The following is a 144,179-nucleotide window of genomic DNA, read 5'->3' on the forward strand; positions in this document are numbered from 1 at the left end:
AGTCATGAAACACTGCTCATAACTGCTTCGACTGTAAATCCAACATTTTCATAGCAGGAAACCTAGTCGCAATTTCCCAACTAATACATAAAAAAGGGATGTGATGCAACCACAGCCCCTGTAGACATCTCTATAGGTTGCATCGTTTAATCTATGTATACTCGTAGTTTATTCCTCGACAGTTTTACCTATTTCATCTCTAAAAATAATTGATATTTCACTAAATCAAAATATCATTTGCAAAATAGTAAGCCAAGTACTGACAAATATTGGGAAATTTACAGTTAGGAACAATTACGTAGTTGACGTTAAACTTTTATTTGTTCAGAGTGCAAAATTCAGAATAAAATTCGAGCAGTATCATACAGTAGAAAAACACACCAATAGTTAACAAAAATAACGTCAGTAAATTTGAAAATTCTTTTTTCCGCTGAATATTCGAATTTTCTGTGATAATTAGAAGCACAAGTGTCAAATTCTATCTAATTTGAATTAAGTCTGATTCGTCTACTCAGATCTCGTTTTTCTATTTTATTTCAGTTATCTTACCAAGACCCATAACTATTGACAGTTCAAAAGGTATTCCATGTTTGAAACCTTATCCACTAGTTGGAGTATTTCTTGAAATGTTTGGAAAGGTAAAATGCTTGATGTTTTCACGAAAAGCCCTCTAGGTTTAAGATTAATGATATTCTATTCTATTCTATTCTATTATATCATGTATATTATATATATATGATATAATATAATATCATATAAGCGAATACATTTTAAGAATGGCAGGCTGGAGGAGTCTTCAGTTGGAATTAAAATTGGTGGAAAAAATATTAATAATTTGAGGTATACAGATGATACCACCTTGCTTGCAGAATGCAAAGAAGATTTCAAGGAACTTATTATGAAAGTTAAAGACGAAAGTGCTAAATATAGTCTTAAACTTAGCCTCAAAAAGATGAAAGGTATGGCAACATGTGAACTTAATGATTTTGAAGTAGATGGGGAGAAAATGGAAGCAGTTAACAATTTTGTGTTCCTAGGATCTCGAATTGATAAAGATGGTTATCGTACCGAAGAAATTAGAAGAAGATTATTATTCGGAAAAAAAGGAATGACAAATTTAAGCAAGATCTTTAAATATAAAGATATTAGCCTCGCAACAAAAATCAGAATCGTGAAAGCAATGGTATTTCCAATGGTGCTGTATGGATGAAAGTTTGACCCTGAGAAAGAGTGAAAGAAGAAATATAGATGCATTTGAATTATGGGTTTGGAGACGCTTACTAAGAATACCATGGACTGCACAGCCAACCAATAAATCAGTGATAGACAGCATAATGTCCGATTGCTCCCTCAAAGCTATGATCATCAAGCAAAAATTGTCATACTTCGGACATATTATGCGAGCAAATGACAGCCTGGAGAAGATGATGATGCTTGCTAAAGTTGATGGAAGCAGGGGGAGAGGAAGACCAAGAATTAGAGGAGTGGATGGAGTTAAAGAAGCAACTGGAGTGCGCTTCGAGGTTCTGAAAGACATGGTCAGGGAGAGATCGGAATGGAGAGTGTATGTTCATTGGATCGCCAGGAGTCGGAAACTACGCGATGGATCATAAAACACACATGCGTTGATTTCTGTGTCGTTTATTGCAACTACGGTCAATATTAGTGCATCTGTGTTTGTCATGGCGTAGTTGAGTAGTTTTATCAATGTAAGCCAGTGTTTTTTATAGTTCTTATGTTTATGTATACGATAATGAAGTCGGTATTGGTGGAAATGTTGTCTGACCAGTTCTTCAAAGAGCCAAAGACCTTGAAGTTTATATTGTCTGACTGGATATGTTCGCCTATGTTTGAGATCTCCATTATATAGTTTTTAAGTGATTTCTAATCTTGCTCCTAAGGATGTAAAGAGTTAGTGTTTTATATTGGTAGGCTGTGTAGGTCAGCTTCTCTTGCAATTATATAAACTCGAGTGTTTTCATTCTTTCTCATAAGTATCTGTGAATCCTTAGTCCACAGGAACTTGTATTTTTTCCTGTTTTTTATTCCTAGCTTGGCATAAAAGATTTTCAAAGTATGGAGTCCAGTGTTCAGTTATATAGCTTGGTGTTGGGAGTTTCTTGTCTGTTAGGATCTATGTTGTCGGCCTTGTTTTCTTACTTGCTGCAAGAATGGTGTCTCTCAGACTCCATTCATGACTCCATGATTTGTGGCGGTCTTACTTTTTTTTTTTTTGTGGGCCTCTGTTAATAGAGGTTGCGTCTGTAGTTGAGACTTGAATGGCAATTTTGCTGCCGAATAAGTTGCATTATGTTGCTTAAATCTTGTCTTTTCTTTCGTTATTCCCTCAATTTGAAGTTCTTTCTTTTTGTAACATGTTCTCCATTTGACACTTCAGTGTGTTTACCTCTTTCCGCAGTTCTTCATTTTTGTACTTGAGTGTTTCTTGTGTTTCTCGGTTAATTTTGTCTTTATTTCTAGTACGGTTCCTTACATTTCTTCAGAGGTCACGTTATTGAACTGTATGTAATGTTCATACTCCTCAAATTTTTTGTAGATTTGTTCCATGTGTGTATTTAGCAAGTCTTTAACTATGAGTCTGAATGAATCAAAGTTATCTACAATTTTAGGATCAGGAAGCAGCTTACGTTGATGTGCATCGTTGCTTTTCTTTGGTGTCTGTTCTTTGTTCTTCATTTTCTCACGGCATTGTAGACAGCGCCATTCGGTCCGTTTCGCGGCTCCTTTTGCTTTCCACGTTCTTTCTGAGATACCTGAACGTTGGAAGTGTTGTCTTCGGCCACATCCGGAACAATACGGCCCGTCCACTTTGTCGCTTAATGGCTTATTGCACTTGTTACAGCTCATTGTGCTTGACCTTCGGTGTCTCGGTGACCTTTAGACTTTCTTCCCGTTAGCGACTATAGTGTGACTTCCTTTGTTCATTGTTGGTTGGTGACAGCAGTTCACTCTATGGCTTTCAGCACTGAAATTTGGTTATTATTTAGCTGATTTTGATTATTTAAATGTCCCTGTGTTCTGCGTGACTAGAAGAATTAAGAAGCAGCAGATTCAAATTAGAAATATGAGTTAAAACCACTTTAAACCTATAAAAACGTAAAAACGGGAGCATCGATATCAATGTGCGTGCATCCGTCTGCCTACACAGACGCCCTCTAATAATAATAATAATAATAATAATAATAATAATAATAATAATAATAATAATAATAATAATAATAATAATAATAAATCTGTTGTTAATAATAATATTATTATTAATTAATCCTTTGAATTAAAGGATTTCTCAGAGTATAATAATAAAATATATAGGAATTCAAAGTAAAAATATCGGAAAACTTTAAAAGGAAATTATTTCTGAAGAATTTACAGTAATGTTTCCCTTATTCCCTCTTGTTTCTGTTATTCCCGACAAGAAGTGACATTGGTCCTTATTTCTCAAAGGTCCTCGCGGGGAAGTAAACACATTTATGGGTTTTGAAGAGTGATCAGTGCACTGTTTTTTGTTTTTTGTTTTGTTTTAAGTAAAATGTTCTCTCGAAAATAATAAAATGGGAATGATGAATAAAGAATCAGAAAAAAAACTTACAAAGCTTTGTGAAGCATGCTCATCTGTTGGTATTGTTCTATTTAGATGAGCAGCGGTTGGAAGTCGCATTGAACTTCTGAAGGATGCCAGTGGTCGAACCACAGTTAGAAAACACAACGTTAAAGGAAAATGGGATTGGGTTGAGTTATTTTGAATTAAGGCCGAAGCAACTGGCCTTAAATCACTGCGTGTATTTTTCTATGCGATTCGCTGATTTTTTGGCAAGAGAAACCCAAGTTTCAGGGATGAAAAAATTCTTTCGTCCTCGTGTGAGACAAGTTAACTCACCTTCAGGTGAAATGTCCTGATAAAGGTTGTTGGCAGCCTTGATAAAAGTAGGATGCCGAAGTCCTTTTCAGCAGTTTCATTAAGTGAGGTGTAGAATATTTCTGTTCTCAGTTTCTGGAGGTTTGTAGATAAGTTTAGAATGGATGAGCTTTTTTTATACATTCACACCCAGATTTTTTGTAATTTTCTATTTTCCACATGAGATGTTTCTTAAAGGTGATTTTTCTGTCTTGGAGTTTTCAAGTTGACGATGTGGTTTTATAGCATGTTATCAGAAGTTCAATGTCTTTCTACATGTAAATATCTGCCACGTAAATATGCTTGACCGAATCGACTTTTTTGTATTTTATACCAACTTTTCAACAATAGCATTTGGGTCGAAATTTGCACATTTCACTTAATAAATGGTGTTTAAGTATTATACATAAATAAGGGAAGTGAAAACTTCATTGCTAATATCTAAAATAACTATGTGTATTATTAAATATAATAGAAGAAATCATGACTTTGCGAATTAAATATTTCAAAAAGTACATTTTCTCCACTTCTGAATAATGTCAATTAGGTGCTGACATATGGCAGTCAACACTAACATACATTTTTACAAAAGCGGTTGTCTTTTGTTAAACTGACCTAGATTTACTCCTCGATATATTGTATTTGTTTAAATGCAAGTACCGTGAATTCTGGCAAATACGATTATTAAGTGGGAAATAAGCCTTTAGGAATGTACGGTGGCAACTGATGCAATTTTCCTACAAGTTGTGCCAATATTAATTATAGTCCATTTATATCAAGTTCAGACTTCTACAAGAAAACATTGTACATTCTATCAAACAGTTAAATTTCAAAAGCTTAATATTAGAATTGTTTTTACTCATTCCATGGTTTGAAATGTGTGTTTCTAACACTTTCAAGAGAATAATAATGTATTATTAGTCTCTTGGCTAATTAGTCATTTTTCACACTGGATTTACTTCTGTACCACCTCCAGTGGTTCGCCTCGTATAAACCATGTGGATATTTTGTACACATACGTGCTTCTAATTCATTTCTGACCTGCAACCGTCCTCGAAGGAAATAAACGATGTGCTCTGCCCTTTGATTTGACAGACCTTCAAGCGGGGAGATAATAGGCTTACTCCCATTCCGATACCATGATGTTATATTGTGATGTTATGCTGTTTATTGTAAGGTCATAAAGGACCTCGTCACTATGACCAAATTTAGAATTATTAGATATGTGAAGAGCCAAAGGCTTCAATTCGGCGACTCGTGGTAGAAGTGGAGCTTGCTCCACTTCTACCACGAGTTGCCCCAGCTTGCACTACCCTTTGGGATCAGTGCTGCATCCAGGTATTTGCTTACGCTTGGAATCGCCGAACTTTATACAGTTTCTACTATATTCGGCATGAAACTCTTTGAGTTTCTTATTCGGCTAAGAAACTATATGGGATGTAATATCCCTTAACTTAAACAAATTTAGAATTGTTTTTTATGAAATATTCCCGGTAACGTAAGAGGAATGTACGTGTTCGAATCATTTATCATATATGTGTCGCAGTTGTTGTTTCTTAAAAATAAAACTGATTATTCTTGATTAGCATGCACCAGTGTTCATTAAGGTTCAGTTCTAGATAAAAGTAAGGAGCCTTGAGACTTTTTTATGATCTATATAAATAACCTTTCAATTCCATTCAACCGAGATCGTTTATATAGATAAAAAATACAGCCTAATCCCCTAAACTGATAATATGGCAATAATTTTTTCATCAGGCGACATGCCAACCAGCTTAACGAGGAATCTGATTTATTAAGCCTGCTTACATGATTCAGTAAAAACAAAATCAAAATGAACATCCAGAAAACTAAATTTATCCTATTTTGAACTGAAGGATAGAGAATTAGTCATATCAATTAAATATCGTAGCACTGCCTGCGACCCCATAAGTGACCGCATTTGCGAGGTTACGCAATGGGTCTACAGCTACCAGATCTGGGCATACACGTAGATCATAATCTAAAATTGAAAACCCATATCCAAGCTGTTACAACCAAATTAAGGTATGCATTGTATAGAAGGTGTAATATATTAAATGCAAAGTATCTCACATTTTTACAGACTATTATTATTATTATTATCATCATCATCATCATATCACTTGGAAAAGCAAAAACCAAAGCTTGCCACGACTTGCACCAGTCATAATTCGTCTTACGAGCAAGTCCACAAGAGACAATCTCATAAAAGTCAGCAGGCAGAAAAAAACAGTTGCCAAGGACTTGAACGCACAGCAAGACAATACACCAATCTTCCGACCCGAATATTTAACACTATTCAACCAGAATCTGTCGTACCAAGCAAGAAAAGCAAAAATAGAAAATAAAATATCAATTTGTGTGGACCAGAGATGCCAAGATATTCATAAGGAAGTCACAAACTTCAAAACCAACACAAATTGAAAGCTCAAAAGACATAAAAAGGCTACCACTGCGAAAGCAAAGCCTCTTAATTAGCTCAAAATGAAGCCCACAATAAAAAAGAATGTGAACCATCAAGACAGATGCAATAACACAGGATATATCGGCAATTTCACACTTTGATCAGACTTTTCAGATCATTCATTTGACCTCCCAAACACCTGCCTACTTCCAACACAGCAACCAAATCAATAATATATATATATATACAGTATAACCAGTGTCATCCTCAGATAAGCTAATTACAAAGCTTCGAGGATGCAGTTGAGATTATTTACTTAACATTCTGTAACGAATACTTGTAGTAAAGAGAAAATGTGATAGTAATACTTTAGTTATGTATTTAAATTTAAAATTATATATTTAATTTACATATTTATATTTTTAAAAAAAATATTATTATGTAAACTGCAACATAAGTAATATTGTTTAACTTGTGAGTTATTAAGTGTAAAGTATTATTATGATTATTATTATTAATGACCATAGTACACACTTTTTACTCTTGTGTCAATGAGAAATTCTGCAAATGATAATGATATTACGAGTAATTATAATTTTTACTGAACCATTTGCAATAAAAAGTTTCATTGTTGCCTAAATGTTAGTATATTCATGTAATTATTTGAGAGATAATAAACTATTATTATTATTATTATTATTTAAAAAAAATCATCATCATCAGTATTATTATCTGAGACCTCCCAGGAGTCAAGGACACTCATCGACGGAGGCTACAAATGATCCAAACCAGCTATCATACCTTCCCTTAAATTCATTTACACTAGATGCGCTCACTACCCCTAAGGGCAAACTATTCCACTCATTCACTGCTCTCTGGGAGAAAACCTATCTCTTACTCCTTTCTTGATTGTTAACACCTTAACTTCCATGGATGCCCCCGTGTTCTCTCCCCGCCTTCCATATAACGAATAATTTCATCAGTTGAAATGCTGTAACACATATTCAAAGGTTTATAGACCCCTATCGTATCACTCCTCTTTCTCCTGTTTCTGTACCCACATACTCGCAATCTGTCCTCATAATCTAAATCCCATAATCCGGATATAATCTTTGTAACTGTTTTTTACGCCCTTTCCACAGCTTCTTTATCACATTGGAACACGAGAGAACAAATCCAGGTGTGGTCTTGTCAAAGCCTTATAAAGAGCAAAATTATTACTTCTTTATCCTTACATGTCAAGTTTCGCTTCAGCAAAGCAATTCTCTCTGAGTTGTATTTGCAACTTTTGCTATGTGACCTTTGAACTTTTAATTCTTATCCACAAATACATTAAGATCCTTTGCCTCTTCAGTTTCTTGTAGCATAATCCTGCTATATAATATGCCGCTGGAACTCTAATCACGCCAAAGTGCATAACCTTACGCTTACTAACATTAACCCGATGGCCATTTTCGTTTGCGCTGATTTCCAGTCTATTCCAATCATTTTGCAATTGCTGAATATCAGTAGTATCCTGATAGCCTTGCCTATCTTCGCATCATCGACAAACTATTGCACATCTGATGATACACCCTGCCTCATGTCATTAATGTATAGATTGAACAATGATGGCCCAAGGACTGAACTGTGAAGTACACCAGTGGTCACCTTAAATCTGGCAGATTCACACACACTTTTTGATATCTATCTGTCAACCATCCCCTGATCCAAATCAATCGATTATATTCTAATCCAATATTCTCCATTTTTACACAACAGCCTTTCATCTGGTATCCTATCAAATGCCTTAAAAATCCAACATTATCATAGTGTCTCCATTCCCTTTATCCGACTCAGCCGTAACATTGTTACAAAATATGAGCAAATTGCTAAAACATGACCTTCCTTTAGTAAACCCATGCTGTTCCCTGCACAGTATGGAATGCTTTTCTACCCATTTCTGTATGCGAGTTCTTACCAACTTCCCTCAAATCTTCACTACCACACCAGAGATACTAATAGGTCGGTAGTTGGACATATCAGTTTTTGCATCACCCTTGTGCAATGGAACTATCATGTATTCTTCCAGTCCTGTGGTATCATTCCTGAGCTGAGACTCAAGTTATACAAATGTGTTTAAGACCTAGCCAATTCAGTTGAACATTTGCATTCAATAAAGTTATTCTTCCACATTCCTTCTTTCTTTTGCTTGCCGCATAACGATAAAATTCTTTTGGATTGCCTTTAGCTTGCATGGCCAATTTCATTTACTCCGTTTTAGCTTTCCTCACAATACTCGTAACTTTACTGGCCTGAGCTTTATATATTTCATAACTCTTCTCACTCTTATTCTCACGATATTCTTTCCACATCACCTTCTTCTTGTGGATCCCTTGCTTAATAAGGTTGCACATCTATTTCACTCCCAGCATATTTATTCTTCGAACACTAGGGATGCATTGAGATACCGCCTCATTCAAGCGAGTTTTCAAATATTCCCATGCATTGCTGACTTTTTTTTTCATGCAGTAGCTGATAGCATGGGACCAAAGATAGTATTCTTCTAAGTTGATCATAACTTACAGCTTTGTAGTGCAGCATGTAGCCTGTTTTCATCGGAACTTCAATACAAGAGTAGATACTTCCCAAGAATGAGCAGCATGATCACTGTGATGCTGTTCTTTCTTGATTTCATTCTGATCACTATATTATGCACTGGTATACTGAAGAATTCGGTGTGGAATTTGTACCTGAGGAAAGCATACAAGAATATCCTTAGCAAATTGCATAATTTACAGAACAGAATACTAAAGAATATCTTCATGTTTAATTACACTGCAGTTAACTGACTTCATTGACCTGCATCGTACCTTCAGGCAGGATGGTGAATTTTCAAGATACATGAGGAAAAAAGTATCCTGGAGTGACATTTCACATTCCTCGCACAAGATGTTTTAACTCTCTTAATTCAGAAATGAGAAATCGGAAGCAATCTTTAAGAAAGACAGGATTAAGACTATTTCTTGGATTTATAAATGACACTGAAACATTGCACTCTTTATTGAGGATGTGAAGAGTAGTGAAGCCCAATATATAACCTCAGCCACTCAAATGCTAACCTCACCTTCTCCTGGTCCATTCTTGCGATTGGGTATGGGAAGTATAACCCTAACAGAGGAATTGCTGTTAGAACAGTCTGTCCAGAGGTATTAGGTACCAACCCTATCACTAGAGACTTTTTCAGCAAAAGTCTAGTAATCTGTCCTGTGGAAAATTTTATATACTTTCAAGTTTCATCCGAAGAAAAACCAGACCGTCAGGGGAAAACGACCATGATTCAGGAAAAGATAAACGAAACTGGATTAAGGAACATATAATGAAAATCGCAACTTGGAATGTAAGGAGCATCGCACATGAGGAAGAGGAAATTGATGAACAACAAAATCAAGTCAGTGTAAAGATATGTATGTATAAGTAACAGAAACAAAGAAAAAGAAAAAAAAATACCAAATGAACCAATAACTATATACAATCTATTGCGAACTAAAAAACAAAAAAAAAATACCAAAGGTAGTTAGAATGATAATGATACAGAATTCTATGAAGAACAATGCTGTGTATCATTATTACTGGACTGAAAGGCTAATAGAAATTAGACTCAAAGCATTTAAAGGTCACATAACAATAATCGGGGCATACTCGTTTCCTGATTTATTTAAAATAGAAAAAAACTTAAAATATTTTTATGACCCAGTTTTTGAGCACATTCGCTTGAAAACTGGATTAAAAGTAATGTTTTCTGCTGATGTATTTGCCAGGAAAGCTATTAAAATTTTTGAAAGAAAATAAACTTCGGGTTGCATTCAAGGAAATCTATAAGTTAACAAAACTTGTCATGTCGATTCCGAGCTCTATTGCTAGAGTCGAGCATTCTTTTTCGGCTATGAAGAGAATACATACATATTATAGAAAAAGACAATCACAGGAAAGGCTGTGTAGCTTCAGCTTAATCGCTATTGACAAGACATTGACGATGGAACTGAAGGAAAAAACTCCATTTTATGATAATGGGATAACACAATTTTTAGGAACAACAGGAGATTGGAAGTTGTGTATAAATAAGTAAAACGTGTTATTTCAGCCTTTCTTTGATTCATTTCGGAAAAATGATAATTTCCCAAGTGATTAGATTTTTCGATTTCTGTGCGTATTATATGGAGGTATTTCTTTAAAAATCGTATCGAAATTCAAATCATCCGTGTCTCACTCTAGTATTTGCCACTGATAATCTAATCTCACCACCAAGTGTAAAAGTTTGAAAGCAGCTGTTAGACAAATGTCTTTCGTTAGTTTTTTCAGTTTATTGCCACAATAAATCTGCCTACTGTGCATGCATGCGACAGTCTGCGGGAACGACACACTTAATGGAACACTTAGTGTTCCATTAAGTGTGTCGTTCGAGTTGCCTTTAAATACACTAACTCTTCCTAATTATTCTACACAAATGTCTACTGTACTTAGTGATAGAAAAAGCCACTTGTTTTTCTGGCTTGTGCAGTACAGCATCTGCTGACACACACTGGAAAGTTTTTAACCGTATATATATATATATATATATATATATATATATATATATATATATATATATATATATATATATATATATATATATATATATATATATATATATATATATACACATATAATAGGGATTTGGGAGTGTTGGTGGATAGGGAATTGAAGTTTAGGGTGCACATTGCAAATGTGGCTAAATCAGCTTATCAAATCACTTGGCTTCTGAAAAATACTTTAACATGCAGAGACAAAAAGTTATTGTTCCTCTGTATCGAGCCTTGATAAGATCCCATCTGCACTCCTGTGCCCAGTTATGGGCGCCAGGGTTTCTTCGTGATGGGGAGGAAGTGGAGAGGATCCAGAAATGAGTGACCAAGATGACAGCAGGTCTGTGGAATGAACCTTATGAGAATAGGTTGAAGATTTATGGGTTGCAAAAATTGGTCGATAGGCGGAAAAGGGGTGATATGATTGAGACATTCAAATTACTAAAGGGTTACTATAAGATTAATCCAGAAGATATTTTTGAAAATAGGACTGGTGGTGGGAGGACTAGGGTCCATACATGGAAGCTGGGCAAGAATGTGGTTAACAAGGGTGTTAGAGCTAGGTTTTTTACTTGGAGAGTGGTGAATGAATGGAATAAGCTGCCAGAGTCTGTGGTGAATGCTACGACTGTGAATGAGTTCAAGGCAAGGTATGATAGATACTGTGTGAATGTCGAATAGTTGTTCTTGACATGATGTTAAGGCCTCCCTCGATGAGTCTGTCGACTCCTTGGAGTTGCCCGGAATAATAATAATATATAACGTTTTTAATATAATCCGGCGTAAGCTCCATCATTCTCACTGATTCTAATAACAGGCATTTAAGCGCCTACGACTTTTCAAGTATCCTTGGATTTAGTAAAAATAATTCTATGTTAAAGTGCTTAGCCCTATGCATATAAGTGATATTTGTATGTCAATAGCTTGTTTTCTCCTGCCCGGTCTGAATGATTGAGTATCAAAAGTCATGTTTCGGGGAGGAAAAACGATCTTTCAAACCAATTGGCCCTGACGAAAACCTGCTCTGTTTACATCTGGTTAAAAAAAAAAAAAAAAAAAAAAACGTTTTTTCCTTCTTCGCTTTCAGAAACGCAAATCTCTAAAGGAAAAGTGGCTCTGTTGCGCAGCTGCATGAAACTGACCTTGATATTTCCATTTTTACTGGAAGAACTGGTTATAATACTTTAACAGGCAATGTTCATTTCTAAAGAAAATTAATGAAGTATTTTTTTAAGTGAGGTTGAGCTATCCAATATCATATGGAAGTGGCATGATATTTCTTCCGGTGCCATTTAGTCAATTCATGTTTTTACACTGAAAAACAGATTTCTTCATATTTCTAGCTTAATGTAGGTTCCGTTGTTTTCCGTCATTATGATTTTTGAAGAGACCCCACTCGGCTTGTCCCAGAGTCTGACGTTGCAGGATGGGGAGGAGATACAAATCCGTGTGTGAGAAGAAAGTGAATGACAATCACAAACAACCATGCCCCATGCAGGACTCGACCCCACAGTCTCTTGGGTGGAGATTTTAGCACAAACATTTTGCAAATACATACAGTCTGTTCATTGTTTAGATTATATTTGTCATTCAAACATAGAATTAAAATGAAATATATATTGATCTTTAATTGACCATGATTTATAAACATCTAATACCAACAAGATTCGCCCACGGTACTGTCCACTAATAACTTATTACAGAACATGACTAGTTGGTCCACAGACTTGCAAGGGAATCTGAAGTCACTACACCCATTGATGCCAGGATTGTATAGAGCACCGAAAGTCCACAAAGGTGGAGTTCTGCTACGCCCGATCATTGACGGAAGAAATGCTCGCACATATTTATTGTCCAATCACCTCTCCAGCCTCCTAAAGAACATATAAGAAAATCGGACACTTACGTTAAGAATGCAAAGCACTTTATTGAAAAATTGAAAAACGATCATAAAGAGCAGACATTCTCGCTAGCATGGATGTGGAATCTTTATTTAACCAACATCCCAGTAGAAGAAGTTATCAGTCTACTATACAATCTCTTCCCTGAAAATACGGCTCACTTTTTTCGTCATTGCCTTAAATCTGATTATTTTAAATGGAATGAAACAATATATTAGCAACTAAATGGCTTAACTATGGGCAGTCCTCTTTCCCCGCCCTGTGGAGATCTGTTCATGGAAAAACTAGAAGCAGACATCCTCTCAAAATTAGACCCAAAACCTTTAGTGTGGTTGAGGTATATAGATGATGACTTCATAATTGGAGGGACAGAAAAACAGCTCTTTTGGACTTTTTAACCAAAATTAATTATTTTCATTAAAAAATACAATTCATTTTGGAACTGGAAAAAGATAATCAACTGTTTTTGGATACTCTAATCAAGAAACCAGCAGATGGACATATCAAACTAACAGTCTACCGCAAACCAACACACACTGGATGCTACCTTCATTTCAAATCAACTCATCATATTTCCCAGAAGCTCAGCATAATACATATGCTCAAAAATAGAGCCACAAACATGATCTCAGAAGAAAAAGAACTCTCTGATGAAATTACTCATATATCAGAGACATTAATAAAAACAAATTGCTAATCAAGGAATCCAATCAACAAGATTCTTCATAGAAACCCCCAAACAACGACAACAACAACAACAACAACAACCTACCATCACTCAATATAGTTCATCCATAGTTATTGATTATGCAGGCACAGTGTCCGAAAAGATCACAAATCTTTTTAAACCTCTCAATGTCAGAATGGCGTTCGAACCGGTCAAGACTGTCTGTCATGTTTTTTGATCGCCAAAAGACATTACTGCTTTTTTCAGACATGCTGGAGTGTACAACATCACACGTGCTTGTGGTCTAAACTCTATAGGACAGAAGTCGAGAAGCCTCGAAATCCGATAAAAAGAACATATAGGAGATGTTAATAACAACAGAACAGACAACTCAGGTCTAGCCCGTCATTTCGCGATTACTAAGTATACCATTGATTGGGATAACAGCTCCCTGCCTTATCTAGATTTCCGTTGTAGAAGTTTCAAAGAAGCAGTTGTAGTCCTCCGTTCTGGATAAAATATTAACAGAAACCAGGCAATGATAATAGCTGACATATGCAAAACCTTAAGAAGACCATGATTGACCTTGACCTTTAATTGACCATGATTGACCTTGACCTTTAATTGACCATGATTTATAAACATCTAATACCAACAAGTTTCGCCGACGTGGTTGTCCGGCTTCTTCAGGGCTTATAACGGTAAGAGATTAAAACTACAGAACGTGCTCTCATAACAGTGACTAACAGAACACGCTCCATGCGTGTAACATTACTCGTTCTGTTTTAATGTTTAATTTATACGATAGTGTTACTCCATTTTCTCTGTACCTTTCAGTTTTTTTCTAGAAGTTTTTTTCTAGAAAAAAAAAAGTTTTTTCTTTTTTCCATAATGCATTGCAGTATACATCTAGAAGATGTATACTGCAATGCATTATGGGTGGGGTCACAACCCAGACCGGTTTCAATCTTTTTTGAGATCTCATCAGTAGTGAGATGTGCTTTACATTATGGGAAAATACTAAGAATAGTGATCAGAGCTTTACCCACCTTTACAATGAGTTTCCCTGGTGTTGTATCATCTTTAGACTTGAACTTTGTTTCAGGCGCAAACTTAACTGTTTGCATACTTGGGATTAGGAGTTAAAATAACCAAGTTTATAAAATAACTTGGTTATCCTAATATATATATATATATATATATAGTTAGTTAGGAGAGCTAATTAGGTGGCTTTTTTTTTCACAGTGGCAGCCTTTCTATGTCTTCTATGCTTTTAATTTGTATCGGCATTGAAGTTTGTGACTTCCTTATAAATATATTGGCATCTCTGGTCCACACAAATTGGTAATTTTTTTTCTATTTTTGCTTTTCTTGCTTGGTACGACAGATTCTGGTTGAGTGGTGTTAAATATTTGGATAGGAAGATTGGTGTATTTTCTTGCTGTTGGTTCACGTCCTTGGCAACTGGTATTTTCTGCCTGCTGGCTTTTATGATATTGTCTATTGTGGACTTGCTCGTAAGACGAATTATGACTGATGCAGGTCGTGGCAAGCCTTGGTTTTTGCCCTACCTAGGAATCTGATTTACGGTCTAAATGTCATTAAGCTGTAGGGGGATATCAATTGCATGGCCTAATTGATATTACAGTTTCAGGAAGACCGTTTATGACAAGATCTTCTTTATGTTGTTGCTGATTTAAACGTTTGTATTGTAGCTTTAGAGAATGAAGTTCTTAACAGAGTTCAGATGTCTCTTTCATCAAATTGTGTTGCCTGTCATTTGGTGCGTTAATGCTCATTTTAATGTCTTTTACCGTTTTCAACATTTCTATCACTGCTAAATTATTATGTTTTACCAAATCTTCATATTCGCTAGATTTTTTTGTTATTTGTTCGTTCTGTTTATTAATGAGTTCTTGCACAAGGTCTACTAAGCTGGCTTTTATGGTCTATAGACTGTTTTCTATTAGTATATTTAAAGACTTGAACTTATAGTACTCACCTGCATTTTTTTGTCTGTTCAGTTCGTCGTCTCATTTTACCTCCGGTATAATTGGCTGCGTCGTAGGTGGCTGCTTTAGGTGCGTTTCTTTGTTTTTCCTACAGATTACGCACTTCCATTCCTCACGTGTTACATCGGATTTATATTAATGTTGCCCGGTTGTTTCTGAAAAGTCGGCATATTTTAAGTATAGAATCCTACTGCATTTCGTACAAGTTATTTTACTTCCGTCGGACGATCAATCTTCCAGGCATTTGATACACTTCATGACTCACCTTTCTTCCCTTGGGCAGTTATGGCGTGATTGTAAAGATGGCCACGTCCTTTGTTCTTTGCTCTTTGTTGACCACGGTCCGCCGATCTCCTTGAATTTTATATCACTGTCTTCAGCATGATAAGTAGGGTTACTTGGGAACACTTTCAACTTAAAGCAGGAGTAGGAACACTTTAAAAAGATGACATAATTATTAATTCGGAGTACCTTTTTCTGATTGCTACAATAAGATGCTGATGAATTTATTTTTGACTATATTCTAATGATTGTAGTGAAGCTCTCTCTCTCTCTCTCATCTACCTAATTCTACTCGTTTCAACTTGAAGTGTAGCACAATCTTCGAACTGTGGTGAACTTAGCCGACCATGATGAAAGGCCAAGTTTTTCTCCAAGACAGGCAATGGGTAGCGAAACCATTCAGTCACGCCTGATAAACAAAATTATAATTATTAATTAATTATTTTAAGTCTCTAAACATATGTCTGGTGTTGTTAAAATATACCTGAGAAGTTTTATCATTCATGAATAATTTACGTCTTAAATATATGGTGTATAAAATTGATATGAATTCACGTCTACATGAAAGGGAGAATATTTCAGAAATGTGATTTCGTATATTGAAAATATTAGTCAAATGAAGCAAAATTGAAATCGAAATGCTTATGAACAAAACGGTACATGAATTAACTTAAAGATTTAGTTATTAGTTATTTAACAGATACATGGTTTCTAGAGATGATTTGTAATTTAAATAACGTCTTCAGGCATGTAACAGAAAACTAAATAGAATTTATTGTTCCTATTATAGAATATGAGTACTGGAAATGATAACATAATATTCGAGATGCTAAAATATGGGGGAAATTTGGTTGCAAAGAAATATAGAGATCTCAGGTTGTGCCCCCGAAGATTGGAAAAAATCGGTCTTGCTTGTTCTTCACACGAAAGACAGTGCTTTAGAATGCATCAAACATTACAGAACTATTGCACTAATGAGTCATCTTGGTAAAGTGCTGATAAAAATATTTACAGAACGCCTGAAGGGTCATATGGAGGCAGATCTTTCGGGATTTCGAAAAGATTTAAGTACAATAAAACAAATACTCGCACTAAAACTAACAGCAGAAAAAACTGGAAGAAAGAACATAAAGATATCTTGCTGTTTTGTGGACTTCCAAAAAGCCTTTCATATGTATTAACCAAAATATAAAATGGGCTATCTTGCAATCCTATGGTGTGGACCATAAATTGATCCGCCTTTTGAAATATATAAATCGGCAAGCACAGGCAACAGTCAGGATAGGAGGTATGACTGGATATTGGTCTATACCGGTTGGCACAAAACAAGGGGACCCAATCTCACCAATCTTCTTCCCACATCTGGGAAGAACACTAGATAAGATAAACTAACTCTGCTTTGCAGATGACATCATTCTGATTGAAGAAGACACAGCAAGGATGGAACGGACATTGCAAACACTATATGCATAAGGAGAAAGATATGGGCTTAATGTCAATTTTGAAAAAAATAAAACAAAGATATTCGGACAGGAGGAATTACAGAACAAAGTTACCATAGAAGGATTTCAACTAGAAAATGTGGACCACTTCACATATCTTGGATGCCACATGATTGATGACTTGGACCCATAAAGAGGGTTTAAAATTAGAAGCTATTTTGAAAGCCATGGACAAATTTACGGAAGACAAGAACTATAAAGATACATATTAAACTGCTTATTGTGGAAACCTGTATCTTCAGCAGCATGCTTTATGGATGTGAGTCCTGGGTACACCTGAGAGAATCTGAAAGGAGGATATAAGATTCAGATGGAAGTGCTACAGAAAATACTTGCGAATAAGCTGGATCCAGAAAGTGAACGACGAGGACTTATTTATTCGATTATACAACCAAAGGAATACCTAATCCATAAAATAATCAAAAGGAAACTACGTCTATTTGGTCATATATGTAGAATGAAAGATGAGAGGAAATGAAAAACGCTTCTCTTTTGGATGATTGAAAGAAAGAACAAAAGACGATGACCCAAACTTTGTTGGGTCTTCGCTTTCTCTTGTTGGGACGAAAACATCGTCCAATGGTGCGGCAACTCTCTACACAGACTCAGTCATCTTGCACAAAACAGAATGCAATGGAAGAATCGTATTAAGATGGCATCAGACGCCTACGGGCGTTGAACCCATGGCTGTCGTTGTTGTATACAGATATATGTTCCCACAGAGAAGGCGGAGAGGAGATGCCAATTTAATTATTTCATTCCTGTACATTTAAACATTCGAAAGATTGGCAATTTAAACCGAGTTGCGATAGTTTCACATCGCGCGAAATTCATATTCATATTTATCTAAAGGCCTGTGGTGGCTACAAAAACAACGAGCACACTTTAGAAACATTCAGAAGATTAAAAAATGAGAATATGTCAATTTATTTTAAGGTTTTCAAGATTTCTGGAGAGCGCGAGGAGACTTAATGAGAAATTTGATGGAGACGATGCAGAGATGTAATAAGGGATGTGAATTTAATTTATTTGTTTTCATAATTACTTAAATATGAATTAAATGCAGTCGAGCGAACAGTATATAAACAACACTTCCATAACGGATATAAAATAAATTAAAAATAAAATGAATGGAAGAGACCGGAAATTTGAACGAATGTCTGAACGAAACAAATAATACATTACAAATCTACTGAGCGAAAAATACGTTACAAAGCTCATAACAAATCAATGCATTAAAATACAGAACAGTACATCTTCTTAATCATCATTATGATAATGATGAGAACGATGGCTGAAATCTTAAGAATCAATCTTAAGAATTTCGCAATTCCGAATCTGTGTGTTTTTAATTTTTATTAAAGTTGTGGATTAATCAACAACACTAAAATATTTCCAAACTTTGAGTATTTCTCACTAGATTGGATGTTGTACTGGAATTTTAAGAATCATGGAGAGGCTGGTAATTCGAAAATCATGAAAGAAGGGAAGAATTACCTATTGATTTATTCAGCAACATATTTTCAAAAAACATATTTTAGATTTTATTCACAGTTCATAAAAGATTTGTTAATCCTAATTACCTGCAATGCATCTATCTATTTTCCAGCAGTTCATTGTCCTCTTGTAAAATTTGGATAGGGTGAGAGAAAAAAGGAAACAAGTTATTGAAATAAGATCGTGGTTCAGTTAAAAGTAACGAAATGTGGATTAGTTGGTTTACTTAAAACTCTGCCTTGTAATTGACTGACAGAATTCATGAAACAAAGTCGGTCTGGTAAAGAACAATAAACATGTTATGTAAGGCTTACGATACCGCAGTTACAAAAAAAGCTTGTGAATGGAAAAAGTACAAGGAAGAAATTTAAGAAATTAGTTAATTTGGGAAATTAATCAGCTGGGGGTGGGGGGGAATTATACACTAACATTTCTGGCGAACTCGAAAACGGAATTGCTGGTTGTGCACTTCAAACAGATTATCCTTAATCGGTAATTCTTGAAATGATAGAAACTAGTATCTAGAATTAGTAGTATATCAGATACTGTCACTGAGAAAAAAACTTGAATTTGCGTCCCACTTTTCCTTCCCAAACCTGCTTACCAAAGTAGATTTCGGAAGGAATTGAAGTATACAAAGCAGGAAACCCAGTAAGCCATGTCTCAGACGATGGAGAATAGGTATGCTACTAAAAGTAAATTATACAAGATATAAAATATTATGGTGGAAAATTCATGAAACAGAGATGTAAATTATAAAAACATTGATATGCGATAAAGATTTTCCAGTGCTTTATTATATAGCATAGCATGATTCGCAGTATCCCCCTTTCCACCTCACACACAATACACACAGGAACTCTTTTTACGGAACAAGGAAGGGAAAAGAATAAACACAAGTTTTTCACAAATCCAAACAATGCAATGCTCCTAACATTAGACAGTGGTCTACTTGCTTAGGACATAAAAAGACAAAAAATAAATAAATAAATAAAAATTCCAGGACAGAATGCCTAACTGAACATCAGCGGTTTCATTAGAAATTTGCAATTTGCAATTTCGTAATAAAAGGTTCCCATTGAAGATAACTAAAATGAAGAAAACTGTCATTTCCTGCAAAAAATGTTTTCACAAATTTAATAACAATGATGTCGGAAATACAAAATATTTCAATGATATTCATTTATCATAACGTAAAGTAAGACAACATTTTTCTTTGTGGTGTAAAATCAACTCTTCAGGCTGAAGAGATTGAATTAAATACACACAAAGAACATATTTTATTAAATAAAACAAGTTGAAAATCACATGGATAAAACTTAAATAAAATAAAAGTTAACCAATGTTAAACAGGAAAATAACTAACACGAAGGTATGTAAATATCCATCACAAAACCATAATTACATCTACGACAACTTCGAGGAACGTTTACACGATACCTTATACTTAAGTAGGTAACTTTACGCTCGCTGTTGTTTTGCATGGTTCTGTTTTAGGGAATTTTCTGCTGTGATTTCCCTTAAAGACTTTATGGATTGATATAAAAATGTGTCTCCGCACTTTGAACACCAAAATTTTGTAAGTTCTGTTACGTCTTTGGATAAAATATGTTAGCATCTCCAGATATTGTGTTTAATGACAAAGAAACGAATATTTTAGAGGGATGAATGTGAGAGTCAGGAGAAGGGTACCAATTTTTCTAATATACAATTTTTCTTATATTTCACAACCAGCCGCGCGCGCGCGCGCGCACGCACGCACGCACGCACGCACGCACACACACACCCACACACACACACACACACACACACACACACACACACACACACACACACACACACAAGTAGAGTTAATATTTATAAAGAAAAGAGTTTAAGTATTTAGCATAATGACACACCCAATGTAGAGGCCTTGGGATATAACACGTTAAGCTACAGGAAAAATTATACATGAATAACAAAATTATTCAATAAAATTAATTAACGATGGCTCAGTCGAGAAGATTTTGAAGTTTCACTACAGTACAATTTGTAAATACGAATTTACGAAAATAGCTTCTTTGATCATTTTTATATTTTGCCTAAATAATATGGCTACTGCTAGTACTACCTCAGCAGACTGCTCGCAAAATGACGAATTTTTGAAATGTATAAACATGGCACATGCTGTACAGAATTTTATTGGTGAAATTCTGAAAATGTTAAGGCTTTCTTCAGTTCAGCTGAAGATATCCTAAATTTAAGAGAATGGTCTGATGAGAAACTTCTCAAAATATTCACTATTAGAGAATTCAAGTTAAGACGTTTTATTGCAAAGTATGATCATTCCGCTAAAGACAGCTCAGTTGACCTCTTAGTCGACATCAACCAACTAGAAAGAGATTAAAGATTTAGATTCTGATAATTCAGTATCAAAGCCTCTTGTTCAGGAACTGAATCTTTTAAAGGGAGAATTAAGTTCAAAAAATTGATAAAACTGTTCCTGACTTAAGTGGATTGGAGGAGCAGCTTACTTCTCTTGTTACGGATCACAAAATTGAAAGAGAGGTTAGATAGGAAAAAAGTTTCTCTCCGATAATGTTGATTACGATGCACGCACTGGTAAGAGATTTTTGGCTTTAATAAACAAAACTTAAGTTCTACAGCTGCGGAAAATCGGGACACTTCTAGAATTAAATTAATTTACATATCTATGATTATACTTAGATATCTTAATACATTTAATATAAATTAAGGGGATAAAAATCAGCTAATCCAAGCGTAAGTGAACACCTGGATAGTACAACACCAAGGCAACTCGAAGCAAAGGTGGAGAAAGCTCCCTCACTATCCTTGATATTTTGTCATAATGTAAAACACAGCTCCTAGGAGATGTAATACTGCCTTACATTATGAGAAGAGATCACTACGTTGTTCCACTCGATGATAGGCTCACCCCGTCACCGAGAAGAACTTTACAGTATTGGCTCTACCCAGTGGCAGGCTCACCCCACCATCAAGCAGAGCCATAATCTCAGCCGTGGCCCCACTCAGAGACAGGCAAAAACCTACCTCCAGGTGGAGCATCTCAAAGCCAGATCCGCCCTGCACCGGTTTCCACCCTCATTGGGTCTCATCAATAAGTAGGTAGACCTGGATGATGGATGAAATCAAAATTTAAGTGAAAAGAACTTGCATACCTTCGCTATACGAATGCCAGAAAGGTGTGCCCATATATTATATTATAACTAAGATAAAAAGCCAAACGGCTATTTTTTCTGGCGAAGTTAATTAAATTAAGGGGATAAAAATCCCTTATTGTTTTACAGCCAGTATGCGAAACGCTGAGATCGAAAACTACGATATAAGAGTTTCATGCCATAGATTATAATATAATTATGCTTAGTTATAATATAATATGTAGGCGCACCTTTGTAGCATTCGTATAGTGAAGGTATGTAAGGGCTTTTCACTTAAATTTTGATATCATCCAGGTCTACCTACTCACTGATGAAACCTCAAAAAAGGTTGAAACTGGTCTGGGTAGTGACCTCTTCTCGTAATGTAAGGCAGTATTACATCTCCTAGGAGCTGTATTTTACATTATGAGTAAATATCAAGGATAGTGAGGGAGCTTGTTCTACCTTTGCTTAGAGTTTTCTTGGTGTTGTACTATCCAAGTGTTCACTTACGCATGGATTCGCTGATAGTTCTTCGGCATGAAACTTTTATATCTTAGTTTTCGATCTCAGAGTTTCGCATACTGGCTGTAAAATAATAAGGGATTTTTATCCCCTTAATTTAATTAACTTAGCAAGAAAAAATAGCCGTTTGGCTTTTTATCTTACATTTAATATAAATTATTAAAATCTTCATAGTCTTGAATACACTATTTAATTATTTAATGTTATTTCGGATTCCGATTCCACAAAATCTTTCCAAGCAGATCTTTCAAGGCAACCCACTTCTCTTGACCATCTAGGTTTTTGGTGTTAATCTTGAACATGAAAAACTCCAAACTACATTAAATCCATATGATGTTGAAACCTTTAAATTCAGTTAATTTTTAAAACGTTGGCACTTTATGATTTTTGATACTGATGCATTCATTTCTGCCTTCTCAAGCATTTCTTTCAGAATGTAAAGGAACAGTCACAATGCAATATCAGATATTCAGATCAAACTAAAATTGAGTAATAAAATAAAATAAAATAATTCTATATGTTATTCAAGTTATCATCCAGATTTCAATCCTTTCTCATCAGCTATTAGTCTCTGAAGAAATTAATAGTTCATCTTGTCAGGTAATCTTGGGAGAGGATTTCTTTATGAAATCATTTACATGCATGTTGTTATCAGTATGGTGTACTTTCTCTTGATGGAACTGATTTCCAGAGATATTCTTCAGATTTCTAGTTGCACGCATATTGATGGTACTGAACTGTAGCAATTCGATGAGGCTAGGGACCAGAGATGAAGTTCAAAGCCACTACAAAATTTTGCAATATAGCTCAAAGGATTACCTTGAATGTTGAAAAACACATGAAACAACGAAAGAAAGGAAAGTTATTATCCCTCTTTATGATTCAGTTGCATCTTTATACTCTGCACAGATTTGGTCTTCTTGGTTGCTTCTAGATCAGCTGGTGGCAGAGCATATTCAGATTCAAGTGATTATGCTCGAGGGAGGTCTGTGAAGTGTTCAGTATTAAGCTAGGTTGAAGGTGTGTGGGTTACAAAGTTTAGTTGATAGACGAAAAAATAGAGGCATGATAGAAAGTAAAAATGTGGAAAGGGTTTTATTAAACTGATACAAAAAAAATGTTTCAGTATATGACAAATAGAAAACTAGGGATCATCCGTGGAAGTTGTTTAAGAGATAGTTAATAGGGGTGTGCGGACTAATTTTTTGCGTGGAGTGGAATGGAGTGGAATGGATTGCCAGAATTGTTTGTACGTTCCCTGACAGTGAATGCGTTTAAGGAGAGATATGATAAGTGTTATGTGTCACGGTCTCCAACGATGAGTTTTCGGACTCCATGCAGATACCATATAATAATCTTTTCTTACAGAAGGTTTTCTTCATCCTCTTCCTATTTGTTCTCTTATGTCATAACACAATTGGATGCTGATGCGAAAAAATATGGATATCAGTTCTGTTACTGTTTCATCCCCAAATCCTTTATAAAGAAACTAACTTCGGAAGAGTGAGATGGGATTCTGATGAAATCAAAAATGCTCGACAGCAAGCTTCATTTTAAGAAATAAGTCTTCAGAATGCTTATCATCCATTTGATTAATTACCTTCTATATCAGCATTTTTTCTTGAGCAGAAGTAGATATTATTTTATGCTAGAATAGGTACGAATATGACTTTAGATAAGCTGGCGACTTCCATTTTATACTTGGGATCAAGAATCAGTATCATGCTTCCCCTTGGCAGATCAACTACTATATAAAAAGACTATCTAGAATTGAAAAAATGTTTGTTGGTCAACCGTATATTTTGATGTCAAGAACGATGTGAAATCTTTTCATACTTGTCAACTATGGAATCCATTCAGAGGGAAGGCAACTTTTCAGTCTGTGGACCTGCCGGTTAGGTCATTTTAGTATATTTCTGCTGATACTATTGGTGCCTCGATACATCTCAAAGGGGTCAAATGTTTGTTGTAGAATGCTTTCCTGAAGTATTTCGACAAACTAAATATAACGCAAAAAAAAACTGTGTAGTTTTTTGCTGAAAAATGTTGTATTTTTTCCTATGTCATTCTTAACTGACATAGTTCGAAACTTCACATAACAATTGCTTCTACATATATAAGTTTTCTTCTATATTTGATAAGTTTTCGATAATAATGAAATATTCACATCTACACACTGACATCAGTGCAATGCTCTATCTGAGCGAATGAATAAATCACTGCAATGAATTTACTCAAGCACGTCGATGCAACGGATTCGGACTTGAACCTTCCTACAGCTTTATTCTAAGATGTAGGAACGCTATAATAAGATGGGTTTAACTCATAATCAGCTATATCAGAGCGAGGAGTTAAACCCATCTTATTATTGCACAGTCGTGATCTCTTTCACTTCAAATATCTTAATCCTAATGTAGGATAACAAAATAAAAGATGAATTTTTATGGGGATGATACAGAGATTTATCTCTACTTATGAAGTAATAAAAGAAGAAAGTGATGCTTAATCTGAAAGGAGTAGATAATCTTCAAACAAGTTGAGAAAACAAACTAAGCTTTGAGTAGGAAATTTAGTCTTAGTACAAGACTGTGGAGATGAAAGAAATGTAACACTTTAAATGTGAATACACCATGAATATACACATTTGTAGACGTATTATCACCTGTAACTAATAAGACTGTTGATAGCAATTCAGTACCAGCTGGATGAAACTTAATGAAATTTGCTGTTCTAAATGGACATCGCAGATTACGAAGTCATTTTAATAATTGTTTTCAATGGCAGAGATAAGAAAAACAGAATTATACGTTTGGAGGACACATACAGACTCTTGAACTCAGCCTGTAAATACAACGTCTTTTACTTCGTAAGATCAAAATTAGAATCTCGTTAGATGGGGAAGAATCTGTGTACCTTTACAGGGGAGACTTCCAAGTGAAAGTCACTTACTGGTCTCCTGTGGAGATTCCAGTCATAAATGGGGAGTTTTCATCCCTCGAGCGAACCAAATCACCTTACTACAGGAATTCACGTCAATGACAGACATAATCAGCCTCATAGATGCTTTCACAAAAATTTCACAAATAGTCTTTTGATGTATTCCTTGGAATAGGTGCATACCTATTGATTTATTCCTCGAAATCTTACAGAACTAACGTCATTCAGTGTTATTATTATTATTATTATTATTATTATTATTATTATTATTATTATTATTATTATTATTATTATTATTATTATTGGTGGTATAATAATATTTACCAAACATAAACTAGAAGTAACAGAAATAAACTATAAATTAGAATACGCAGAAAACATATGCATCGAAATTAAAAACATCAAACAAGAAAACTCCCTGATATTAAACGCAATATACAGACCAACCAACTTAAGCACCACAAAATTCCTAGAAGAACTAAACAGATGGCTTTCAGCCACGAAAGTAGGTACCTCAGAAAACTTGATAATAATAGGAGACATTAATATAAAGATTAGGAACGTAAATAACAACACAGAACAATACCTAGACTTATTATCGGCATATAACATAACCCCATCCATACAGTCGTATACACGAGAAGAGATAGTCGGAAACACAACAACCTCATCCTGCATTGATCATATAAATATAAGGGCCCCTCCAAACAGCTACACAGCAGCTGTCATAACATGCAAACTGGCAGACCATTATTTCACAGCATTACAGTTACACACAGAACCAGAACCCATAAAAATCACTGAGACTACAAAACAGTATTACAGCATTCTAAACGAAACAATAGTAAACGATGAAATCAGAAAAACAGACTGGATGCAGATAGCATCTTTAGCCGCTGCTGAAGATGTCTATAATAATCTTAAAATTGCATTTAACAAAATATATAACAAAGCATTAACAAAAATAAAAACACGCTCCCAAACGAAACAAAATTCATGGATAACAGACAACATACTAACAGGCATACAAAGAAAAGATGACCTATGGAAACAACTTAAGAAATCGCCGAACAATATCGCTTTAAAAGCTGAATACAAAAGAAAGCGGAATCTCCTAACAACACAGATTCGAATGGCAAAAAGAAACTATTACAGCAACAAATTAACAACAGTTCAGAATAACATAAAGGAAACCTGGCACCTAATTAATGAAATGCTGGACAATATACACAGAACCACTGCCTCAGAAACAATAAAACACAGCTTTGCCTGCCACCGCAAATCCCTCAAGCAGTTGGCAAACAACTTTAATCAGCACTTCGTGAACTCTGTCCAAAAAAAGAAACTCACACATGTGGTTCCCCACAGTAACAAAAGAAGAACTAACACTGGCAATTCAACAAATTAACCCTAACAAAGGACCGGGGATAGACGGAATCAGAACAAAAGACATCAAGAAACACTCAACCAACCTACTTCCAGTTATACAAAAGCTGTTAAATAAAACTTCGAAACGAGACACATACCTGAAACACTGAAGACTGCATTAATTACACCCATACACAAACAGGGAAAAAGAAACATTATAAGTAATTACAGACCCATCGCCATGCTGTCTGTAATCAACCAAATCATGGAGCGCATCGTGCATCAGAAACTCTCCACATACGTTGAAAAATTTCAAATCATACCCAAAACACAGTATGGCTTTAAATAAAAATAAAACAACAGCAACACTCCTGGAAGATTTCACAGATCTAATAAATGCTTCATTGGATAAAAACAGAATAACATTAGTGGTATTCATTGACCTAACAAAAGCATTTGACACACTAACACACTAAACCTTGTTAACGAAACTAACCCATATCGGAATTGGAGGTCGTCTACTCCAGTGGTTTAAAGCATACACGAAAAACAGAAAGCACATCACACGTATAGGATCAGCATACAGCAAAGAGGTACATGTAACCTCTGGAGTACCACAAGGAGCTGTCCTATCTCCCATCCTATTTAACATATACACACACGACATAAGCCTACTCCAACTAAAAAGTAAAATCTTCCAGCACGCAGACGACACGGCCATAGTATCCCTTCACAACAATGCAAATATCACTTACACAAATATGCAACACGACATCAATCAAATCACTAACTGGTTAACCGAAAACAGCATATATATAAACCCTGGAAAAACAAAGCTAATGGTATTCAAAAACCTCCAAACTCTGCCAACAGAAACTAAATATCGCACTATCCGACATTCATCCTCCTATATACAAAGCATACAACCTAAAATTACAACCATCACACAGGTGAAAACAATACGCTATCTTGGACTTCACTTCGATGCTGATCAAAGTTGGAATAGCCATACAAATTACCTATATAAAAAGCTTAGGATAATAGCAAGCCAACTATACAGATTAAAAAACATTGCCCCAACCCACATAAAAATACTAATCTATAAATCATTATGTGAAAACATTTTAAGATATGCAATCACATTATACGCATTCTGCGCAGACTACAGACTTAACAGGCTACAATGGTTGCAAGATAAAATGGTAAAACTGATATTCTGGGAACAACCTACTCTTATGCAGGAAGCACGGAGAAAACACAAAATATTTAAGGTGAAACACGTATGCCACTACACAGTCATGTTAAAACGTTACTACAGCCCAACATATAGAGTAACCAGAACACCATATCAAATAACAAGACCACAGTCAACAAACTACATAACATATAAGTACAACAATCACCACGGCAAAGCCACCCGAAACTTCTATGTACCTGACATGATAAACAAACTGCCGTTCGACAACAGAAACCTAGTAACATACAGAGAGCTGAAACAGGCGCTATATAAATATTATATCGAGAATAGAGCAATTCCTGTTTCTCTCTCACCCACACACACACACACGCACGCACGCACGCACACACACACACACACACACACACACACACACACACACACACACACACACACACACACACACACACACACGCAAACCTATGACAAAGCCCCTCTCAAAAAACCATCACTACAAGAACACAAAGAAACAAATATACCATGACTAAATCCAACCCTATCTGCACAAAAAAAGAAGTAAAACTGCAATAGCAGTTGAAGTCTTCCAAGTACGTACCAACTAACAGTAAAATCAACACCTGGCTTGTGACCAGTATAGGAACATAACCAAGAAACCACCACCATCTATCATCTATTATCTTCCTCAGATAAGCTCTGCTAAGCTTCTAAGAAAATTATTAACTTGCAAGTATCTGTTATTCACAACTGTAATGTGTTATAAATATTATATATATATGTATATATATGTATATATATATAATTATTACAGCATCTATGTATGCAGTTTATCTGACACATAAAAAAAAAAAATAAAATAAATAAATAAATTATTATTATTATTATTATTATTATTATTATTATTATTATTATTATTATTATTATTATTATTATTATTATTATTATTATTATTATTATTATTATTCTATATTCAAAAATTCTGTATAATCTTTATTGTAAATATTAGAAGAACATGTGTTGTAAATACATAATACAGAGGCAAAAGGTATTTTTAAAAATTTTAATTGAAATCCAATGTAGAAAAGTAGCACTTTGTGCTGAATTCTGTAAAACTATAAGTTGCAATGTCAATCAAGATGTTTATTGTACGTGTAAATTGAAAAACATTGAAAAAAAAATATATATATATATATTTTTTAACAGATCAATAAAAAAATATGTATGCAATTTTTAGAATTTTTAAATTTTGTAATGTATATAATCTTACAATGTAATTATTATATGTATGCAAGACATAATAAAGTGTTTAAAAAATTATTATTATTATTATTATTATTATCCATTATTCAAAAATTCCGTGTTATCTTCATTGTTAATATTAGAAGAGCACGTGTTGTAAATATAGAAGCAAAAAAATATTATTATTAAAATTTTACTTCAAATGCAATATAGAAAAAAAAAATCACATATGCAGCACTAAGTGCTGAATTTTGAAAAAATGACAAGTTGGAATGCCACTAAAGATGATTATTGTAATTGTGTAAACAGTTTAGAAATCAACATACACACTCTAAAAATATTTTATTATTATAAAAACTTTTTAATCTATTGTAAATATAGCATTGTAAATACATTAGTGAAATTGCAAAAAAAAAAGCATTCTTATTATAATTTATATATGTTTATATATTTGTACTTAATCTGAATTATATATTTGTAAATACTCTATATATGTATATATGAATGACAATAAACTTATTCTATTCTAAAAAAAATTATTATTACATATCACCGCCTAGGAGTCCAAAGACTCATCGAGGGAAGGCACCTACTCTGCAATTCTCCGTCTCCACTATTCCACCAAACGTAACTACCTTCTTCATCTACACCAACGCCATCTACAGCCGACCACAACTACTAGTATTTTCACAGACAATCACAAAACATCCATGCTCACCGCGGGATTCGAACACGCAGATGCTAACCGCTCGGCCAACCATGCCGGCGTTATTCTTTGAGTAATGTAAATTTGTCGCAAATGTATAGGAGCAATTAAATTAAATTTGCTCTCACGTATGGGGTGGGACCCGAAAAGCTCCCTCAAAATGCTTCACTCAATACAGAGGACAGCAATCAGACTTATTAATGACTCATCTCTTACCAACTCACTCCCCCCACTTTCGCACAGACGATCGGTCTCCGCACTATGTATATTCTAGAAATATTTCCGTGGAAAATGTCCATCTGAAGTGACATCAATAATTCCCCTAGTTAGCACTAGGCTCGTTGGAACACGTAAAGCTGCTGCTCAGCATCCCTTCACAGTGCACCTTGAGACCCACAAAAGAAGTTTCTTTTTCTCCTTCTTCATCCGTGTACACTGCTGTGCTGTTGAACAGTCTTCCCCTCTCTGTGTTCCCCAAGAATACAATATAGAGTCATTCAAATCAAATGTGAATAAGTTCCTTCTTTCCCAACCCACGATCCATACACGGTACTAATGTAATATAGGTTGACCAGCCAACCTCTCGTGTATGGGCCTAACATTAAAAAAAAAAAAAAAAGTAAAAACCTTAAGAAGCTTAATTAGCTACTTACTTGCAAAATGCAATAAATGACTACTTATTTAATTTAATATTATTAAATTGCATTTAATAATATTTAAATTGGATTATATACATTCTTAGGAATGTATATGCAGAGGAAGAGATCAAACAGAGGACTTTTGGAACTTTTTTCTATCCGTTTTCAAATTGCAATAAATTTACTATTATCATTTTTAGTAGTTATAAGTTTTCAAAGCGTGGTCTTTGAAGGCATACAGTGGTCAACCACACAACAGGACAACAAAGGAAGTCGCCATTTTAGCAGTCACCCTAGGATCGCTAAAACCAGAAAGATGAAATGCTATAAATGCTAGGAAAACTTGTAACGGCGGAAGAAAACTACATAACATGCAGGAACTGTCACAGAAATATGCATTTTCTATGTTTGGTACTGTCCGAGGCACCTTGGTAACGAAATCAAATGCGAAGCGTGATGAGTGTAAGTGTCCACATTGTAGAGAAAACGAAGGAATGTCCTTCAACGGCACGCTGGAAACAACCAAAGCAGAAAACAAAGGTAGGCGCTAAACAGCTAACGAAGCAATCAACAGAAGAGGAAATGAAAAACATGCAGTACACTAATGGTGAGCCCACTTTAAATGTACTACTAGAAAATTGATTATAAAACCTAAAAGACTGTTTAATTAATTTTTGGAGAACAATTTGAAAAACATACCGCATAAGTTACCAAAAAATTCAACCAATATGATGAATTTATTAAATTTCATAACAGTTCTGTAGAGGGTGTATCGCAGACCGTTAGAGAAATTAACAATAGCATTAAAGAGATAACGGAAAGACAGCATAACTTAAAGAGACAAAGGGACTACGGCAAGAATTAAATTCTTTAAAACAACACTACGAACTCATAAACCAAAAACAGTATAAACATTATCTCATAGATGGTCTCCCAGAAATTGTAAATCTTCTACCGCACAGTATTATATGGATAAGAAACAGCAAAATAAATGTTCCTTAAAAAGACACAAAACGGAAAGCCAATCCAAATAAAATCCGTAGGAGATTCAACAGACTCCCGATTAAAAGGAACAGTGATGAGTCTAAAGAAGGGAACAACGTACCAACCTATATGAACTCAGATCAACAAGCAGATGTAATAACCCCGGATCATGACAGTTGACACATTCTAAACTCGATAACAGAATGGAAACAAGTGATTATTCCAAAATGATTATGTGTTCTTCATATCAAAATCGGGAGCATTCAGAAATACTAACTAACTCTGCAAGCCTATCTGAAGGAAGATATGGACAACAAAAGTGATAATTTAATACTAACAGAAGTATCCACATCAAACGAAGACACAACCATCTACCAAATGCAAAACTTACAACAACACAAACGTTGCAGACAAATTAAACGAGGCGATAAGTACTAGAAATAAACTATAAATTATAATTTGTGGAAAATTTACTCGTATGCATCTAACTTAAAAACATCAAACAAGAGAACTCTTTGATATTAAATATCCAATTTAAGCACCACAAAATTTCTAAATGAATTAAACAGATGGCTTTCGGCCACTCAAGAAGGCGCGTCAGAATACCTGATAATAATAGCGGACATAAATATAAACATTATGAACAGAAAATTACAAGATTTTTTTTATTATTATGTTGGGCCCATATACAGGAGGTTGGCTGATCAACCTATAGTGCGTTAGTACCATATATGGGCGATGGGTTGTGAAAGGAGAAACTTGTTTACATTTGATTTGAACGCCTGTATATTGTATTCCTTGGGAAATACCTCAGGGTGAAGACTGTTCCACAGTACTGCAGTAGCAGGAATGAATGAGGAGGAGAAGAAACTTGTTCTGTGGGTTTCCAGCTGTACTGTAAAAGGAATTTGGGCGACAGCTGTACGAATGGGCTTAGTACAGGGTGGGAGAATTATTGATTCTGTTTCAGATGAAACTTGCCCGTGAAAATATTTATAAAATATACAGATAAGACATACGGGTCCCCTCCAAATTGCTATACAGCAGCCGTCATAACGTGTAAACTGGCAGACCATTATGTCACTGCACTACAGTTACATACTAAACCAGAAGCCTCAAAACTCACTGAGACTTCACGTTGCTTATGCTGAATATACTAATCGTAAACGTATGTTTAATAAAATATATAACAAAGCATTAAAAATAAAATAAAAATACGCTCCCAAAACAGACGAAATCCATGGATAACATGGATATTGTCTGTTAATCATGGATTATCCATTGAAAACATTTTTTATCTGCCTCCTCAACGTGAATTATTAGACTGAATATAAAAAAAAATATATTAATAGACATGCAAAGAAAAATGCCCTATGGAAACAACTTAAGAGGTCACCTAACAATACAATTTACAAGCTGAATAAAAAAAAGAAAACGGAATCTCTTAACAATACGAATCAGAACTGCAAAAATAATCTATTACAGAAACAAATTAACAACAGCTCAGAATGACATAAAAGAAACCTGTCACCTGATAAATTAAATGCTGCACAATACACACAACATCATTAACTCAGAAACCATAAAACACAGCTTTGCTTGCGATCCCAAATCCCTGAAAGAATTGGAAAAAGCTTTCATCAGTATTTTCAAAACTCTGTCCAAATTCTGGAAGAAATATGCTCTCCTCACACAAAGGAATATTTTCCCCTAGGAGACCACGAGCAGCCAAGAGCCAATGCGGCTCCCCACAGTAACAAAAGAACTGTCACTTTCAATTCATCAAATTAACACTAACAAAGGAACAGGAATAGACGCAATCAGACCAAAAGACTTACGAAAATACACTAACCTACGTTCCGTTATAATAAAACTGTTAAATAAAATCTTCGATGCAGGGCACATCCCATACATAAACATGGAAAGGGAAACATTATAAGTAATAACAGACCCATTGCCTCATTTTAATCAACGAAATCACGGAAGCCATTGTGTATCGCAAACTCTTCATAAACGTTAAAAAATTCCAAATCATTGTTGAATGTTGGCATTGTTGAATACCAGTCGAATAATGATGCCAAATTAATAATTCTTCATTGTTTTTGCAAACACGTTTTGCCCTAATGATTGTTGTAATACTGACGTAATACAGTATTGATCTTAATAGTCACTATAATGAACCTTGACCAGGAATGGGCTGATCATGTGTTGTTAATGTTGGCGATATTCTTCACATGAAATCAAATGTCTTAATAGCTTCATCTTTCAGATGTACGAAGTTGCGCTTCACGTGCAGTCGTCAATTTAATCCATTGTATCTAATGGAATAATATAGTCACATTCTAATTTATACTTGCATTTGATAAGAATTAATAATATCTTTGATCTCTATATATAATAATTCAAAAAAATTAAATGTTAATAATAAATAAATATTATAGAAACTCCAGAAGAAAGCTCATTATGGGATCGATTATAACTGATGGCTACAGCACTCTTTGTATGCCTTTTAGAGCTCCTTCCCAGTTAGTCGATCGTTGGCATAATTGAAGTAAGTTTTTTTTATTTTAATTTTTTTTAATACAGGAAAGTTTTGTTTTAATTCCACATTTCAAAATCGATCTCAGAACTGATAGTATTACTCTCTTTCTCCCCTCCACTCTGTATTTAGTACTTGCTTGCATAGAATATATTTATGTGATAAAACAAATTATTGAAAAAAGACGAGAAATTAATTTAGATACTCATATGTCCTTGATAGAATACGAGAAAGCTTTTTATAAAATAAACAGAGAAAACTATGGAGTATAATGAAAAAACAAGGATATTGATTTCATTTGGTACAAGCCATGCAAAGTTTATACAAAGATACAAAATACCCTTATAGTTTGGTTACACATTAACGGATGCGAGCGAAATAAATCAATGTCTCAGACAAGGATGTAGCTTATCTATTGTTAATGTCGGCGATATTCTTCACATGAAATCAAATGTCTTAATAGCTTCATCTTTCAGATGTACGAAGTTGCGCTTCACGTGCAGTCGTCTATTTAATCCATTGTATCTAATGGAATAATTTAGTCACATTCTAATTTATACTTATAAATATATATACTTAATATATACTTAATATATATATAAATATATATATATATATATATATATATATATATATATATATATATATATTGATCAGATTATTAAAATATGAAAGGCAACAATAAAACAACTTATCCAATTATCCACAAGAACTGTTATCAATATATTACTATATGCAGATGATCAGATTATATTACAAGACAATTAAGATGACCTTCAAAAATCAGTGTCCGAATTAAACAAAATAAGCCAACAATATAACTTAAAATTTCTTAAACAAGATAAAATTCACTGCATTTAAAGTTCGAGATCATATTAGATCAATAATAGGTATTGGAAAAAAGTAATCGAACAGATGACACAGTTTCCTAAAAGTTAAAGATATGATGGAAAAAATAAAGAAAATTCAGAAAATCTGTGGAACAATTAAAATAACACTGGAAAAAAAAAACAAGACGAGAAACAACTAAAATTTTACAAAGTAATGGCCACTCCCACTCTGTTATATGGTTCAGAAACATGCAATGTTAAACAGGAATAAAAGGAAAATGCACAGATGAGATTTTTAAGAGCAATTAAAGGATGCACGAAATTAGACATTATAAAAAATCGACTACGAAACTTGCAAGAAAGAAATGTCTAAATAAAATCCCAAAATTATCACTTAGAAAGTACTTATTCGTAAACAATTTTTGAACCTTTATATTATCAAAATGTTCAAACCGGTAGCATGCACATATATTACGAAACCTTCAAACAACTCTGGACTAGACTAAAGTTCTCATAACGGGTAGTCTAATGCATACTTCGTTAACATTCTACTCATTTATATTCTTAACCACGCTACCGGTCAAGACGTGTATAGACGTCAAGGTCATCATGGAGATGCGAAGTGCATATTAAAATTGTAATACCGTTGATATTACATTGAAATATATGATGGATACGAAGCGTACGATCATGCGTATTTGATCCACAATGGCCGGATGGGTGGTTCATTTACCTCATTTGGAATTTATAAGACACGACAATATCGCCTTTTCTGGACGTTTAAGCAAGACAGCATTATCGCAGCAGAAAATTTCATTGCAGAAAACTCAGTGTGGGTTAATAACAACCACAGTTTCAAATTCCACACTGACACATAAAAAAAGGGATGTGATGCAACATTCCTAAAATAGGATTTCGTCATCTATCTTGTGTTATAAGGAGTCACTCAAGAGCGCAATCAAACGCTGCATGTATTGCAAAAGATAGCAGTACTGTTATTTTGAGTGGGAAAGCACCAATTTGATATCTCGTTTGGAGGCGAAGATTTGTTACTATTCGGAGCAACTCGTTACACGCGACAGGGAGTTGGACGAAATCCTTCGCAATGGAGATATTCGAAATTGGCATTCCAAACTGGCTTTTATACGCAGTGGTGGTTCAGTTGGTGATTCTGATTCCGTCATACTTGTAAGTAAAAGCTTCCTGTTTTGCGATTAATTATCTTTGTTAATACAACGAAAAGTGTATGTTAGTATAATAAAAAAAAGTAACTGTCAGCGGCATCCGTAATTGCTTTAAACTTCCAGAATCATAATACAAATATGAAATAACAATAAAAAAATAAATGAATTATTTCTAACATTTATAATCCATGATTATCTTCAGCTTTGCCCAAAATAAAATTAAAAAGGATTATTAACATACCATGAAGATGAAAATCGGAATTTTGAAAGCTACAGATTAATAGCGTTTCTATTCAGAAAACTATAATTAGTGTAGTAAATACTATACATATTATGAAAAATCCATGATATCATTAAGAAGGAATCAATCAATATTTCACATCTTTCGTGATTTTACTTCATCCAGTAATTTTTTAACATGTTCGCTTAATGTCCTAGTGTCGGTCTGTGGTTGCGGGAAAAATAATATTGAATTTAATTCTATTGCAAATTCAACACTATGGAAATCGATTATTCTAACTATGTAAAATGAAGTAAAATTTCGATTTGTTCAAAATGTTATTACTTGAATCTTGGATTTTAATTTCATGTCTTTCTATACTTCAGAGAGCGAAATAAATTATTTACAACACAAATTTGGTTCTTCAGGAATTTACATTAAAATGTAAGGAGAGCAAGTGTTTAGAATTATTTTTTTTTTTTTATTTCATTTCATTTGAACCATTTTACTGGCAAAATTGCGCGAAACAAAATTATGTCTTCAATGCATAGACTGAAACAACTCTAAGTCAGCGGAGTGTGACAATGAAGAATGTTATTACATAGAAGAAATGACTCACGAACCTAATATCACCTTTTTATGATTGCCTAAATTCGCAGCCTCACTTCCTCTTCTTTTCTTCTTCTTCTCGACGTTGTCCTTTTCTCTTTGTTGCTCCTTGAAATATCTGCTGCGCACATCATTTAACTGAATTTCTACCCAGGTTTTATATCAATTGGTCCTTATGCTGTTGATGGTCCCCTGAGAATCACAACTCAAACGGAACTCCTCAAATTTCACTCTAAATAACACTGGACTAAAATGAAGAAGCGAGGTTGCATGTTCCTTCCTCTGCAGACTGATACCACCGTAGCGCACTTAGTCTAAAATACACGTTGGTTATACACATCGGTTTCGAATCCGTTCTAGGAAGTAAAGATTTCATGAACGTGTATTCATCGGAAAGTAAACTAATCTCATCTGGAACCGACAGTCTTTTATTTCGGAAACTAATTTTTTTTCTTTCTTTTTATCCTGTAAAACAGCAGATCTGCCAGAAAAAAATACGAAATTTAAACACAACTCACTGGTCATCACTACTTCGACCGTAATTCCAAACACCCATCAACCACAGCCCCTGTAGACACCTGTAGAAGTCGCATCATTTAGCCGATGTCCACATTTTAATCCTCTACTGTTTTACCTACGTCGTCTCTAAAAATAACTGATATCTCCCTAAAACAAAATTTTATTCACAAAAGAATAAGCCACTTACTGAGATAACAGGAAACCTACAATTTAGGAACAGTTATGTGGTTGACGTTAAACTTTTACTTGTTCAGAGTGCAAAATTCAGCATAAGATTAGAGCGCTATCATACAGTAGAAACAATATTCCACTAATTATCAAAAATGATGTCAGTAAATTTGAAAATTCCTTTTTCCGCTGAATATTCAAATTTTCTGTGATAATAAAAACACAAGGGTCAAATGTTATATAATTTGAATTAAATCTTATTCATCTACTCAGATCTGGTTGTTTTTCTATTTTATTTCAGTTATCTTACCAAGACCCATAACTATTGGCAATCAAGAGGTATTCCATGTTTGAAACCTTATCCACTAATTGGAACATTTCCTGAATTATTTGGAAAGGTAAAATTCTTATTCTTTTCATGAAAATTTATTGCGGTTTAAGATTAACATTGATCTTTTTATTGATTAAAAAAATTAATTTAGTTGATAAATTGGTTTTGATTGAAAACGTTTTGATTGAAAACTTGACTAATTTAAACTTGATGAAGCAAACGAGTGGTGAAAACGAATATGGAAAAAGTGATATCATGCTGATAAACAGTAAGTGAACGAGATACGAGATTTCCGGTGGAAATGCTGAAGAATCCACATATACGGACCTATAATATATTTCATTATATGGATATGTATGAGTTTAACGGAGGGGAATGCACTTTAGTTACAGCTGACTGGAATCTAAACTTGTTAATTATTATTTTCATTAGATTAACAAATTCAGTTAACATTAATTTCTAAAGTACTATCTAGTAGGTTAGTAGGAATTTATGTACTTTCATCGAATTAATATTCTAAGGAGATATATCAGATGAATGACGTGCTGAATAAATTTGAGTATTCAGACTTCGAAATCTTTATATGTGAAGTAATTACCGTTTACAACTAATTAAGTGAAAAATGCGAGATATGCGTTTCTCTATTGATTGAACAGTTTATCTCATTCAATGGGCAAATGAATAGTTAATAATATAGCAATTTAGAGGTAAGTCAAATTGAGTAATTTAAATATTTGAGACAATAGGATGAAATCCAAACATGATTACGATTTTTAGGTAGAAAAGTTAGCCAATTGGACAACTGGAGGTTATGATTAAAGTATTGTTTACAATATTGAAGTTATTACCCTTTTTGGCGTCATAGGTTAATATGAATATTATTTAAGGCAACGTGAAGTAAATCTCATAATATCTTCATTAGCATTATTAGTGAAGTGAAGTGATATTAAGTTTGATATCATGCTATCAAGTAGTTATCGTAATACCATGTTATCATGATATATTATAGTTCTGATCTCATATAATTTGATTTATCTCTATGATATCATATTGAGATTCACATTAAACTTCATTGCATTAAATAGTATTAACTTTGAAAGATAAATAATCGTCTGAAAGAACTTGTAGGCCTGTTTACCCAAAGTACCATCAAGTAGTGGTGCTCAAAAATAATAAATACGCCTTCTATAAAGTAGATCTCCTAGCGATATTTAGCTGGGTGAAGACTACGATTTCAAGTTCAGATCTATCAAAATACTGTCCTATCGTATTTCACTCAGAAAGACCGCACGACACCTGACCTTATCTTTCGTAATCTAATATCCTATCTCGGCTCACAGTGCAACTCCCTTCTTGAAATGACTCTCGCTTCCAACATTTGCTGGTGTGAGTACCTCAAATTCACAACGTTCTTCACCTCTGAAAAAAACTAAAACCCTTTTCTTCTCCCCATATTTCTTCTGATCAACACTACTTCTAACACTATATAAATACAAATCCTTCCTTCCTTTGACTACTTCGAATCAAATTTCGGGTGGGTGTACCCAAACCCCTCCAAAATTCTTGATGCCATCCAAAAGAAGGAAATCCGAATAAGTGTTCACACCCCTCTCTGTCTCTCTCTCTCTAATTACCCACTTCAGTCACCTTTTTCTCGGACATTCCATATCTTTCATATGCATCTTCACTTTCCTTTCTGCCTGTAACCACAAAAGCAACTGCAAATCGCCTGAACCAATTTTCTCTCCTCAACTTCCATTCCTTCTACCTGTGTGTTTTGGAACATCGTTCCACAGAGTTAATCGTACATTCTTAATTTTTTCACAAACCAGGGTTCTTGTTTAGTTTTATCCGTACTCGAAAATACTTTAATTGGGGTTTCGCACCTTCCTTTGTGGGGGAGTGAACTCGTTTTGTGTTTGTGAATCCTACCCGAAGAAGATTATAAACCTATAATGCATTCGTGTTGAAATACGCTAAGAACGCGATAATGAGCTATTCCTATCCTAATGACAAAACATGGAACGTTTAGAACGATTGCAGGCCTCCCTATGAAGCTTATGATTTCAGGCATAAAATTCATTTACCATCAGGATCACAGCTTATTAGAATCAACGTCTTGCATGTTCTATACATTTGATAAATTCAGCTGAATAATGCTTTTTTATTTTCCGCTTTGTACTTATTTGATTTTTACCTTGCGATCTTTTATGTTGTAACTTTATATTCTTCCTTGAAACTTGCGGATCGTTTGCAGATCCACAAAAATAATCGGTGTTGCGAGGATAATAGGAGTATATCTCTTTCTTCAGGATATATATGACTGTTGTTTAAATTTTTTGATCCTATTTGAAAATTCTAAACGTTTTTATCTTCCGCCTCAACGTGAATTATTAGACTTAATACAAAAACATTTGATTCTACATCATTTGATTATGATTCTAGCTATAATGAAAACGTTTTATATCTTATTTATTATCATAAGTGTAATAAAAACTATTCTTCATAAAAAGTCCTGTTATTTTGTTAATCACTAATTATACTAAGAGATATTTTCCTTATTTTAATTTTAATTTATGCTTTTTGTAGGAATTTCATACTAAACAACTGAAATTATACCGGAAATACGGAAAGATTTTTGGGTAAGCATAAAATATATTCATTTAAGTCTTTTTTTTTTCAGGTATTTATTTATTTATCGTATGGCTTGTACACATGGTTAAAAGACAATATGATATAAAACACATTACTACAGATAAGATACACATATATGATAAAAAAATAAAAAAAATAAAAACGTCTACATTCAGGCAAATACAAATATGAAATTTATGACAAGCATCAGATAGAAGATTAGTCATATTTTAACAATTAGGTTTTTAATCCAGATGATCGCCTCTGGTGATAGGTCAAAGATATCATTAAAGTCACCTGGATATGCTGTCAGCTCGCATTCCTGTACTATATGAATGGTTTGTGTCTCGGCTCCACAGGGACAGTGGGGATTTCGCATCTTACCCCACTTTGAAAGTGAGTCTCCACATACACCATGGCCTGTACGAATCCTGTTAGCCGTCGTCCATATATTCCTGGGAAGGTCAAATCCAGAAGGTTTTTGGAAGATGTTTATGTGATTACGAACTTCAGGTGATACTGCTTGGGACCACAGTACATCCCACCTACTCACCATACTGTCATTCTGGCTAAGAAGATTACGGGCAGTTTTTATGGTAGGTCTTCTGGATTTTAGTCTATTAGATAAGGCATCTGGAATAAATTTATGTATTGGGAGATTTTGGTTATTTAAAATTATTTTATATTCACGATGCAAGGCTTCCTGTCCTCGCTGTTCCGGAAGAGCAATATGGCTCAAAGTGGAGAGTCATTGTAAGGGTGTACTCCTAATGAAACCTGTTATTAAACTCAGAGTGGAGTTAAGTTGAGTATCTGGTTTATCGACATGGTAGCTATTGAGCCAGACAGGAGCACCATACTCTGCTGCACTGTAAACTAGACCCATTGCAGTGCACCGCAGATTTGTGGCAGTTGAGCCCCATATAGTACCACAAATCTTCTGAACTATGTTATTTCTGGTGCGAACTTTAGCAGCGATATTAATCATATGCTGTTTATATGTCAGAGTTCTATCCAGAGTTATTCCCAGATATTTAGGTGTTCGATTAAACGAAATTAATGTTCCATCAGCATATATCTCTGGTTTTTGATTTACATGTCTATTTTTCAGGTGAAAGAAAGAGCATTCAGTTTTACCAGAATTTGGCGTTAATCTCCATTTTTTTATAGAACTGCCATAAAGCCCACAGATCATTTGTCAATATTTCTTCAGTTGTTTTGATAGACTTTTTGCTGATCGCCAAAGCTAGATCATCAGCATAAGCAAACTTCCTGCTGGCTGTTTCAGGAATATCTGCGATGTATTGACTAAAAAGCAGTGGTCGGGCACTGAGACCTGAGATAATCCATTCTTAAGCACTGTCTGTTTACTGATGCTTCCTCTGGTGACTCCCCTGAAATATCGATCACACAATAAGTTGTTTAGGAGATGGTCCAATATTTCACAGGGGATGACCTTAAGAAATTTATATATGAGTCCCTCCCCCCAAACAGTGTCGTAAGCCGCTGTTAAGTCAATAAAGACTGCAGTAGTCTTCAGGCATCTTTGAAATCCTGCTGCAATGTAGGTTGTTAAGCTGAGAACTTGATTTGTGCAGCTGCGATCTCTTCTGAACCCTGCTTGTTCTATTGCAACACCTTCAAAACTTTTATCACTGATCCTGTTCAATAGTAGTCTCGCCAATAATTTTGTAGATTGCACTTAAAAGGGCTATGGGGCAACAGATTTCAGTTCTGTCTGCTGTCTTACCTGGTTTTAACACAGCAATGATTTTTGTCCTTTTAAATTCTTTTGGAACGCAGCCACTTTCAAGTATATCTTTAAATAACTTAGCCAGAATAAGGTCCACAGTGCTCCAGAAATTCATTAAGAATATTGATAAATCCAGGAGCCTTCCCCACTTTGATGGTTTGAAGAGCCGAGGATATTTCCTCACACGAAAAAGGCAAAGAGAATTGTTGATTCTTTTGAGTTAAAGACTTCATAGCCTTTAGTTTGAGTTTTACCTCTTTAGTATATTCTATATCTATCGGAGCTGTAGAAGGAGAAACAATATGAGCAGATATCTGTGTTTTTCAGGTTTCTCCACTTGTTAGCAATCGCCTGTTACTCAGATTCCACTCCACACGATTCCTCCAAATATCATCCCGGAAGCCACTTCTGTAAATCGCCCTATCAATGACTCTTTTCCATGTAGCCCTTCGTCTTCCTTTTCCTCCTTAGAGAGGATGACCAGATCATAATTCTCAATTAAAATCGCTCTCCTCTCATTCTCGGGAAGTGCCCATATTATTTCAAGCCACCGTACGGGTAGCGCTCATACTTCCTCTGAAGTAATCCATTTCCACAACCTCTATTTGTTTGACTAAACGCAAACCTGAATATATATGATTAATGACCAGGCAGGTTATTATCTTTCATTACTTGCTCAGTTTGTGCGAAAAAAATATACAAAATTATATGAATATTATCCAAGAATATTTTGTGCAATCTTCAAATTAACATAATAACTCCTACCTCAGTTCGAGAAAACTGCCTTTCGCACTTTCTTTTGTGGTGGAGTGATCACGTTTGTTTTCGTTTTGTGTTTATGAATCCTACCCAAAGAAGATTATAAACCCACAATGCATTCGTGTCGAAATACGACAAGAACGCGATAATGCGCTATTCCTATCCTAATGACCAAACATGGAACTTTGATATCTTTGATAATATATTCTCTACTTTTCTTCTTCTTCTTGGGTTCAGCAATGATGTCTATAAAAAAAAGTTAAATTTACAAAAGTGAACAACAGTAATTTGCTTTGTGTGTAATCCGTGTAAGGTACCGACTAGGTATTGAATAGGAACTAAATTTGTTTATTAACTACATCAAATTGCTAACTGCTTGTCACATAATTCAGAAACAATCTAAACTGATTTAATACTTGTCACATATTTATAGTATCATACAGAGAGCAAGTCATAACAAATACATGTTCCTGACGATGTGTACTGTATTTGTAAAATCACTTGAAAGTGCGCTTCCGGCAACACTTTGCTTGTTAAGACCTGTCGTCGGACTTCAACACCCATCGGCTGTAGCTTGCATTTTGTACGTTTCCTTAGTAAATAAAGCAACAATGACGATTGTTACTTAAGATATACAGCAGTGTATATCATCAAAATGTTTCAGAATATTTTTTTTGCAGCACCTTATTTTTTCCCTTTATGCTTTCATCGCCCTCTTACTTCAATTCAACGCCCCGTTTTGCTCATGAGGCCACTAATTCCATGAGCGCCCCCCAAAGGGGTCGGTACCTCCCACTTTAGGAACCGCTGCTCAAGACGGACTGAACTTTCAGTTCATCAACTGAGGAGGGTTCAAATGCACTTAATTTATTCTGTTTTGAAGTCTTTTGACTTACAGTTACAAACTGAAAGTTAACCTTCTCAATGGAACAAACTAGAAACAGCTGTCATAACTTCTGCTATAAACCACATCAGTAAACATGAGGAAGGAAAGAAAAAAACATGGATAACGCAAGAAGTGAGTGACCTTATCGATGAGAGAAGAGCATGAAAAAGATGAGCAAATGAAGAAGAAAGACAAAGATATTAATCAGTGGATAAAAGAATCAAACTATTATGCAGGAGAATGGATAAATAGCCAATGCACCGAGACAGAAAGGTCACAAAAAAGACAAAAAAACAGAGAGACGCATTCCTGAAAATGAAATAACTTAATGAAAAAGCTAAACGAATACAATCTAATAACACTAAGGATAAAGACTTAAACGTAATCAATGATAATGAAAAGATAAATGAGAGGTGTGCGGAATATTTATCAAATCTCTATCATGATGATGGGAACAAATCAACGACTTACGACACCTTAAGTTATGGGCAATAACAGGACCACTCTAACTATGAAATAAAATACAACACATAATGAAGAAACTACGTAATAATAAATCCCCTGGGTGAGACAGCATACCTACAGAACTACTGAAAGCTTTGACGGGTTAAATTAACACCTACTTAGCACATCTATAAAACACTAGAATCACCGGAATCTTTTATATCTCTCTGCAAACTAATTCCAAAGAAAATAATGCAAAGATTATGGAACTGTGAGCCTAATCTCTCATGCATCTAAAATCACTGTTTACAAGGAAATCGAAAGAGCGTTAACTGATGAACTAAGCGAACGACAGAAAGGCTTCAGAAGAGGAATGGGAACCGTTAATGTTATCCTGGAACTAACAATATTAATAGAATATGGAATAAGATCATGTACACAAACTTATAAAAATGATTTACTTCCAAAAAAATGCAGTTGTTTAAATCTAAGACTTCTATTGTGAAATTAAAAAAGACGTCATTCAGGGCAGCATCCTTTCATCAAATTTGATTAATATTTACAGTGAGGCAGTGATGAAAAACAAAATATAAGAATAAATATAAAATAACACAACTTTACATATGCTGATGATACCATTCTAATTGCAGAAAACAGAAACAAATTAATCAAATTACTGCGTCTTCTGACTCAAGAGGGTAAGGATTTTGGCGTACATTGAAATGCAAAAAAGAACACATTTATGAGAATCTCAAAAGAGAATAGACACGAACAAGAAAATTTCATAAACAATATAAAAATTCAGTGTACAACAGAATACAAATATTTAGGTAGCTTCTTTACTGCAGATGTAAAACAAGATAAAGAAATAAAAATAAGAACTGCCATAGCTAAAGATCCTTCTGGAAAAATAAAGATCTGCTGAAAGGTTCTGTGGGTATAGAGATAAAGAAGAGAACGATAAGAACATTAGTTTCGCCAGTTTTCACATATGGAAGTGACACCAGGGCATTTTCAGAAGAGATGAAAACCCAGACATCGTAGTGTAGGAAATGATCCAGAGAAAGATGAGTCTAGCAGGACATATATTGAGGTGATCAGCAGGACAGAGGACACTAATAGGTTTAGAAGGAAAGATAAGTGAAGAGGATCAAAAGTTTAAAAAAACGAAGGGCATGTTTTTATGATATGAGATCATGTGACCATGCTAAAGCAAAACGTGCTGCCAACAGAGAAGGCTGGAAGGACATGGTGCTGCACCCTCGCACTGAGGAAGCTAGATAATGATGATGATAATATCTCAGTTGTTTGCTACTTAGCAAAATCCCTATAATACCCCGCTACTTGTGTGCGAAAGTAGTTGTGGGAGAGAGGAGAGAGAGAGAGATTGAATAAGGTGAAGAATAAGAAGAAGAATAGAGGGACTTTCGAAGTATCACCTTTGGACTTCATTAGTTACTAATTACACGACACGTTTCTGAGCGCTGTTTGAATTTAAACTCAGACACAAATAAATAAAATAAAATAAGCAGAAAATATAGCTTTTCATCAAATTATTTTCTGGTGGGATGGGAAGATGACACTTTCTTGAGAGACGTAAGGGTACGATGAAAGGTCGCCAGATGATTAAGGGATTTATCAGAAAAAAATGTAGGATGATTCTTGATTTATTTAAATTCGTTTTCTGAGGTGAATTTCATCAATAACTTACTAGGTTTCCAAATTTTTACGTAATATCACCACGGCAGCCGGATGTGTATTGTTTTATAGAATATTTAAGGAGTCTAAAGTTTTTTTGTGAGGAATAACAGTTTTATAATTTTGTTTTACAGGATATACGAAGGTAGACGTCCAGGTCTTATTCTTGCCGAACCTGATCTCATTAAAGAGATCTTAGTCAAGGATTTTAATGTCTTCATAAACAGACGGGTAAGTCAAAAGAAATAGCTTTTGTAATCTGTCTTAAACCTCGAGTTGTAATAGCACTCACAGAAGAGTGGAAAAGTATCCCACAAGAACTGTTTGATCATCCTATCCGGTCCATGCAATCAAGATGTACGGCTGATTTGGCTGTTAATGGAGACCATACGTCCTACTAAAAATTAACAAAAGCGTTTTTTGATATTCTTGTTTTTATTCTTATTAACATTATTTCACACTGAAATGTATAATTTGTTAAATTTGTAATAAATATCGATTATTTAAACAATATCTCATCAGTTATACCCTATCCATAAACATGGAATATTTATTAATGTATAATGTACCCAATGGTCATAATTATTTCCATAAATTTATAATTATTCGACAGAAACTAAATATCCACTAATTGTTTTGAGGGGTGAGGAAATAAACTAAAATAACACTGGGATAAAACTAAACGAAAGTGAGCTACAATGGATAATCTGTAGAATTCGGTTTTCTGAACATCTTCCACTACATATTTCTTAAATCCCTACTAGCATATTTTTTTTTTAAATTTTACATTTTTATAGCAACAGAAACCGAGTAGGATTTCTCATTTACACTTTGATACATCCACTCTAATCAAGAGAATAATTTTCTCTTGATTAGCTTACATATTTCTTATTTAGCTGCAGTTCACCCTCCGCTTGCCAATTCAAAACTTTCGGGTTAAATCCCCCACTTTTTACAATAAATCACAATACAATACAACCAAACGAATCATAGAACACACCGAGTCCATTCTTGTAATAATTAAAATTAAGCTACTAGAAACAGCATCAATGAGTATACTAAACAGAAATAATACAGGAGAGAAATTTACATGTGGAACAGAAATTAATTTTTTATCCCCAGGCACAACGATCTACTCATTGTTAAAAAAAAATAAACAAAGGTCTGAATAATCGACTAACATTTCTGAAATTTTATTTCGATAAATAAGGTTCCAGTACATCCTACAGTAGTGAACAAATTCACATGCTCAGATTTTAAAGAAAATGTTAATTTCTCACTTTTCAATTATCTTCTGTTGTATTCATAATAAAGTATATTTAAGAATAAGTTAACTATTGTAAAATAATTACTTACTTACTTTAATAATAACTGTTAATATATTTCAGCACCTTTCGTTTGAGAATCCAATAGCTGATAAAATGCTGTCATTGCAAGAAGCAGAAGAATGGAAAAGAATACGAACTATCATGAGCCCAGCATTTAGCACAGGGAAGATGAAGAAGGTAATTAATGTTGTATATTCAGAATTTTTAAAAATCACTGTTGGTTCTTTGTAAATAATTAATCATTAAAATATCACGCAAACTGTCGCAGAAATAGTCGTCTGGGAATGGGAGCAGAGTGGAAACTTAAAATACTAAGATTACCAAGGAAAGACAAATCTCATTATTGTATATAAACAATAACTTGGACATCACTTCAGAATAAAAGTTGGTTCATGTTGAACACTTTCATTATTAATGAACAATTATAGTTTATTATTTTGCTGAGTTACAAAATAAATGCATTACTCATCTTATTATACCATTTTGCATTTAATGTTTAAACACTCGATGTCCTGTCAGAAAGGATCATACAATGGCAACTCGGCTTCATAACAACCCTAATAGTACTGAATGCTCTGAAAGGCAGCTCGTACGGTTATTCCTGTTGCATATTTTGCTATGCTCTTTGTTGTGCATGCTTCAGTTGTTTGTGTGTTTTCTGCCTTTTCCCAGAGATTTTTTCAATGTTTTCCTCCGGAAAACCTTCATTTTCCGAGAAGAGAAGCAACGACACCTGCCTGTGAAACTATTTTGCTCATCTTCTGTTACAAATCTAAAACACGAAGCGTATCGTCGGTTATTTGATATTTTTCCCGAAAGGCAGTTATCGGTTCGAACTGTATTTATCACATGTTCTGTCCATTAGATTAGTAGTACTCTCCTATAGCCACATTTCAAAATACGCTATCTGTTTACTTACTCTCTTCTTGAATATCCAGGTTTCACTTCCATGTGTGGAAACTGGCCACACTAATGTTCTTATCATTCTTTTCTTTGTCTCATTACCCAGGGAACTTCTGACCGGATCTTTATTTTTCCAGAAGGCATCATTAGCCATGGTTATTCTTACATTTATTTCTTTATCTTGCTTTCCATCTGCAGTAAAGTAGGTGCCTAAATATTTGTGTTCTGTTGTATGTTCAATTTTCATATTGTTTATAAATATTTATGGCTCAGATCTGTTTTCGTTTGAGATTTTCTTAAATTTGGTCTTTTTGGCATTTATTTCTAATCCAAACTCTTTACCTTCTTCGATTAGTAGCTGCAGTAATATGATTAATTTGTTTCTTTTTTTTCAGCTATTAGAATGGTATCATCGGCATATCTAAGATTGTTGTATTTTATACCATATTGATACCATATACCACATTGATACTAATTCCTATTTTTTGTTTTTCGATCTTTTTCATCACTCTCTCGTTATAGATATTAGACAAATTTGGTGAAGTCTCAGAGTTAAACAGCCGCATTTTCTGTTTGGAGTAAATCATTTTTATAATCTTAAGTACTATGTCTAATTTATCTAATATATTGAACAGTTTATTATGTTTTACCCGATCTAAGGCCTTCTGAAAGTCTATGAAGCATAAGTATATATAATTCTAATTCTTTCAAACGATCTTTCTATTAGAATTTTTAGTTCGAGGATAGCATTAATGGTTCTCATTCCTCTTCTGAAGCCTTTCTGTTTTTCACTCAATTCACCAATTAACTTTCTTTCAATCTTTTTTGTTAACAATGGTTAAAATAATTGTGGATGGATAGGATATTATGTTTACAATTCTGTAATCTTCGCAATTTTGTGCATTATTTTACTTTGGAATTGGTATGCAGATAGATGTTGTAAAAACTTCAGTTAATTCTATTGTTTTATAGATGTTCTGGATTGATTCCACTAAATAGTCGTTATTTTAGCCAGTCAAAGCTTTTAACACTTCATATGGGATATTATCTCACCCAGGGGATTTATTATTGGGAACATTCTTAATTATGTGTTGTATCTCCTTACTTGTCGGTAGAGTGGTATCTGTTGCTACGTTTAACTTAAAGTGTTGTGAATTATCTATCATGCTACAATTATCAACAACATAGAGCAGCTCTGATAAGTACTTCTTCCAATTATCCTTTCCTTATCAATGCTTATTTTCCTATCTTTGTCCCTCATGCTATTAGACTGTGTATGTTTTACTTTCAGGAATGCCTCTCTGGTTTTGTTCGTATTTTGTAATTCTTCTATCTCGGTGAACTGCCTATTTATCCAGTTTTCTTTCAATCTTCTGCATAACCATTTGATTCTTTTATCGAATGTTTTATATCTTAATTTTTCTTCTTCATTTGCTCCTCTTTTCCATGTTCTTCTTTCATCGATAAGTTCTATTACTTTTTGTGTTATCCATGGCTTTTTGTTCATTTTTCATGTTCATTGATGTGGTTTTTAGCAGATTTTATGCTAGCTGAGTGTAGTTTATTCCACTGATAGGATACAGCAGAACTGAAATATATTCTTTAAGTTCCGATTTTATTATTGGAGTTTGTACCATCTGTAGATCCCGTTTAAAGGGTGTGTTCTTTTAATTTTTATTGTTTTCAGGGCGAATATTCATCTTCATTAAGCCCAATCTATGATCAGATCCACAGTTAGCACTTGGCATCACCTTTGAATTCCGTATTCCATTGAAGGAACGTTTATCGACCAAGATATAGTCTAACTGATTTTTGTATCTTCCTTCTGGACTTTCCCACGTATATCTTCCTGTTGGATTTTGCTCAAAATTCAACAAATAATTTTGAGCAATAATAACAAACAATTTTGCCCAAAATAAACAATTTAACAAATCTTATAAACTTATAAATTGTACCGAGTAACCAGTGAGACGCTTGCGCTTGTTTAGGCTTGTACAGTTCATCGATGCTTAAGTTATCTTGCTGAGGTAGAGTCACAAGTAATCATAAATGTCCAGCCTGTTCCTACATTTATTTTTTAAAGCACTTAAAGATGAAAAACCAGTTTCACATAAACAAGTTGTTGTGAGAGGTAATTTTTTTTTTTGACAAAGTCGGATATTCCTTCTCAATTCCAATCCCAAAACTAATCAATGGCTTTTTGGAATGAATGCTTTGTAAATTATTGTCACAATATATCTGAATCAACTCTTCTTTATTGGACAATGGAAGTTTACATTTTTTCAAATGAAATGTGAAGGAATCCCGAATTCATTCTTGCGTTTCATCAGGATGTGGAAAATACTGCCTTACAATAATTTTAAGAGTGTTTAAGCGAACAATTAATTGTTGTCTGATTTCTTCAAAGTCTGCAATCGTTGCTAATTTTCTTTAAGAAACGAATCTAGTCGCTGAAATTGATCACAGCTGTCCCTTTTTATTTCTCTGTTTTCTTCTCAACATGGAACACACCAACGTTGTCTCGTTGTAATGATAAGTTCCAAATATCCATTTTTTCAAAAATATCAGCTAAATATGCTAATCGTAGAAACCATTCTTAGTCTTGTAGTCTGGAAGAAAGTCGGAACTCTTGGGACATGAAAAATGGCGTACTTCATTGTGGAGCTCAAATGAATGGCACAGAACATTTCTTCGTGACAACCAACATATTTTTGTGTGAAGCACAATCTCTTATGCAGGCAACCCATTTCTTCACAGATAATCAAAAAAAAATAATCGCGAATTCAATGGTCAATATACTTTCATCCAGAAGTCTTTTTAAATCATCAGAGAGAAATTTAGCTATCAGCACTTCACGGTGAAGCCAACAATGAGTGAACTTACATTTTGGTGCAACTTGTTTTATACGACCTGCTAGTGCAGTGATATAAGCTCTCATTGCTTTTGCTCAGTCAAAGTATACAGAAATACAATTTTTCCATTCAAGGTTGTTTTCGGAAAAATACGAATCACTCATATTAAAAATATCCTCACCCTAGTAGGCTTACAAAATAAAATATCTTCAAATATTTTACACGCACAAAAACAAGTAATTGAGCAAGCCTAGCTACGTCTGTCGACTCTTCCACTTGTATTGCAAACCAAGTGCTACATTGAATAGCTTGAACGAGTTGGTCCTTATTATTACAGGCCATATCTTTAATTCTCCTAGAAATTGTCGTTTGACAAAGGGATGGTTCTGACAAGGTTTGCCTCTTCGACCAAACATACAAGAAGCTATTTCTTCCGCTGCTTGAAGAATGAGTGACTCGCCTATTGTGTGAGCCGGAAAGGCTCACACAATAGGCGAGTCACACGTAGTTACTGCTGAATCCACCTCTTTACTCACATGGGATGATGACGTATTCGTAGATGTAGAAGCAATCTTCTACAGCTTAAATTCTTAATTATTCATTTATCCGTGTTTCAAGGCGCTTTAGAAACATGTCCATTTAACTTAATTCATTATTGTTGGGATTGGAATTTAGATTTAGATTAAATATCTGTGAATGGCTGATTTACAGATAATATCTGTAGTAGTTTGTGTTTACGAATATTTGTAATCTAGTGAATAAATAATGCCTTTTACGCCTAATAATTTAAAATTTAAGATGAGATGTAAAATACAATAATACATTTTACACCTTTTGTAATATTATAGATTTGATTTCCTCTACTTTAAGTGGTATTATCAAAAAACATACGAAAGATTTTCCTGAACTTATATATGTAGGTAAAAAGTTTAATTACAAGTTAAATTATTTTCATTCAGATAGCCTTGATTATCAATGAATGTGCTGATACAGTAATACAGAATTTCTTGGAAACTGCTAAGAAAGAAAAGACAGTCGATTGTAAGAAGTAAGTAAAAGTACGATATCCTCTTCGTTATTTTTGATAAATACGCATTATTTAACAGAATATAGATTATGTTCTGAAACATATTATGTTAATAAAATTAGTATTCCACTTAAAAAAGCTTACAAATATTCAAAATACTTATATATAGAAATTAAGTTATAAAGGCAAATAAATTCATCACAAATAACTACAGTAATACAAAATACTAATAGTAATAGGTTGCCATAAGTCATCAATAAGCATTTCAGGTTAAGCAGAAATGACCCTATAAACCCAAGACTATTTCTTGGGTTTCACATCGTCAAACCCACGGAGAAGTCAGGTAGCATACATACACTGAAAAAGTGCAAAAAGGTGGTGTGTGTGTGTGTGTGTGTGTGTGTGTGTGTGTGTGTGTGTGTGTGTGTGTGTGTGTGTGTGTGTGTGTGTGTGTGTGTGTGTGTGTGTGTGTGTGTGTGTGTGTGTGTGTGTGTGTGTGTGTGTGTGTGTGTGTGTGTGTGTGTGTGTGTGTGTGTGTGTGTGTGTGTGTGTGTGTGTGTGTGTGTGTGTGTGTGTGTGTGTGTGTGTGTGTAACTTAGCTGCCTTATTGGAGTATTAGCTGTCTCATTAACCCTAATCTGTGAGCTTCCACAGCGATTTAGGATTGCTCCAGAACATTACAAACTGAAGATTTTACCTTCATAACCGGTTTCCGTGGAAGAATAGATTGATACTAGGGAAATATCATACCAGACGATCTCGGGTTTGTTTCCTGTACAAGTGCAGTAATCAGACTTAATATTTGAACTCTAGTTGTGATTAATGATAGGAGAGGTGTATTTAGCAGAATGTATTACAGCACCTGTGAAGTGCGTATAATGGTAACGATAGGATATATTTCCGTGGCCCTTCAACATTAGAAACATCGAAAATATTGAATGCCAGAAGGCTGACATTTCTGTTCCATTCTGTGTTGCTTATGCTGTGACGGTGGTATGAACACGTTTTCTTTGAACTACTATGAAGGATTTGAGTAAATGGGTGTGAAAAAACCGACTAGGCATAATCAGAATCCTGCTCCACAGGATTCTGATTATGGCTTGTCAGTGTGTTGACATATATTCGTCTCCTGCTTAATCAACAGAATTTTGATTAAGCAGGATCAACGCATTCTTTCTAGGAAATGAAAACCATTTTGGTGGAGAAATACTCCAGAATATCCAGAATATATCTGTTTTTAGCATTTAGCACTAAAACTGAACAAACCGTTTAATCAGACGTGTATAGGATTCAGGAAATCACAGTAATTATTAGGATACAAGAAACATCTGAATGTATCAACTGTTATGAACTAGTGCGATCTAGACTGCATAACCGAAGTGCAGAATACAAATAAATCTTCTTTTCTTCTTCTTTGGTGCATCAATCCGAAAATTGATAAATATAGCAGCACATCGAAACATCCTGTCTTGTGGCTTCCTTTTTATCTCTTCATAACTCTTAGCGCCAGTTAGCATCATTATGTTATTCATATATGAAATTCTTTGTCTACCTCGTGGCCTCTTTCCTCCTACATTCCCCTCCATTATTTCTGTAATCAGTCCCCCATGCCTCAAATGGTGTCCAATTAGGCTTTTTCTTCTCTTATTGATGTGTTTCGTTAATGACCGCTCTTCATGAACTATATTCAGAACGTCTTCATTACTTTTCTTTTCTGTCCAACTAATTTTCATCATCTTTCTTCAGCACCAAATTTCAAATGCCTCCAACTTTGTCATGTCTTGTTTTGTTAGAGACCAGGCCTCACAACTATATAATGCAATGCTCCACATGTATGTTTTCACTAGCCTTTTTTCTTTTGAGCTGGATGCTAAGTCCTTTACTGGTAAAAATATTTCTTCTGTTATAGAATGCTTTTTTGGCTAGGATTATTCGTGCTCTAATATCTGATTGGTTTCTTCCATCTTCCATGATAAGACTTTCAAGATATTTAAAAGAGGATACCTGTTGTAGTAGGTTATTTCTTTCCAGGTTTATTTTCATTGGATTTGCTTTACTTGTAATTAATAATTTTGTTTTCTTATAATTAATTTTTAGGCCGTACTGTGTGAAGATTTCTTCCATCTTTGTTAGGGTGGCTTTCAGTTTGTTTTCGTTATCAGCTAAAACTGCTATATCATCCGCAAACCGTAGCCAGTTAATATCAATTCCATTTATCTTAGTTCTTTCAGTTTATTTATTGCACCTTCAATGTGCAGATTAAACAATATGGGTAAAAGAGAGCACCCCTGTCTTACACTTCTACGTATTTTTGCTATTTCGGTTTTTGTTGTATTGCTGGCTGCTTCTACTGGGGCTTACTGATGCTTGTAAAGATTAAATATGAGCCTTCTATCTCTCCAATCTACCTTTATTGTTTTTAGGAGGTTAAACATTTGATTCCAGTCAATACTATCGAAGTCTTTCTCCAAGACAAGAAAGACTATCACAGTATTTTGATTCTTCTCCAATCTTCTTTCAATAACTGTTCTTAGAGATTGGATTGCTTCTCTTGTCCCCTGCTGTTTCCTGAATCCAAACTGGTCATTGCCAACATATTCTTCAACTTACCTTGTTAGTCTTTTTTGTATAATTTTGAGTAGTATTTTTGAAGCATGTGATATTAAGCTTATTGTTCGATGATTTTCACACTTGTTTGCATTATTTACTTTAGGAATGGGTATGACAGAGAATTGTGTAAAATCTTTGGGGATGATCCCTGTTTCATAAATATCCTTTATGATCTTGAAAAGGTATGACTTAGTTATGTTTCCTGAGTATTTTATTAATTCTGAGGGGATGTTATCAGTGCCTGGTGCCTTGTTGGCTGACAAATCACTCGGTGCCCATTCGAATTCATCTTTTAATATAGTTGGACCAATTTCTTCCATATCAAGTCTTGTTTCATCTTCTATAGCCTTGGCATCTAGATCTTTTCCACTATATAGATCTTCTAAGTACTCCTTCATCTTTCCGAAATTTCTTCCTTATCTATAAGTATGTTCCCCTGTTTATTTTTGATAATTGTACTTCGTGTCTTGTTTTGCTGGCTTATTTCTTTTGTTCTTTTGCCAAAACCATTGATAACCATTGTTCTTTTGAAGAACAAGAAAACCATTATTCTTTAGAAGAACAAGAAAACCATTATTGTTTAGAAGAACAAGAAAACCATTATTCTTTAGAAGAACAAGAAAACCATTGTTCTTTTGCTTTACACTTTCTATTTATCATATTTTTATATGTTTATATTTGTCTTTGCTTTCTTCCTTTAGGGAGGTTTTGTATTTTCTTCTTTCATCTATTAGATCTAGAATGTCCTGGGTGATCCATAGTTTTTTTATTTGCTTCTTCCTTAATCCTATGCAGTCACTGGCTGCCTTGATGATTGTATCCTTCAAATGAGTCCATTTTTCCTCCAGTTTTAATGCTTTCATCAGTTTGCTGTTTATAGTTTCTATGGTTTTCCTCTGTTTTCAGGTTACTTATGTTCCATTTTGGGCCTTTTCCTTGGTTGTGACAACTTTTTAAATTTCAGATTACATTTCAATAAAACCAAATTGTGATCACTATCAACATCAGCTCCCAGGTAACGTTTACATGATTTTACTTGAACTTGAGTTTTAAATCTATTTCTTGTCATAATATAATCTATTTGGTACCTTCCTATATTCCCTGGCATTTTCCAAGTATATCTTCTTATTTTTGGTACCTCATATCAGGTATTATTAATGATCAGAGTGAATTGGTGGCTGAACTCCAAAAGTCTATCTCCTCTTTCATTTCGGCATCCAAGTTCATACTTTCCCACCTCTCTACCATCTTTGCCGTCACCAATAACTGCATTCCAATCCCCCATGACAATAAGATTATCTTCCTTCTTGGTCAGTTTGATTAGATTCTCAATATCTACATGTATATACTCTCTCAACTTCATCATCACTGTGGTCGCTAGTGTTTAGACACTAGCGATAAATAAATATGTGTCTAAATTTATTTTCATAATAATTAACAAATAATATATACCTTCTTTTCGTTATACAGAATATAATTTTTTCACCTGATTACTTTCCAGTTATATTTCGTGTTTTCTTAATTTCGATATTTTATTTTCGTTAGAATACCTTTCATTAAGAATTCAATGAGCTCTGCTTGTTGGACTAATGTAAGAGGTAGATTATAGGAGCAGAAAATGTGTTTACGACTGGTTCAAAAGCTTTTGCAACAGGAAGGAAACGACTGAGGATGAGCCACGTTTGGGTCGGACGTCGACAAGTAGAATCCCAGACATGATCGAGCGAGTGCGACAGATGCTGGCACGACATCGGCGACTGACTCTACGATTTCTGGCGGTGGAATTTGGCATTAACAAGGACACGGTGCGCACTATCGTCATGAAGATTTGGGAAAGCGGAAGATCTGTTCCCGGTTTGTGCCGCACAAGCTGACAGACGAACAGAAAGCATAACGGATGGAAACTTCTGAAGATTTCATTACCATGTGTGTCCAGGATCCATCCTTTCTGCGAACCATCGTCACAGGAGATGAGACCTGGTGCTACCAGTTCAATCCGGAATCTAAGCGGCAATCGATGGAATGGCGTTCACCATCTTCCCCGCGACCCAAAAAAAGTCGCTTGCAAAAGCCCAAGATCAAAAACATGTTGATGGCCTTCTTGACAACGATGGCATCATCCATAAAGGATTAATTCCTGCTGGTCAAACCGTAAATGCCGTATTCTACGAGGAAGTTTTGAAACGGTTGCTACGACGCATCCAGAGGCTTTATGAACGTTGTCAAAAGTGTGTTGTGAAGGATGGCGATTGTTTTGAAGGCCAATAAAGGTAATTTGTTTGTATGTTCTGTTTTATTTGTTTTCTGATGCCATTCACCGAACTTTTTAGATGCACCACGCATACCATGCAATCTACCAAAAAAAACAAAAAAAAACAGTAATCACCTTGCAATAGAAAAGATACCACATGTAAAATTTTCATAATCGGAGCTGTTTAATAGTTCGTACTGCACTGCTAGACATTTAGCCCTGGTCAAAACACCAACCGACTTCTTTTCAAACAGCAGATCAAGTTGTCGGGAATTCTGAATTTTTTAAAGTAAGCTATTCGAAGCGCTGAGTAACCAGCTCCTCTTAATAGCGGTCTTCACCTTCAGTAGCCATCTATGTTTCAACACGAGCGCGTGTTCTAATAATCATTATTGATCCCCTTATCATTCTAACCTTTGTTCTTTGATATTTCATTAGTTCCAAATGGTATACTGTTTTAACTCAATAGGATTTAATTCTTCATGCGTACCCAGATTGCAAGTGAAGTCTCTGAAGTCTTTATCTAAACAATGGATGATTTAAGCCTTACTGAATAGTTTTAGATATTTTTATCGGTAATTAATACGAGATTAATTAACAGTGAAAAATACTATGCTTTTACATTTTCCAGTGCCTTTATTTTGATGGTGACATTTAAAATAAGATAATCAGTGAGAAACTTATGTCACAGATGAAATGTGAGTTCAGCGTGTAATCAAATTAAACAGTTTTGCACATAATGAATCGATATTTACAAAAATGAACTCTCTTTCTTACTTTCTTTAAAAAAAAACTAACCTTCTAACAAATATCAAGTACAAATTATGACTCACGATTTTTACTACCTAAAATTATCTTAATTACCTAAAATAAACCCTATTTCTCCCGATAATTAATATGATGTGATTTACCATCAGTCGCATAAAAGTATCGCGAAAGGATCAAAGCTAGATTGCTAAGAGTGTACATCCATGTAAACTTTTAAGGACTTTGGAGAACCGACCGAGCTTCTGATTCATTGAATCCCCATTTTCTCGTAATACAATCCATTAGTATATATCTGCTGAACGAATGAGAATAGGCTGGTAATGTAGAGTCTAGCCGAATAAATTGTATTCTGCATTGTCTTAAATCAAAATACAATAACGGCACAACAAAATAAAAAGTTATGGCGAATGGGCGTCTCTCTGTTAAACAAGGACCCATAGTTTTGTTAGAACGAAAAACAAACCCTCACCTGCTGGACCCACTCCAACTCAACCTCCTCAGAATTCAAGATAGGTACCATGAACATAAGAAAAATGAACAGAAAAAAAGTGGAAGTAAGATAAAAAAATCAGGGAAGCACCTCGTAGACATAATTACAGTATTTTTAATGAAACAATGACCACAAAATCTTGTGAGATTCTTCTAAATAAAAATTACAAGATGTTATATTCTGGTAACAATGATCAAGAATTTTCAATATTATTTTCAACCCTATGAAAATAATCCTGTTGAATGGCAGGCGATATCAAAAAAAAAAGTAATGTGGGCAAAAAGTCATATGGTCAAACTTCAAAATAGAGAATTAGACTATGAGACTTATCGTGAGTGTGGTCCATATACGGAAGAAATTGAGAAATTTTCTAGTCATTGGAGAAGGCAGCTGTTGAAAAAAAGAGGGGGAAATTCATCCTTATTGGAGATCTAAATAGCAGACATACAGACATGTGTTTTGAACATTTGAAAAAAAAAAAAAAAACGAATTACACCCATCTGTAATTCGTCAACTGACATCTAGATGTAATTAAGACGTCACTTAAGTATTAAAGGAGGCATGGATCTAGGTGTTGTTCATTGATAATAAGTATGCGTAGGTCTAGGAAGCTCAGTAATTTCGAACGTGGACTGGTTATTGGTTTCCACATCAGTGAGAAATCTGTCAGAGATATTACAACCCTCCTCAAGTTTACCAATTCAACAGTTGGTGACATGACTGTGATGTGGAAACGTGATCGCACAACCACGACAAAACCATGGGTAGGCCGCGTTTAATAACAGGCAGGAAAGTTGTTTCTTTGAAATCTCCATATTTTTTGGAAATCTGAAGATTTCCAAGTGATCTGTGAAACAATCACCCGGGAGTTCTGCAGTGCTACTAAATTGTATTCTGCATTGTCTTAAATCAAAATACAATAACAGCACAACAAAATAAAAAGTTATGGCGACAGGGCGTGCAGCGAGCACCATGTCTGTGCCTTGAGAGTTAAGAGGAATGGGGTTCCATGATCGTGCAGCTGCCCATAAACCAGACATTTCTCCTGTGCACGCTAACGCCTGTGGCATGTGGCAGTACTATTGGAGGGGTCTGGGTGTGGCGAATACCTGGAAAACGATTTCTGCAAGCCTATGTAGTGCCAAGAGTGAAATTTGGAGGAGGTGGCGTTACAGTGTGGGGGGTGTTTTTCATGCAATCGGCTTGGCCCTCTCGTGACACTACATGGAAATCTAATTTTGTGACAGTTGTCTGTATCAGCATGACAATGCTACCTGCCATAAAACAAGGTCTTTGAGGGAATGGTTTGTGGACAATAATGTTCAAGAAATGGACTGGCCAGACGAGAGCCCTGACCTGAATCCCTTAGAATAACTTTGGGATGAATCTGAACGCGGACTTTGCTCCAGACCTCATCGGACCACATCACGAACTCTTCTGGCTACAGCCTTTCAGAAAGAATAAGCTGCCATTCCTCCAGAGACGTTCCGAAACCCGGTAGAAAGTCTCCCCGGTAGACTTAGAGCTGTCATAGAAGCAAGGGTAGACCCACCCCGTATTAATATCCACTACTGTAAAGTGTGTCACAGGGAAACTCTGAATACAGTTTCGAGTAGGTGTCCGGATACTTTTGATCAGACATTGTGTACACTATTAGATTTATGTGGAAGATTCAGACTCTCATTAATACTTGTTCAAGTTCATCCAACATAAAGATGTCTACTAATTCACACAGAGAGAGGATGCGAGGAATAAGAGTAATCCCATTTAGTTTTCAGCAGGATAAAATAAGTGTATATATATAAATGTATATTATATATACAGTATATGTATGTATATATGTATGTATATATATATATATATATATATATATGTGTGTGTGTGTGTGTGTGTGTGTGTGCGTGCGTGTGTGTGTGTGTGTGTGTGTGTGTGTGTGTGTGTGTGTGTGTGTGTGTGTGTGTGTGTGTGTGTGTGTGTGTGTGTGTGTGCGTGCGTGTGTGTGTGTGTGTGTGTGTGTGTGTGTATTTGCATGCTGTCCTATTTAAACTGTTGCCGACAGAATACATAAATATAAATGCATAGCTGGACAAAGTGATCCTAAATATATGGATTGACACTACTGTCAAACGCATTTAAAATAATTTCTGACAAACCATGCAGAATTAAGTAACCTCGTTTTCATAATACTCTTGCGCATCAACTGTCTGACTTATCACATCACTAATGTAGCTCTGCAAATAAGTATTTCAATCACAACTTTCAGTATATTTATTTATTTACGTCTTTAAATCTTTTTTTTTTCAGATTATTCGGAGCATTTACAATGGATGTCATATGCTGCAGTGCTTTTGGAGTAAAGATCGACTCTCACAATGACCCTGGCAATCCAATGGTCGCAAATGCGAAGAAAATGTTCAACAAAGATATTCCTGCAACTGTCGCGATTTCTTGTAAGATTTATAAATTCTTTCTTCGCATTATTTGACAACAGTTTGATTTTCAATAACATGTATATAATATTTGCCGAGCTCATGTTTATATAATTTGAAATTATGAAAAACTTAACGAATTCATTATTCATTCATTTGGATCATTTAGATTTATTCCTGTTCATTTCGCTTTATTTAATCATAATTAGTAATAATTAATTTAATTTTACTTGACTCTAAGTCGCCGAACTTTCTTAGAGTTTTAGATCCAAAATAAGCAAATAGTGTTTGTCTTTGAATTTTAAAAATTCAGAATTTCATTAGGAATTGCAGAAATACAAATCCCCATCAAGAGTTCCTTTCTCGCTGCATTATTTAAATAGCACGGAACTCTTTCTAAGATATCTTATATTTGTTACTTAATAATACTTTAGATTAAAATATTTCACGGCTGGAAAATTTCTGAAGGTTTACAATTTATTGTTAGACACCTCAACGCTTTTGTAATGTTTGAAGCCTCGGAGATAAACACTGTGATTAAAATCTGCTAATGAAGGCTTTTGAACAATTATGAATGAAAATGGTGTTTTCGTTCATAATTGTAATTTAGGCACTACGTAGTCACTTATGAAAAATATTTTAACATGAGCCTCCAAGGTATTTATATTTTGTCCTGGTCTTCACTCGGAACACTTCATAAGGCAGATATATAAAAATAGAATGAATGAAACTGATTTCAAATTTTATGACAAAAGATTGAATTGATTATGTTTAAAATATTTAAAGTTTATTGATTTTTACTGTTCAATTTTTACTGAAATTTCCAAACTACAAAATGAGTAGTTATAAATAATGCTTATTAATGCAAAATTTCTTTCTTTCCTTAGTTCTCTTCCCGTCAATTGGAAAGCTACTTGGCACGTCCTTCTTTGCAGTAGATGTAATAAAATTCTTTCGAGATGTAGTCTTACAAGTGATCGGTAACAGGAAACAACAAGTGAAGGTAATGACAGACACAATTGAATTATGTGCATTAAATTTAAGATTTCAAATTAAATAAGATTTTCGATAAATAATCAAACTCCGACTCTTTTCAATATCATATCCGAAAGTTCTTTAAAAATTTTCTACTAACCTCTTCTATCTTGCTAATTCTCGATGAACTCCTGACAGGGATTTATTTAAATATCACTTTTAGACAATGATTATGTACCAATTTGCCGATATTTCGCTTGTTACTGGGCTTTTTTTTTTACATATTTTAACTTTTTTTAACCATTTTGTTACATGTGGTCAACTAATGTTTCCATTGTTATTCTGAAGCCAAATAATAATAAAATACTTGCTAAATATCGTAAAGACATTTAGCAAGCATTTAATAGAAAATAATCAGAAGTGTATCTAATTTCTGTAATAAATGAATGCAATGTTCTGTCATACTTGTCACGAAAAATATTTAATCATTCACTACCTGAAGAAGAAAGCATAAGAAAACTCAGAAACAAAAAAGTACCAGCTGCTGAGGAATAATAGTAGCCGAACTAATCAAATATAATAGTAAAGAATTAACTACAGAACGACAAATTTCTATAATCTTCCTTTCCTCAGAATAGAAGGAACTAATCATACCAATATATACATATAAATATAAATGAATAAGCATAACTGAATGCGAATAACTAAAAAGAATATTACCATGTGCTGTTGATAACAATGATGAGTATCAAACAGACTTTCGAAGATATCGTTCCACTGATGAGCAGATTTTTATTTTAAGCCTACGACTAAATATTATTAAAAATGAAATATTATCAAGCCTATTCATTTCATTTATAGATTTTAGTAGATTACATGGTATTCTTCATAAAGAGGACTTTTTTGAAGAGTACTAAATAAACTTTAAATACCACACAGCATAATAAATTTAATGGAAATTTCAACTACTTATATGTCATCATCATCATAACACTAATTACAGGTATAGACCATATTGGTCTGTTCCGGTCATATTTTCTGTCCGATTTGGATTTCGTTGAGACTTGAAAGTAATATGTGTTTCCCATGTCAAGTGACTAGAATGACGATAGGTATCCTAGTGGTGGGGCTTCCATCTTAAGACAATTAGGCTTGCTTTTTTTAGTAGATAGTGGAAACTAGTTTGAGAGGAAAGAGTCACCCCCCTCACCATCGTTTTGCTCTAAGAGCACTGGGGGGGGGGGAGTAAAAACTAAGAGACAGAGTAGAGGGAAAGAAGAGTAGAAGACCAGTCTCCAGATATGATATATTAAGTGTCTATTGTATGAAGTAAGATCAGGTCTAGCTTAGGTATCTCGGATTTGATATGCCCGTACTCACCAATGTGAGCCCTTGAGAAAGGGACTTATTATACGTAAAGAATAGTATTGGCTCCAATCTTGTTCGGAGAATTGATTCCAAAATTCTCCGAACAAGAGATAAAATGGAAACAAATACTCAGTCATTTCGTCCTTTTCTTGTATACACACTTGAAATGAGTATCATCTCGGTCTTCAAGCTCTAATGAAACAGTGCTTGAAAACTGAGACCACTTTTACATGTAGGGAGAATGGGTGAGGCGAGAATGGCTGAAAGAAGCATCCAATAGAAAGCAGCTGAGACGAATCACATGCCAACTGTTGGAGAATAACATCCGAAGAAACTTGGTTCAGATGGAAATCCTGGTAAGGGCTAGAAGACAGACAAGAGCTCAATCTGTCAGCAATAAACTAGAAGTGTAGAAGGTGTAATAATTGGAGTGAATTAAGCATTACTTATATGAATCTCACATGAATTAAGTTAAATTTGAATTACTGATACAATTTTGATCTTTGGATTAAACTTTTCAGTACAGCAACTGTTGAAAATGACACGATAGCGGTTCAATTAAATCTATTTGTTGAATTTTGTTTCTTAAATATTTTAATTGTATTGTTTTCAAAGTTAATTTCCATTAATATTACATATTTTAAACATTCGAGGTCATCATTTCTCGAGTCAGGTTAGTAAAGGAAGAGCGGGGTATCTCATTTTGCTCCGTTCGGTATTCTGGTAATAGTATTCTTTATTCATCTTACAAGTATAGTTCATTGCTATACTTCAAATATCAGCATGCAGCTGCCCCTCGTTAAAAAAAGAGGCTGCAGCGCTTTACAGTGTTCTTTACTAACATGAGAATTCGTAGACTCTCTCTCTGAAATGTAAAACATTCACTGGTACATCTGTACTGGTGAATTATTCAAATAATAGAATTCTATTGCTTTACAATTGTTAAATATGTGATTCATATCTGAATTTCTAGCAAAGTTATTGATCTTCTAAATGCATTAATTATGAAGATTTGGTTTCATGAACACTTGCAGGTGCGATGATTATTTTATACGGCGAACACAAAAACTATTAAATTTAATGTACATTTTTAGTTCTCAGGGTAGGCTAATCATTAGATATTCGACTATATTTCTTGGTCTAGAAACTAAACATGGATCAAGACTATACACGCCTCTACTAAGCTGTTTAGTATTCTCACACCGAACATGGATTTTATCTATCATTTAAAGAGATTCACAAAACATCCAAGTAAATATATTCTTAATAGAGTATTTTTATAAAAATTGTTCTGAATGACAGCGACGAACATTTTGCATTTCAATTCGATTCATTTAAGATGAACCCAAAATAACGCACATTCATTTTATGGCAAACCGGCATAATTCTTAAATTTTTTTCAGCCTCAAAATGACTTCCTTCAGATGATGATGGAAGCAGCGAAGGAAACACAGATCGAAGAAGTCGAGATATCAGAACTCGAAGCTGACAAATATAAGCACAAGTTTCATTATGAACCAAAATACAAAGGTAAACATTTTATTCTACTTGAAAACATTTTATTATCACAATCATGGTTCTATTTGAAATTCTAAAAGTTACATTCTTTTGAGTAGTTCTATAGTGCGTGTGATGAACCATTACGTGGTTGAAAGATCATGGAAGAATCGAGGCATATTTTCGGATTTTGAACGCAATCTGTTTCGCAGATCATATACAAATATGGGAAGCTTTTTATCGTACAGAATAGAAACTCCAGCTAGGGATTAAACACATTGGTAGACAGACTGTCCATATTCTGAACTACGCTTATAAGTCCAGTTACTTGTGTGGAATAAGTCGTTACCCTTAATACTTACAGAAATATTGGATGGAATATTTTAATTTCTTTCATAAATCAAAACTGTATTTTAGTATATCTGCAATGAAAACTGGTCGTTATTGGAATGAATGAAATAAAAATAATTGTAATAATCAGGTATCATAATACTAAAATAAAACACATTAAAATGAATTATGAGAATATGAAAATATTGCACCAATATAAAGAAAAAATAGCTAAAATAGTTCAGAAAACAACATCTGTTCGAAAGATTGATGTTCGAATCCCATCTATGAAGTGAGGAACCCTATGAGGTTTTTTCAATCAAATGGTGAGTTACTCAATCTCATATGGGGGTAGGAGATGTCTCGAAGAAACTAAAGTTTTTCCATCCTCAAAACCGGCCTGAAAAACACCCGCAATATTGTTTCCTACGTTTACATTGCGTGTGTTCTTCTGGCTGGTTTCTTCTAAGAATTAGAATTAACCACCCTATTCCTTCGAATTTAGTTTCGAACGCCAGCACAAAGAAGGATGGGTCTCAGCATGATTAAGGAAACCTTTAGCATGTTTTCCGAAACGAAAAAAGGTAATTGTATCACTCAATTCTTCAACAGCACCTTATCTACATTTCGGTAAATACCATTATTACTGGATAAAAAATTCGAATGTTGTATAACTCCGCTTGTACATTTTCGTTGATAAATGAAAAATTCGTTCAGAAGTTCCTCCCAGATCTATGGAGTTGTAACATCTCTTTCCTCCGTTTCAGATTCTAACGAAAGACAGAATTAATCGTTTTGGGAAATGATCTACACTGTGCTGAGATAAACATTGGGACAGCAATGTATTTCATTATATCCCAAAGGAAGGTTTACATATTGATTCTGTTTCTTGTGGCCACTTATATCCTTTTCAGCACAACCAGACAGTTATAGGTGGGATGAGTTTTGATTCGTTCTTATTTTTCTAATTAATTCAGTACTGTTGTCGATGACCAATGTTCCAGCTGGTCTCAAAGTTGAGATCACATTTCAGTGCAACTCAGTATACATTTCTACAGAATTTTCCGCACATCATGTCACAATAACATCTGAGGAATGATGAGTTCACTCACTTGATCAAAGGACAGCATGTTGTTTAACACTGCCGCAATGTAGAAAGCATTGTTTAAAAATCAGCTCATAGCATTTTTTATTAGTAGTACAAGTACAGTTCGTTGCTGTAGTTGAAATTTCAGTTACCTGCATCTGCCCTTCGTTAAAAAAAGAGGCTGCGGCGCTTTACATAATGTTCGTTACTAACATGAGACGTTGTCGTAGAATCTTTGAACTGCAACCCACCTTCGTACACTATTTGGTCCTGATGAATTTGTGAAAATGACCAACAAACACAATCTTTGCATGGCTCAGGCACTTGTTCTGGGTGTTTCTGCACACACTGATGATGCCCAAACATATAGTCAAGTGCTTGGGCCATGGCCAAACCCATCCAGACTAAGCAGCATTCTTCTTGTTACGATGGTTTTTCTACTACCATCACCATTGTTACTTATATTGATAAGTATGACATCTATAGAAAGATCGTTTGCCAAAAGAATCAACTATCCTTTGGATAGTTAATTCAGAAAGTAACATGAATGGTAAGTTAATGTTGTTCTCTAAACTGCATGCACTAACGCCCAACAGACCGTGAGAAAAAAGTTCCTAAACTCGATAAAAGCTGAATGATCTCATTAAGCATATCTCGAAACATTTCAAAAAACGACTCTGGTGGGAGAATTTCAAGGTCACAGAATCTAATTTGGCACTCCATTTGACAAGTTTGATATCTGATAGAAAACTGTGACTGACCCAACGAAACAGTATAAAAATCCTTGTAAAGTGAGGGGTCAGTAGTGGAAGAAGAGATTTTAGTTTCAAATCAAAATACTGAACGTAAATTATGTAAATTTTGGGAGGGATCGTAACTTGTTCCAGTTACACCAGCAAGTGTTACATTAGGATTAACACAATGTCCTGTGCTTTATTCCTTTTCTCCTGCCAAATCCACGTCTACAAAAATGGGTGGATGATTAAATACATTCCCTTCACCATCAACAAAATGAATTATGGATGATCGCTATAAAAAAATATTCTAGATTTCATAAATCTTTTTTTTAGAAAATAAATAAATGAATATTATTCATTATAAGGTGATTTTGCAATTTTGACATGACGCGATTCTTTCACTAAGACAATTTCACTAAACAACCATCAAAGTCTTTACCAATCATTCTAACAAGCAAAAAATTATGATTTATGACATTTCGCTTAACACAAAAACAGTTTGAAGTATTTTCATGAACATGTTTTTAATTTCCATTTGCAAAAACCTCCTTATAACCTTATATTAAAAACTTATACATTTAAAAATTACTCTGTAGATTCAAGAAATCTCTTTTAGAAATAAATAAATATTATTCATCATAAAATCATTTTGCAATTGAGACACTACCCGATCTTTCACTAACAAACTTTTATTTAACATCTACCATCAAAATCTTTCCCAATAACCCTAACAAGAAAACGAAATACTTTCTAGATTTCAGAAATCGTTTTTAGAATTAAATAAATGTCATTCATCATAATGTGATTTTGCAATTCCAACACTATACGATCTTTCACAAACACAATTTTATTTAACATCTGTGCTAAAAAATATTTCCCAATAACCCTAACAAAAAAAATTACTTTCTAGATTTCAGAAATCTCTTTTAGAATTAAATAAATGTTATTGATACTAATGTGATTTTGCAATTGCTACACTACATGATCTTTCAGTAACACACTTTTATTTAACATGTGCCCTCAAAATCTTTCACAATAACCCTAACAACATAAAAAATTTACTTTCTAGATTTCAGAAATCTCTTTTAGAAATGAATAAATGTTATTCATCATAATGTAATTTTGCAATTCCGACACTACGCGATCTTTAACAAATAAATATTACTTTAACATCTTTATTTAAAAAAATATTTCCCGATAACCCTAACAAGAAAAAAAAATTACTTTCTAGATTTCAGAAACCTTTTAGAAATAAATAAATAAATGTTAATTCATCATAATGTGATTTTATAATTGTGACACTATGCAATCTTTCACTAACACACTTTTATTTAACATCCACCCTCAAATTCTTTCCCAATATCCCTAACAAGAAAAAAAATTACTTTCCAGATTTCAAAAATCTCTTTTAGAAATAATAAAATAATGTTAATTCATAATAATATGGTTTTGAAAATTGCGACACTAAGCGATCTTTCAATACGACACCATTTTTAACATCCACCCTAAAAATCTTTCCCAATAACCCTGACAAGAAAAAAAATTACTTCCTAGACTTCAGAAAACTCTTTTAGAAATAATAAATGTTATTCATCATAATGTGATTTTGCAATTCCGGAACTACGCGATCATTCACAAACAAACTTTAAATTAACATCTGTATTAAAAAATATTTCCCAATAATCCTAACAAGAAAAAAAATAACTTGGTAGATTTCAGAAATCTCTTTTAGAATTAAATAAATGTAATTGATCATAATGTGGTTTTCCAGTTGCTACCCTACATGATCTTTCACTAACACAATTTTATTTAACATCAGTCCTCAAAATCTTTCCCAATAACCGTAACAAGAAAAAAATTACTTTCTAGATTTCAGAAACCTATTTTAGAAATAAATAAATGTTAATTCATCATAATGTGATTTTATGATTGTGACACTATGCAATCTTCCACTAACACACTTTTATTTAACATCCACCCTCAAATTCTTTCCCAATAACCTAACAAGAAAAAAAATTACTTTCCAGATTTCAAAAATCTCTTTTAGAAATAATAAAATAATGTTAATCATCATAATGTTATTTTCCAATTGCGACACTACGCGATCTTTCATAAAAAAGGTTTTATTTAACATCCGCCATAAAAATCTTTGCGAATAATCCTAACAAGAAAAAAAAAATTCTTCCTAGATTTCAGAAATCTCTTTTAGAAATAATAAATGTTATTCATTATAATGTGATTTTGCAATTGCGACACTACGTGATCTTTCACTAACACTTTTATTTAACATCTGCCCTCAAAATTTTACCAAATAACCCTAAGAAGAAAAAAAATACTTTCAAGATTTCGGAAATCTCTTTAGAAATAAATAAATGTTATTGTTCATAATGGGCTTATTGCGACACTACGCGTTCTTTCACTAACAAACGTTTATTTATCATCCACCCTCAAAATCTTTCCCAATAACCAAAACAAGAAAAAAATACTTTCTAGATTTCAGAAATCTCTTTTAGAAATAAATAAATTTTATTAATCAAAATATGATTTTGCAATTGCGACACTGTGCGATCTTTCACTAACACACTTTTATTTAACATCCATCCTCAAAAATGTCATTCATCATAATGTGATTTTGCAATTGCGATAGAATGCGATCTTTCACTAACAAAATTTTATTTCACATCCGCCATCAAAATCTTTTTCAATAACCATAGCTAGAAAAATAATACTTTCTAGATTTTAGAAATCTCTTTTAGAAATAATAAAATAATGTTAATCATCATAATGTTATTTTCCAATTGCGACACTACGCGATCTTTCACTAACACACTTTTATTTACCATCTGCCCTCAAAATCTTTCCCAATAAACCTAACAAGAAAAAAATTACTATCTAGTTTTCAGAAATCTCTTTTAGAAATAAATAAATTTTATTAATCAAAATATGATTTTGCAATTGCGACACTATGGGATCTTTCACTATGAAACTTTTATTAACATTCTCCCACATAATCTTTCCCAATAACCCTAACAAGAAAAAAATTACTTTCTTGTTTCAGAAATCTATCTTAGAAATAAATAAATGTTATTCATCATAATATGATTCTGCAATTCCGATAATACGTGATCTTTCACTAACAAACTTTTATTTAACATCTGTGCTAAAAAAAATATTTCCCAATAACCCTAACAAGAAAAAATTATTTTCTATATTTTAGAAATCTCTTTTAGAAATAATGAATGTTATTCATTGTAATATGATTTTGCAATTGCGACACTATACGATCTTTCACTAACACGATTTTATTTAACATCCACCCTCAAAACTTTCCCAATAACCCTAACAAGAAAGAAATTACTGCCTAGATTTCAGAAATCGCTTTTAGAAATAAATGAATGTTATTCATCATAATGTGATTTTACAATTGTACAACTATGTAATGTTTCTCTAACACACTTTTATTTAACATCCACCCTCAAAATCATTCCAAATAACCCTAACAAGAAAAACAATACCTGCTGGACTTCACTAACACATTTTTATTTAACATCTGCCATCACTAATAAATAATAAATGTTTTTCATCATAATGTGATTTCGCAATTTCGAAACTACATGATCTCTCACTAACACACTTTTATTTAACCCGTGCCCTCAAAAGATTTCCCAATAACCCTATCAAGAAAAAAAATTACTTGTGATTTTGCAATTCCGAAACTACGAAATCTTTCACAAACACACTTTTATTTCATCTGTGCAAAAAATTCTTTCCCAATAACCATAACAAGAAAAAAAATTACTTTCTAGATGTCATAAATATCTTTTAGAAATAAATAAATGTTATTCATCATAATACGATTTTGCAATTCCGACACTATGCGATCTTTCACTAGCACACTTTTATTTAACATCTTCCCTCAAAAATTTTCCCAATAACCCTAACAAGAAAAAAATTACATTATAGTTTTCAGAAATCTATTTTAGAAATAATAAACGTTATTCATCGAAATGTGATTTTGCGACATTATGCGAACTTTCACTAACATACTTTTGTTTAACATCTGCCCTAAAATATTTCCCAGTAACCCTAATTAGAAAAAAAAATAACTTTCTAGATTTCAGAAATCTCTTTTTGAAATAAATAAATGTTATTCATCATAACATCATTATTCATCATCATTCATCATTATTCATGTGGTTTTCCAATTGCAACACTGCATGATCTGTCACTAACACACTTTTATTTAACATCTGCCCTCAAATCTTTTTCATTAACCATAGCTAGAAAAAAATTATTTTCTAGATTTCAAAAATCTCTTCTAGAAATAATAAAATAATGTTAATCATTATAATGTTATTTTCCAAATGCGATACTACGCGATCTTTCATAAAAAAGCTTTTATTTAACATCCGCCCAAAAAACTTTGCGAATAACTCTAACAAGAAAAACAATTCTTCCTAGATTTCTGAAATCTCTTTTATTAATAATAAATGTTATTCATCATAATGTCATTTTGCAATTGCGACATTACGCGATCTTTCACTAACAAACTTTTATTTAACATCCACCGTCAAAATCTTTCCCAATTACCTTAACAAGAAAAAATTATTTTTAAGATTTCAGAAATCTCATTTAGAAATAATAAAATAATGTTATAAATCATAATGTGGTTTTGGATTGCAACACTGCGCGATCTTTCACTAACACATTCTATTTAACATCCACCCTCTAAATCTTTCCCAATAATCCTAAGAAGCAAAAAATTTACTTTCCAGATTTCAGAAATCTCTTTTAGAAATAAAATAATGTTATTCATCATAATGTGATTTTGCAATTTCGAAACTACATGATCTTTCACTAACACACTTTTATTTAACATCTCTTCTCAAAATCTTTCCGAATAACTCTTTCAAGAAAAAAAAATATAATTTAGATTTCAGAAATCTCTTTTAGAAATAAATAAATATTTTCATCATAATGTGATTTTTCCAATTGCGACAATACACGATTTTTCACTAACTCATATATTTAACATTCGCCCTCAAAATCTTTCCCAATGACCCTAACAAAAAAAAATTACTTTCTAGATTTCGGAAATCTCTTTTAAAAATAAATAAATATTATTCATCATAATGTGTTTTTGCAATTGCAACACTACGCGATCTCTCACTAACACACTTTTTTTAACATCTGCCGTCAAAATCTTTCCCAGTAACCCTATCAAGAAAAAAAAATACTTCATAGATTTCAGACATCTCTTTTAGAAATAAATAAATGTTATTCTTCATAATATTATTTTGCACTTGCGACACTATGCTATCTTTCACTAACACAATTTTATTTAACATATACCCTCAAAATATCTCCGAATAACCCTAACAAGAAAAAAATACTTTCTAGATTTCAGAAATCTCTTTTAGAAAGAAATAAATGTTATTGATCATAATATGATTTTTCAATTGCGACACTACACGATCATTCCCTAACAAACTTTTGTCTAACATCTGCCCTCAAAATCTTTCCCAATAAACCTAACAAGAAAAAAATTACTATCTAGATTTCTGAAATCTATTTTAGAAATAAATAAATGTTATTCAGCATAATCTGTTTTTCAATTGCGACACTACGCGATCTTTCACTAACAAACGTTTATTTAACATCCACCCTCAAAGTCTTTCCCAATAACCCTAACAATAAAAATATTACTTTCTAGATTTCAGAAATCTCTTTTAGAAATAATAAATGTTAATTCTTCAGAATGTGATTTTATAATTGCGACACTATGCGATCTTTCAATAACACAGTTTTATTTAACTTCTGCCCTTAAAATCTTACCCAGTAATCTTATCAAGAAAAAAAAATTACTTCCTAGATTTCAGAAATCTCTTTTAGAAATAAATAAATGTTATTCTTCATAATATCATTTTGCAATTGCGACACTATGCGATCTTTCCCTAACACACACTTACTTAACATCCACCTCAAAATCTTTCTCAATAACCCTAACAAGAAAAAATTACTTCCTAGATTTCAGAAATCGCTTTTAGAAATAAATGAATGTTATTCATCATAATATGATTTTGCAATTGTGCTACTATGCAATCTTCTTCTAACACACTTTTATTTAACATCTACCCTCAAAATTGTTCCGAATAACCCTAACAAGAAAAAAAATACTTTCTGGATTTCAGAAATCTCTTTTAGAAATAAATAAATGTTATTGGTCATAATGTGCTTTCCGAATTGCGACACTACACGATCTTTCACTAACAAACTTTTATTTAATATTCGCCCTCAAAATCTTTCCCAATAACCGTAACAAGAAAAAAAATTACTTTCTAGATTTCAGAAATCTCTTTTAGAAATAATAAAATAATGTTATTCATCATAATGTGATTTTATAATTGCGAAACTATACAATCTTTCACTAACACACTTTTAGTTATCATCTGCCCTCAAATTCTTTCCCGGTAACCCTAACAAGGAAAAAAATACTTTCTAGATTTCAGAAATCTCTTTTAGAAATAAATAAATGTTATTCATCATAATATGATTTTGCAATTGCGACGCTACCAGATCTTTCTCTAACAAACTATTATTTAACATCTACCCTCAAACTTTTTCCGATAACCCTAACAAGAAATCTCTTTTAGAAATATTAAAATAATGTTATTCATCATAATGTGCTTTTATAATTGCGACACTACGCGATCTTTCACTAACTCACTTTTATTTAACATCCACCCTAAAAATCTTTCCCAATAAACCTGACAAGAAAAAAAATTACTTTCTAGAGTTCAGAAATCTCTTTTAGAAATAAATAAATGTTATTCATCATAATGCTGGGTTCTTTACTTTTAGAGTGGTAAATGAGTGGAATAAGCTGCCAGAGTCTGTTGTGGGTGCTATGACAGTGAGCGAGTTCAAGGCAAGGTATGATAGATACTGTGAGAATGTTGAACAGCTGTGTGAACATGATGTTTAGGGCCTCCCTCGATGAGTCTAAGGACTCCTGGAGTAGCCCGTGGTAATAATAATAATAATAATAATAATAATAATAATAATAATAATAATAATAATAATAATAATAATAATAATAATAATATGATTTTGCAATTGCAACGCTACCCGATCTTTCTCTAACAAACTATTATTTAACATCTACCCTGAAACTTTTTCCGATAACCCTAACAAGAAATCTTTTTTAGAAATAAATAAATGTTATTCATCATAATGACAGCAGAACTGGATAAGAGAAATGGGTTTACAGTGATACTGCTGGACCTGGCAAAAGCGTTTGACAGGATACCACATGGAATTCTAATCCATAAACTACAACATATGGGAATGGATATAGGGTTGGTGAGATGGATAGGTGGGTGGTTGATGGAGAGATATCAAAGAGTAGTTTATTCAGGAGTAGAGTCCAAAAGACAGCCTGTGACTAGTGGTGTGCTGCATGGTTCTGTTCTTGGACCACTGCTGTTTAATCTGTTCATTAACGATATAGGGAAGGATCTAAGTGGAACAGTTCATTTGTTTGCTGATGATGCAAAGTTGGATAGGGCGATAGTGAATGCAGGAGATGTCAAAGTCTTGCAGGATGACTTAGATAGATTGGAGTTCTGGGCTAAGGAGAATGGATGTCAATTTAATGTGATAAAATGTAAGGTTATGCATTTGGGGTGAAATATTTAGCAGCAGTATACCACATTGGTGGAACTGTACTCCAAGAGATTGATGAGGCCAGTGACTTGGGAGTGTTGGTGGGTAGGGAGATGAAGTTTAGGGGGCACATTGCAAAAGTAGCTAAAACAGCTCATCAACTCAATTGGTTGTTGAAAAATACCTTGACGAGCAGAGACAAGCAAGTTATTATACCTCTGTACCGAGCCCTGATAAGACCTCATCTCGACTACTGTGCCCAGATTTGGTCACCTCGGTTCCTTCTTGATGGGGAGGAGTTATAAAGGATCCAGAGGCGACTGACTAAGATGATAGCAGGACTATGGAATGAACCATGTGAGAACAGGTTGAAGATTTGTGGGTTGCAGAAACTAGTTGATAGGCGGAAAAGGGAAGATATGATTGAGACATTCAAATTGCTAAAATGATTCTATAAGATTAATTCAGAGGATATTTTTGAGATCAGGACTGGTGGTGGGGGACACCTATGGAACCTGGGCAAGAGTGTGTTTAGCAGGGGTGTTAGAGCTGGGTTCTTTACATTTAGAGTGGTGAATGAGTGTAATAAGCTGCCAGAGTCAGTTGTGGATGCTATGACAGTGAGCGAGTTCAAGGCAAGGTATGATAGATATTGTGAGAATGTCAAATAGTTGTGTGGACACGGAGTTTAGGGCCTCCCTCGATGAGTCTAAGGACTCCCTGGAGTAGCCCGAAATAATAATAATAATAATAATAATAATAATAATAATAATAATAATAATAATAATAATAATAATGTCATTTTGCAGTTGCGACATTACGCGATTTTCACTAACAAACTTTTATGTAACATCCACCCTCAAAATCTTTCCCAATTACCCTAACAAGAAAAAAAATTATTTTCAAGATTTCTGAAATCTCTTTTAGAAATAATAAAATAATGTTATCCATCATAATGTGGTTTTGCCATTGCAACACTACGCGATCTTTTACTAACACACTTCTATTTAACAGCCACCGTCTAAATCTTTCCCAATAATCCTAAGAAGAAAAAATTACCTTCCAGATTTCAGAAATCTCTTTTAGAAATAAAATAATAAAAAAATTTTATTCATCACAATGTGATTTTGCAATTTCGAAACTACATGATCTTTCTCTAACACACTTTTATTTAACATCTCTTCTCAAAATCTTTCCGAATAACCCTAACAAGAAAAAAAAATTACAATCTAGATTTCAGAAATCTCTTTTAGAAATAAATAAATGTTATTCATCATAATGTGATTTTTCAATTTCGACACTACGAAATCTTTCACAAACATACTTTTATTTAACATCTGTGCTAAAAAATCTTTACCAATTACCCTAATAAGAAAAAAGATTACTTTCTAGATTTCAGAAACTCTTTTGCAATTAAATAAATGTTATTGATCATAATGTTATTTTCCAAATGCGACAGTAAACGATCTTTCAGTAACACTTTTATTTATCTTGCACCCTCATAATCTTTCCCAATAACGTAAGAAGAAACAAATTACTTTCTCGATTTCAGAAATCTCTTTTTGAAATAAATAAATGTTACTCATCATAATGTGATTTTGAAATTGCGACACTTCACAATCTTTCACTAACAGACTTTTATTTAACATCTGCCCTGAAAATTTTTCCCAATAACCCTAACATGAAAAAAAAATTACTTTCTAGATTTCATAAACTTCTTTTAGAAATAAATAAATATTTTTCATCATAATGTTATTTTCCCATTGCGACAATACACGATCTTTCACTAACTCACTTTTATTAAACATTCGCCCTCAATATATTTCCCAATGATCCTATCAAAAAAAAAATTACTTTCTAGATTTCGGAAATCTCTTTTAGAAATAAATAAATATTTTCATGATAATGTGTTTTTGCAATTGCAACACTATGCGATCTCTCACTAACACACTTTTATTTAACATCTGCCCTCAAAATCTTTCCCAATAACCCTAAAAAAAAAAACTCAACTAGTTTTAATATTTACAAATGACATTGCATTGTTAAAAACATTAACTTACATTTTCTCCAGAATTGCTCATATCGTAACTGCAAACTTCTAACAGCATGTATATATTGCAAATGCTTGAAAAGAGACTACGAATCTCCAAATCCTGTTACTGTATATTTATAGAAAAATCATAATCAATGGAAAACCAATAACGAGAACACGTGACATCGAATAAACTTAGTTCTCATCGATGACATGAGATCAAATTCACTTTCTTAGAAACACAAAATGTAAACATATATGCAATCAACTCGAAAACAATAAGTGTTGAGGCTCCTTAATCAGGAATGAATAAGATTAGGATATGTGTCGTCACAATTATGTGAATGCTAAAATCAGTTAGTCACATGTGTAAGTCTGTGGGAACAAGCATCCTTGGGAAATGATACCTTTTGAACAATACTGCAAGTCATCTAGCACAGGATGTGATTAGTTATTTACAAAATGACTAACTAAAGACACAAAGAGGACCGAAAACTAAGACCTGAAATTAATGAGTAATCTTCAAGAAATCAATGAAAAAATCAACAGTGTGGAGAAAAAACTTTCACACACATTTATTTAATTATTTATTTATTGCTCAGTTATTTTGGCTAGAAAATGTAGTTAACTGATTTTTAAAGTAAAATAGAGAAACAAAAGAAACGATTCCTAGTACCAAATCTACCAGAATTCCAAAAACAGGAAGCATTAACTACTCTCAAATCTATGATGTCGTTTTAGACAGAAAGCGTGAGAAAACATAGCATGAGGCACCATGCGAAGGAATTAATGAAGAGGTACCGAATGGATGGAAATCTGAAGGATGTGGTCAACTTGATTTTCTGGTTATTTACAGAAATGTCGTTCCTTCAGCTCATATGTTTTGTGTGTGTGTGTGTGTGTGTTGTGCTGTGGATATAAAATTCAACTATTTTGGAATATCTATTCGCATTAAGAAAAGCCATTCTGGAAAGACTTTAAGTAATTTAAATTATCTAAACTATATACAAAAGTTGTTGTAATCCATTCAAGTCTCCGTTTATTTTAATTAATTTTTGAAATCCTGCTTGGTTTTTCTCTTGACTGTAAACTAAAAATACCAATAGCCAAACATATTGTTAAAAATATAACGTTAATTAGAAAAAGTAATGAAGTTTAAGATCTTAAATGTAAAAAAAAAAATCAGCTAACGCCTTTTTATTCCCGTATATGGGGAGTAGGCGAGGCCATTTAGCCCTATCTAACTTTTGGAGACTGAGTGGGCAGTTCAATCTCCACTGGTACCAATCAGAGATAGATGGCCCAAGGCTATCACTAATTAAGCAGTACACAGTGAAGAGAGACGGCTCAAATGTGCCGCCATCTCGTGGTTCCTAACCCTAACACAATATATTTAATGTCTGAAGTAATGTGGGTTCTACGATCGATTTTCTGAGTTTACGGGACGAAAAACCCGAGTTTCCGGGAGGAAAAACCCGCTTGCCCATGCCAGAGATCGACTAACTCGGGAACCGGTCGAAAAAAGGCTTAGAAAAATTTCCTCTAGTCGCCGACTAGACTCGAAACCAAGTATTCCTTCCTGCGGCCAAGCGCAGTGGTGTGCAAACGGCACATCCACTGAGCTACACAGGCATCTTAAATGAAGACAAATCAAAATATTCGGATGCGTTATAAATAAAATATGAATTAGAATTAGGATATAAAATAAAAATGCATCAGTTATGAAAAAAACGTGTGTGTTTGAGGGACACATTCAGAAAAAGTCTAAACGCTGCTGCCATCTCGACTCCACTCTAAGAATTCCATAGTCTTTAACAGGAAAGAAATACCCCAAACTATATTGAAAAATTAGTACTGCCATCTATAGACAAAACTTGATCACAATGATGGATGTGTGTCACCCTGGGAAAGTACAAGATATCTTATCTCAAAACATAGGCCACAATTACATAGGCAAACCAAAACACCACGTGATGTCACAAAAACATATGTTCCCCAGAAATTTCCAAACACATAACGTCACGATTCCTTGTCTCTGAACATCACCCAGAATGCTTTAAGCATAGCAAACACACCATGTTATGTCCCTGACAGAAGGTTCCCCCAGCGAAATTCCAAACTATCTTATCTATACCATCACCCACAAGGCTATACAGAAACCATTTACTTATCCACAACTCGTAACAACACACATCCACGACATTGACGTTGCTTCCCCCATTCACCCTACCCCTGTTTGGTTTAAAGTGTCCCACCAATTAAGACACAAATCCTTATCCACTAATATATCTTCATTTTCCATTCAAAACAATAGCATCACTTATTTACAACTAACAAATTACATCACTTATCTTCATCTGATAACAACATACACACAGGTTACAGACATTACTACCCCTATTTTGTTCAGGGTGTTCCACCAATCACGACATGAGTCCTTATCTCGAACCATCACCCACAATTCCACTTAGGTAATTATCTCTTAGCAGGTGTATGAATTCCATTTTCGTCCTGCCATGCCATTTTTCTTCCTTCCAGTCTATATCTTCATAGTTGACGTCCCCCATAATAATCACTCGACCTGTACTCATTGTACTAATTTGGCGGAACTGAAGATCACACGTGGAACTCCTGGCTTATAGCAGAGACAATCCGTTCAAAGACAATAAAGCATTGCGTTCAATCTGGCTATTTCCGATATCAAGACACCATCTATAAACAGAACCAGGGCTTGGCGATGGGGAACCCTTTATCCCCTATTCTGGCGAATATTACCTTGAAGACTTCGAAACAAGAGGTAGATCGTCCTCTTCGTTTAAACCAAAAGTTTGGAAGCGTTATGTAGATGACATTTTTATTATACGGAGTGACGGCATAAACTCTCTCATGGATTTTCTTTATCATCTAAATAACCAGCATCCAAATATAAAATTCACGGCAGGACTAGAACATGATAACTCCCTTTCTTTTGGATATAAAGCTCTCACGCTGTTCTGGAAAATTTAGAATCTCTATGTACAGAAAACCAACGCATATTAATAGATATCTTCACAGTCTTTCTCATCATTTTCCACCAGAGAAACTCGGAACTATTTCCACATTGGGACACAGAGCTCGCTCTCTTTTGAACGATCCAGATGAGCTTCAAAAAGAAATTAATCACTTTTCACATATTTTTGAACAAAATGGATATCATAAAAGAACAATTAAGAAATTTTTCTTTTAGATCCTCCTAGGCACCACAATACAGAAACTACCAATTTTAAAGGTAACATCTCAATTCCATACATCACTTCGGTCTCCCAAAAACTGGCTAAAGTCCTTAAGAAGTACAACATCAGGACATTATTCACTACACTTCCAAAAATCCGATGTCTTATAAGCCATCCTAAGCCTAAGCATCACAATTCGAAATATCCTGGCGTATATAAACTATGGTGTAACTGTAATATTCCTTATTGTGGTCAAACTAATAAGTCTATTGAACTTCATATGGAAGAACATAAAAGAGACATTTCCTATAAAAGATGACATGCCAGTGCCTTATCCAGCCATATTCTCTTCTCTAACAATCCTCATGATGTTTTTTAAGGTCACTCAATTTCCTGGGATAGATCTGAAAACATTTTCCGCTGCAATGATGAATTTGAAAGAAAGATAGTGAAATCCAGGGAGATTGTCCTTAATCTTGAACATTTGAACAACAATTTAAGCTATAACATCCCTGATAGGCATAATGCTGTTATTCAGTACTGGCGTTCTCGAGAGTCTTCTAGCACGCATACAACAAACGATGACACGTAAAAATAGAACAACTTGAATGTTAATACAACGTTTTTTATTTCAATTATGTACAGCAATTTATCTGTGCTTCTCAGTTTCTTAGAATCTTCATGTTTCTTCTTAAAAATATACCTGATGCAGGCTGTAAAAAGTCGAAACTAGTTGTGTTTTTTATCATTAAAGTTTTTAATTAATTCTCGGTTTTTTAGTCATATATATATATATATTTTTTTTTTTTCATTTATCAAAGATATGAGATGCCGCAATGCGCTGTACTCTTGGTTTGTTCCTGCTGATGACAGTGTCATAAGTTTGCACATATTTTAGAAAACTCCATATTGAAATAGCGTGTTTCATTTGCTTGAGAAATAGATTCCGGGGGTAAATCAATGATTACAGAAGAAAAACGTAGAAATATTTTATTTGTACTGCAACTACTTATCCTATTAAATGGTGAAAGAAAACTATTATGTTGTACGCAACTACACTAAACTTTCTTCTGCATTCAAATCAATTTTACATCAACAAGATTTATTTTAATGATCGATAATACTATAAAGATGAATATTTCAGTGATTTTTGTGTTGCATCCTACGTATAGCAAACTGCTTGTGTTCGTTACCTTTAAGAATTACTTTATTCTTCAATTCAGAATTTTCTCTACCACAAGTTATAAAACCGTATTTTTAAGGAATGTTATTATATTGAAATATAACTAGTGAACTGTATGTATTTGTTATGGCTCTGACATCGATTTTCTAGGATTATCACAAATTTAGGTATTTTGTTATTAATTTACTTTGCTATTCGTTTTTTTTTGTATAAATTATAAGTTAGGTTCAGGCTATTTTTTAAATTAAACAATTAATATTATGTAATACAATATTTGTTTTAAAACAACCGCAACATATTCATACTCGTTGCATGCAACACAGTGAAATCAACTATTGACTAACGTTAGTATTCAATAAAATTTTCAGAACTTTCTCGAGAAGAGCTGGTGGCTCAGTGTGTTCTGTTCTTCATTGCTGGATACGATGCCACCGCGTCTACGTTGTCTTTTACTACACATAGCTTGGCTTTACATCCAGAATGTCAGGAAAAGCTTATAGAGGAAGTGGATAAGATCTTTGACGAATACGTACGTATCCCTTCTGCCTTTCTATCAATAACAGCTAAATTGTAAATAAACTGATTTAGCAAATGAGCTTTAATTTGCAATTGCAAATTATGATAACGATATACTTTGATAATACTTTCTTCGTCATTTTCAAATGTAGTTACATATTGTTACTGCAAAGGTGAAGAGAATAATATTGAGAACTAAATAAGCCACGTTTTTTCCCTCAATGATAAATTCTACACAAATAAAAAGCACCAAACATGGCGCTTGTCACGCCATTACAAAAAGCCACATTTATAAACAGAACTTTCAAATACAACGTATTTAAGTACAATTTGTTCAGAAGTAAGCAACTGTGTGCCAAGCTGTTCATCAAAATAGTTCTCATTTCTCGAAAGGTTAGGTTATGATACCTGGTTTCTGAAGTGTGATAACTCCCTTGGTACACCGTGGCAGGGAGGAGTTTGAACTGTCAGCCAATACTAGCATCCTTATGGTCGAATTAATCAATGCCTCGAATCACGTAACGAGGCAAGACCTGATACTGAATTTTTCAGCATAACTATCTTGTTATCTCACACCCTGCTCTTATTTCAGAAATTGCATCCGTTATGCAATATTAAACAAGTACCACCAGACAAACCTAAATTTAATATCCTGACTTCTCATTAGAATACCAGCAACATTAGAAAGCATTTATGAAAAGTTTAGTTTGCTTGCTACGAAGAAGATCATAGATTAGATGCAACTGAAGAATCTTCATAATGTAAATCTTCTTAAGGATTTAATGTGAGACCTTCAGTTTCAGGTTTGAATGAAAACAGTGCGGCAATGCAACTCGGCAAAATTCAACGAATAAGCGAAAAAATATCCTCATGATCCGTTGGTACTTGCACGAAGAGCCATTGTGTGTGTGTGTGTGTGTGTGTGTGTGTGTGTGTGTGTGTGTGTGTGTGTGTGTGTGTGTGTGTGTGTGTGTGTGTGTGTGTGTGTGTGTGTGCGTGCGTGTGTGTGTGTGTGTGATGCACATTTCAAAATCATATCTGTCTCAATATGATAACGAACTCTTATGACTGCAATATGCAATGTCTGTTATTGGTTTTCTGTCTTGAAGTATGATAAACCCGCCTGATTGGGTGATATCCCTCTGCCTGCATACGCGAATGGTTCTCCTTATCGTTTGCTCAGCCATATAAAAGTTCTTTTCGTTCTAGAATACATTCAAATCCAGGATTTCCCAACAACAGCTGTTTTGCTCTTAAAGATGAATTGCAACTACCCGACTATGCTGTAAATGGATCCAAATGAATCTGGAATAAAGAAAGTGATATCTTTCCTGTGATTATGGTTAGAGAAAATCGCTGTGGAAAGGAAAAGGGAAAGTATCAACGAATAAAAATTCAGCATCGATGCAGTGCGACAATACTCGTTGTAGATAGCAGATAGTAGAAGACAGCAAAAAACGAAAGTTTTGGGTATTCGTAGCAAAATATTTCTTATTTCGATTGGAAAAAAGCACACATAATTAGGCACAAATTTGAAACATGCAGGACTTTTTGTATTCTTCTTATTGTCAACCATTAATAAGTGAAATAGCCTAAAAAATAAACAACCGATTATAAAAATATTCTAAAATTCAGAGTAGTATATCTGTACTCTTAAACTTCATTAAAGTCTGATCAACTAGTCAGGTATGATATTTACTTCTTATATATGCACCATTCCCACATACAAGAGGCCATAATGCATATAGCAAATAAATGCAATAGGACTTACGCGTATTACATATTGCAAATAAATTTAGATGCAATTTAGACATACCCGTCTTAATGAAGACGGGTGTCTAAGGGGTAAAATTTAATTGTTGTTTTTTCTTTGTTTAGGAAATGCACATGAGCATGTGATTCGACTTTCCTGAAGTGAATTCATGAAGAGTAATATGCAATATTTGTAAATAGATGTTTATCAACTTAATACTTCTTAGGGATAAAATATAAGCTATAATTTATATCTTTAGAATTCACTAATAATTTATTTTTCTTTAATTCCAGGGAGAATTCAATTATGACACCGTCAGCAAAATGAAATATTTGGATTGTGTTGTTTCCGAAACTCTACGCGTGTTTCCTCCTGTAATAAAGTAATCTTCATTTTTCTTGAGTATTGAAATTATTGTTATTATAATTTGTTTCATGAAATGTGTGTATGTGTGTATTTCAAATTTTAATATCAAATTATCTTACATGAAGTCCTGCCGATCCTAATTATAGTAGTAAAGGTAAATGATGAAACGACAAAAATGGAGACCCCTCTAGCATCTATCGTATATGTGTCTAAATCGTATATTTCTATATAACTGTGAACTGATAGTATAGAATTTTCTCAGTAATGTTCTACTTATTCGTTCCGAAGGAATAGCTATAACTACTCTAAATTTATTATTATTAGTAGTAATAGTACTAGTAGGAGTAGTACGGTGTTATGCTACTTATTTGATTTTTCCAATATGAATGCAGTCGATTTTGTGGCAAATGCATAAAATTCATATGATGTCTATGTACTCTTCGCTTACTTACGGTGAAATGAATATTATCAGTATAAAATAACAGGAAATTATTTTAATCCACAATTTATGACACTTAGTTTATTTATATTTCAATACATACTGTAATTTAGATAATTGTGCTATTATGCTTGTAAAAAATAAAATTTCAACTTTATTTTTGAAAACTATTAAGAAATTAGAGATCTGTTGTGGAAAGTGGATCACGTTGTTCTTCTTCAATCGACACCTACAGAGTCAGTTTAAAAAACGTAGAGAATTTATTGATTTCTGAGCTCGTCCAAATCCAAAGTTCTAATTAAGCAAACTTCTTAAATATCTTGATTAGAAGCTAAACTTCTTATTACAAACACGATTATTTTCTTTCTTATTTTATAAATTTATTTTACGTACGCCGTTTGAATTTCTACAGGTCCATTATAGTCACGTTACCCGTTTATCAAGAATACTATTATAGTGTTATTTCTCATTACTGTAGCTTATATTGCATGGTTTTTCTGGGGAAAAAAATGAATACCTTGATTAGTAAAGAATTGTCTGTCAACATACGAGGATTGCGTTTCTTTTACACAGGAACCGAACTTGAATTCGCAAAAAATAAACGGAAGGGTTTCCATAAAAATATGATATGAATGGTTCTTAAAGCAGATGACATAAATATAATCGAATCTAGTTAACATAAATATTATCTAAAAATCAATTTGCAATTGATAACAGAAGGCGAACTGTGATATCTGGTATGTCAACCTTTGGCTTTAATCACCTCCTACATCTTTTGAGGGAGGCTCCACCATTATGCGCAGATATCAGGTGGAATTTATCTCCTCTTCCATCAAATCAGCACTGATTCAGCGACAGATCGAGGACGTGCTGATCTAGATCTCATCGGCACTCCGCTTCGTCACACAAGTATTCAATTGGGTCGAGGTGAAGACTAAGTGCAGGCCAGGGAGGTCATTTAACACCCATCTGTTAATAACATTCCATAACAGCTGCAGCTTGGTGGAATGGGGCATTGCCATCTTGATAGTAACACGAGTCCGTTCCATAAAAACTCCACAGTGTAGGAAGCACCTGATTTTCCAGAATATCAAGGTATTGAAAAAGCCTTCATGGAACAGCGGACAACGACCCATAGTCCCACCCCAGATCAGCTAAATGCACCGCACACCATTCTCAACCACCAACGCTTATTGTGGGTACAACACACTGTGGTAACAAGCGTTCACCAGACTACCTCTACACCGACACCCTGCCATCAGCCTGGAAATAGGTGAACCTTGACTCATTGCGCCAGAGTATCGTTTTCCAATTTTCAATTGTCCAGTTCACACGCTGTCTGGGCCAGGTCAGACGAGCCACTTTGTTCGTTTTTGTGAAGTACGGCTTGTGTGTCGCTGCTCAGCAGTGCAAACCCTATAAATGGAATTATTTCCTTACAGAGTTAGTGCTCACGATGGTGATACTAGCGCTCTGGAAGTCATCACGGTTTGTCTGTGCCAATTGTGGCCGGTTTTGCGTGAAACCCGTTTTAACACCCTCCTGCCTCTGGTAGTGATTTTCAGCAACCGCCTTGGGCGATTTCCTGCACTAGTGAAACCAGAACATCGCCGTTTGTTGATCACATCACAAACCGTTGATTATAATGCTCCAGTTAAGCAGCAATGGCATCTAGGGTCATGTCACCAAAGTGCAGCCCATGATGACAACTCTCTTGAAGTCACTGAGTTCGTGTCGTGTGGTCATGTCACCTATATTCAATATTATAATGAAACACCGCTTCCTACTATCTGTACACCAGTTTTTATAAAATATACATTGGCAGATAGGTAACAAAAGGGATATTTACATATTATAAGTATATAAGTATATATATTACAGAGAAAGAAAAATATTCCTTTCGGATATACAATAGAAAATGCCGTAAAGGAGTCAACGTTACAGTTCAGTTTCACTCTTAGTTATCATTCAGATGAAGTCTATTGTCGTCGGCAATCCAAAAGAGGGTACCAGTTGGATTTCACTCCTCACCGAATCGGCACAAACCCTCATGTATAGCCCTGTTGTAAACTACAAAGCAGGCTCTCATTGGAACTTGTTTCTTTGTTACTACAAAGAAACAAGAACTGTCGCGAAATTCATAGAGGAGTGGAATCCAACTGGTACCCTCTTCTGGATTTGGTTTTGAATTAGGGGGAAGGCTGGTTGGTGATTCTGGTTTCTGGGTGTGGGGATAGCTTTTAATTAGTTCGTACTTGTCATCTCTGTTGGGAGGATCCGTGTTTCGTGCAGTGAGACTTCGTTATCAGAGCCTTGGATCTCATTACTTGGCAGGCGTTCAAGAGCGACATGAGCGTTGTCTTTTCCAGTTCGGAATTTTCTTTCCTCTGAAGTTCGTGATGGGGAGAGAATTTTTGGTTTACTTTTTCCTATGCTTTGATTTTCTTCATGTACGATGTTATTCTGTTCAACTGGTTTGCTATTCTGGGCTGGGATGTTTGTTGATGAACTGTTGGTAATATAGGGACATTGTTTCCTAATGTGACCATCTTCATGACAGAAGAAGCACTGTGATGAGGAAGATAAGTAGAAAGTGTAGGTTATTCCATTTATGTCTGTGTTGATTAATTTTGGGAGGTCGTGTAGTGCGTCGTTGTTTAGAAAGTGCATTAATGCCTGTCTTCGAAAGCTTTTGACATGGGCAAATTCGGGCTTCTTCGTGGCTGCTGACAATTTGCGTATTATTCCTGTGACAGAACCGTATCTTGATAACATGGATCTGATATGTTGATGAGTAATTTCAGGGGGAACATTTGATACTGTTACTTTTGTCGGGGTCAGCTATTGGGGCTACCTCTAAGTGATCATCATCATCATCATCATCATCATGCATATCAAGGATTTAGGCCTAACGTGGCCTGTTCCGACCTTAGAAATCATCGTTGAACAGGATGTCCTGGTTTTATTTTTTCTAATGGCTTGTACTTTAAGGCTTCTTTTGGTAATCTTTCTATTTTCATTCTTTGAACGTGTTCCATCCATTTATGTTTATATTTTTTAATTTTTTCTATTACTGATTCTTGGTTTAATTCTTTCATAATTTCTAAGTGATAACTGCTGATATTGACGCCTTTTTGCAGTACCGTTAGTACCCATGAGATATGGCTGAAATACATCTGCACAGTACCAGCTACACTGGAAGCGTCAGTAATATTTTTTTGCGGGTACAATTTTGGCGATCGCCGTCAGATACTCTAATGGGATGTTTTCTTTGTTGGCAAAAAAAAAATAATAATTAAATTTTCTCGGGAAATGACGTTGTTAACAGTGGTAGTTATTTTTGCGTTAATCGGTTTACTGCTGACTGACGTGGCATTCTTGTGTGAGATCAGTGTTTTGGGAGACGATAGGATATTTCCGTTTGATACGACATTAGCATAAGATTTGAAATTTACTGACCTGTTTTCCATGTCCATTTCTCTCGTGAACTTGGCTCTTCCTTCCGGATCCGAAGTCATAGGAGGTCTTTGCTTTGTTGAGTTCTTGGTAGTATAGGAATGTACGGTTGCCATGGCAGGTAATCCTTCGCAGGCTATAGCCGCAGGTGAGGAGTGCAGGTGGCGAAGAAGGAATTATAGCGTAAATTGAAGGTATATAGAAACTCATACACCAGGAGAAGGAAACTGTAATAAATCACTTACCACTACACTTACGCGTACACGACTAGTATGAGTAGATAGCTCTCAGATTGGGGAATATACCTATATAAAAAACTAAGTCCTTCCTTGCGGATAAACGTATAAAAGGTGGAAGAAGGCAGGAGCGGTATGAACGCACGTGAAACACCTTGGCCACCTAGCGGATAGATAGATACATAGATACATGATATAATATCTATATATAGAGAGATTATTTTTATTGTAAACATAAGAATCTTATGTACAGGATTAACCGGTTTTTTCTCTGCAGTCAGGCAGAGAGGTTACATGCTCATACTCTTGTTGAGGTATGTTACATTGAAATATTAATTATAAGGTGAACTACATTTTTTTTAAAAAATTAAAGCTATTAACAATTTTTTTGACATGATACTGTATAAGAACATAAAATCGGACATGTAGGTGGAAGAACATAACAGTTACAATAGGACAATATTTTATCTATTTACAAGAAAGTGACAGCTGGTTAATATTCACACTGTTAAGCACAAAACCTTTCTCTCCCCTTTCTTTGGGGGGGGGTGATGATGTCACTTCTATGCTGGAAAGTGGACTATGATGCAGTCGCCCTGCTCAGCCAGAAGTTGATTCCGTAGATTCCAGTCTTGGTGGAAAAGATCTAAGGTGTTGTTCTGCCTGTGGTGGTGATGCTCGTGTTGGATCTGAATTCTCACCTTTTGTTTGAAGGCTGCAAGGAGTTGGTCAGCTGCCTCTCTCTGTGAAGGTGCTGTGCTGTCTGGTCTTGTATGTCTGAGGTAGAAGCTGTATATTACCGCTTTTGCAGTGATTTCAGAATGAATGATTATTTGACTCTGCATGGACGAGATTGAAATACTTATCTTCTGTATGAAGACTACCACAAGTGAGAACTGCCGTTTCCTGAGACAAACTGATTAGTTGGGCGTTACCTGAGTATTCCAAGTAGATATGCCGGACTGTTCCTGATCGGTAGCAGAACAGGCAGTTATCTGAGACATCTGAGTTAAATTGTCGTAATATAGTTGGAGTGGTTAATACATTGTGTGACATCCTCCACTGAATATCTGCATCGGGTTTGATGGCTCTTGTGCGATATGGTAGGTCCCATTGAAATGATGTTTGGTGGGATGATGCAGTTTCCAATACAGTGCTTTGGTTCGACTGTTGTGTTAGAGTGCTGTAGATTTTGTTAGGGTTGCTGAGTGTAAGTTTCTCCCATGAATTATTAGTTTTTATCAGAAAGATAGGCACTGGATCTGCTGAGTTAGAAGGGCTAAGCCTAATGTTCTGTTTGCTATCAGGCATAGCGACTTGAAAAGCGGCCTTTACAGTGTGTATCTGCTCAGCGCCTGATTCCCGTATTCCAGGTTTTCGAGCGATTTTGGAAAGCGCCTGGTGAGGCTTGGAGAAAGAATGTCACCCAAGATCCACGCCTCGTCAGCTCCATGGAGGAAAGTAAATCTCTTTCTGAATGGTCGGGTTTCTTACCATTTGGTTGTGGAGGATGGGTTCCATGAGGATTTCAGGAAGGGATGCTGTCTTCACTGTGTGCTGGAGGTTTAGCTTCTTCCATCTTCGAAGGGCATCTCTGTAGAAGTTTGTTAGATTCACTGACAAGCGCGCTGTTGTCATTCTTAAGGTTGTGGAGAGAGAGCGAAAGAGAGGGAGACCTCTAGTGGCAGAAGTAAAAAAATATATTCAGTGGTGCATTTGTGTGCTATTTCCTGTTGTAGGGTACTAAGGAGAAATCGAGTGCTGAAAGTTGTTATCCTGTTGTCAGTGGAGGTCAAGTTTTATCCTCCATCTTTGAGAGAAGGTAACATAGCTTGGAGTAGGAGAGCCATATGAATTGATAGATGGTTGACTTTATTTGTTTGATGAATTGTAATGGTGGCGTGAGAATCTTTAGTGCATGCCAATGGACACTGGTGGCTACTTGGTTCACAATTATTGTTTTCCCTCTTGTTGAGGAAGAGGCTCTTATTGATGCTCACTTTCCTAGTACTTGCTTGAAACGTTTATTTAGTGTTTCCCAGTTCTTATCCACATAAGAGGGAGTGTTTCCTAAGTAAATCCCCAGGTATTTATTTCCCTCTACGGACCAGTGACCAGACATTGAGGAATCGGTTCGGTTTTTTCATTAGCCACACCACAGTCCTCTGGTTTTATGTGCTTTAGTTTGGCTCCTGAGGCAATACCAAGCGGCATTGTTGGTATGCTGTTTGTAGGTTATGGAAATCCTCTTCTTTGCGGGCTATAATTGTAACATCATCACCATATGCTGTCAGGGTTAAGGTTTGGTAGGAAAATTTAGGATGGAATGCCCTAAGCAGCTTACTTAATCTACACAAAAAAAAAGGCTCAATGGCAATTGTGAAAAGGACCAGGAAAGTGGACAGATTTGTGTAATACCTCTGCTGTATGGTACAGTTATGGTAAGCCTGTTGTTTATTTTCATGAAGACGTGTGCCTTGTCATATAACATCTTAATAGAATGCCTGAGCCAAAGCCGAAGGCTTTCAAGCAGCTGAATAGGTATAGGTGTTCAATGCGGTCGAAAGCTATTTCTTGGTTTAATGTTACAAGACCCATTGTTTTATTGTTGTTGTTGGCTATGCTTATGAGATGTAAGTTTTCGTGGATAGATCGTCCAGGGATGGAATAGCTCTGATGCCTATTTATGATTTCGTTCAGAGAGGGTTTAAGTTTGTTGGCAATGGCTTTGATATAATTTTGCAGTCGGTGTTTATGCTGGAGATGGGTCTCCAGTTTCTTAATTTCATCGCATCTCCTCTCTTTGGAATTAGTTTAATAACAGATGTTGTCATATTGAGTGGGAAGCCATTGGTATTCGCGTCGACATATACTCTGTATAGGATAGGTCCTAGCTGTTCCCAGAAGGACTGGTAATATTCAGTGGTGAGCCGATCTATCCCAGGAGATTTATCTTTACGTAAGGTGGTGCAAGCAGTTGTCAAATCGTGTAGCGTGATGAGGAATTCTGTGTTACGCCTAGTTGCTGGTGAGAGTCTAACATCTGAGAGAATTATATTCGTGGCATCCATAGATGTAGAATTTGCTTGGTATAAAGTTTTGTAGTACTGCAAGGTATATAAGAGGATTTCGTCATGGTATGCGAATCTCCTTACGAAGGGTATTGTGTGCATAGATGTGTAGTATCTATCGAGCAGTGGCTGGTATAGGACCACATTTGGCCATCCAGGAGAACACTTTCTCATGTGGGTGCAAGTGTCTAAATGTGTCAGTCAGCTCGTAGTCATGTCATTTATAACATCCTGGAGAAGCTGAGCTAGTCAGTGTCGATGTTCTTGGCATTGTTGTTGTATGTCCACTGCAGGATCCAGAGTGCAGTTGAAGTCCCCTGCCAGTATGAGGTGGTCATTGACCTTGTTGAGGTGATTTTGGACGAACTCTGGTACCGCACTTCAAGCTGTTCGCTTTGTGGCATGTATATATTAATAATATGTATTTTTTTCCTGTCTAAGTTGTAATGAGTGCATATATTGCATACTCAGGATAGGTATCGATTATTCCTAATTTTGGGGCGCTATTTTGGTGAATTCCAATGCTGACTCCTGATCCATTAAGTTGCATGGCAGGACAATGGTGAATGGTATATGGCCAGTTCCTCCAGTGTTGATCTGAAGCTTTGCTGTTGCAATGGAAGTTAGTTTGCTGTAGCATAACTATTTCTGGCTGGTGGAAAGGATATACTGCAGGACCAGCCTGTTTCGCAGTGGTATGGCACATCCTCTAGCGTTAAGTGAGAGAAGTGGTGCTCATTATTTTATGGTTTATTTATTTTTTTTTTGGTGCGGTAATCCTCACTTCCTTTATGAATAGTTACGCTGTCGCTAGGATTCAAGCCCGTTGATCATCAGATGGTATTTTATTTTCCTAAGATTGGTGGTTTTCCTTCCTCTTTTTCCTGTCAGAACGGTTCTTAATTCTGCCAGCTGGGTGATAAGGCCACTGATGTCGGCGGTGTAGTCGTATGCTGTCAGCAGTTTTTGTGAAGAGCCTCGAACTTTTTTTAAGAAGCTCTGAAGCTGCTCATTTATAAGTGGGCATTTCCAGTTTTCTCTTCATCATCTGAGGACTCAAGAAGCTTGATCTCTTCTACAGGCTGTTGATAGGGTTCTGCAATGTTTGTAGGCAAAGATTCCCTGTTGCTGCTGCGCTGGTTCGTCTTTGGCTATTTTTCCGTTTTTGTTTCTTGCTTCTCGTTGTTATATTTATCTTCATCAGAGTTAGTTAGTTGTCTGTTTTCTGTTTCCTTTTCTCTAGGATTGCTTTTAATCGATGCTGGTGGAGGTTCTTTCGAAAGTTGGGTTTCGTTAGTGACACCACTTGATTTTGCCTCCTCGGTACTCGACTGAGAGTTGTTTCCATGAGACTTTTGTTGTTTGTTAGGAATCCTCTGTTTTTTGGAGTTAGTTGCTTGCTGCCTCTGATTCTCTGATCCGCTAGGGTTGGTAGTATTGTTAACCGGTTTCTCATTTTTGGATGTATATACAGGCATAACTTCCTTACATGACATTCTTCGTGGCACTAAAAGCACTGAGCAGTAACAGTAATATGAAAGGTGTATGGTACTCCATCTATTTCTGTGTTGATTATTTTAGGTATGGAGCCGATTGTTTGATGCCAAAATGATTAGAGCTGTCTTCTAAAGTGATAATGCACTCAATTCGTTCACATCTTCTTGATGTGAGCGAATTCAGGCCTAGTTGTAGAGGCGCGTAGCGTTGGGATTTTGCCTGTCACTGTGCCGTATTTTGACAGTAATCGGCGAAACATTTGATGGCTTATTTCTGAATGGGACATTTGACACTGTTACTTTTGTAGGAGCTAGAGCGATTGGTGAGACATTCACGTGGCATGCTCCGATGTTTATTCCCTTTTCAATTAATGTCTCAGACAAAGATGCATTGTTACAGTATATTTGTACGGTTCCGACAACTCTTGAAATGTGGGTTATATATTTGGTGGAACATTCTGCGCTACTGCGTCTAGATAATTTTCTAGTGAGTTATTTTCGATTGCGAAAATTACTATTCCATTGTCTTGGGAAACGCGGTTGGTTAGCTGTACGTTTGCCCCCGCGGTGGTCGTTGTCCCAGTAGTATTAATTCACGCAGAGGTATTAGCTACAATCTGGGTATAAGAGACAGAGAGTACCGACCTTTGTTCCTTGTGTCCGAGGGGCTGAGACTGATGTATTTTCTTTCTCTGGAGCTGTGGCTGTATATAGATAGATAGATAGATAGATAGATAGATAGATAGATATTTTTTTTATTGTAAACATAACAATCTTATATACAGGATTAACCGGTTTTTGGTTTTCTCTGCAGTCAGACAGAGAGGTTACATGCTCATACTCTTGTTGAGGTATGTTACATCGAAGTCACTTATAAGGCTAATTACATTTTTTTTTTTTTTTTAAATAAATTAAAGCCATTAAGAGTTATTTTAACATGATAACATAAGATCTTGTTTTAACATAAGAACATAAATGTGGAAGAACATAGAAGTTACTATTGCACAATATTATCTATTAACATGAGAGTGCCAGCTGATTAACTTTCGCACTGTTAAGCACAACAATCCTTCTTTCTTCCCCCTTTCTTTTTTTTGGGGGGGGGTAAAGATGTCACTTCTATGCTGGAAAGTGGATTATAATGCAGTCGCCCTGCTCAGCCAGGAGTTGATTCCGTGGATTCCATTCTTGGTGGAAAAGATCTAAGGTGTTGTTTTGCCTATGGTGGTGATGTTCGTGTAGGATCCGACATCTCACCTTTTGTTGGAAGGCTGCAGTGAGTTGGTCAGTTGCCTCTCTCTGTGAAGTTGCTGTGCTGTCTGGTCTTGTATGTCTGAGGTAGAAGTTGTATATTACCGCTTTTGCGGTGATGAAAAGGTAATTGCAGAATGAATGGTTATTTGGCTCCACATGGACGAGATTGAAATATTCCTCTTCTGTATGAAGATTACCACAGGTAAGAGCTGCCGTTTCCCGAGTCAAACTGATTAATTTAGTGTTGACTGGGCATTCCAAGTAGACATGCCGGACCGTTCCTAATTGGTAGCAGAAGAGGCAGTTATCTGAGACGTTTGAGTTAAATTTTCGTAATATAGTAGGAGTAGGTAATATATTATGCCACATTCTCCACTGAATATCTGCGTCAGGTTTGATGGCTCTTGTGCGATATGGTAGATCCCATTGAAATAGTGTTTGATCAGATGATGAAGGATTTTCCATCAAAGTGCTTTGGTTTGACTGTTGTGTTAGGGTGCTGTAGATCTTGTTGGTGTTGCTGGGTGTAAGTTTCTCCCATGAGTTATTGGTTTTTATCAGAAAGATAGGCGCCAAAACTTCTGAGTTTGGAGGAATAAGCCCCACTTCTGTTATGCTATCAGGCATAGCGGCTTGAAAAGCGGCCTTTACGGTGTCTATCTGCTCAGACTCATTCCCATATTCCAGGTTTTCGAGCGAATTTGGAAAGCGCCAAGTGAGGCTTGGAGAAAGAATGTCACCCAAGATCCTCACGTTTCGCCAGCTCCATGGAGGAAAGAAAAATTCTTTCTGAGTGATCGGGCTTCTTACCATCGTGTTGTGAAAGATGGGTTCCATGAGGATTTCAGGTAGGGATGCTGTCTTCACTGTGTGCTGGAGGTTTAGCGTCTTCCATCGTCGAAGGGCGTCTTTGTAGAAGTTTGTTAAATTTACAGGCACTTGAGCTGTTGTCATTCTTAAGGTGGTGGAGAGAGAGAGACCTCTAGTGGCAGAAGTGAAAATATACTCAGTGGTGCACTTGTGTGATATTTCCTGTTGTAGGGCATTTATGAGAAATCGAGCGCGGAACGTTGTTATCCTGTTGTCAATGGAGACCAACTTTTGTCCTCCATCTTTGAGAGAAGTACATAGCTGGGAGTAGGAAAGCCAGTTTGTTTTATTCCATATGAATCGATATATGGTTGACTTTATTTGTTTGATGAATTGAACTGGTGGCGTAAGGATCTTTAGTGTATGCCAAAGGACACTGGTGGCTATTTGGTTAACGATTATTGTTCTCCCTCTTGTGGAGGCAGAGGCTCGTATTGCTGCCCACTTTCCTAGAACTTGCTTGAAACGCTTGTTTAGTGTTTCCCAGTTCTTATCCACATAAGAGGGTGTGTTTCCTAGGTAAATCCCCAGGTATTTGTTTCCCTCTGTGGACCAGGTACCAGACATTGGGGAATCGGTTCGGTTTTTCCATTTGCCACACCACAGTCCTATGGTTTTATGTGTTTTTAGTTTGGCTCCTGAGGCTGCCTGATATTGTTGGTATGCCATTTGTATGTTATGAAAGTCCTCTTCTTTGCGGGCTATGATTGTAACATCATCAGCATATGCTGTCAGGGTTATGGTTTGGTAGGGAAGTTTAGGGCGGCATGCTTTGAGCAGCATGCTGAGTCTACACAGAAAGGGTTCGATGGCAATTGTGTAAAGAGGACCGGAGAGTGGACAGCCTTGTTTAATACCTCTGCTGTATGGTGCAGTTATGGTAAGCCTGTTGTTTATTTTCATGCAAAACTGTGCCTTGGCATACAACATTTTAATAGAGTGAATGATGCCTGAGCCAAAGCCAAATGCTTTCAAGCAGTTGAAGAGGTAAAGGTGTTCAACGCGGTCGAAAGCTTTTTCTTGGTCTAGTGTTACAAGACCCATTGTTTCACTGTTGTTGTTCGCTATGCTTATGAGATCCCTTATGAGATGTAAGTTTTCGTGGATAGATCTTCCAGGGATGGAATAGCTCTGATGCCTATTTATTATTTCGCTCAGAGCGGGTTTAAGTTTGTTGGCAATGGCTTTGGATATAATTTTGCAGTCGGTGTTTGTGATAGAGATGGGTCTCCAGTTTCCTAGTTTCGTCGCGTCTCCTTTCTTTGGAATGAGTTTGATAACTGATGTTGTCATATTGAGTGGAAAGCCATTGGTATTCGCTTCGACAAATACTCTGTAGAGGATAGGTCCAAGCTGTTCCCAGAAGGACTGATAAAATTCAGTGGTGAGCCCGTCTATGCCAGGAGATTTATCTTTAGGTAAGGAGGTGCAGGCAGTTTTCAGATCGTGTAACGTGATAGGGAGTTCTGTGTTACCCCTTGTTGTTGGTGAGAGTCTTTTCACATCGGAGAGAATTTTATTCGTGGCCTCCATAGATGTTGGGTTGGCTTGGTACAAATTTTTGTAGTACTGCAAGGTATATAAGAGGATTTCGTCATGATTTTCTATGATGTTTCCATTATCTGTTTTAATAGCAGATATAGTGGTGCACTCTTGTTGGCGTTTTTCTAGTGAAAAGAAATACTTTGTAGGGGCATCTGCGAAGTTAATATGTTTGCGTCGTGCTCTTATTAGTGCTCTAGGTGTGAGAGTATAGTGGCTTCTAGGGACTGGTATTCCTCAGATTCTGGATGATGCAATTGCTGTTGTTGTTGCAAATTTTTAAGGGCTGAATGCTTGTTCAAATTTCTTCGGTGACTATATTTTTGGGTGAATACCTTAACTTTGGATTTAAAAAGTGACCACCACTCGGAAATTGATTGTGAAGTAGGTATATCTCTGATGAGAGTTTCGATATAGATTTTAGAGGTTCTGAGATATTCTGTATCCTTTAGTAGGCTGTTGTTAAATATCCAGTATGCTCCTCCTTTGTATCTGGTGTGTCCAGGAAAGCAAATGTTAAGAAGGATGGAATCATGGTCTGATGCATGAGATGGATGGTATGTGACTCTCCTGATGTAGGGTATTGTGTGCATCGATGTGTAGTATCTGTCGAGCCGTGCCTGGTATAAGACACTGGTAGGACCACCTTTGGCTCTCCAGGAGAACATTTTCTCATGTGGGTGCAAGTGTCTGAAGGTGTCAGTCAGCTCGAAGTCATTTATTACATCCTGGAGAAGCTGAACTAGTGAGTGTCGATGTTCTTGGCATTGCTGTCTGTCCATTGCAGGATCCAGAGTGCAGTTGAAATCCCCTGCCAGTATGATGTGGTCATTGACCTTGCTGAGGTGGTTTCGCACAAACTCCAGTACCTGCACTGCAAGCTGGTCATTTTGTGGGATGTATATGTTAATGATATATATTTTCTTTCCTGTCTGAGTTGTAATGAGTGCATATATTGCACACCCAGGAAAGGTATCGATTATTTCTACTTTTAGAGCGCTGTTTTGGTGAATTCCAATGCTGACTCCCGATCCATGAAGTTGTATGGCAGGACAGTGGTGCATGGTATAAGGCCAGTTCTTCCAGTGTTGATATGAAGCTTTGCTATTGCAATGGAAGTTTGTTTCCTGCAGCATAACTATTTCTGGCCGGTGGGCAAGGATATGCTGCAGGACCAGCCTGTTTCGCAGTGGTGTGGCACATCCTCTAGCGTTTAGTTAGAGAAGGTTTATTGAGGTGCTCATTATTTTTATGGTTTAGTTTTATTTGGTGCGGTAATCCTCACTTCCTTTATGGATAGTGACGCTGCCGCTGGGATTCAAGCCCGTTTATCAGGTAGTATATCCTTTTCCTGAGATTGGTGGTTTTTCTCCCTCTTTTTCCTGCCAGAATAGTTCTTAACTCTTCCAGCTGGGTGATCTGTCTGAGTTGTAATGAGTGCATATATTGCACACCCAGGAAAGGTATCGATTATTTCTACTTTTAGAGCGCTGTTTTGGTGAATTCCAATGCTGACTCCCGATCCATGAAGTTGTATGGCAGGACAGTGGTGCATGGTATAAGGCCAGTTCTTCCAGTGTTGATATGAAGCTTTGCTATTGCAATGGGAGCGTGGTATGAAAAATTCTCGACCTAAGAACGAAAATAGGAATTTATAATTTCAAAATTATTTCCATTTTTCAACATAATCTCTCTTAAGACTAATACATTTATTCCAGCGATGCTCGAGCGCCATTATCCCGTCCCTGTAGTGGTTATCATTAAGCTCTGCAAAATACCCCTCTACATCTTCATTCACCTCTTGATTCGAATAAAAATGCTGACCAGAGAGATTATTGTTTTACCCTTTTCAAGATAATTAATAAATAAAATGCTTTAGCATCCCTAAACATCAATTCCTTGACGTTTCCTGCTGAGGGAACCGACCTTTCTTTTGCGCTGAACAACTGGCTTCTGTCCGCTGTTTTGACTACTGTTTGGATTTTGGTGTGTAATAGTGAATCCAAGTCTCATCCATAGCAATAAATCGATGCGCAAAATCAGTTTTATTCTTGTTAAGACGCTCCAAGATTTTCATGCGAGTTTTTCAGCTTCTGTTAGCAAGCAAAGCACCCATCTTGAGCAAAGTTTATTATATGAAATATTTCATGCAAAATATATCCTACACGTTCCTTTGAAATTCCTACAGTTTCAGACAGTTCACTCAATTTGACACATCGGTCATCCAATTCCATATCGTGCACTTGATCAATGATTTCTGGTACTGTTACACTTTTTGGATGTCCTTCACGTGTATCATCTTCAAGGCTGGTAATCGACAGATTCATGGCTTCCTTAAAAGGTATGACGTGCCCAAGAACAAATTCTCGTACTTTCACTGGGTATAATGGATACTGTGATAGTACTAAATGAAAACTTTATAACATTATTGTCTTCTTAAGCATAGTTTCTGTAGTTTTAATTATAAAATTTATTTACGTTGGTTTATTTCTCTGCAGTGTGGAACGAAGAGCCGAGTATGACTATAAATTAGGAGACACTGGAATTGTTATCCCAAAGGGCATGATTGTTGGTATTCCAGTGTATGCTATGCATCACGATCCTGAATACTATCCTGATCCAGAAGAGTTTATTCCGGAAAGGTAAGATTATCCAAAATTGGTTACCTGCGATTACAATATTTTATGATTCTTGATAGTTGTATAAATTTAGAATATCTTTACATCAGTTAAGTGATATATTTTAAGGAAACATTCTAATGACATCTGTGTACTTTTCTAGAAATCTTATGATACACTAAGCTTACACTGGAAACTTAAATATCTGAGAAGAAATGAAGCCGATCCCCAGCATCCATTACATACTTATTACTCACAAGGGAACCAACATTATCATGTCGAAACCTCATGTAAGATTTCATTCATTTAGAATACATGTCAAATATACCAAAACATTAGCTGCCATTTCCAGCACTAAATTTCTCGAAAAATGTGTCCAAAAATATTGTTAGCTGCTTGATAACATAATTAGATTAGAGTTTCAGAGTACAGACTGGAAGTATTAATGGAAGAGCAAACGGTGTATACGCAAGAAGTAAGCAAACTGAAACAATTCTTCCTCTATAGTAATATATCAATTCATGTTTATTTCTGAGGTCATACGATATATTTCCGTGCGAAACGTCCGTCATCTATACTATACATCACTATACTTCGAGTTTAGTGTGTTCTCTGTTCAGGGTGCTCGCGCGTACGCACGCACGCACGCACACACACACACACACACACACACACACACACACACACACACACACACACACACACACACACACACACACACACACACACACACACATTGTGCGTCTCTGTGCTTCCTGATGAAAGAGCTTAGCAAACTGAATAGGAAGAAGGTACGAAATCCCAAAACGTTATCTGCGTCTACAAAATCTGAAAATATTTTGTTACTTTGCGTTGGACAAAGGAAGGACGCCGTAAATGAAATGCCACAATAGCTAATGCACAGTTGCAATCTGCATAATGAAAACAAAAATATACATTCAGGATTCATCCTTCGTTATATTATCAATACCTATGGCATCCGTAATATATCAAATTGAAATCTTGGACGACTTTGGCATTTATTCAAGCAACTTGCACTTTGCTTCTCCACATTTTGTGTTTGTGTTGTTATTGTTTCTCTATAATTCGGAAACTCTTCTAGGGACCAAATAAAGAACATTTTCAAACCTCTTGAAAACTTCAATTAGAGGGACGTTGTTCTCACTAAGTGAGGAGACACTAAAGGAAAACCAAAGCATAAAAACTTAGGTGCACCCTTAATTTCTATATTATGCTTAAAGGGCTGATAAAAAAAGTTTGTTTTCTGTTAATTTTCAGCTTGATGTAGGACTTAGGTCTTTATCTTTAAACTGCACATCTAATTCTGAGAGGTTTAGTTCTTTCTTTAACTTTCATCCATATGACAGAACTTATGAAAAGGTTTTAGAAATGAAAGCAATTCCTATTCGCAGTTTATCTGGGAGAACAATGACCTGCTTCTCATTCTTATTTGACAAACATTGCATTGCACAAATGAAGAAAGCTACCAGTCATGATCGTTATCTGAAATAGCAATCTTCCAACTATTTTAAACATTTTTCCGAAAACTTTTCCGAACTGCTCCTGAAAATGCAACCATAACACTATCGCTTGTCATTGCTTAATCATGTGAAACTCATATTTATTAAACCGAGTGAGTCTCTGTAGCAAGGCGGACGCGACATTCCATTTAGGATTGAAAGATGGACGACTCTTGGTTAGAATCTCATCTAAGACGATATGAATCTCTCTAACAGGCAAAATGGCCATTCAAGTAACAGAAATTTTATTCCATGCAAGTTTTCTTTGGAGATGGACATTTTGCCTATTAATAATACAATGGCTTCGTAGAAGTTCTTCTGACGTAATTCTAACCGCGCGCACACACACACACACACACACACACACACACACACACACACACACACACACACACACACACACACACACACACACACACACACACACACACACACACACACACAGAGACACACAAATTCAAAAGAAGAAGCCATCATATCTCTGCTTTGATTGAAGGAATATCCTTCTGAAAGATGAGAGAGTATTATTATTTTCATCTCAATATCTAAGATGCTATGTTTTCTCAGTCGCTTCAGGCATTACTTTACTTCTGAGATACGATTAATTTTTCTCTTGACTCCGTTCTCATCAGCAGAAATCGATTCCCTGTAGTAGAGATTATCAGTGATTTTCCGTTTATGCTATATTTGTCTGCAAATATTTCCATGATTGCTGTTTATCAGAAGTGGTATCTATAATTCTCCCAAGATTTCTTCCTTCCTCTCCAATCGAATCCCCTAATGCTATTCCTTAGAACCACCTTCTTTATATATGGTTATAAATAAAACTACCATCCAGGAATTTTTTGGTTTTTTGTTTTAAACATAGTTAAGATTAAAATCCTATAAGAATATGGGGAATATCTCGTGAGAATCTGTTGTTTTCCTATTTAAAAATGTAAGTCATTGACAGATATCCGCTGAATTGTTCTCAAAAGGACATTTTCAACAGTCTATCTAATAAAAGAGATATGACAGACATGTTTCGATCTTGTGGATAGATCCCGGGACTCAGCGTCGTGAATTCATGTATCCTTAGATAATATGCCACTGACTAATCAAACATGTGAAATATCTTGAAACTTTTAAACATTCTTAAACAAACTTACTATAACTTTCTTATGAAGATGAGGAAAGCCATATTAGGAAGGCCATTTGCTAAAATCAGATCCACTTCTCTGTTCAAATCACGTTCTTTAATCTTTGATTATTAATAAGAAATGTCGTAATTCGAATGATGATAGCAAAATTACTTTTCTAAAATCATTTATAGGTTTGAGCCGGAAAACAAAGCCAAACGACATCCATTCACTTATTTACCATTTGGAGCTGGACCAAGGCATTGCCTTGCCATGAGATTCGCATTAATGGAAGTAAAACTGTGCCTAGCAAAGGTGTTACGACACGTGAGGTTCTCTGTAAGCCCTGAGACGAAGGTATGCCTGCTTAATCAATTCTGTTACTAGCTCTCTATTTTTAGTCGTATTTCATAAACTGTAATAAATAGAGTTATTTGTTAATGATTCAATCTGAATCTTTTATCGACTGCACTGAGCCTAAATCGACATTGTACATACTTATTTAATTTCTTGATCACCCTCTGTTTACTGATATTGGATTTTATAAATTTTGGGAATAAACTGAAGTTCAGTTAGTATAAAATCATTTCAATTTTTCCCAAAGTTCAGTATGAAAAATAAATCATACTAAGAGCATCTACAAATGATATTTTTCGATTTATGCAGCACAGTTTTAATCATGAAACAAGCATTTCTATTAAAGAAAAAAGGATGATGAAAACTTGTATATCGATGTAGCGAAAACAGTCCTTAGGGCACGTTAGTAGCTAAATTCTTTAGAAGAGGAAAAAATTAATCTTTGCTGAGTATATGACAAAAGAATATTGACAAATGTCGCAGTAATGGAATTTTTCTATTACTTTATTTGTACATTCATAACTTTTAGAAAGAAAATAAATCTTTAGCACAATAAAGACATAATAAGAAGCGTATCTGTTTTATTGTACTTGGTACATGTGTAAATATTTGTGTGAGGATAAAATTAAGCAGGAAAAAATTACACGGGATAAAATTGCGCTGCAAAAATTACACAGGAAGAAATTACACAAAGAAAAAATTACAAAAACAAAAAATTACAAAAACAAAAAATTACACATAGATAAAAATACACTAAGAAGAAAATTAAAAGGAAAAAATACACAAGTAAGAAATTACACACAAAATAAAATTTACCAAAAATTGCACAAAATTTATAACCAGCAAGAGGTAAATCACTAGTGCAGATTTGGGCAAGGGGATTAGGGAGGTGGTTGAGTTGGAAACTCAAAATGATGTGGTGATTAGTTACCCTAATTACTACTTACCTCAGATTTGCAAGGAATAATTTCCTAAGATAAAACCAATCGACAATTGTTAATCACCATGAACTGCTGAAGAATTTCTAAGAATTGTTTGGATGAAGGTATATAACTAAATTTTTGTCTTAAATTCTTCAGTTCTAGTTTAGTGACGCGTAATACAACTGGTGTATAACGTGCGACGTAATAAATTTCGCGATTAATTTTTTAAATTAATTTTTTTAATTTACCCATGGCTGATTTTGAGTACGGCGTTAGTAATAAAGGTGGTCAAATTATAATTTACAAAGGATTTGAGTTTATTCTTTACCGTGAAACTGCTATCGGAACTATTCATTGGCGTTGTGCAAAGTTTAGAACTTCAGAACACTGTCACGTTAATAGGACTTTTGAATCTGAAGCTCATCAACTTGCTAATCAAATGGGAAAAAAAAGTCGAATCCAGACGCAACGGCTCGTGCAATTATAGCTAACAGTTTTGTGACTGTATCAGACGGATTAAAATGTGCCTACTGAAGAAGAGCTCCATTACGAGGCGATTAACTAGATTCAAAGCTATTCCTAAGCTTAAATAGATTAAATAGATTCATATCCAGATAACAGAAATTTTGAAAGTACTCTAAATGGATTATTCATGATTCCGGGGCAGAAGATCCAGAACGTATAATACTAATTGGTCACAAGACTCTTCTAGATCAACTTGTAGCTAACGATTTTTGGCTAGCAGATGGTACAATTAAAGTGTTTCCAGAAATACATTATCAGTTATACAGTATCCATGTCCAATATGATTCAGGCGTCACTTTTCGTTGTCTATTGGCTCTTCTACCAGGGAAAAAGGAAGAAATATACGTGAGGATGCTGAACATGTTACTGGAGAAAATTCCTCAAGCTCGACCACGAAAAATTTTGACCGATTTTGAAACATCAGCAATGAATGCTTTCCGTACCGTGTTTGAAAACATCGCAATTGGTGGCTGCTTTTTCCACTTATCACAATCTATTATACGCAAAGTAAATGAATATGTACCTCTATATGAATCCAATCAGTCATTTGCAGTACACTTTAAAATTTTACAATCACTTGCACTTTTACCAGAAGAAGAAGTGTTAGAAACATTTTTTGAAGTTGCTGATCTGTTCTCTAATTTAGACAAATATATTGAACAAATCGAGAAAGTTCTCATTTACTTCGAATGTACATATATTCGAGGTCGACAGCTCAGGAACGGCACTTATAGACATCCTCTAATCAATATGTCTACTTGGAACCATAGATTTTCTGCAGCCAACTGTATAGCTAGAACTACAAATTGTATCGAAGGATGGCACTGTGGACTTCAGCCGCTCTTTCAGTGTTCCCAACCAACTGTTTTGAAATTTTGGATAACATTGTTAAAGAATTATCTTCACAACATACAAACTATTTGTAGCATTTAATTGGTCAACGAAATCCAGGATGTCGTAGGTACATTTCGTTACAACAACGTATTTCAAATATTGTATACAAAATTACGACTTTAATAGACGATTGGATTTTTTACGTTGTATAGCTTATATGACTTAGTGTTTGTTTTTTATTATTTTTTAAAATAAAAGTAAATTTTGCAATATTGAGAAAGTTATGTGTTTAATTTGACAACAAAATATCAATAATATTTTAATTGAATTAAAGTCAACAAATAGGTCTTAATTACAAAATTATTGGAACACTTATCTAAAAATAAATACAAAATTCATCATAAAAATTTTAAAACTCTAAAGTAAAAAACTTCGGTGTGAATATTCAAATTTGTGTAATTTTTCTTAGTGTATTTTTATCTAAATGTAATTTCATCCTTGTATAACTTTTTCCCTGTGTAATTTCTTCCTTATGTAATTTTGGCAGTGTAATTTTGTCCCGTGTAAGTTTAAGATGTAACCGTAAAGATTATATTTTTAGTTTTTTATTTGAAAACATTCTTAATCTGAATACTATTTCAAGACACTATTCACAAGCTACAGAGTGTCTTTGATAAGAACAAAGAGACAAAGAGAATAAATGCAATCAAATTTCCTGGACTTAGTCAATAACGCAAGAAACATGTAATTAGCGTTTTCATTCACATTTCCCAATTATAGGGTCCAAGTGACTACATACAAGGCTACCAGCAAATTGAGATGCACCTCAGGTTTCGTTTTCGTATCTGAACATTGTTAATCGATGCATTCTTCTTGATTTGAAATCCAGGAAGGCGAAGAACAAGCGTGTGGCATTTAAAACAAACAAATCTTAATAAAACTAAGCATTATTATAAAGAAATTTTAAAAGTGTTCAGAATAACAATAAAGAAAGAACATAATAGAAAATAAACCAAAAGAGAAGATAATTTCAGAGAGGACAGAGAAGACAGAATGGGGAGAGAGAGGTTGTGCTAATATTAGACGAAGAGTTGAAGCCATAAAGAGTAGAAATGCCTGAAGATGACAGCTATGCAGAGGGAAATTCGTTCGAGGCTGTTTGGTGTGATATTCTCTGATCTCACACCAAATGCATTGGCAAATTAGCATGATGAGTCAATCGAGTAATTATTAATGGGATTTTTAACAACTGGGACATAAACTGGGAAAAGGAATGGTCACGAGGAGGAAAGTAAATGGAGTTTATACAGATGTTAAGAGATAACTTCTTAATACAGCATGTAATGGAACGGCCAAGAGGTTCCAGAGTGTTAGATCTGGTCATAGCATCCGAGAACATATCAGTAAACAATTTAATTAAACTGTCTCCACTTGGCGAATCGACCATGTGCTCTTGACTTTGATTGTTAGAAATGCTGCATATTCTGCTACAAAGGGGTGTATGAGGAATATCTATAATAAAGTAACAGTGCAGTTACATAAAGGAAATCCTTACACAGTGATACTGTTGGACTTCGCAAAGGCATTTCACAGTAGTCCACAAGTACTCAGTTGCATAAATTGCAGCAAATTGAAATGAATCTGAAGCTGGTGTTTGGATAAGAGGGTGGCTGATGGACAGATACCAAAGAGTAATTTCTGGTTACGTGCCTTCTCCTGAATCCAGGAGAAAGCATATGACCAGTGATCTAAGAGTACTTCAGGACTTGATACATGGTCCTCTGTTGTTTAATTTGTACACTAATGATATTATAAATAATTTGAGAGGAAATATCCACTTGCTTCCGAAGAGCACATAAATTGTGAAGAGCGACAGTGAATTAAAGTGATGCAGATATCTTGCAAGATGACTTAAATATGCTGGCGGTATGGGTTAATGTAAATGGCAGTCAGTTTAACGTACCTGTGTAAGGTGATGTGCTTCGGGAGGATGGAATTACATAATGTGTACTATATTACTAGATCTGAACTGCAAGAAGTTGACTAGGCAAGGAATTACTCTGGACAGAGAAATTAAGTGTAGAAGTTTGCCAAAACATCACATCAAATTACATGGCTGTTGAAGAACACACTGACAAACAGGGGAGAAGGAAATTATTGTTCCACTTTATAAGACCACATCTTTACTAGAGCACACGGCTGTGGTCACCAGGATTCCTTGTTGATGAAGAAATCGTGGAGAAGATCGAGAGACGAGTGACAAATGTTGTTGCATCTCTGTGGGATATGTGGGATATTTTCTATGAGGAGAGACTGAAGGTCAGCGTACTCCAAACACTAGCTGATAGGTGTAAGAGCGTAGATACGATAGCAGCATTTAAATTATTAAAGCAGTTTTGTAGGAATTGACATTTTTCTGTGTTTATATTTATTATCCCTTTATGTAAATGCATTGTTATACGATGTAGTACAGTTCTATTTGCAGAACCTAGAACTATTAATTAAAGCAATCAGAATCCAAAGAAATCAAATTATCGTCAATTATCCGTGTTTTAGTAGTAATTGATAAATAAATGAATTTTTAATTGACCTATTAATAAATGAATTTTTAAAATTATAGAAGCATTAAAGTTTTTTAACCAGCAATTTTGACATTCATTCACAGGGTATTCTGGAATATTTCAATTCCCCTCTTCTCCTACCAAAAGCCGTACCTTTAGCCGTGAAAGTTCGAAATGACGTTCCAGCAAGAGAAACTACATTGTAATGATTAAAAAAGCAGAGTCATCAAAGGAAAGGTTGAATTAACGAAACTCAGAAGCCCCACAATAATAAATAAATGTTTCTATGTTATAAAATATAATTTCCAATGACTTTCATACCAGACTATAGGTTTTGACGATTATTTAACAATTACCAGTGGATTTATGTCTCATGCACAGCTTTAAAAAATTTCATCAACACGAATCTCTACAAGTGTTAATGATCTTTAATATTTATTGTAATTATGTCTTTCATTTTGTATCAAAGAACCAATCACGAAAATTACATGAATGACGTTAGATATGAATAATGGATTTTTGGTTCCTTAAATTATTTTTATTTATTAAAACTATGTGTCGAATTCATAAATTAATTATAAACATTTATTTTATACAGTTTTTTCATAAAACAATTATAAAATGTTAATTTCCTTATATCAAAAATAATAATAATCGAAGCAATTTTTCGAAACATTCAGTAACTGTTGAAAGTTTTTGTTAAAACATGATAGACATTTTGTAGAAAACACAATAAAGAAAACATGGCACCTAAACTGAAGTAATGCATTGATTTTGTTTTATCCCTTTTGTATTTTATTTCTTCCTTTTTTTTTTCTAAATGAAAAAAAAAAAGGAACACTGCTTGGAAAGAAGTCAACGGATACCCATAGCGTGAGGGAACAAACAGGTACACCTTAATAAGATGTAGGATCTCCTTTTGATGACTGCAGAAGTCCAACTGGACATACCATACACACAGTAGGATAGTGATCAATGGGAATTTTGGCCTATTCTTCCTGCAGGTATGTAACGAGGTTCTGGGGTATTGTGGGGGGGGGAGAAATCCCTTGGCCTCAACCAACGCTGCTGTTCATTCCACAGATGCTCAATAGGGTTTGAAATCAAGGCTATGTGGATGCCAGTCAAGTGTGATGACATTCCTATCCACAAACCACGTGGTTACAGAAGCAGCCTTATGAGACAGGTGCATTTTCTAGCTGACAGAATGAATATGAATGGTCAGTTCGTGGAAATGCCAAAAAGTATGAAGAATTGCATTGTTCAGAATGTTCAGATATCTCTCCGAATTCAATCTTTTGGGGCACCACAAACAGAAGTCCGAGGTGAAATCATGTAAGAGAAACTTTCACCACACAATCACAGCCATCTATGTCCTCGGTAGAGGGTGTATCCTGATTTGTTACTCAATCAGACAGGTTTCCAACTTGCACGTTGCACTGTACACGCTCTTTGCACCATTAAAGACAATACCGCATGTCGGTTCGGTAATGTCAGGCCTGCATATTGCAGTCCTACCATGGAAACCCATTTTGTGAGTCTGTGATTCTGAATGTTTTTGTGCAGTTTCGTTTTCCAGTGGATTCCCGGAACATCCCATTCAATGTGATTTTGCATATTATTCATATTATTCTACGGCCACGTCCAGTTGGCTCCCTGTGCTTCCATTTCTATACGCTATCACTGATTGTTGATCTGGTATCGTCCAGTTTATTAAATTTACAGCAAATAGGCTTGTGATATCGCATCCTATCACATCGCCTCTTTCAAACTCGCACCCATTTCACCAGCACAAGAGTGAGCAGCATATTCCTCCAATTTATTCCAGCTACAAACATGTGACTAGTTACATGGCGCAATGCACCTTGCCCATTGCGGAGCTAGTTGATTTGTTTCCAAGCAGATTATAGGGTTAATGTAGTTATTCCATGAGTGAAAGGATACTTAACAAAAGAGTCGCCTACGCTTGATCGATACACTAGCATATCCTCCTCCATATGGATCACCGAGGAAACGTCTCAATCAGGAATTAAGAGCCTATCAATGCATTGTCCGATCGGGAAGGTTACACAGTGGTACAGATGTGGTTAAGAAGGATATACCGGCATAGAAGATATTGAGAGTAGCTCGCTGAACTGGAGAACAACTTCCAGGTGTTACACTATGGCCATTGGAATTTAATTTCATAGAAATCCAGTCTATAAATCTTCTAAATTCTTGCAGATCCTAGAGGCAATCTGACAAAGGATATATATATATATATATATATATATAGGTGTTGTTTTATAATTGGGTGTGTGTTTTACGCTCATTTTACTAATTGCAAACTTAAAAAATCCGGGTTTCTTTCGGAAGTGGAATAAATATGAACAGTTCATAATTTATTCTCATATTCTAACAGTTTGTTGTAATCCGATTAGACGTACACAAGGGAATGTTGCGATTTTCTTAGGTTTTCTTTAAGTTTTTCAAACCATCAAAAATTACTATATCTTAATAAGTTTAACAGGAACTTTGACAAATTGGCAAACTCTGCAGCATTTTTAAAACAACATAAGCTATTTCTGAGAGTCATGTGGTTTGGTAGATGACATAACTTAAATTGACACTGTCTTGAGGATTCAAAATTCTCACGGTTAGACAGGAAAGTTATTCTGAAGTGCAGGTTTCTGTTCAGATTTCGGAGTATATTTTTCTGATTGATGCACTAAGAGAGTGGCGAATTTATTTTGTGCTACTTTATAATGATTCCAATGAATATCTCACTCTCTCGCGTACCTAAATCTACTAGTTTCTTCGTAATGATTAGAACAATGCTCGAAGTGTGATGAACTCAACCGATGAAGGCCTAATGAAGTTTCTCCTGCTACTGATGTGATCTGAATCAAGGTTATCTGTGAAGACAAGCTGCAGGTAGCGTAACCATTCAGCCATCATGGGAGAGAAAGTCTTACAAAATCATAGATATGCATGTAGTTATGAGTCTGCTGTAATTTCTCTTGATATAACTACTTTTCAGAGAAATTCTTAATATTTCTTGTTGCATACTTTGTGTTATGTTGATGGTACTGAACTGCTGAAAACTTATTAGGCCAGCGCTTTAGGATAATAGTCATCAGAGATGAAATTCTTAGAACATATTGCAAAAGTTGGTAGAATAGCTCAAAGGATTACTTGGATGTTGAAAAACATCACATGAACCAAGTAAAAAAGGAAAGTTATTATCCCTCTTTATATGGCTATGATTCGGTTGGATCTTGACCACTCTCCACAGATTTGGTCTTCTGGCTTTCATGGAGATCAGCAGGTGGAAGAGAGGATTCAGAGACAAGTGACTATGCTCGTGACAGGTCTGTGGAACGTTCAATATTAAAATAGGTTGGCGGTGTGTTGTTTACAAATTTAGCTGATAGGCGGAAAATGGGAACATGATAGAAATTTAAGATATTGAAGGAACTTTATAAAACTGACACAAAGAAAATTTTTCATTATGTGAAAAATAGAGAAGTAGGGGTCATCCGTGGAAGTGGTGTAAAAGTGTAGTTAATAAGGGTGTGCGGAGTAATTTTTTGCGTGGAGAGTGGTGTATGAGTGGAAGGGTTTACCGGAATTATTTGTATGTTCCTGATAGCGAATGACATTAAGGAAAGGTGTGTGTGATAGGTTTTCTATTTATATTTCTTCCAATATGTGTCTCCGGACTCCATGCAGATACCGTATACTAATCTTTCCCTCCAGAAGATTTCTTTCGCTCCCTTCACATTTGTTCTCTCAAGTCATAAATAATGCTGACGCTGCAGAGAAAAATGTGGATATCAGTTCAGTTGCCGTGTCATCCCCAAATCCTTAATAAATGAGCCTATTCGGAAGATAGGGATTCCGATTAAATCGAAACTTCTCAACAGCAGAATCCATTTTGCGACAAAGTCTTCATGATACTGATCATCCGTTTGATTAACTAACATTTAAACGAGAGTTTTTTTTTCTTGAGTAGAAGTAATAGAGGAAATGAGTAGAAGTTACTTAATGTTAGAACATATAAAATATGATTGCAGAGAAGTTACCCCTTCATTTTAATACTTTGGATCATGAATCAGTCTCATGCTTGCCCTTGGCAGGTCAACTTATATATTAAAAGGCTACCTATAATTGAAGAAATGTTTATTGGCCAACCGACCGTAAAATATGATGTCTAGAACGATCTGAAATCTTGTCATACTTGTGGACTTAGAAATCCATTCAAAGGGAAGGCGACATTGCAGTCTGTGCAGCTCCCAGTTAGGTCATTTTAGTACATTTCTGTTGACACAGTTGGTGCTTCGACACAACTGAAAGAGGTCAGTTTTTTTTTTGTAGATGTTGTATTGCTTTCCTGAAACATTTCCACTGATTAATCAAAATGCAGAAACTCTGGCTCGATATTTGGCTGACAACTTTTGCAGCTATTTTACATGAGAAATTCTTAACTGATGTCTACCCAAACTTCACATCAGAATCGCTTCTACATATGTACATTTTTGCATTTTAAGAAAATACTAATGGGTCCACATTGACATCAGTGTAATGGCCTATGTGAGAGGATGAATAATTCACTGAACTTAATTCTCTCACTCATGCCACAGCAGAGGATTCCGACTTGCACCCCCAACAGCTTTATTCTCTGTTCAGTCTGCTATATATATATAGTAGTAATATCTTAAACCGATGTTAAACCGATGTTATTCTTCTAGAGTTCCGATCTCGTAGATTTCAAATATATTAATCCTAATATAAGATAACAAGACTATGAATTTTTATGGGCATGATACAGACGCTTGTCGTCTTATGGGCAGTAATAAAAGAAAAAAAAAACTGAAGCATAATTAAAGAGACAACGGAACTGCGGTTAGAACTGAATTCTTTAACATTTAAAAACTATTACGAACTCCTAAAAGAAAAACAGCACAAAAATGTTCTCCTCATAGATGGTCGCCCAGAAATTAGAATCACGAGCGATCCAGGTCAGTGCGATTCCCCACACTAACAAAAGAAGAACTGTCACTTGGATCATGAATCAGTCTCGTGGCAGGTAAACTTATATATAAAAAGACTACCTAGAATTGAAAAAATGTTTACTGGCCAATCGTAAAAGATGATGGCAAGAACGATGTGAAATCAAAAAACATTCAACTAACCAATGTCGAGTTATACTAAAACTGTTAAATAAAATCTTCAAAATTGATCTCATACCTGAAACAATAAAGACTTCATTAATCACTGCCATACTTAAACATAGAAAAAGAAACATTAATTACAGAAAAATCACCACATTGTCTGTAATCGACCTAATCATGGTACACATTGCGTTTCGCAAACTCTCCACATACATTGTAAAACTCCGAATCATCCCGAAAATACAGTATCACTTTCAAAAATTAAAAATAAATAAATCAATAAACAACAACCACCTGGAACGTTTTACAGACCTAATAAACACTGCGTTAGATAAAATTATAATAGTGTTATTTAGTTATAATTATTTATATTTTTTTATTTTTATTGTTATTTAGTTATTTTTATTGAACTTACAAAAGCGTTTGACACACTAACAAACATAACCATGTTGAAAAAACTAACATACATCGGAATCGAATGTTGTCTACTCTAGTGGTTCAAAGCATAGACGAAAATCAGAAAGCATATCACACGTATAGGATCACGCAGAGCAAAGAGGTACCGGTAACGTGTGGAGTACTACATGGAGCTATTCTATCTCCCATGCCGTTTAACATAAACACTCACGATATTAGCTATCTTTCCTTAAAACGTGATATCTTCCAATACGCAGTAGTAACCAATAGTATTCATTCACAACAAAGCAAATATAGCTTACACAAATTGGCAACACGACATCAGTCTGATCACTAACTGGCTAACTGACTACGGCAGATATATAAACCCTGAAAAAACGAACCTAATAATATTCAAAAACCTCCAGACCTTACCAGTAGAAACTAAATATCTCGAAATCCAACATCCATATTCCTATACACAAAGCGCTGATCATAAAACTACAACCATTACACAGGGGAAAACAAGACGTTATTTGAGACTTCACTTCGATGCTGATCAAATTTGGAATAGTCCTACAAATTATCTACACAACAACCTCAGGATAATAGCAAGCAAACTACATCGTTAAAAAACATTGCCACACAAACATGAAAATACTAACCTATAAACATTATGTGAGAACATTTTAAGATGCGCAATTATATCATACGCATTCTAAGCGGCCTATAAACTTAACAGATTACAACTGTTGCAAAATAAAATGGTAAAACTGATATTCTGGATACAAAGAAATAGCCAATACTTATACAGGCAGCAAAAGCATAACACAAAATATTTAAGTTGAAACACTTATTCCACTACACAGTCATGCAAAAACATTACTTCAGTCGAATCTACAGAGCAACCAGAACAACATATAAGATAACAACACCACATTCAACAAACTACATAACATAAAAATAATCACTACGGAAAAGCCATCCGAAGCTTCTACATACCTGATAAAATGAATAAAATACCATTCGATGACAGAATCTTAAGGACATACGAAGAGCCGAAACAGGCGCAATATAGATATTATAGTGAGACTGAAAATTAGATGGAAATTACACACGCACGTACACAAACCTATAACGAAGACCTCTCACACACCATTACAAGGACGCAAACATGCCATATCCAAATATAAACCCACCGCCCTTCAAATAGGCTAAACCGTGCTCATGCAGTGATAGCCGTTGGGCACGTGTACTCGACTCTACACGTTAACTAGATTAAAGCATATATATATATGTGTGTGTGTGTGTGTGTGTGTGTGTGTGTGTGTGTGTGTGTGTGTGTGTGTGTGTGTGTTAAAGATACCAAGCAATTTTATAAGCTAGGTTTTAATCATTTTTCCCAAGAAAGAAAGTAAGTCAGGTTTGTGCATGCAAGTAGTGCAGGATGGATGTGATATACTTGTCTGTTTGCTTACTTGGAAAAAGGATTAAAACTTAGCTTATAAGATTGCTTGGTGTCTTTCACATAGTATATACCAAAGGTAAAAAACTTTCTATATATATATATATATATATATATATATATATATACGTATATAGAAAGTTTTTTAATATAATACATTTTTTGGTATGTAATTTTTAGTATAATATATATATATATATATTAAATACGGAATAAATATATAAAAATATTCAAAGAAAACAAGAGACAAAATGCAGAAAAATTATTTATATTATTATAAAATCATTCCATTATTATTATTACTATTGTACTGTCAGTTGTATTACAACATTGCACAGCTGAATGTATGTGCAATTTCACGGCAATCCATATGTAAATATGATAGATAAACATTAAGTTAGTTTTAAAAAATGCATATTTATATTTATAAAGAAAGAAGTACTCTAAAAAATTAACGGTAATTTTGAAAAACTGAATGTTCTACATTGTTAAAACGTTATTTTCTTCACCACGAAAACTATGGAAATGACTTCTGTTCGGATTTATTGATCAAGTATTTTTTAGAACAACTATGTTATACCAACTAGTTTCACCAACTGAGGCTGTTGGCATCTTCAGTGTACATAACTGATGTAAGGCACTTAAAGCTAAAAACTCTTAAAGACTAAAAATCAACCGATTCCAATTATATTTGACAAAACAGAACGCGTACAATACATGCATAGCGCGTGTATGATCTCACTTGTTATTCAGGAACGTTCTATAATTGGCACTATAATTCAGTTATTGTATGTTTAGAGATCTAATGAGGGTCTTCCAGATCTCCATCTTGGAGATCTTGTTGATCTGTTGTAATGCGGAAAGCTCGCTTTTTTTAGCATGTGTACAATGCTAAGTTTCTGAATCAACAAGACTTCCAAGAACAATTATCACTGATATCTAACAACCTCACTATGAATGGCTACCCTCGGAGACTCGTCCACAAGATACTTTTTTCTGACCCCCCACAAAGACAATGAGACGACACACAGCATATTTCTACAATCGTCATTCCCTACGTGGGGACAGTTTCTAATAAGGTTGCAAGACTCCTCAAACCTCATAGAATAAGAGTGACTTTTAAACCTACAGAAACGATTAGGCAACTCATAATATCTCCTAAAGATAGCCATCCTTTCTTCAAATATTCTGGAGTTTACATCATACCCTGGCCAAACTTCGAGAAGCCTTGAGATTAAACAAAGGGAGCACAATGGAGACGTTAATAACAATAGAGAAGAAAAATCGGATCTATCTTTTCTTTTCCCAAGAACTAACATATCAAGAGTGGGATAAAATCTCCATTCCTTACATTCCCGAATTATTAAACAAACGGCAACAGTTGCCCATTCTGTACAAAATCTTAACAGGAACCAAGGGTTTATCTTGCCCGAGATCTGGAAGATCCTCATTAGATCTCTAAACATAGAAGAACTGAATTTTAGACCGTTCCTGAATAACAACAAGTGAGATCATACACGCGCTATGCATGTATTGTACGCGTTCTGTTTTGTCAAATATAATTGGAATCGGTTGTTTATAGTCTGTAACAGTTTTTAGCTTTAAGTGTCTTATATGAGTTATGTACCCTGAAGATGCCAACAGCCTCAGTTGGTGAAACTAGTTGGTATAAGATAGTTGTTCTAAAAAATACTTGATCAAAAAATCCAAATAGAAGTCATTTCCATAATGTTCTACATTGTTATTGCAAATATCTTTTGGCTCTAATGATTCTTGTAATAATAGTAGTCACGTAATGCAGTATTTAGCTTAACAGTCACTACAGTGAATCTTTTTCAGCAATGGGCTTGTCATGTATAGCTACTGTCGGCGAAATTCTTCACAGGAGATGAAATGTCATAAGCTTCATCTTTCGGATGTACGAAGAAGTCGTACTTTTTATTTTATTTCGAATTTTTATTTTTTTAACCATTATATATAGATCAAAGATGTAGTTAGTTCTTACGAAGTGCAAGTCACCTTCATGAAGGTGACCTTTGAAGGTCACCTTCATGTCTTTTAATATAATCTGATTATGTCCTTCCAGCATTCTACTGATAACAGTTCTTCGGATAACTGGATACCTTATTTTATTCTTGTTTTCTATATTTTAATAATCTGATCAATATATTTATATTTAACAGAGTTAGAGATAAGCTGAATACCGGTCTGACTCCCCGATTTTGACACGCAAGAAACACGTGTCAAAATGAAATCCCAAAATTATCTTGAAGAAATCACTTATTTATAAACAATTTTTGAACCTTTATATTATCGAAATTCTACAAACCAGTGGCATGAACAAATATTAAAAAATCCCATCAAACGTTTCTGATAGAGGCTATAGGTTCTCATAATGGGTAATCTAATGAATACTTCTTTACCATTGTACTCAGGGATATCGTTAATTTACCTCATTTGGAGTGTTATAAGAAATGACATCATCACCTTTTTTTGGACGTTTTCTCAGGACAACATTATTGCCACAGAACATTTCTTAGCAGGAAACTCAGTATGTGATAATGACAACCGCAGTCTCAAATTTCAAATTAATACATAAAAAGGGGATGTGATGCAACATTCCTAAATGGGATTTCAGCATCTATCTTGTGTTGTAAGGAGTCACGTCACTCAAACGCTGTATGTATTGCGTGTCTCAATGATACACTACACCTATCGGGGGTAAGAAAGCACGAACCTGATATCTCATTCGGTGGGGAAGAATTGTTAACTGTTTACAGCAACTCTTTAGACACGACAGGGAATTGGGCGACAGCGTTCGGAATGGAGATATTCGAAATTAACATTCCGAACTGGCTTTTATATGCAGTGGTGGTTCAGCTGGTTACTCTGCTTGCGTCATACTTGTAAGTAAAAGCTTCCTCTGTTACAATTAATTATATTTGTTAGTGTAACGAAAAGTGTATGTCACTACATTAAAAAAAGAGTAACTGTCAGCGGCATCTGTAATTGCTGTAAATTTCCAGAATCTTAATAGAAATAATAATAATAAATAAATTATATCCGATATATATAATCCAAGAATATCTACCGTTTTCCACAAAATAAAATTAATAAGGATCATGAAAATACGTAAAGATGAAAATCGAAATTTTGAAAAAAATAAATTTAAAAATTTAATTTAAAATAAACCCGAATTTTGGAATTTCATATTATTAGTCATTCCATACTTAAAGAACTACATGAATAATTTACCACACAAATATTGTTCTTTGGGAATTCACATTAAAATCTAAGGAGAACAAGTGTTTAGAATTATTTCTCTTTTCTTTTTTTTCATTTCATTTGAACCATTTTAATGGCTAAAATTTTGCAAAACAAAATTATGTCTTCAATGCATAGACTGAACCAACTCTGTGTCAGCGGAATGTGATAATGAAGAATGTTTATTATATAGAAGAATGAATTTACGAAACGCATTTCACCATTTTAATGATTGTCTGCAATCGCTTCCTCACTTCTTCTTTTCCTTCTAATCCGCTTCCCCGCTTCCTTACCCTCCACCCTTCGTGCTGCTTGATACATCCGCAGTGCACAGCATTTAACTGAATTTCTAGTTTGATATCAATGTTCCTTATGCTGCTGATGGTCTCCTAAGAATCAGAACCCAAACGCGACTCTTATAAATTCATTCAAAGTATCAGTGGACTAAAACGAAGAAGAGAAGTTTCATGTTCTCTTCCTCTACACATGGCAACCACCGTAGGTGAGTTATTCTAGATTCTAAACAACTTGTTTTAAATCCCTACTAAGACGAAAACATTTTATGAAGGTTCCTTCGGCTCAAGTAAACGAATCTCAATAGGAATCAACAAGATCTTTCCATGCGGAAACTCATTTTTTAATTTCTTTTTATATTACCAAACAGCAAACCTGTCAGAAAAACCGACGGAATTTATATACAGTATATAACGCACTGCTCATAACTACTTCGACCGTAATTCCAAACAACCATCAACCTCAGAGCCTGTAGACACCTCTATAGGTTACATCATTTAATCAATGTATAGATTTTATTCCTCGATTGGTTTACTTAGATCATCTCTAAAATTAATTGACATCTCACTAAAATCTTATACATAAAAGAGAAAGCCAAGTACTGAGATAGCAGGAAACCTACAATTTAGGAACAGTTACGTCATTGAGGTTAAACTCTTACTTGTTCAGAGTGAAAATTCAAAATAAAATTCGAGCAGTATCATACAATAGAAACATCGTACAACTGGATATCAAAAATAATATAAGTAAATTTTAAAATTTCCTTTCTCCTCTGAGTACATGAATTTTCGATGAATAATAAAAACACAAGTGTCAAATGATGTACAATTTGATTTAAATCTGAATTATGTACTCAGATCTCGTTTTTCTATTTTATTTCAGTTATCTTACCAAGACCCATAACTACTGGCGGTCAAGAGGTATTCCATGTTTGAAACCGTATCCACTAGTTCGGACATTTCTTGAAATGTTTGGAAAGGTGAAATGCTTGAAGTTTTTCACGAAAAGTCGTCATTGTTTAAGGTTAACGCTCATCTTTGTATTGATTAAAGAAAATAATTAAGTTGATAAACTGATAATTTTGATTTAAAAATTGACTTTTAATCTTGAGTAAGCAGATAAACGGCGAAAAATATGATAATAGCGATATACATGCGGAAAAACGGTATATGAACGCGATACGAGATTTTCTGTTGAAATGATGAATAACCCACAGACATGCACGTGCTGTATAAACGCCCATTATACGAATACATCAGTTTTACGGCGAGGGGAAGCACCTTAGTTAGAGCTGACTGGAATCTAAACTTAGAAAATATTGCTTCAATTAGATTAACAAATTCAATTAACATTAATTCCTACAGAACTATTAAGTACGTCAGTTGAAATTAATGTGCTTTCACTGAAATAATGCTTTAAAGAGATATCTCAGTTGAATCACGGGCCGAATAACTTTGAGTATTCAGACTTCGAAATCTCTTAAAGGGATGTAATTGCCTTATACAACTAATTAAGCGGAAAAAGTCAGCGATAAGTTCCTGTATTAATGGAACACTTTATCCGGTTTCAAAGAGGAAATGAATAGCTATTAATATATCAATGTTGACGTAAGTCAAATTGCGTAATTGAAATATTTGAGACAATAGGATGAAATAAATATTCGTTATTACTGGGTAGAACAGAAAGCTAATAATACAAGTAGACGTTGCATTTGAAGTATTTTTACAATATAGTAGATATTAATCTGCTTTATGTGACAGATTGCTATGAATATTATTTAAGTTAACACGAAATAAATCGCGTAAGATCTTTATTAATATTCTTAGTAAAGTGAAGTGATATTAAGTTTGATATTATGGTATTAAGTAGTTACCACAATACCATGTTATCATGGTATCATATAGTTTTGATATCATACAATTTGATTGATCTCTATGATACCATATTGAGTTTCATATTAAACTTCATAGCATTAATTTTTGAAAGATAAATAATCGTTACAAAGACTGGTAGGCCGACGCACCCAAAGCGCCATCTAGTAGTGGTGATCACAAATAATAAATGTGCCTTCTGTAAAGTAGATCTCGTAGCTATATTTATTTGGATGAAGACTACGATATCAACTCCAGTGCTATCAAAATACAGTCCTATCGCCCTAACTGTACCTGAGCAGAAAGACCGAGCACCCTCTCTGCTCACAGTGCGACTCTCTTCTTGGAATGACTTACACTTCCAACATTTCCTGGCAAGGTTTCATAAAATTCACAGCCTTCACCTCCGAAAAATCTAGTCATGTAGCAGTATAATATAAACCCAAATCCATCGTGCCTTCGTGCTCTCTCTCTCTTTCTCTCTCTATCTCTCTAAGAACCCTCTTCAGTCACTTTTTCCTCAGTCGCTTATAGCTGTCGTATCCTTCTCCACTTTTCTTTCTGCCTGTAACATCGAGAACAAAATTTCCCGCTCTTTCGTGGCTTCTTTCTCTTCTGGAACATTTTTTCCCCACACAGGTTCTCCTATAACCTTCATTTGTTCAGAAATCTCTTCATTCGTCTTACCCTTACACGAAAAATGTTCTGCTAAGAGTTTTGCACCCTCTAATGTGTGGAATTAATGACGTGTTTTGTGTATAATTTCTACCAAAAAAGAAAGTAAACCTACAATGCATTCGTATCGGAATACGCTAAGAATTAGATACTGCGGAATTCCTACAGAGATCTTTTTGGACAGACCTCAGACATCCCCTATTAACATTTTGGTCTTACGCGGAAAATGAATTTTCCGCGTAAGACCAAACAGCATGCGTTATTAGAATCGATGTCTTGTATGTTCTGTGCATTTGATGAACTCAGCTGAATAATGTTTGCTGTGTTTTGGCTCAACAGTTATTTGCTTTTTAACGTACGATCTCGTTAAGTTGTAACTTTATATTCTTCCTTGAAAATTGAATATCTTTTACGGAACTACCAAAATAATCGGTGTTGAGAGACTGATAGCAGTATGTCTCTTTCTTAAGGATGTATATGACTAAAAATTCTGAACTTTTTTTTATCTTCCGCCTCAACGTGAATTATTAGACTGAATACAAAAGCACATGATACTATTGTGATTATAATTTTAGCTATATTGAAATAGTTTTATATCTTATTTGTTATCATAAGTATTATAAAAACTATTCTTCGTTAAAATTTCTGTTATTTTGATAATCTTTATGCATTCATTATACTAACAGATATTTTTCCTTATTTTAATTTTAGTTTATTATTTTTCTAGGAATTACATACTAATCAACTGGAATTGTACCGTAAAAACGGAAGGACGTTTCAGTAAGCATATAATTTGGTTATTTAAGTCTTCTGTTTTCAGGCATCTCCACTTTTCAGCAGCTGCCTGTACTCAGATTCCACTCCACACGATTTCTTCAATTCTTCTGTAGTTTATTTTTCTCCATCGCCGTTTCTTGAGGAGTTGCAGGCTGTATGCACTGAGGAAAACGGCATGGGGAAATCTGTTTCAATGTAATATGAAATCAAGGAAATATATGAAAGTTGTTATATGGGTTTGGAATGAATAGTAAATGTATGTTGACTAGCAGCTGCCCGTGTAAATGATTAGAGGGAAGACAAAGAATAGGGTCGGTCAGTTCAATAGAGAAGAAACCGTGGATACCTATAGAAAGACAATTACGAAATAGAGTTTCTGTGGGAACGCAATTGGAAGGAGTCTACGAGAGAAGGAGCATCTATCAAGTGATCGGATCTATTTTGAATACAGTATAACATTCTAAAGGAGAATTTTTGATGCAGTAACTCCTGATTTAAGAGCGATAACTTGCGGTATATTCTAAATGGAATACGGTTTCTCTTAGAGAGATATTCATGTAGCTTCTGTTGACAGTTGATGGCGTTTAGGAAAATTATAAAGTGTATCACATGTCTACAGCGAGAAGTATAATGCTGGTTATCACGTTTGGTTATCACGATGATTAATTTTTTTGTCTATTTCATTTTCTTTTCTTGCTGTTGTGTTTAGTAAAAATATGTTCCTCTTGATCGTGGTTAAAAAAACTGTAATGGTGATATCCCAGTTTGCTACTTAGCAAAATGACTATAATAAATCATTACATAATAATCATGCGAAAATAATTTGGGATGAGAAAGATCGAGAGAGAGAGAGAGAGAGAGAGAGAAGAGGAAGAAGAAGAGGGGGGACTTCCGAATTATCAACTTTGGACTTCGTTTTAAGTTACTAATAACACGACAAGTTTATGAGCGCTGTTTCAATTTGAATTGAGAAACAAATGAATAAAACCAAACAAAAATGAACGTAAAATATGGCTAATGAATAACTAACTCTTATTTAGAAGTATTGGTCAAGTGTTAATAAACTATTTAATAACCAACTAGTTTCCCCGGCTATTGCTATCGGCATCTTACAAATAAGGTAAGCAAAGTAAATTACAAACTAGATGTTAACTGACAATTCTAATTCAATAACAAAATAGTATTGAGCGTGAAACAATACACGCGTCGCGGATACATGATTTACTTGTTGAGAGACATTTTGTAGTTGGCACTGAAGTTTATTTCATGTGTGTTTAGTGATCTGATTAAAGTCTTCCATATATCAGGTAGGATTAAACCTTGATTCCTGTTGAGGTTTTTTGTGTAACGAGCGACTGTAGCTGCTTCTTTGAAGATTCTGGAACGCTAGTTTTCTTCTATATATAAGGCATATAGCTTTTATTTCATTCAATAATGTGGTGGGTTGTAAAGAAGTGGGAAGAAAGGCCAGATATATCTTGTCTGTTATTTCTTACGGTGTGTTCCCTTTGTCTCATTTCTGACCAATGTAACTAAGACCACAGGAACAAGGGATGTTGTAAACTCCAGCATACTTGTAGACAGGATGGAAGTCTTTCGGTGATCTTAGAAATTTCTGAATAGTTTCAACTGGCTTGAAGGTCACTCTAATATTGTGTGGTTTTAGGAGGAGAGCCAGTTTTTTGGAAATGGTAGCAATGTATGGAATAGTTATAGTGGTGATATATTGGGTGATATCACGTTGTCTTTGTGGTATGTCAGAGAAGAGAATCTTGTTGACGAGTCTTCTAGGGTAGCCATTTAAGGATAGGTCGTTGGATATTGTAGTCAATTCTTCTTAATTCTCAGATACGTATATTAAAAACTCACAACATTTTATTGAAAAATTAAAAACGTCCCTATCTCTGAAGATGATATACTTGCTAACCTTGATGTTACTTCCCTTTTTACCAACATTCCATTAAATTAAATATTAAAAAGTTATTAAATGGTTTAACACTTGACCAATACTTCTAAATAAGAGTTAGTTATTCATTAATCTCTGTGGTCAAGAATTATACCAATTTCAAGTAAAATATGACTGTTCATCAAATGATTTTCCAGTGGGAGGGGAATCTGACACTTTCTTCAGATATGTAAGAGTACGATGAAAGATAGCAGATGATTAAGGGACTTAGGGGAAAATATGTGGGATGATTCCAGATTTATTTAAATTCGTTTTCTGAGTTTAACTGCATCAATACCTTATTTTGTTTCCAAATTCATATGTGATATCACAACCGCAGCCAAATGTTATTGTTTTACAGCATATTTAAGGTTTCTAAAGTTCTTTATGAGAAAGAAAAGTTTTCAAATTTTGTCTTACAGGTCAAAGGAAGGTCGACGCCCAAGTCTTAATCTTGCCAAACCTGAGCTCTTTAAAGATTTCTTAGTGAAGGATTTTAATTTCTACATAAACAGAAAGGTAAGTTAAAAGAAAGCTTTTGTAATTGGATGACCAACGCCCAAGTTCCCAGTCATGTTTATAAAGTATAAATTTTTCCCTACTTCAATTAAAGTACTGCATAATAGTTGAAATAAAAGACTGTAACACTGGGAGAAAATTAAACGAAAGTGGGTCACGATGGATATTGTGTTTTCTTAAAATTTCTCCAGATTTCTTAAATTCCTTCTAGCACATTTTTTTTCTTTTACATTTTTATAGGAAGAGAACGGAAACAGGAAAGGATGCTGAAACCAAGTCGGACAGAGCTGTTTTCATTTCAGACAAATTATTAAGACTACAATCCTGTAAGAAATAATTATTTTAATTTCCCGACGTTTCCACCTTCAAATAAAGGTCATCATATGGAATATACACATATATATATACAGAAACAAACTATATTACATTTCACACAGTATGCTAAAGAGACAATGACTTGACCAACGGTTATTCTACTGTTAGTGAAAAAATAAAATAAAATAAATAAATGAAATAAAATAACTACATCAAAGCCATATTCTGTTTATAACAACATCAGAGAAAATTGTTCATATAAATTATTTTATTGCAGCAAGCGTGACAACCTAAATTAACTTGAGAATTGTTATATTAGATTTAAGATCCTGAATCCCTATATTCCTATTCATAATTAACTCTTAGGGTTAATGTAAACAACAGGTGCTTTTCCAGTCAACTATATGTAAAGTATTCAGGGCATGGTGAGAAAGGCCAGCGTGCTTGTCCTGTTTCCCCTATATAGAGCAAATTACAGTTGCAATGAATACGGTATACTCCAGGATGGGCGAGCAGAGATAGTGAATCCTTGGATGAGTTGAGTAAGTTCTTTCATTTTGCAGGAGATTTAAAGATGGCTTTAAGGTTGTATTTCTATAGTATTCTGTTTATTTTATCTGATATACCTTTAATACCTTTTTGAGAACACTTTCACTTTTTTTTGAAGTGTGGCATGGAGCGAGACCGCAGCCAAATTGTTATTCTGGATGGGACCCCCCTCTTTTCTCCAATACTTTTAAGTATTGGTCGCTTTTCATCATGCGGTCAACAGCCACTAGTAATCCTGGATCGTCAGGTGTAAAACAACCATAGAACATCTTTTTAGCTAAGTGTTTAAGAACTTATTGAAGGTGAGCGGTAGAAGTCGCTGATTTGCGAACATATGGTAGTCCCTCTCCTTGGAGAAAGAAATAGTTCTCCTCTGAGAATATGACCTTCTTCCAATTCTCGTCCAATTCTTTTACACTTTTGACCACTGGAGCCTCTTTTTCTGCATAGCCATCGTCAGCAGTTTTTTTCTTTTTTTTTATCTGTCCTCCCTCCTTGCTTCCAACAATTCTCGACGAATTGTCATGTCAGAAACATTAATCCCACTAGCTGCCAAGTCTGTTTAAATCTACAGCAGACAATCTTGGATTCAGTTCTTTTCCTAACTAGTAAACGATCTTTAGCAAGCGATCAGGAGAAAAGGTGTCTTCCTAAACCTCTTTAAAATCGCATTAACAGTACTTAACCAACTCCACACTCATTGAAATTTGTTTTTCAGTCATGTATGTGTGGAGAAAAGCACATATACATGAGTTTTTTACACCATTTTTGAACGCCTTCTTGGAGATGTATCCATTTTATAGCAAACAGAATGAAGCAAACACGAATTTCAACTTGTTTACACTATTAAACAAGCACAACACTATTAATAAACACTGCAGAGACAGTTAATACACGCAGCAATCAACCAAAACTTTAGATAACTCCTGAAAGATTTGTGATTTTTATTGGTTTATTAAGTGTTTTCTTAGAATAAACTATGTATTCTTAAATTATTATTGCATTTTTAGTGTAATTATTGTACTATAGTCCAAATTTTCTTCCTTTATGAGACTTGAAAGCAAACTAAGATATCCTACAAATGGTTGCTAGCCAAAGTCTAGTAAGTCCAGTGGTAGGGCTGCAACCTTTAAGCCTCTGGACCCGCTTATTGGAACCGCATTTCCTCATTTCCTGGTGTTATGGTTATTCCGCCAATACTCGGGCGTCAGGGCCCCGTCTGTTAGAATTCAGGCTGCACCTCGTGGAGGTGGAGTTGACATTTGGTTAGGAGAGGCTGTATCTTGCGCTGTCTCTAACCCATTAGCTAGCCCTTAGAGGAATAATGAAATAATATCAAAACAATTATAACAGACGCTGCCAATGAATCACTGGAAAAAAAGAGGAAATGGCAGAGAAGAAAGGGAATTAGAAAATGGGATGATCAAATCGCTCAATTTATTGAAGAGAAAGGGAATGCTTTCAAAAAATACTTAGCAACAAAAATCTCAAGATGACTATACAGAATACAAGAGAAAAAGAGCAGAGTCGCTAAACAAGCTGTAATAAAAAAACACAGAGAGTCCTGGACAACTTTGTCTCTGAGCTTGAAACAGATATTACACGCCTACAGTCCAAAACTTTTAAAATATTAAATAATTTAAATGGAGATCTTAAGAGAAAATGCACGTCTTTCACCCATCGATCAGAATACCTGGCTAAGTTATTATAAAAACCTTTGGACTCATAATAAAGATTTTGAAACAATAAACTTCGATAACGGGATACTCTTGGATCCTATATCAATAGACGAGCTAGAAACATCTCTACAAAGTTGTAAAAACCATAAAACGCCAGGTGAAGATGGGTTAAATACTGAATTATTCAAATATGCAGGCCCAAACCTCAAAATTCGTTTTCTTAAACTAATAAATAAAATATGGAATGGTGAACCATCACCAAAAGACTGGCAAAAGACAATATTATTCCTATAAACAAGAAGGGTGATATTAATAACTGTAAAAATTATAGAGGAATTAGTCTCCTGAACTCTGGATATAAAATCTATAGCAGAATTCTGAAAAAACATAGTCCCAATCCTATGAAGATAAGATAGAAGAAGAAGAGCAGAATGGATTCAGAAGAGGCCGCTCTTGTGCAGATGGATATTTTACTTCAAACTTTTATTGGAAAAATATAAAGAATACAATATTGAAACACATATTGTTTTTGTTGATTTTTCTAAGGCATTTGACAGAGTTAACCGCAATAAACGTTTTTGAAATATTAATAAATGATAGAGCTCCTCATCACCTAATTGAACATCCATGAGAATTTATAATACAAACAACATGATTGCAGTAAAAGTTAATGGAAAAATCTCTTATTGGGAACCTATAAACAGGGGAGTAAGACAAGGCGCTAGCCTATCGCCAATTCTCTTCACAATCTATATGAATTCTATTGTAAGACAGTGGAGACTATAAGTACATGGTTATATCCCAAATAACAAACGCGCTAATATAGACACAATACTGTTTGCAGATTATCAGGCTGTACTTGCAACCTCTGAAACTGATCTTCAGTACTCTATCCATCATCTTAATCTAATAGTAAAACATTTAATATGAAAATTTCAAAAGAGAAGACAAAAGTAATATCACCTAACCTACAAAGAAGAAAGAGACAGAAATGAAAACTATAATTTTCAATATAGCTTTAAATATTATAAATCAAGTTTTTAAACCTTCGAAGGTACAAACCTATACTTGCATTAGAGCTTACAAAACATTAGCAAAACCAGTGCTGACTTATTGAAGTGGGGCATGCACGATCAGAAAAGGAGATGAGAGAAGAAGAACTGCAGCAGAAATGAGATTTATGCGGAGAACCACGGGATACATCTTATTATATCATAAAATGAATAAAGAAAGCATGGAGAAATGAATGAACAACAAATAATAGAATATACCCACAACTGTAGATGGAAACAGCACATTGGAAGAATGGACAATAGTGGAATCACCAAACAAATCCTTGAATACAAACCCATGGGGAAGAGATCTGTTGGAAGACAATATAAATGATGGAATGAGGCCGTAACAGGCCCCGAGGCCAAATACAAGATAGGAAAATGATGATCATTGTACTACAGTATTTTATAACATAATTGCAGAAATATGATTTAGTTGTTACTACTGTTGAGAATGGCGCCGAAATCGCATCGTAACAAGGCAACGTTTAAAGCCCGAGTTGTTAGTACTGATTAAACATAGTACTGCAGCAGTGATGATGACAATTTATGGAGGAGAAGTTGACATTAGAAATATCTCGATTAAAAGAAATTATAAGAAAATCGACCAAAAAATTGGCAAAGGTGGAAAAACGTTTGAATAAACTTAGACAGGATAAGAAAAATGATCAGAACAAGAACAGGAAAGAATTACTGAAATTGGTAATCAAAATATAAATAATAACAAGGTAAGTCAGTTAAAATCTAAGAAAAAAAAGGTGATATAGTATGGTGACTCAATCTTAAAATTTGCGCTTGCCGATGAAGTCACCACTCCTAGTTTCCCTGGAGCGAAAATTAAAAATATGACAAACGTAATTGAAAACCAAAAAAAGAAAAGTAAGAGAGATGGTAGTTCTGGTAGGCACTGATAATTTAAGTAGTGACAATTATAGTACGAGAGAATATATGAAAGGTCTAGTGGAAGAAGCGAGAAAGAAATGTGAGAGGCATTTGTAGGATTGCTACCTGGATATGATAGTAATGAGTTAAGGGGAGCGATAATTGCATGAATGATGTGTGGAGTGTGCTTGATGGCAGAAAAAACTTGTATAAGAGGAATAGAGAAATTACTTCTTGGTATGGGCCTTAATGCAGAGAGTCAGGGAAACTAGATCATGAAGGGAGGAATGGGAAAATATGTGTGAAAGTTCAACTATGGTTTTTGCAAACGTGATAAAAATATGAATGTCTTTGAACATGTTTATGTGTGTGGCGAAGCGGTGGAAAAATATGCTTTGGGTTCGGACCTTTTAAGTAATTATGGGAGGGAAAAGAGAAAATTCTAGCACAAGACCAAATATACTGTCTATCTAATTATACGAATGAGCTAGGTGGTAATTTATTATGTCTATATACAGATGCCAGGAGCATCAGAAACAAAGTGGTTGAGTTCGTTGATTTATTGACTACGATGTGGCCTAAGACTGCTAGCATTAGTGAAATGTGGCTATCAGAATCAGATATGGTAAAAGGGATCGATTGCAATGTGTATACTATTTTTAGAAATGACAGAAGCGATAGGAGAGGAGAAGGGGTGCTGCTAATGATATCAGATGACTTCAGTCCAGTTTGGGTAGAAACACATGAAAACAATGATGGTAACAGTGTCCCATGCAGCGGTGAGTTAGAGTCTATCTGTTGTGAAGTGGAGGTTAACAAAATGAAATATATGGTGGGGTGTTGCTGTAGACCTGGCGGCTCAGTTGCAGTGGACAAAGAAATGCATCGCCAATTTAGCGTTAGTGTATCAAACGAGTGATCAGTATGGGTGACTTTAATTTTCCAAACATTGATTCGGTAGAAAAGCATTCTCATGATAAGAAAGAAGAGGAATTTATTGAATTGTTACGAGACAACTTTCTCAAGCAGCATGTGAAAGAATGAACTCGATGTCAAAGACTTCCTCATAGCATGCATCAATAGGGGTCTAAATTAAGAATATGGCTATTTTACCACCAATTGGTGACATTGATCACGCTGTGCTTTCTGGAAAGTATCTAATTTTATTGATGCTCCGATTAAAACAGGTTACATGCTGAACTACAAAGCTGGAAATTATGATAAACTACGAGAATACTGCCTTCGGTTCCATGGCATCAGTTACTGAATGGGAAAAAGGTTATTAATGCATGGAATCTTTGAAAAAAGTGCCTAAATGAGTTAGTATCTGAAAGTATCCCTTGCGTTTCAAGAATAAATACGTTGGGAGTGAAATGGATGTACAATCTTATTAAGCAAGAGATCCACAAGAAGAAGATGATATGGAAAGAGCATAGTGAGAATACGAATGAGAGGAGTTACTAAATATATAATGCTCAGGCCAGAAAAGTAACGAGCACTGAGGAAAGCTAAATCAGAATATGAAAATAAATTGGCCATGCAAGCTAAAGGCAATTCAAAAGAATTTTATCGTTTTGCCGCAAGCAAAAGAAAGAATGAATGTGAAAGAATAACATTATTGAATGCAGATGCTAATCCAGTGTCGGAAGTTAATGAGACTGTTTAGTTAAGTGCTCGCTTTGCAAATATATATATCAACCAGGTGTATGTAGCATGGTGCTACATTGGATGAAAGGTTAGAGGTTTGAAAATGAGGTTGAAGAGCTGTTGCATAACCTGCATAAGAATTTGTCTATAGGGATAGATAGAATATCAGCTCGTTTGATAAAAGAATGTTCAGCCGAATTGGTTAGGCCTTTCACATGTTTGTATAACTTGAGTCTCAGGTCAAGAATGATACCAAAGGAAGGGAAGGAATGTATGATAGTTCCATTGTACAAGGTTGGTGCAAAAACTGGTGTGTCTAACTACTGACTTTTCATTATCTCAATTGTGGTAGTGAAGATTTTATAGAAGTTGGTAAGAACTCGCATACAGGAACGGGTAGACAAAAATTCGATACTCTGCAAGAAACATCATGAGTTTAATAAAGGAAGGTCATGTTTTAGCAATCTGTCCATATTTTGTAACAATGTTACGACCCAGTTGGATAACGGGAATGGATACACTATGATAATTTTGGATTTTTATAGGGCATTTGATAGGATACCACACGAAAGGCTGTTGCTTAAACTGGAAAATATGGGATTGGAATATAAAAAAGTGGTATACATATTTAACCACTGGTTAAATATGTGACCAGTGGTATATCTCAGGGCTCAGTCCTTGAGCCATTATTGTTCAATCTATACATTAATGACATCAGGGGTCTAACATCAGATGTGCAATTGTTTGCCAATGATGTGATAATAGGCAGGGCAATCAGGGATGCTACTGATATTGAGCACTTACAAAATGATTTGAATAGGCTGGAAGTTAGGGCAAACGAAAATGGCTACCAGTTTAAATGTCAGTAATTGGCGTGATCAGAATTCCAGAGGCATATCATATCAGCAGGGTTATGCTACTAGAAACTGAGTAGGGAAGGGATTTTGGCATATTGGTGGATAGGAAGTTGAAGTTCAAAGGTCACATAGTAAAAAGTTGCAAATACATGTCAGAGGATAATTGCGATGTTGATGCGAATCTTGAGATGTATAGATAAGGAAGTTATTTTGCCTCTTTATAAAGGCTTTGATACGACCAAACTTCGATTGTGCACAGATTTGGTCTCCCCCAATTGCAAAGGGATAAATAAGCTGTGGAAAGGGTGCAAAGAAGAGTTACAAACATTATGTCTGGGTTATGGAATTTAAATTATGAGAACATATTGGGAATATGTAGATTGCAGACTCTGGTTAAAAAGAGAAAGAGGGTCATATAATAGAGGTCTATAAACTTTTTAATGGGTGTTATAGGATATTATCTGATGAAATTTTTCGTTATATGGAAGATTGGGAGAGAACGCGGGAGCACCAATGAAAGTTAAGTTTGTTCGCAGTCAAGAAACGGGTAAGAGCTAGGTTTTTCTCTCTGTGAGAGAAAAACCTAGCTCTGAATGAGCGAATGAGTGGAATAGTTTGCTTTTAGGGGTAGTGCATCTAGTGTGAATGATTTTAAGGGAAGGTATGATAGCTGGTTTGGGTGATTTGTCGCTTTGCTCGCTGAGTACTTAACTCCCTGGAGGTCTCAGATAATAATAATAATAATAATAATAATAATAATAATAATTTGTTCGCTACACTGTAGATGAAAACGCATCTTTTGTAGATTGGGTCAACAAAACATTTGTATTTTAATAAAATAATAATCTTGAAGCCAGTAATTTGATTATCACTGACATAGCACGTGACCAGCAAGTGACTTGCAACCGACAGCGATGTGCAGTACGCTATCAGGTACAAGTTTTATTTTACTCTGTATTATTTGTTTATTTTACAATCCTTCAGAGATGGGATTCGTAGTACAATATGCCTAAATGGATCTTCAAGTCATATATTCATTAGAATAATGTCCTTCACACAAAAAAATGCATAGGACGTTCCTTACTACTTTATTTTTTAAAACTCCTTCATACAACCTACTGCATTATCTGCTAATATAATTAGAATAAAGTACATTAAGAATAAGTTATCACTGTTAAAATAATTAATTAGTTACTTGAATAATAATTATTAATATATTTCAGCACCTTTCATTTGAGAATCCAATAGGAGATAAAATGCTGTCGCTGCAAGAAGGAGAAAAATGGAAAAGAATACGAACTATCATGAGCCCAGCATTTAGCACGGGGAAGATGAAGAAGGCAATTAATGCTGTATATTCAAAATTTTTAAAGATCACTATTGGTTCCTTATAAATAATTCATCATTAAAATATCACGCAAACTGTCACAAAAATAGTTGGCTGGGGTTAGGAGAATACTATGATTACGATGTAAAGACAAATAAAATCGGACATCACTTCCGAATAAAGGTCGGTTCATATTGAAACACTTTCATTATTAATGAGCGATTATAGTTTATTTTGCTGAGTTAGGAAATAGGACACATGCATTCAACATCTCATTATACCATTTCTATTTAATGTGTTTAAACGCTCGGTGTTCTTTCAGCGAGGTTTATACAATGGCAAATCGTCTTCATAAAAACCATAATTGTATCTAATGCTTTTCCTTTCGGAAAACCTCAAAACATTCGTTTTTCTGAGAATAGAAGCCACCCCACCTTCTTTTGAAACCATTTAACTCACCTTCTGTTAAAAAGCCATTGTAACGATCTTCACATTCTAGACAAGTTTAAATTTCATATAAAACACGAAGTATCGTCGGTTATTTGGTATTTTATTCGAAAGAGTGTTTTCGGTGCGAACTGAATCACTAATCAGTAAATTAATTATGGATGTGGAATAACTTCAAAATATAAAAGTCATCGGCATAAAACTACGGAATCAAATACGAAACAAATGTGGAAATCTGAAAGAATAATAGCCTCCTTTTTGCAGAGATATTGAGTGTCTGGCTCAGGTTGCCGAGTGGACAATATCTTGAGTTAAACTGTACCGTAATATGAAATTTTCTTAAAGATCTTTAGATGACGACCACCCTATGTGAGACTTTAAACACGAATACTGGGCTTTTTATTCTCCACAAAAGCGTTATCGGTTTATCTAACCTTAGTTTCAAATTTCCGTCTGTGAAATGCCGAACAAAATACAAATTCTAATGAACTGTTTTGCCCTAGAATATTCACAATACTGTATTTTAATTTCTCCAAGTGTTTCACACCCTCTGAGAAGACACAGAATCAGTTGTATCGGTGATCATAGCAAACAGTTTTTGTACATTAACGAATTTAATGTTACAATCATTCAGTCCTTTAAGCAATCCTTGTTGTTATTTATGGTTCATAAAGCACCGACAAAACTGTGCTTGGTGGGTCCTCTTTGATTTGTACTAGTTTTGTAAATTGTGCGGGAAAAAATCTTGAAAATATCTCAACACCAAACAATATGAATGAACATCATCCAGCTTATTTGAAGGTATGACTTCTGCTATACAGCTCTATCCTGGAAGGATAAATATCGTTTACTTCTAGATCTAGATTACTCGTGTTTACCAACTACATGTCATATCATAATAACGAAAACAATCTTCAATAGTTACAGGATTTGACTCCACAATCGGTATAGTTCCAGTTTCGTACCCATACGTTCTGGATAAGATGGTTAAAATAGTGTGCCGAATATATATTTTAGATATTTTTGTACGCAAATTGCGTTTCTTCTTAAAGGTTTCAGGAATATAAACCCGAGTTTCCTAGAGGAAAATTCTTCCATTCTCTTATGAGACCTGCTAACACAGCATCGTATGAAATGTCTTCATAAAAGTAATTCCCGCCTTGGCGTGACACGAACCTAGGCGTTTACAACCTTAGGGACACATGCAAACCGACTGAGCAACTGAGGTTTTTACATGTGGAATAATAACTTAAAATTCTCGAACATTTTCTATTTATCTTACCATAAATATAAAACTTGATTCACAGATGATGACCAGGAACCTTTTGTTAACCAGATCTTATCATGGCGCGTCATTGTCCATTTTAGAATTTCCACTGTCGGTCTTCTGTATGCATATAAATTTTAACGGATCTGAAGACCAATGTACATGATTAATTTTGGAAATTGGAAGTTGCACGTTGAGGTGCAAATATTTATAAACCTTGAATTTCCTCAACAGGATTAAAGATGAACTCCTTGAGTTGACTACTTCTTTCTTGGGCTCTCTTTCGGCGTTTTCGTGGCAACACGAGTGATTTCTGCTACCAGTATCACACACACACACATGCACACACAGTCTTCTGTAGCGAAGATATCCTTATAAGTATTCTTTCCTGTTTTTATGCTTTTTTTAAAAAATATATAGACAGTTTTATACATTACAAGTGGAAAGAATGCACTCGCCTGTCTCTAAGTTACTATTCACTACTTTACTTAATATACAAGCGTCACAATATACAAGACATTCGCTTGCATTACACCTTTAATAACGTTAAAGGCCATCAGTTACATCTGATAGAATTCTTTCCTGCTCATTTCCTGCTATTTATGGAACTTTCGTAGTACACTCAATATCGACGATTTCCTTTGGTTCAAGACTTGGGTGCAAATCCCTTCTAGAACTAGAACCTTTATAAAGGCTTTTTAATTGTACGTAATTTAGTCGATCTCATATGGAGCTGCATTATCTTTTTTTTTTTTAAATTCTGGAAACTAATCTGAAAGAGCATTCGATATTAATAGGTATATTACGCAGGCACACATCCTTATTGTATCCAACCGTTTTTTGTTTTGTTTTGTTTTTAATTTTTAATGTAGAGCCCATACACGAAAGGTTTGTTGATCAACCTATAGTACATTAGTACCGTGTATGCAGTGCTGAGCTATAAGGGGCTCGCGCGAGCCCTTTGTTAATTTTTTCTCAAATTTGTGAGCCTCTTGTTCTTGTTTACTTTTTTTTTTTTCAAAAGAAAAAAACAACAACATAATTTTTTGAAATTTATTAAGCGACAAACTCATACGGTAACCTACCAAAAATTAGTCTATTCGGAAGTGAATAGATTATTCTGAATTATTGTTTCAACTCCTCTATAACGAGTGCGCCCAAGTTTGAAAATAAGATAAGCGCATGCCCTATCTTTACCCTTTTCCCTTCTGGTAGCCAATCAAATGTTTTATAAAAGATTATAAAAGATTTCATTCTTATTACATTTTGATAGTTAAAAAATGTTTTTCTTGTGTAAGATGAATTAACTCAGTTGACTGTGTGTAAATATTTCATGATCATCAAATATTTGTTTAAAAATGATAGACTTTAGAGGTTGTCCTCTCATACATTTTGATTGGAATTTGTACACAAGCTGTATTAATAAAAGTTTTTGTGTGAAATGCGGCTTTCTTTTTTTTTTCTTTTGCTCGACAATGCGAGTCCGAAACAAAACAATGGTAAACCACTCCAAAGCGCTCGATTTTATACTGCGCTCATTTGCTTCTACAGCTGACGGCAAACTGGTTTGTGTACGATAACCAAACACAGCGCTTCTCTTTACATCTTTTTACATAAATGTACCTGACTTTCTTGTTTTTTAAACCGAAGTAATAACGTCTATAATTATTTTATTCCTCTCTTTTTTCTTTTCCATGACTAGTGGTGAAGACAAAATTAAAAAATCAACTAATGTATTTTTATTCACGTATAGGAAGTAGGCGAGGCCATTTTAGCCCTATCTAACTTTTGAAGACTGAGTGGGCAGTTCAATCTCCCCTGGCATTCAATCAGAGATAGCTGGCCCAAGGCTATCACTAATTAACGGCACGCAGTAAACAGAGATGGCTCAACAAGTGCCGCCATCTCGTGGATCGTAACCCTAACAAAATATATTTAATGTCTGAAATAATGTGGGTTCTACGGTCGATTTTCATCAGTTTATGGGACGAAAAACCCGCATTTCGGGGGAGAAAAAGCCTGCGTGCCTGTTCCAGAGATCGACTAACCCGGGAACCGGTCGAAAACAGGCTTAGAGAAATTTCCTCTAGTCGACGACTAGATTCGAAGCAAAGTCTTCCTTCGTGCGGTGCGGTCAAGCACTCTGGTGTGCAACGCCACATCCGCTGAGCTACACAGGACAAAATTAAGAAAGAAACAAAAAATTGCACACTTATGGTACTATTCTCTCCTATTATTCAATATTAATTTGTAAATTTAATCTCATTCTCCGACGGTCTTATCTTTCCTTCTGTAAGTTTCATTTCTGTTTCATTAGTCTGAAATTTAAACATTTGAGGAACTTTTGGCTTTTACACCATTGAGTAAGATGTTATTTTGCAGGCAATTAGTTTGTATATTTTTACTTTTTGGTGTTCATTGTACTAACCCTTTTTGAAATACGACACTTGTGAGCAAGAATAGTAAGAAAAAAAATGAAAGACAGTATGTGTTGAAGTTTTCTTGAAAGCTGAAAGTTGTCTTTGATTAAAACATGATTCGATGACTGTATATGGACTGTAAATGGATGCTGACCAGCAGCTGCTTGTTTTCTTGAAGTCTCAGAAGAAATCGCAGAAACGTCTCTCTCTCTTTTTCTCTTTGTATGTGTGTTGATATTAATCTTATCTTCCTATTAAAGTAATCGAAAATATAACTTTTCTTTTCAAAAAAAAAAAACAAAACACGCAGCTGCTGACATAGGACACACCAGGAGGTACAGGACTAACCACCTTATCCTTCATACTGCAGCGGCAAAATGTAGAAAAATTCCTCGACACCGCAAGGCAAAAGAGGCGGGAAGGAAATAAGAAGAAAATAAGAAGATAAAACATAAACAAATACTGCACATAAAAACAGTAAAGAGTATGCGATGCGGATAAATTTTAGTTGAAATAAATTAAACGATATATATATATATATATATAAGGATGCTATGAAATTAAAATCTTGCCAAATCTTCGTTTATCATGTGTAACGAAAGGCAATGTGTATAATAAAAAAGTTCATAGCTAACATCCAAAAGAAACAAATCACAAAATGAAGGCATCCATATCAGATATATAAAATAAGAATGCCTAAAAGGCAGCTTCTTGAAAAATGCATCAAAATTACGTTGATTGCTTGTTTGAGTGTGTGTGTGTGGGTGGGTGTGTAGTGCTGATGCATTCTATGCAGTGAAGAAGAATAAAAAATTAATTATTCCGCCAAAACTGAGTGGAGAAGAATATTTAAAAAAAAAATGCTGGAAATTCGGTAGTTCTTTTCTAAGATTTGCAATACACCTCCTGTGTAGCTCAGTGGATGTGGCGTTTGCACACCACCGCACTCGGCCGCACGAAGGAAGTCTTGGTTTCGAGTCTAGTCGGCGACTAGAGGAAATTTTTCTAAGCCTTTTTTCGACCGGTTCCCGAGTTAGTCGATCTCTGGCACGGGCAAGCAGGTTTTTCCTCCCGGAAACTCGGGTTTTTCGTCCTGTAAACTCAAGAAAATCGACCGTAGAACCCACATTATTTCAGACATTAAATATATTGTGTTAGGGTTAGGAACCACGAGATGGCGGCACATTTGAGCCGTCTCTCTTCACTGCGTACCGCTTAATTAGTGATAGCCTTGGGCCATCTGTCTCTGATTGGGTACCAGTGGAGATTGAACTGCCCACTCAGTCTCCAAAAGTTAGATAGGGCTAAATGGCCTCGCCTACTCCCGTATATACGGGAATAAAAAGGCGTTAGCTGATTTTTTTTTTTATTTAGAAGAGACAACAAACATAAAGGCTCTTTGATTAATAAAGATAAGGATAATAATTTCAAACAACAAAGAAGAATTCTGTGTATAAAAAGTATATTAGTATTCTTGCTAGAATAGTTGAACGTAATGAAATTTACTAAAAAATAATTGCTGAAAATTATATGATATCTTTGAAAAATTATTTGTCATATTAACTAACCTCATCCACATACAATATTTTAAATATGGAAATCACATTAAGATTTTTTTCTGTTTTCTCATCGCTAATATAGAAGAAACGGAGAGATCGTTTTCAAAACTATAATGATTGCATTTCTAATATAAAATCAGGGAAACTAATTTAGAGCTTGTGAAAATATTCCCTGTAAAGTAGTGCAAAACGGTAAGAAGACAAATAATTATATGTTTGCATTTTTTTCTCCTAGAAGTGGAGCTTTCCAAGTACATTGTTTAATAATTCAATTTAATAATAACTCGAAAGGGGGAGGGAAACCCCCTCTTTCTAGTCTTCAAAATTCGAGTCATCTGAATTCAAGGAGAACCGGCCTACCAGTCCGGAACTCGGGGGTTGGGAGCCGTATGCACCAGGGGGAAGGAAGGAAACCACCCTTTTGAGTCTTAAAAATTCGAGTCATCAGAATTCAAGGATTCGACACATCTAATATTTGAAAAACACGTGGGTATATAGTAATGTAAAAATACCAATAAAATTACGAACATCCAAATTATCGATTAGTGATAGACTTAAAATATCTAATACGCATTTGATTCAGATTATTTTATTGTTTCGCTCGTGAAAATCAAAACCCACAGGTGGACCGCGCAAAATCGTACCGTGGACCGCATCCGGCCCGAGGGCACTGCTTTTGACAGCCCTGATGTAGACAATGTATGTAAATTCGTTCACGAATTGGTTCACGTAGGTTGGTTCACGTGCAATCTTTAGAGGCTATTGCATCCCCCAATTTAACTAGCTTTGAAACTTAAGCGACTCGAACAATATTTATAGAGAGCCTAATCTCTGAGAAAATGTGGATAATGACTAAAATACAGAAATATCCAGAAGCAACAGGTCGATGGATGACTGGTGTTTATTACGGTGGTCCTTCATCCATACGAGTGAAATAAAAGAAAGCGAGAATTTATTTTGTTTTTTTTTCTTTTACTGGAATCAGAATGCCTATTAATCAGCAATGTTCATTTGTTTGTTTGGTTGTTAGTTAATCTAAAAGACGAGAGAAATAGCAAGTGTAATGCTGCAGGTGCTAAGCAGGATGTCAAACGTGATTACTACGAGATACATGAAGAGATTACACAGTCCAACACAATTTTTGCTGACTTTTATATGAGACTTGTTTTTTACTAACTTGGGCGCGCTGATTTCAAATATCAAACCCATTTTTCTCTATCACATCAGGTTTTTCCTCTATGGCATTTTCTTTTTGCTAATTTGTACGTTTTTGATAGTTTTAAGGAGGCAGTACTATTTAGAGGATTAAAAAAATCGATTTTCTAATATTATTTCCTGAAAGCATGTTCTTTTAAAAATCTGTTCCTAACTTTTTATCAAGAAATTCGAAAAATTCCCGAAGATATAGCCTATTATTCAAAGCGGTGCGCAGATCAGAATCGGAGCGCTCACCGCTCTCGCTTGTTAGTAAACGAATAAATGCGTAAGAATCTGCAACGGCACCTACTGGCGCTTTGAATGCGAGAGAGACCGATAATTAGATACATAACTACTTAACAATATTCATTAAAAATTATAAGAATATTTATAAAAAAAATAACAATTTTACTTACACATGAGTTTCAGGGAATAAATTTTTATTTGTAGCAATTTCTGCTGTGTGTTCTGTTTTGGCAATCCCTTTGAATACTCCAACAGTAGTCGGCCATCATGTGAGAATCCCATCTTCCTTGGTACCGATCTTCCATAGTTTTTAAGTCTTGATGAAATCTTTCTCCTTGTTCATCGCTTACAGCACCTAAATTCTCGGGAAATCTATCAAGATGACTGTATAAGAAATGAAACTTTATGCTCATGTTGCAACCTAGGCGCTGGAAAATTTCAAGCATTGTTTCCACTAGATCTTTGTAATTGTACGCTTTTTTGTTTCGAAGAAAATTATTCGCAACCATCGTAAATGAAGTCCAGGCCTCTTTCTCAATTTCGTTCATAGAGTTGATGAAATTTGGGTCTCTCATTAAAGTTCTAATTTGCGGTCCATCAAATACACCGGCTTTAATTTTTTCATAACTAAGTCGTGGAAATTTTACACAAATGTATTGGAAACAGTCACCTTGTAAATCTAAAGCTTTAACATACTGCTTCATAAGACCTAGTTTGATGTGTAGAGGTGGAAAAATGATTTTTTCTCTGTCGATTAAAAGTTGATTTATAACATTCTGTTCTCCAACATTTAAGGATATTCTAAGAGGCCAATGATTCTGACTCCAGTGTTAGTTTCTAGCTCGACTATCCCAGAAGCATAGAAAACACGGAAACTTTGTATATCCTCTTTGAAAGCCAAGTAAAAAGTTCACCATTTTAAGATCCACCCAGATGATCCAGTTATGGTCTGTATATTTTAATAACTTCAGAACATTTTGAAACGTTATAAGCGCTCATCATACTTTCACGATCGATTAACGATTGACTGATTTCGATCGTTCTTTGTCCGCTATGACGCATATAGCATTCATTTGTTTTAGTCAGTTGTCATCGCCTACTTTTCATCACCTAAATGTATTAGGTCGGTCATCGGCCTCTCTCGCATTCAAAGCGCCAGTACGTACCGTTGCAGGTTCTTACGCATTTATTCGTTTACTAACAAGCGAGAGCGGTGAGCGCTCCGATTCTGATCTGCGCACCGCTTTGAATAATAGGCTATATCTTCGGAAATTTTTCGAATGTCTTGATAAAAAGTTAGGAACAGATTTTTAAAAGTACATACTTCTAGAAAATAATATTAAAAAAAACGATTTTTTGATCCTCTAAATAGTACTGCCTCCTTAAAACTATCAAAAACTTACAAATTAGCAAAAAGAAAATACCACAGAGGAAAAACCTGACGTGATAGAGACAAATGGGTTTGATATTTGAAATCAGCGCACCCAAATTAGTAAAAAAACAAGTGTCAGATCATAATCAGCAGAAAAAAAAATTTTTTGTTGGCCAGTGTTATCAGTTGTCACAGTTACATTCCTTCTGATATGCTCTAATTCAAATATATATCCATTCAGAAGATTATATCATTTTGTATAAAATATGAATCTGCTGTAAATAATTAGCCCTTTATTTAAAACTTATCGACGTTAAGGAAATTAGCCATTAAATAAACACATTAAAATGACGGATATTTTCAGAAAGTGGAAGGAAAACAATCGAACTTATCAGTTTCGAATCTCAAATTCATGACTGACTGTTCCACTAATCAACAGAAATTTCTACAGATCAGGGCAGATATTTGGGAAAAAATATTTCTAGCAATGACTTCTTATGGGGAAAAGCAATAATTAAACAGAAAGATGGAAAGCTGGTTAGACAAATTGATTTTTATTAATATATATTAATTATTTCCGGAAATTAGCTATTTTGACCATTTCTTAATTTCATGTAACTGGTAAATTTAAATAGTTCCTGTTGTGTAGTGAAAAAGCAATACGAAATTCTTCTTGGAGATTTTTCCCGTCGCTTCAAAATCTTTACCACACTTCGTATGTTGGTAATATGAAAATTATGCCTCATTCTCCTGAAAATACGCCCATAATTTACCTTTATTCCAAGGATCAGCTTCTCCACAGCGTCACAGTCAACAGTGTACTTAAACGCAGATACAATCGGTAAAATGGTAGGAAAAAATTAAATATAAAATAATATAATATTTCGGTAAAGAATATCGTATTTGTTATACTGAAATATTTTTTCGACCTACTGATTATTTTTGTAGCGTAGTTTGTAAATTATTGCACTGAATAACAAAACACAACACATTTTAAAACAAGATTCTTTATTCATCACACTGTAATAAGATAAATCAAAACACAGAAATGCGTTTACAAAAGTAAGCTGTCTTCGCAAACTCTAAGGATATATAAACTAAATAATAATCACAAAGTACAGAAGATATCTGAGTAGGATATAATTAACATTAAAATATTATTAATCAACACAAACAGAAAACATAGGAAAAGAAATACACGCCTATAACTACCACCCAATTGTAGTTAATATAAAGAGAATGAAATTGCAAACCACAACATGAATTGTTCTTCAATTAATAAAATCATAAAATGCTATGCAAGTTAACAATCACAACAAAAAATGAAGAACTGAATTTTTTCATTGTTTGAAAAATCAGATGCTCACCAAATATTTTATTATTATATTAATATTTTCAAAATATGAAGCTTTTATTTAGGAAACTATTTACTAAATAAAATTACGTTAAAACATTCGCTACTATAAAAAGACCTTAATTCGTGTTTTCATATTTTTAGCGAAGGCATTGTAATTTTACAATACAGTGAACTAAATCGATTCTTTTTACATCGAAAGAACTGTGCTGATTTTCTGTAGAAAAGTGTGATTTTGGATGTAAATATATTTACTTAATAACCTGATTTAAGTTTCTGAACGCATTATTCAAAAAAATGCAGCATGACCGATTTCTAGTAAAATTTCTTCCATTAAATTTCTACAAAAAATGATATTTAACAAAATGAGTTTATTAATTATTTCAAAAATCGCATTAATGAAGTCATTTTATTTTTATAAAAATGTTCTTATCGCATATAAAAACAACTTCTCTTGAATGTAAAGAAAGAAATGTGTTTCAACGTTACTTAGCCGTCAGCACCTTGCGACAACTTAATTAACCAAGATAAAATATTCCAACTAGGTGCAAATTATTATACGTCTTTTCAGTTTACGTTTTTGAAAAATGTCTGCCATAAATTTTCAAAATATCTCCTTATTTAGAAGTATTAGATGCCTTTCCAACTAACTTCACCTCGATAACAGCTTCACAAAAAATGGTTTCCAGTGTGAAGTAATAAACGCTTTTTAAACCAAACTGAAGTACTGATTGACTGATTATCAATGGCTTTCCAATTCGCTTAATCTAGAATACAATCTGTCACAAGTTTCACAAAATATTTTAAATGGAGTAATTTCGGAGATTTCAAAAAATTCGAGAGATGCATACTTCGAGTGATTATTAAGTAATAAAAATGTTTTCATACTATTTGCCTGTAAAAACAGATTACCACAGCTTCCAACAATTTTTTTCTTGAGTATAAATGTAAAATGACTTATCAAGTTACTTCATTGTGAAAATGAATGCGAACAAGTTACCCAAGAGAAATGATACCTCCTATGCGTAAAGTGATAAATGTCTTTTCAATTTACTTCATGTCGAAAAGGCTTTGCCGCACGTTGCATAAGAGAAAGATTTCTTATCGTTAACCAAGTGGTTTTTAAGATTAGCAGACGATGTAATTCCGTACCTCATCTGTTAATTTAGTATTTTATATGTATTCTGTAAATTTTTTCACTGAATAACAAAGATGAGTCACTTTTTAAAATAAGATATTTTTGATTAATCACATGTAATAACATAAATCAGAACAGCTTTACAAAAATACGTTTACAAGAACAACTGCTTGCTCAAACTCTAAAAATGGATAAACCTAAATAATAATCACAAGGTAGAGCAGAAGTTTCTTTTAAAATAATATTACGTGATAATTAACATTAAAATACTACTAAAGAAGACAAAACAAATAGAAACGAAATACATATATAACTATAAAACATATATAGTAATATGTTTTATAGAAGTGTTGCCAGAAAGTTGAATTCAGGTGATTCAACCTGAATCACCTGAATCAACTTTCTGGCAACACTTCTATAAAACATATTACTAATGAATATGATTTCTTTAATATTTTACACCTTATATTAACCTCATTTTATTTTGCAGAAATCTTTCATATGTTGTGCATTACAAACATTTATAACGAAGAACTAAGAAACTTCTTTTCAAGTTATTCTTCCGTGAAAGCAATGCAGCAAGTTACATAAAAGAAAATTGCCTATTTTGAAGTGTAAAGAATTGTTATCAACTTACATATATAGGAAAAACTTTGCATTAAAGTTCACAGAGTCTCTCTTGATTTTGAACTCTTAAATGCCTTTCTTACTAAACTGATTTTGGAAACGTTTAAGGATGAAATACTTTTTGTTAAAAATTGTTTCCCATAAAAATTCTTTCCTTACTGCGTCTGTGAACTAATAAGTTGCTTTGACGAGCATTCAGACTATAAAATCTGAATGCTCGTCAAAGCAAACTGCACAAGAAAATGTATTTTACTGAGTATGAACCAGTAAATGGCTTTCCAAGTCGCATAATGTCAAAAATTATTTGACACAAATTTCACATGATTTCTCCTCAGGTGAATTAATCAACTTAATGATTACAAAGTTTAGAAAATACCTTGCCAAACGTCAAAAGATTAGTTTTTACTCATTATGAATTAAAAATGTCTTTTTATCTGGAAAGCTTGTTAAAATACCTTTTCACAACTTTAACAAGAGAATAGTTTTTCTTGGCTGTGAATAACTAAATATCTCTTCATGTTACTTGACTTGGAAATGCCTTTCCACATCTCTCAAAAGAGAATGGTTTTTCTTTAGTGTGAACTACCAAATGGGTTTTCAAGTGACTTCTCTTTGAAAATGCCTTCCCACACGTTTCACAGGAGAATAGTCTTTCTTTAGTATGAACTGACAAATGGGATTTCAAGGCACTTGTCTGTGAAAATGCTTTCCCACAAGTCTCACAGAAGAATGGTTTTTCTCGTGTGTGAACTAACAAATGGGTTTTCAAGTTCCTTGAATGTGAAAATGCTTTTCCACAAATATCACAAGAGAATGGTTTATCATCAGTGTGAACTACTAAATGGGTTTTCAAGCCACTTCTCAGTGAAAATGCCTTCCCACAAGTCTCACAGGAGAATGGTTTTTCTTTAGTGTGAACTACTAAATGGGTTTTCAAGTGACTTGTCTGTGAAAATGCCTTCCCACAAGTCTCACAGGAAAATGGTTTTTCATTAGTGTGAACTAACATATGGGATTTCAAGTAAGTTGACTGAGAAAACGCCTTCCCACAAGATTCAGAGGAGAATGGTTTTTCTTTAGTGTGAACTACTAAATGGGTTTTCAAGTGACTTGTCTGTGAAAATGCCTTCCCGCAAGTCTCACAGGAGAATGGTTTTTCATTAGTGTGAACTAACATATGGGATTTCAAGTAAGTTGACTGAGAAAACGCCTTCCCACAAGATTCACAGGAGAATGGTTTTTCTTTAGTGTGAACTACTAAATGGGTTTTCAAGTGACTTGTCTGTGAAAATGCCTTCCCGCAAGTCTCACAGGAGAATGGTTTTTCATTAGTGTGAACTAACATATGGGATTTCAAGTAAGTTGACTGAGAAAACGCCTTCCCACAAGATTCACAGGAGAATGGTTTTTCTTTAGTGTGAACTACTAAATGGGTTTTCAAGTGACTTGTCTGTGAAAATGCCTTCCCACAAGTCTCACAGGAGAATGGTTTTTCATTAGTGTGAACTAACATATGGGATTTCAAGTAAGTTGACTGAGAAAACGCCTTCCCACAA

General features: G+C 34.7%; 2 protein-coding genes across 4 annotated transcripts; both read left to right on the forward strand.

Moving 5' to 3' along the window:
* The first annotated feature begins 13,082 nt into the window (after positions 1-13,082).
* LOC150095506 (cytochrome P450 3A8-like) lies at positions 13,083-106,535 on the forward strand. The gene is made up of 14 exons (XM_090410695.1): positions 13,083-13,183; positions 37,927-38,023; positions 40,546-40,598; positions 46,265-46,361; positions 47,519-47,635; positions 52,173-52,261; positions 60,664-60,809; positions 61,676-61,791; positions 64,535-64,661; positions 81,243-81,403; positions 83,437-83,525; positions 98,372-98,515; positions 101,324-101,486; positions 106,434-106,535. Exons 1-14 carry the CDS (start codon positions 13,083-13,085, stop codon positions 106,533-106,535), a joined length of 1,602 nt encoding a protein of 533 aa, XP_090266821.1.
* Positions 106,536-116,121: 9,586 nt separating this feature from the next.
* LOC150095507 (cytochrome P450 3A41-like) lies at positions 116,122-131,180 on the forward strand. 3 transcript variants are annotated; one of them, XM_090410711.1, is made up of 5 exons: positions 116,122-116,249; positions 117,784-117,880; positions 120,175-120,227; positions 122,592-122,688; positions 130,893-131,180. In XM_090410711.1, the coding sequence occupies exons 1-5, from the start codon at positions 116,167-116,169 to the stop codon at positions 131,061-131,063; spliced, it is 501 nt and encodes a 166-aa protein (XP_090266837.1). In that variant the 5' UTR covers positions 116,122-116,166; the 3' UTR covers positions 131,064-131,180. The 3 variants fall into 3 exon arrangements, with proteins under 3 accessions (XP_090266837.1, XP_090266839.1, XP_090266838.1); XM_090410713.1 differs by lacking the exon at positions 130,893-131,180 and adding an exon at positions 122,929-123,059; XM_090410712.1 differs by lacking the exon at positions 120,175-120,227 and having other exon boundaries at positions 117,784-117,924.
* The last annotated feature ends 12,999 nt before the right edge of the window (positions 131,181-144,179 follow it).

The sequence above is a fragment of the Typopeltis vanoorti genome, chromosome 20 (genome assembly GCF_054136105.1).
Source record: "Typopeltis vanoorti isolate ZY-2024b chromosome 20, IOZ_Tvanoo_1.0, whole genome shotgun sequence".
Taxonomy (NCBI): domain Eukaryota; kingdom Metazoa; phylum Arthropoda; class Arachnida; order Uropygi; family Thelyphonidae; genus Typopeltis; species Typopeltis vanoorti.

Bases quoted from the DNA above. Each gene is read 5' to 3' on its own strand.
- LOC150095506 (XM_090410695.1), top strand. From the start codon at position 13,083: ATGGGCAGTCCTCTTTCCCCGCCCTGTGGAGATCTGTTCATGGAAAAA. The intron at 13,184-37,926 runs GTATATAGATGA...ATTTTATTTCAG, and splicing joins AAACCTTTAGTGTGGTTGAG to TTATCTTACCAAGACCCATA. The intron at 83,526-98,371 runs GTAATCTTCATT...ATTTCTCTGCAG, and splicing joins GTGTTTCCTCCTGTAATAAA to TGTGGAACGAAGAGCCGAGT.
- LOC150095507 (XM_090410711.1), top strand. From the start codon at position 116,167: ATGGAGATATTCGAAATTAACATTCCGAACTGGCTTTTATATGCAGTG. The intron at 116,250-117,783 runs GTAAGTAAAAGC...ATTTTATTTCAG, and splicing joins ACTCTGCTTGCGTCATACTT to TTATCTTACCAAGACCCATA. The intron at 117,881-120,174 runs GTGAAATGCTTG...TTATTTTTCTAG, and splicing joins TTCTTGAAATGTTTGGAAAG to GAATTACATACTAATCAACT.